Source organism: Micromys minutus (genome assembly GCF_963924665.1).
Source record: "Micromys minutus genome assembly, chromosome: 27".
Lineage (NCBI taxonomy): Eukaryota > Metazoa > Chordata > Mammalia > Rodentia > Muridae > Micromys > Micromys minutus.
This window is the reverse complement of record NC_137962.1, coordinates 18,883,781-19,024,940: the sequence shown is the minus strand read 5'-3', so window position 1 is coordinate 19,024,940 and position 141,160 is coordinate 18,883,781. Positions and strand designations below refer to the sequence as shown.

The following is a 141,160-nucleotide window of genomic DNA, read 5'->3' as shown; positions in this document are numbered from 1 at the left end:
CACAACTGTGCTGGATTAAATATCTACCACAGGAAGTCCCTGCTTTGCTAAGGAAATTTCCCGTAGCCCATCCATCTCCCTCTTCTCGCCCCCCCCCCACCCAATTTCTCACCAGACACAATTTCAAATCGAACTTTTATTTATTAAATTAAAAAAGAAAGATTCCACAAAGGGATGATCCCATCAACGATGTTATGCTTTTCCCAGACTCCACTGGCTTAACCCTTTATCTTGGGGCCTAGAAGGAGTAGGGGTCAGAACAGGAAGATCCAAAAGTCTCAGGAAAGGTGTTCAAAGGCACAAAGCGGCTTTAAAAGTCACTGGAATGGAGTGGAACCTCCTACGCTGGGGGACTGTGAATGTTTAGGGACCTCTGTCCTGTCATAAATTCTTTCTCGTGGATTCTAGGCACCAGGCCTTGCACATATTCAATAAATACTTGATTTATTTGAATTTGATCCCAGAGAAAGCCTTTGCTCACCTACTTTTTCAGGAGGGGCACCTCCAAACCAAAGTCCTCCTGTTAGGTTGGGCTCTCCTCCACAGAACTCTCCATGACCGTGATAACAACGGAATGACCTGATGAGGTCACGGGGTGTGAGGAGAGGGTCAGTCCAAGAACCTGCTCTGCAGTCAGAGCTGGGGCACATTCCAGCCCTCCCTCCGTAGGACTTGACGTTTCACAGCTTCTGGCTAGGGCGGAGGATCTTAGTGACTGCCTAGCAGAGAGACCCCCCCACATAAACTCTAAAAGAGGTCTAACCACCGAAAACTCCGCTGAAAAAAGAAACTCAGGGAGACCTCGATGATAGAAATGTACGAACAAGGTCTCCACTATCATCTGTTTATACAGAGATGCATTTGTCTAGAATTTCCTTAGCCAAAATAATAATAATAAAAAAACGAGTCCCTTTCCTTCTCCTGCTCACTGTACCTGACCTGTCATCATAACTTAGATAAATAGAATTATTATTATTACTATTCTTTATTCCTGGCGCACAGAAGTTAAGTACTCAAGGCTGGGGGGCAGCCTCCCTGACCCTGGGATCACCCCAAGTTTGGGATCAGATCCCCACTGAGCTTTCCCCTTCTGCTCCCAGCCAGGTTACTAACCAATCTCCTTAACTCTGGTTCCTAATGAAGAACCACCAGGGGGCAATAAATTATCATCATCATCATTGTGTTTGTTTTTTAAAAAAAGAAAGAACAAAAAACGGGTAAGGAATGGGAAGCAGAGGTAAGTGGGCTGACAACCTAGAAGCTTCGGGGGGGAGTGGCAAACAGGGTTGGGAAGCAGAAAGATTAGATGGCAAATAATTAATGAGAAAATGATGAGGTTAGATGGAACCTGTGAGAAGAAAAAGTTCGGGAGGTCTGAGCATGGGAACTAACCAGGGGCAAAGGCCTGAGAGAAGTTTGGCTAAAACAGAAGAGAGACGAGCTGAGAAGACGTGCAAAGAGAAAGCCTAGGGGAACAGAGAGAGAGCCCCCAGAGAATAGCATGCATTGCATAGGGAGAGCGAGGGGCAAGGAGGGGTCCACCGCACCAAGAGGACCCTGGAGCTAAAGATTTTCCTCTTCCCAAGCTCAGATCTCCAGCAGGCTGCTCTGCTCTGGGCTGCCTCCTGGGGCTTTTTCTGGGGGTGCAGGCGAGGTGGAAGATCGGGGAGGCTGATTGGCTTCTTCTTCCCCGACGCTGCGACCCTCCCCCAGCTCCTTAGAGCCGCTTGGGGGCGGCCCCGGACCTGGCTCCCCGTGGGTGCGCTGATGTTTGCTCAAGTGGTCGCTTCTGGTAAAGCGCTTGGAGCAGAGTAGGCAGGTGAACTTCTTCTCCCGGGTGTGAGTGCGCACGTGGCGCTCCAGCTCGTCGGAGCGCGTGAACCTCTTGCCGCAGAAAAGCCAGTTGCAGACGAAAGGCCTCTCGCCAGTGTGCCAGCGCAAGTGGGCTTTCAGATGCGAAGCCTTGCCGTACACCTTGCCGCAGCCAGGAATGTGGCAGCTGTGAATGGGCTTCTTCCTCAGCCCGGCCGCTGCTGCCCCCAGCCGCTCTAGCTCCTGACAGTTGGGACAGTCACAGGTAGACCGACCTGCCCCACTGCCTGCATATCCACCACTGCCCCCTGCACCTGCACCCCGGGGAGGTTTGCTTGCACCACTCCCCTCCAGTTGCCCACTATTGCCAACTGCCTTGGGCTTATAGACATCTTGGGGAAGGACATGCTGGGGTCCAGGTTGCAAGAGGTGGGGCGCCGGATAGGGAGCTGGGTTAAGGGGGGCAAAGTCAGATGGGTAAGTAGGCAGCTGGGGGTTCAGTGGAGGCTGGGCAGGGCCTGTGGACAGTGTCCCTTGTAGCCCATCACCCTGGCCCTGCCCACCACCTAGCCAGTTGCCCCCAGGGTGCATGTCCCACCAAGGAGTAGGTGTGTTGCCAGGACCTGGTGAGATGCCTGCATGAATGCCTGCCTTGTACCAGGAGCCATAGGGATGTGCCATATCCAGGGAAGTGTAGACACTAGGCAGGCAGTCAGAGGAGCCGTGCCCCTTGGGCACTAGTAGCCCTGGGTCTTGGGCACCAGTGGGCCCAGGAAATGAGTGGGGAAAGGTTGGGTAGTCATTGGCATAGCCAGAGGCTGGGGCCGGAGGGCTGCCTGCAGGGGAGAGGAGTCCATTGGTGCTTGAGAAGGGAGCTGGGTAGGCGTCCCCCATGGTTTTGGGGGCCGAAAGGTCAGCGTATGGCTTCTTTGTGCCTCCTTTTCCCAGGGCTGTTGAGTCCCGCAGAGGGCTGGAGCCGCCAAATTTGCTGCAGGCTGCTGTCAGCATGGCCAGGGGACTGGAGCCATAGTGCACTTCTTCCTGGAGAAAGAGAGAGCATAGGGTGAAGGGCATAGCTATAGGTCTGAGACCTCTTGATATGGAGAACAGCACAGAGCTTAGGGAGAGGTAGAGAGCAAAGGGAACTAGAGGCAAGATCGGTGTTCCACTAAGGCCTGGCAAGCCTGGTACTCTCGTCCAGCAGACAGGAAGAAGAGCCTCCTGAGGGGTCAGCAGGGACGCAAGTGCCTCTGAGGAAGAGCTAACATAAAAGCAGCAGCCAGCTGGCTGAGGTGAGATCCAAGGTCCTGACCTCGGGAAGTGGATCTGAAGCAGACAAAAGCCCAGCTGCAGCCAGGGACTCCAAGAGCAGTCTGGCCTGGATGTGGTGGCATTCACCTGTAATTCTAGCTAGCGCTCAGGAGGCAGAGGTGAAGAAGTTCAGAACCTCGGGTCACTTCAGCAACATTGCAAATTCCAGGCTACATAGACCCTGTCTCAAAAAAAAAACAAGCAGGCTTGGTGTAGTGGCTGGAGTTCAAGGCCAGCCTGGTCTACATGTTCCAGAACAGCCAGAGCTATGTAGAAAGACCCCGACTCAAAACATCAAAACCAAACGAACTAGCCTAGCTCCTCAGCAGGCTGAGCCCAGAGTCTTTGAGACCAGCTTGGTCAGCACCACAAGGACACTGTCTTCCATACCTTCTCCACAGAAAGGGGGCACAGAGAAGCAACAGTGCTGGGAACCACATCCAGCCCCATTCCAGGTTTTCCTGTCTTCACCTCAATTCTATGTCCGGTCTCTGTTTCAGCTCCTGACTAAGGAGCCACTGTCTCCTCATCTCTCTGAGGTCAGGTCCACATGTCCCTAATGAGGACTCTCTTGGCATGTGCTCTTAACCCAGGAAGCTCAAGGAAGGGACAGCAGAGACACTGGGACATTGAGAGGGAACAGGGTCTCAGCCAAGCCTGGGTTGTGGTGAAGCAAGAACGCCTTTTAAGCAGGCCCTGGGCACCACCAGCTAGTGCCCCTTTGAGAAAGAATACAAAGTCCTCAGAACTCCTCAAGACAGGGAGCTGGTTAAGACCCTGGACACAGCTTCAGTGTTCCCCAAAGTGTTCGTGGGATTGGTCTGCACTTTACCATTTAAGCGCTGTGAATGAAGGGGTTGGGGTTAGAAACACAGAGGTAGCTAGGCAGGGGTGGCACACACCTTTAGTCCCAGCACTCAGGAAGCAGAGGCAGGCAAGTCTCTATGAGTTCGAGGCCAACCTTGAACTATATAGCAAGCTCTAAGACAGCCAGGACTACACAGAGAAACCCTGTCTCAAAAAGGAAGAAAGGAAGGAAGGACAGAAAGAAAGAGCAAGCTTCTTAATGCCTACCAAACTGCTATGACCAATCAGACCACCCTCATGACAACCATCCCTCAGGACCTCCTGGTACCCATTTTAGGTTAGAATCAGAACCTCTTGTGAAGAAATACACTCCAGCATCCTTGGCTAGTATGTATGAGGTCCTGGGTTCAACCAAATCGACTTATAAAAAAGAGAGGAAAAAAAAGACATCTCTCAAAAGTTTGACTATTTAGGACCAGCAAAATGGCCCGATGGGTAAAGGCATTTACCATTAAGCCTGGTGACCTAAAGCGAACCCCCACAACCCACATGCTAGAAGAGAGACTCCCACAAAGTTGTCCTCAGACTTCTGTAGATGCTTTGGCATGGCTTTCACATAAATGTACCCTACTCTATACATTTCTACCTCTCTGTCTCTCTGGGTTTACATTCCCAGCTCCCATGTGGCAGCCCAAAATCATCAGTCACTCCAGTTCCAAGTGACCCTACTCCCTCTTCTGGCTCCACAGATACCAGGAACACACATGATACAAACACATACATGTAGGCAAAACACCCATACACATAAAATAAAAAATTTTAAAGTGCTAGATAAAGTACACACCTTTAATCACAGCACTGAGGAGGCAGAGGCAGGCAGGTCTCTGAGTTCGAAGCCAGCCTGATCTACACAGCAAATTCCAGGACAGCCAGAGCTACAGAGAAAAGCTGTTTCAAAATAAAGAAAAAGAGGAGAAAGAAAAAAAGAAAGTCAATTATCTATTTGTCCAGTGTCTTCCTAGTAAAACATGTGAAGGGTAAGGGAATTCAAGTCTCAGATATGTGATGCCAAATCTGAGAGGTGACACTGGTGTGTTAAGGTTTCAGTGAAGGTGTGTGCAATCGCTACTCTATACTACACCGCTGCCCGATTCTCCATCTCTGCCTCATACCTTCCCCTTCTGAGGTCCTGCCAATCCTATGGGCTCCCAATAAGAGCCACCAAAACCTTGTCCAACAGTAAACCCCTGGGCTTCCTAGTAAGGCTTTCCCTAGATCCTCTAATGACCCAAGCCAAGGGAGAGCTGGTGGGGGCAGGAGTCAAACTTAGTATGAAGGCCAGGTAGCAATGTGGGAGTTCAAAGGCACATGAGATCCAAAACCATGGGGCACGAAGTCCACTGTGCCTGAGGAACTGCTGTGCAAAGCTCTACAGGACAAAGAAGGGGGGTCCCTAAGGGAGAGAAGCTCGAGTTAAGAGGCAGAAATGGACAGCAAAGTTAAAAGACAAAAGGGAGGGAGGGCGAGCAAGGAAAGCCGAATAAACAAAGGAGAGGTGGTAAGAGATCCTGGGCCAGAAAAGCTAAGGAAAACAACAGGAGGTGAAGAAAGACGGAGAAGGACAGCGCGTAGACTTCCCACCCAAGAGAAACCCACCGTGGCGATGGGCCCCAGAAAACCCCGGACCAGGCCACTCCTCCCTCTTTCTCCCTTAGTTGCTGCCCCCTCCCCCTCTGCCCAGCATGGCCCTGCTCGGCTCCAGCTCCGGTGGCTTCCCTGCGGTCGGTTTATTTTTAAAAACGCCGACGCGGTCCCCCGCCTGCCCGGCCCTCACACTGTGGCCACAAGGGCCTCAGCCAAGCCCAGGGACCCCACCCAGCTGTGGGGAGGTAGGGAGGGGTGAGAGAAGACAGCCAACCCTAGGCTGACATGAGACCCCGACTTTGGGGAGCAAGGCCAACAAGGCCCCTGAAGGCCAGAAAGAAAAACCAAAGTACTGGACTGCTCCGGGAGCCAAGCGCTGGAGGTTAAGTTCTTTCATATCCTCAGTTTCCTTTTCTGGCTCATTACTCTCTCTGTGGGGGCTGATGAAAGGGGTTCAGAGTTCTGAGTATGCGCTCCTATGCTTGATCATATGTATTACCTTGTAGTACACAGATACCTAACTTTCCAGTTTCCCCGATCCCTCTCCTTGTTCCACCACCCTTTAAAATAAAAGGCTTAGCCTCGCTTGGGTGCATGCCCTTAATCCCATCACTCAGAGGCAGGAGGGCAGATCTCTATGAGTTTGAGGCCTGCCTAATCCAAATAATCTAACCCTAAGGCCAACCCTAACCCTAACCCTAAGGAGTTCCAGGAAAGTCCTAGTGAGACCTTGTCTCAAAAACTGGAAACAGACAAGCTGGGAGGTGGGGGTGCACAGCTTTAATCCCAGTGCTCAGGAGACGGAGGCAGACAGATCTCTGAGTTCGAGGCTAGCCTGGTCTACAGAGCAAGTTTCAGGACAGCCAGGGCTAAACAAAGAAACCCTGTCTTGGTGGGAGGGAGGGACTACCACTACATACTTTGAACACCCAGGGTCTCTCTTCCTGGTTGCCAGCTTTCTCCCACTTTCTTCTTTTTATTATTAGTGTCTTTTAGCATGCTAGGCATTGAACCCCAGGCCCCTTTCCTGCTGAGCAACCCTGTGAGAGCACTGAGCAGTAGCTGCCTCTAGCATGGGATTTTCCCAGTTCCTTGCCTAGTGTCCTTCCCTCCCCATCTCTCCTTCTTCCCTGGTCCCCACTCCGTTCAGCTAAGTGTCTTACCCCCAGCCACTGCGTCCCTCTCAGAATCCCAAGCTCCTCCCACTGCTGGAGAACAGACTCAGCAGGCAGAGGGACTGGGAAGGAGGTAAAGAACCCAGAACCCTAAAAACTAGATAAAAGGAACTGCCAGGTAACCCCAGCACTGGGGAAGCAGAGCTAGGCAGATCTCTGTGAGTTCGAGGCCAACCTGGTCTACACAGTACGTTCCAGGACAGCCAGGGCTATGAAGAAAGACCCTGTCTCAAAATAAATAAATATGAAAATAGATGACAAATAACTAAAATGAAAAGAAATGGAGAGACCGGAGTGTCTTTATGTTAGGGACTCCCCTGTTCACAGCGAGTAGGGGGGACCTGAAAGCTTAGGACCCATGACACATTCTATTGCCAAATGCTTCCCCAAGCCTGTGTCTTTCCAGAAAGTCTCTGAACTGCCCCTCCCCCAGACACTAGTGCCACGGTGGCAGGACAGGCACAATGTCCTTATCCATGGATGGACACAGTCCCTGCCCTGGGCAGACCCAGGACTTACATGCACCTCTTTTCTCCTGCTTCCCCAAAACTATTGTTTCAATGATGGCTCACCGTAAAGTCTGTTGAGTAAAAACAACAACAACAACAACAATAATGATAAAGGTCCCACAGCTTCCCAGGAAAACCTGCCCACTTAATCTAATTCCCAGAATCCAAGTTGGAATTAGAAAACTGATTCCCAAACATTTTCTTCTGACCTCCACATAGGAACAGTGGCACACATGTGCCCATAGTCATACATATACATAATAATGAATAAATTTAGCTTCTGCTGGGGACAAGGGAATGATAGCAATCTGTACCCAATGCAGCTGAAACTGGATTTCTGTACCTGGGCTATCGGCTTACAGAGCGTGTCCACCCACTACCTCGTATGCCGCTGCCTCAGACTTCGTCATAAAGTCATTTTTCTCATAGTCTTACAGACACCATTTCTCATCTGGACTAAGTACTAAAGTAGTCCAGCTTATGTGTGTACATGCACTCTTGTGGTACACACGTACACAACGTACTCGAACACATGGGCGCACACACAAAGTCAGAAATGTGCATGACAACGTATCTAACACTTACACATAAGCCAGTGGGCACTTAAGTTCCAAAATCTTCTGCAGGCACACACACACACACACACACACACACACACACACACACACACTTCAGGTTGAACTAGTCAGCTTTCTGATGAGTCAATCAGCAAAGACTAGTCACTCCTGGGACCTGAGTTAGGGCATCCAGAACAGAGATTTTGTTGGTTTGGTTTGGATTGGTTTTGAGACAGGGTTTCTCTGTGTAGATCAGGCTAGCCTGGAACTCACCTGCTTCTGGTTCTGCCTTCCAAGTGTTGGGATTAAAGATTTGTGTCACTGCATTGGACTAAGATAAGGCCCCATGAACAGGAACAGTTTGAGGCTACTGGAGGGCACTGACATTCAAGAAGTGTTATCTTACCCCAGTTTCCTCCAGATTCCCTCTGAAAGCAGCTTGTGACACAGAATCATTGGGAGATGAAGAACTTAGGCTCTGAATGGTTTGTGACCTCCCTTCCAACTCTGTGCCTTGGGTCCCCCAGAAGCCCTGACAAAGTTAATAGTTTCTCAAGATCCTAAACTCACATGGTACCCTAGTTCACTTCATCTTTAGAACCAGAGAGGTAAGGGACTCTGCTGGGGTCCCAGCCTGGAGGGGAAGTGGCCCAGTCCTCCCTGGAGCCTCCCACTCCCAAAATAGAGCTTAGTTTGTCTTTGGCTGAAAGCTAAATATTTGTGAGCCGGGCAAGCGGCCTCAGACCCTGTCCCTCCTCCTTGCTTCCCTCTCAGTCCTGGGCTCAGTTCCCCTGGCCAGCCCCCCACACAGGACTGCCCTCCTCCTCTCCCACACACCAGCTCACAGGCTAGGCTCTTTCCTCAACACAGACCTGACCAGATCTTGTTAATGTAGGAGCCCTAGACATGGGTCTCCCCCTAACCCAAAGAACAGTAGATGATGGCTTCTTGCCGACTCAGACACCATCCTTGTCAGCTTACCTGTTCTCCCTGTCCATCTCTTCTCTTTCCTTCTCTCACTCCCCACAGTCAGTGGCTTAGATGACCTTAGGGGTCTTGGCTTTCTACTTCATTGACTGCCCTCCGACCCCTGGCTCTGTTCCCCCTTGTACCCTCTGCTTGCTCCTCCTAGGACCCTACTCCTCCTCTTCATGAGACCCTGAAAGTGACTAGCACTGCAGCTACTGTCTGTGTGAGCCAAGGGGGTGGGGTAGGCATGGATTAGGACCAGGAAGATTGTAGCCGATTTCTTAAGGAAGAGGAGGGGACAGTTACCTCAAGCAGAGAGGACGCCATCCTCAGGCTGGGGACCGGGTCCCAAGGAGTCAGGCAGATGGAGAGAACCGAGGAGCCAGTGGGAGAGGGAAAAGGGAGAGGGAGGGAAAATGGGAGAGAAGAGATCTAAAGTTAGAAGGGACTGGGGGGTGGGGGTGGGGGGGCTGCTCTCTGTCTGTAGGGATCCACCCTCTAATTACAGCTTTCCCAGCGGAGAAGACTCCGGATCCAATGAGGAAGGCGAGAGAGGGAGGCAGAGGGTCCAAATTTCCTGCTCCATTTGCTGAGCTCCCCAAAGAAGGGATCCAGGAGGGAGAGGAGAAAAGGGGGTGCCCAGGGAGCGGGTGGGAAGCAGGAGTACGGGCAAGTTGTCAGGGCTTCCTTGGGGTGCTATGGGGGAAGGTGAAAAGGACTGGTAGACCCAGGTGTCCTACATACCCCAGAGATCCAATAGGCATCTGTAGGCAGTCCCCCAGAGCTGCCCAGTATCCGTACCTGGGGAGACTAGTGTTGGCTGTCCGTCTCCTCTCAGGAGGGCTGGCGCGAAGATTACTGGCAATGGGTGGCCCGAGGACGCTGGGAGGGACCCACTCCTCTCTCAGGCCCGCTCACTCTTGTTCCCACTCAGATCCAATCCTACAATCCTACTCTTGACTCGGAGTCCTTGCTGCTTCTCAGTGGCGCGGCAGCTTCTGCTGCTGCTGCTGCTGCTGCTGCCGCTGCCGCCACCACGGAGGCTGCCGCCGCCGCCGCTGCCGCGCTGCTGAGGGAAGAACAGGAGGGAAAAGGAACAAACCCCAAACCACTAATTAGAGATCTGGTGGGGGGGGGATGGGGGATTGGGGACGACACTCACACAGCAAGACTGGAACACACTGACATACACACTCATGAGCAAACACAGGGATGATGCATGCACAGGTTCTCACTGCTACCCACATGGGGACTGTCAATGTGATGAATGAACACAGACAAACTCATATAGGATGAACATGATCACACAATGGGGGCACCTACACTCCCACCTCCCAAGCTGGTGATAGAGACTTTTTGTTCATTCAGCCACCACTAGATCAGGATGACATTGTGCGTGTGTGCCGTGTGTGTGGATGTGTGTATGTGGATGTGTGTGTGCACATGTATTTGTGTATGCATTTGTGTGTATGAGTGTGTATGTATGTATGTGTGCATGTGTGAGTGTGTGCATGTGTATGTGCACATGAATGTGTGTGTGCATGTGTGAATGTTCATTTGTGTGTGCACGTGTGTGTTGTGTGGGGTAGGAGGATTGATGTGTGCTTCTACTGCAATATCACTGTTTCATGGTCAGTGAGTTACAATCTAGAGCCAGCCCAGAGCAGGTGCCGGAGAGAACAGCCTGTTTTCACTGATTTCACTGTTAGGCAATGAGACCTTGGCCCACCTCAGTTTGCAGGACAGAACCTAGAACTTGAGATGGTTTAAGGCAAACAGGACTAAGAGACAGAGCAACTCATTCATGCCCACATTTAGACTCTTGGATTAATTCCCTCAAAAAGAATACTCTAGCCTCTACCATTTCTTCTGAGTCGCCAGGTGCCATCCCCGACAGACACCCTCTTGGCTAAGGATTTAATTTCCATTATTCAGTAGGTAGGTCCTCCCTTGAATCACCCTGCTTCCCTGGATGGGACCTCCTGCTCCCTTCTCAACCTTGGCAACTACCCTCTGCTCACTCCAGAAAGAGCTTATGCTCCTGTTTAATCAGGACTTCCAACTGTGGCATCCAATCTGAATGAGAAAGAAAAGGAATTCCAATCAAGATGGGAGACTGAAATCTAAAATATTTATTAACTGATACCTTGGCCCTAGGATAAGTTCATGCAAAAAGAAAAAAAATATACAGCATGTGTCCCACAAAGGGTCTGTGTGTGTAGGAGGACTGCAGGAGGACTGGAGGAGGACTGCAGGAGGCCTGGAGGAGGACTGCAGGAGGCCTGGAGGAGGATTGCAGGAGGACTGCAGGAGGACTGCAGGAGGCCTGGAGGAGGACTGCAGGAGGCCTGGAGGAGGCCTGGAGGAGGACTGCAGGAGGACTGCAGGAGGCCTGGAGGAGGACTGCAGGAGACCTGGAGGAGGACTGCAGGAGGACTGCAGGAGGCCTGGAGGAGGACTGGAGGAGGACTGCAGGAGACCTGGAGGAATACTGGAGGAGGACTGCAGGAGGCCTGGAGGAGGACTGCAGGAGGCCTGGAGGAGGACTGGAGGAGGACTGCCGGAGGACTGGAGGAGGATTGCAGGAGGACTGCAGGAGGCCTGGAGGAGGACTGCAGGAGACCTGGAGGAGGCCTGGAGGAGGACTGCAGGAGGACTGTAGGAGGACTGGAGGAGGACTACCGGAGGACTGGAGGAGGACTGCAGGAGGACTGGAGGAGGATTGCAGGAGGACTGCAGGAGGCCCGGAGGAGGACTGGAGGAGGACTGGAGGAGAACTGGAGGAGGACTGCAGGAGGACTGGGGGAGGACTGCAGGAGGACTGGAGGAGGACTGCAGGAGGACTGGAGGAGGACTGCAGGAGGCCCAGAGGAGGACCACAAGAGGACTACAGGGGCAGCCCACTTTCACCCTCTGTTCTCAGCCAGTCTTGCCTGGACTCTCCCACTCTTTACTCTCTAGCTACCCTGTTTCTCTTTGTGGGGGAACATCCTTTTGACCTCACAGCTCAGCTAGTCAAAGAAAAACCAGAGAGAGGAAGGTAGATGGAGGCTCAGGGACATGGCAGTTTAAGCAGAAGCAGAAGCAGAGTTCAGGTAGGATTCAAAAGTTCTGGGTTCCAACTCCTAAATCTGATTTCCCTCCAGGAGGGCTGACAATGTAATTCTGTGACAGTGCATGCTAAACCCTGGGTTTAATTTAATCCCCTCTGTGTGAGCACACGTGTGTGTGTATGTGTGTGTGTGTGTGTGTGTGTGTAAGACAGACATGATTTCACAAAGAAGCCCGGTGAGCCCAGCATTCAAGGAAAGTATTGGAACCAGGTGGCTGTCAGACAAAAAAAATGAGGCAAAGAACAAAACAGAAGGCCCAGAGGACACACAGAGGGAAACAGTGCAAGAGAACCTGAAAGGTATTATTAGTGTAAGAAAGGGAAGAGGAGCTGGGGAATGGTGGTGCACAGCTTTAATCCCAGCACCTGGGAAGCAGAAGCAGGCAGACTTCTACAATTTTTAGGCCAGCCTGGTCTACATAGCAAGTTCCAGGCAGCCAAGGATACATAGTGAGACCCTATCTCAATAGATAAATAAATAGATGACAGATAAATAAAGAGATGATGGGTAGATAGATAGAGTAAATAAAATAAATTAAAAAAGTCCAGGTGTGGTATTTTTTATGTAGCTCTGGCTTTAATTTAATTCCTTTAGTTCCTGCACTCAGGAAGCAGAGGCAGGAGGATCTCTGTGAGTTTGAGGCCAGTATGGTCTACACATCGAGTTCTAGAACAGCCAGGGCTATATAGAAAAACCCTGTCTCCATAGAAAAGAAAAAAGAAAGAAGGAAAGACAGAGAAAGAAGAAACCAGAAACCCAGACACCTGGCTTTAAAAAAGACAAGACAAAACAAAACCCAGAGAGCACAAAAGAAAAAGCAACAACAAAAACCACCTTAAAAGAAAAGGAAAGAAACTCAGAGGAACAAAGATGGAACACAATCAGTCAGAAGTGGTGGTAGGTAAAGCTGCCAACAGGTGGGGGGCGGGGACCGAGTATAAATAGGGCATAATTGTGTCCGATGATTACACGGGCCACCCCACCCGTCTGCCCGAAAGGAAGTGCCCGTGGTAGGATGTTCCTATGACCTCGTAGTCTCCTCCATGGGGGGTGGGGTGGGGAGCAGGAGTCTGAGGTTAAAGTGTTCTCTGAATCTCTAGGGCTTTTTAGTTAAGAAACTGGAAAGAAGAAAAGGAAGTTTTCCAGAAATTACTGCATCGTTAGACGGACAGAAGGTAGATTGGTCAGGAAACTGAGGCAGGAGGCAAATCTAGACTCTAGGGACAAAGTGAGAGATGCAGTTGGCACTCAAACCTGACTGGACACGGAAGAGCGAAAGCAAGGGATGGATAAAGAGATGAAAGGAGAGGGTTGAGCTAAGGCAAGGGTCAGCCTCTTCCTTGTGGGAAGGGATAGAAGTAGTCAAATCCAAAGAACACTAAAAAAAAGAAACAGGAGCAGGGTCCCTGGAAGACATGACAGCCAGAAACGTGTCGGAGGAATGGGAACACCAACAGACGAGCCTCCCGGAGCTGGGCAAAGGGCTGCCACCTTCGCCCAGTCTGTGCCCTCAGGCCCAGGTTTCTGACTTCTCTCATATGCCCGTTAAAGACAATATTGCAAGCCAGCTGTGGACCTAGTATCTCCGGGTCCTATTCCCCAATGCCTCTCCAGTGCCCTCAGGGGCTGGGGGCAGCAACAGAATTCCCTTACCAAGGACCTACCTCCACCCTCACAGGCCTCCCTCAGCCCAGCCTCCCAGGGGGTGGGGCAGCCCAGGCAGAGGCGCCATGTGGCAGGGGCGGGTAGAGGCTGCGGCTCTGGCCCTTCCAGTATAAACCCCTAGGCATCTGGTTTCTATCCACCACCCCCCACCACCCTGGGGGCCCCTCAGCCTCCGCCCATGGCCACCCAGACGCTGATCTCCGAGATGGACGTCCCTTGAAGGGTGGATGTTGCCTTTCTGATCTTCCAATGCCAGTACTGGGCTGAACCGCAGGGACCACTCCCTTCCCTCCCTCCCTCCCTTGAGAGATTCAGGGTGGGCTTCCCTACACTAAAGGGGCCGAATCTGGAACCTGCCTTCAGTTCTTTCTAAAGACTTTGCATCTCTTCAGAAAGGTGGAGGAAGAATGAATCTCTGGGAAAAATGGGAGGTTTCCTGTCCTGTTCCTTGAGGGGAGCTACCTTCTTCCACAACTTCTGTCTGTGCCCACCTGTTAGGCTGAGCTGTCTGAAATCACTAATCCAAGGGGACCCCTAGGCTCTTCCCTTGGAACTGTTACAGATTTGGCTGCTTAGAGAGACTCAGCAGAGAGGACCAAAGAGAACCCGTGAGATTGACATGTAACCCCACATGCCGGATGAATAACATCCAGTCAGGTACACACACTGTCGCACTTCCCGGAGAACATTCACCTCATGTGGATGTAAGAGGCAGACATCCACACCAACACACCCAGATTCACAGCTGGCTGTACACGTGACGCTTTACACTAAAGCTCCCTGATTCCCATTCATACCAGCACAGAGGCATGCACACCAGTTCACACCCACGCATACAGATTCAATGACCTTGCTACCTCCTGTGAACCCACACAGACTCATATCAGCACAGCATCTCCACACCGGCAACTGATCCCATACTTGGGAGAATAGAGACAGACAAACCAGACTTTTAAAGTTACCCTCAGCTACATAGTGAAGTCAAGGTTAGCCTGGGCTAAAGTTACCCTCAGCTACATAGTGAAGTCAAGGTTAGCCTGGGCTAAAGTTACCCTCAGCTACATAGTGAAGTCAAGGTTAGCCTGGGCTAAAGTTACCCTCAGCTACATAGTGAAGTCAAGGTTAGCCTGGGCTACATGAGGAGGCAAACAAGCAAATCTGAGAATAGGCTTAGTGAAGATATTGCTCTTTCTCCCTCCTACTAGAGTAGAAGCCATTTTTAATCCTTTAATACCCACAGAGACCCTGATGACCTTAGCAGACTCTCCCTCAGTGCTGGGGAACCCCAGGCATCCCTACCCCCACCCAACTGCCCCCCTGCTCTGTGGCCCTGCTGACTCATCTCTCCCTCTGTGGAGCTCCCCAACCACAGGGGCCTGGAAGAGAAGTTTGGAAAGTTAAGCTCATGTCCCAGGCCCCCAGTCTGGCCACTACCCGCCCCCAAGCACCCAGGCCCAACCCTCCCCTCCAGTCCTGACTCCAGTGACAGGCAATCTAGAAGGGATGAGAAAGAAAGAGGCACCCAAAGATAGGAAACCAGAAAGACAAAAGGACCCAGACACAGGGTGTGAGACTGTCATCTCAGTTATGAGGAGGGAAAGGATTGTGAGTTCAAGGCCAGCCCAGATGACATGGTAAAAACACGTCACAAAAACACTGGTGTGCTGGCACATGCTTGTAATCACACCACTCGGGAAGCTGAGGCAGGAGGATTGCCACAAGTTTCAGACCATCCTAGGCTCCATACTGAGCTCTGGTCCAATATGAGTTAGTGTGACTTCTGTCTGAAAAGCCAAAATAGAGATAAGCCAGATAGTTCCATGGGGAAGGAAGGACAGTTGCTGCTAAGCTGGATAACCTGAGTTTGAATCCCAGAACCCACATGGAAAAAACTGACTCCTACAAATTGTTCATTGACACCCCCCTCCATGTGTGCTATGGCACATGCCCCTCCCTCATAAGTAAATAAATAAATAAATAAATAAAGAGTTTATTTCAAAACAAAAACTGGGGGGGGGGGGAGAGATGGCTCAGTAGTTAAGAGCACTGACTGCTCTTCCAGAGGTCCTGAGTTCAATTCCCAGCAACCACATGGTGACTCACAACCATCTGTAATGGGATCAGATGCCCTCTTCTGGTGCGTCTGAAGACAGCTAAATAGCTACAGTGTGTGTGTGTGTGTGTGTGTGTGTGTGTATCAATCAAGCAAATAAATAAAATTTTAAAACAACAAAAAACAGAAAAAGACAAAGACAAGGAAACAGAAAATAGACACAGTAGGGACACAGACAAGAGCCGTGAAAATAGCTGCTAATCTGAAAAGCAATAGCTGGAAACTGGAGAAACTTTCCTTGGGTCAAGGGAAGAACTTACTCGTGGGCTCAGGATTTGGACACAGCCTAGTGCCCCAGTCTAGCATTTTGATTTGACGTTGAGGAATCTAAAGCTCAGAGGCAAAGGTAATGGCACGGGGCGGGGGGGGGGGGGGAGGGGACAAACTCCATCCAAGGCAACTTGGAAAAGAAGTCCCCCACCCCAACAAGTACATATACACAAATACAGGGTTCTCTGTTTCCTGGGCAGCCGCAAGTGTCCAGTCTTGGTTTTCTCCTTCTCTGAACCTCAGTTCCCTTGATTGACATCTCAACTATGAAGTTAAACTGTAGTCTAGCTTAGAATCCGAGAGAAATATGGCAAGAGAGAGAGAGAGAGAGAGAGAGAGAGAGAGAGAGAGAGAGAGAGAGAGAGAGAGAATAAACAAAGACAGAGAGGAACTGGGAGGAAACAGGAAAACAGGTGTACCCTGTGAACACGAGTTAACTGCTACCCTGGTTGGGTATCTACAGGTCAGCATTGAACTAAGATCCTCTCGGTCTCTGGAAAATGCCCCCCTGTAGTACAGGTATTAAAACTTGTAACAACACAGAAATCCACATGGTCCCCACAAAGGATGATGTACAAGTTTGTAAAGTGTTCCATAATTTTAAAAGATCTATTTGTTTATTTATTATATAATTAGTGCTCAGTGGTTAAGAGCACTAACTGCTCTTCCAGAGGTCCTGAGTTCAATTCCCAGCAACCACATGGTGGCTCACAGCCATCTGTAATGAGATCTGATGCCCTCTTCTGGTGTGTCTGAAGACAGCTACAGTGTACACATATACATTAAGTAAATAAATCTTTTTTTAAAATCTTACTTTAAATTAAGGTCAGCCTAGGGCACACAGTGAGTTTCATGCAAGCCTGGATCTTTGACCATGAGTCCTGATCCTCCTGTTTCCAAGTACAAAGTCTTGAGATTATAAAAGTGTACCACCATGTCGGATCTGTGCAATGTTAGCCAGAGTTTCATGCAGGCCAAGTGAGCATCCCAACAACTGAGCCACATCCCAGACTTTCTCTCTCTCTCTCTCTCTCTCTCTCTCTCTCTCTCTCTCACACACACACACACACACACACACACACACTCACACACTCACGTGGTATGTCATGGGATTAAACCCGGGATCTCCCACATGCTGAACTGGCACAGCACTGCTCTAGTTGTTAGGATCACAGACACATGGGGCGTGGGGTTGGTGAGTCTACAAAGCAGATCGTTGACTCACTCAGCAAACGTTCAAGGAGCACCTACTTTACACAGAGAACACACAGCTAGGCACAGGTCTGCAGCCTGAAAGATGACTGGTCCACTCCTGTGCCTCACAAACTAGCCTGCAACTAACAAAAAGAGTTCTTTTTATTAAAGCGAGTACTGGATGTTACAGGAGACAGGATTGATCTAAGTCAGTATTGGAAGGCTAGAAGAAAACAGTGCTGAATAAAGAAACAAAAAAGCTAAATGTAGCTCATGCCTGTGATCCCAGCGCTGAGGAGGCTGAGGTAGGGGGAGGGGAGTGCTATGAATTTAAAACTATCCTGAGCTGTGTTGTAAGATTCTACCAGGGGAAAGAAGGAAGGAAATGAATGGAGACGAGGAAGGGAGGCAGCAAGGAAGGCTCAATAAAAACAAGAACTGGTCTGGCTGGGTGAGGTGGACCACACTGGGGATCCCAACAATTGGGACGGAAGGCGGAAAGGAGGCAAGAGAACTGTGAATCCCAGGCCAGGGAGCTACATCCTGACATTTTATTCCCCAAACGAATAACAACAAAATAGAATTATTGCAAACACACAGTGTCCCAGAGTAAGAAGGGTTAACACCTCTGTGAATGACTGCAGCGTAGGGTGGAGGCTGAACTAGGCCTTGTGGCATGGGCCTGTATTCTCAGCTACTCCAGAGCCCACAGCCAGCATAGACAACTCTGCCACACACACAAAGGGGCTGTGGGGGTCGCATGCTGGCCTGTAGCTTGTGGTAGAGTGTTTCACAAGCATGGATCCCCTGAGTTCCACCCCAGTATGTGAGAGAGAAAGCAGGGGTGGGGGGTGGGGGTAGGAAAGGTCTCATCAACTATTCGAGGTATGTGAACTTGACCCCTAGGACGACATACAGAAACGTTTGTCTATTAGAAAGAGCCCCGTTGTGAAGATGAACATGAAAGGAGATCTTGGAACCCGACAGTTCTGTGTTTGCCGGCCAATGAGTACTGTGCAAGCTTGGGCAAACCATTTAACCTATGATGCCTCTTCTGTAGGAAGGGGAAAGAAGATAGTACTCTCCCAAGGTTGTTATAATGATTACAAATAGTGCTCTGCAGACAAAAGATGCTGCCATCAAGCCAGGGGACCTTCGTTCCATCCCTGCGACCCACAGAAACAGAATACTAACTCCTGACCTCCTCTGCGCGCACACACACACACACACACACACACACACACACACACCACACCAGCCCACACCCACAAATAAAGGTAATTTTGTTTGTTTGTTTTTGAGACAGAGTTTCACTGTGAGCCCTGGCTGACCTGGAATTCCCTCTGTGGACCATGTTGGCCTTGAACTCACAGAGATGTGCCTGCTTCTGCCTTTGAGTTTGGGGGTTAAAGGTGTGGGGCACTACCACCTGGCTAATTTTTTTAAAAACTACAAAAATGAGAAGTGTGTGCTGAACCACTCACTTGGTGCTAGACATCAATCACAGGGTCTCACACAAACTATATAAGCACCCTACTACTGAACTATACCTATAACTACCACTTGAGTATAGCTATAACTACCACCAGACTACACCTATAACCACCACCAGACTACACCTATAACTACCACCAATCTACACCTATAACTACCACTTGACTACACCTATAACTACCACCAGTCTACATCTATAACTACCACCAGACTACACCTATAACTACCACTTGACTACACCTATAACTTAATTACACTTATTACTACCACTGGGCTAAAACTCTACTACTGAACTACACCTATAAAACTACCACCGGGTTACACCTACAACTACCACAGGGGTACACCTATAGTTACCACCAGACTACACCTGTAACTACCACCGGACTACATCTCTGAACCTTAACTATAAGCAGTGTCCACCCTTTAGCACTTGCTTCATAAGTGATACTTGCTAGTTTCACCACAGGTTGCTGGAGGACAAAACTGGAGATAAGGAAAACAACTGGTGTCATCACACCAAGCCAGAGGTCAAAGTGTACGGGGTAGGGATGGGAGGGGGTTGTAGTGGAAAGGACAGCCAGCCTCACAGGAGGAACAAGCAGCCACGCAGGTTTTAAAGTTTGGCTCTGAGAAAGGCCCTGGATAGCGAGTGGCTCTCTCTGCTCAACGTTGAGGAAGGGTCCAGCGCAGCGTCTGAGCGTTTCCTCTCAGCATCCTAGCAGGAAGCCCCTGAAGGGCTGGGGTGCCTCTAAAGAACTATTTCCGTACTCTTTGACACTCACCCCTGTTTCTCCCATCCCCCCCTTTTCTCTAGTTGGAAACTTTCCCCGCTGCCCTTGTCAATGAGGGTCCGCTATCACGCCCGTCTCCACCCTCCTCCTCCATCTCTGTCCGACATCCCCTCTGCATTTCAAAGCACTGTTGGACGTTTTTTCATGTGGAGGCTCGAAGCAGGGCGTACAGTGAAAGTGTAACAGTGAGTCTCAGCCTCCAGCTAAGGCTGTAGGAGAGACAGATGCAGACAGAGGGACGAAGTAGTGAGGTCTAGACTGGGGCATCTCCACGGCTTATGCTGTCCGCCCGGGACCTCGGGCTAGTCTCAGTGTCCCCGTGCTGCAGGCTGGCAAGGGGCGGGCCGGCGGGGGGCGGGGCGCAGGCGGGGCAGGCCGGGCCAGGCGCCCGGGCAGGAGGCAGCTGCATATCTGCGGTCCCGACCACAATTGCTGGGAGTCGCGTCCCGGAGACTGGCGGCGCTGACTCTGCCCGCTGCGGCCGCCGCGCCGATTAGAGCCCGAGAGGGAGCGCCAACCCTGGGGAGGGGGGCGATGGCGGGTGGGGGGGCGCTGGTGCCCCTTTGCCTCCATCTGAGCCAGCACCCCCCAGATGCCCAGCCGGGTCTTTCTCAGCCTCCTTTATAAACTTAGCCTCCCAGCCTTGGCTTTCTCCAAACTGGGTCTAAAGCTAGTGCTTTGGGACCTTGCAACAACCTGAGGCTGTTGACATCCTGTTGACCTGTCCCTCTTCCCCAGCACCCAAGAGAGAGGACTCAGATCCTCGAGATTTCAGAAATTCTAATCACACTTTCCTCAGAAGCGCTCTCGGCAAAAGCAGATCCAAGAAGGAGCCAGAGACGCCAGAAAACAAGCATTCTGAGGCCAGAGCACCCCCTGCCGGCTGGCTCTAAGCCCCCTCCCCTCCCCCTCCAGCTGTGACCTCCAGCTGTGGTGGTTGGGTAGAGCTGGCCTCTTTGATCTAGAAGCGTGGCCACCCCCCTCCAGGCGCCCCATTAACCTCCATTATCCCAATTAGGCATCCCTCCCAGTCCTGGACAGAAGCTTCAAAGCCCCTTCAGTGCGGAGAGGAGAGGGGCTGGCTCTTTAGCCCCTCACCAAGCCAAGTCATTTTTCAGGCAATACCCAGGTATCCTGGTCCCCAGCTGGTATTCATGGTAACAGACCTATAAAAAGGAATTGAGAGAATAAAAAGGGAAAGGGACCCTTTTTCCTCGTTCCCAGTTTTGCATTAAATAATTGCGGTAGTAGCATCCAGGATCCTTCCTGACCTGAGATTCCCATCAGTTTATCTCGCTTTATCCCAACCAGAGAGGAGCCAAAAGCCACCCTCCTCCATCCTTAATCCTATCGCAACACTCCCTCCCCTCCTCCCTCCCTCCTGTAACAATTTCCGCAGGGGGAGCCCAAGCAGGGTTCAGCACAGTGGCCGCTTCCTGGAACATTTTCCTGTATCCGAAACCGCGGCTCCCTCCCCAGGGACCCACTGATCAAGGCCAGATGGGAGCAGAGATGGGGGTGGAAGCAAAGGAGCCGGGCTCTCACCATCACCCCCTCCCAACACATTTGCACACCACAGGGAGCCCCTACCCTGACACACAGACTGACATAGACGCACACCACATGCCACAGTCATACACTCATGGGCATTCGTTGGCGACACAGGAACCACAGGCTGAGTCTCAGAAAGTCAGCACACCCATAGATACCACCACACTCAGTCTCCACCCCACCCCCTTCTAGCTTCTTGGTCCTTTCTTGCTTCATGAGGAGACTGTAGGGATCCAAAAATAATGGAATAACACCCTAAGAAGGTATTAGGTTACAAAGAGGACAGATGAAGACATCTAATATGCTCTACTCACAATACCGGGTACCCTGTTCCCCTTCTGAGTGGCTTTTAGGTCTGATCTATCTCATAGGTCTTGGAAAGGAAAATGTTTTAAGCTTCTTGGTTGTTTCTCTGAGAGCACCTTATAGTTTCCATTATAGACATGCAGGACTAGGCTTATATAGTGACAACCAGAATCAAAGACAGACAGGAAATCATGAAACCTGCCTGTTCACAGGTCCCTCTCTTCCTCTCTCTTTGCTACTCCTCTGATTATTTACAAGATTCACTGTATAGCCCTAGCCAGCCTTAAGCTCACAGAGCTCAGCCTGCCTCTACTTCCAGGGTGCTGATATTAAAGTTGTGGAACTGAGGCTGGAGAGATGCTTCTAATGTTTGAGAGCACTGGCTGCTTTTTCAGAGGACTCAAATTCAATTCCCAGCACACACATGGCAGTCTGTAACTCTGGTTATGGGGAACCTGACACCCTCACATGGACATCCGTGCAGGCAAAGCACCAAGATGCACATAAAATTAAAATAAATGAATTATAAAAATAGAGAAAGTCTGGGTTACCAGGTGACAGCCAAGTGTTTTGTTGTTGTTTGGTTGGTTGATGTTATTGTCTTTTGTTTTGAGACAGTCTCAAACAAACTAGAATTCAATATGGATAGCTTCCAACTCACAAGAGATCCACTGGCCCCTGCCTCCCAAATTGCTGGGATTAAGGGCATGGACCGCCACATAACATTTCCCTGTCTGTTTCCTTGTTTATTTGTCTGTGGGGCTTGTTTTGTTTTGATATAGACCTTCCTGTGTCTACTCACTACATGGCTAAGGATGACCTTGAATTTGCAATCCTCCAGACTTCATCTCTCAAATGCTGGGATTACAGGTGTGTATTATGATACCTCCCATCCGTTTGTCTCTTACAGGGCAGGGTACAGGTTGGCCTGTGGATAGAGTCTGGAACAGAGATTCAGAAAAGCTGAGAATAGAGATACATAGTCTTCTGCTTCTCAGAACAACTTATTGATTCAGAGGAAGTATGAAGTATATGAAACTGGAAAGTTCTGGAAGTCTGAGTTATAAGTCACTATGGAAGGACTTAAGTCATATATATGTATCACAAGAAAAACCAAAACTAATCAAGCTGCCCAAAATTCATGACACTGTTTGGTTTTGGTTTATGCTAGTTTCATATGTTGAATAAGGAAAAACACACACACACACACACACATCAGTTCAGTGGATAGTATGAAGACATTTTATTAAATTCAAAGTAGCTATTCTTCATTAGAGACATTTAGAAAGAGATTCAACAAATGGTAGAGACAGCAACTTTGAGATCTTGCTTTGGGTTGAAACCATTCTCCTGGAGATAGAGATACTTTCTGATTTGAAAAACAAACAAACAGAAACCATTATGGAGATGTCCTGGTGGCACAGCCTGTAATCGTAATCTCAGGAACTAACAACTGCATGATCAGGAATTCAAAGTTGTCTTAGGCCACTCAAGGCTCAGGGCCTTGGGAGTCTTGGGGTTGGGGTGAGCTGGGTGCAGGGTCACATTCCTTTAATCCCAGTATGCAGAGGCAGGCAGATCTCTGAGTTTGAGGACAGGCAGGGCTACACAGACAAACCCTTTCTCAAAAATAAGTAAGTAAATAAATAAATATAAATAAATAAAAAAGAAGAGGGCTGGAGAGATGGTTCAGTGGTTAAGAACACTGACTGCTCTTCCAGAGGTCCAGAGTTCAAATCTCAGCAACCACATGGTGGCTCACAACCACCTGTAATGGGATCTGATGCCCTCTGCTGGTGTGTCTGAAGAGAGCTACAGTGTGCTCATATAAATAAAAGAAAGAAAGGAAAGAAGGAAGGGAAAGGAAGAAAGAAAGTTGTGGGGAGGTATTATTTTTTTTGTACTGTAAAATTCTAGGCAAGACCAATTCATATAATACATAAATTCATTGATGAAATTGGAATTACAAAAAACCTTCACGCTCTCCAGATCTGATCAGCATGTAGAAACGTCAGAATGTCAGAAATTCTGTGAATGAGAATCTTAAGGAAGTCTTAGGAAATCAACAATGTTGGTCCTCGCCAGCAGGTGGCAGCAGTGAGCCACTCAGAACCCGCAGCTGTAGCACTTGGTCATCTCCTGAGCCTCCTGTCTTGGGGCAGCATAGGGGTGCTTTCTGTAGGGGGCAATAACAGAGTTATCAGTACTAAAGCAAAGGCTGGAGCAGGGAAACGTATGGTAATGGTTCTAGCCCTTCTCACAGTGTTCTTGGCTGAAAGACTCACTTGACAAAGGTCCAAAGGTATCTTGTTCCCTAGGCCAGAATCCAAAGTTCCCATTTCCTACCCCACCTGCTTGTCTTGCTTTCAACGACATTTCTTGGGGCCCTTATTGTGTGCCGGGGAGGTTCCTAGAAGTGTGAGAGGGAGCGTGTAAAGTATCGAGAGACAGCTTGGTAAACAACTGCACTTGGCCAATGACCCTGGAAGGCAGTTTGAATACTGAGTAAGCACACCACCCTGGGAGTCAGATAACCAGGGAAGTTACCTTACTCTCTCTGACGCTTTGTTCCTGAGATGAGGGCATTTCCTTCAACGGTGAACAGTGGGCCGCAGCTCAGTAGTAGAGCCATACACCAAGCATGCAGAAGAGGCTGGATTTGTTTCCACGTACCACCCCATGCATGTGAACGCCCAGCTTGGCACTGAAAACTTCCAGAATACGGAAGCACTGGGTAGAGATGTGAAGAAGCTGGAGATACTAAAATAGACCCCATGCGCTCAGGCAGAGGCAGACAGATCGCTGTGAGTTTGAGGCCATCCTTGTCTACACAGATAGTTCCAGGACAGATGGGGCTGGGGCTGGGGCTGGGGCTGGGCATGTATAATAGACCCAGTAGAGAGAGAACCACACACACACACACACACACACACACACACACACACAAAGGAGCGAAGCAGATACATTTAAAGAATACTCCCTGATCAGTATCAATGGGGACAAGGACAAAATTAGCTTCTCTGATTGGAGCCCAACATGGTCTGGATCACATCAGCAGACATTTGTTGAACATCCCCTTGAGTGTCTTTCCAAAACTGAATGACTACACCACTTGGTTGGTAGAATGCACAGCACTCAGGGCTCCATCCAGGATTCCATCCCTAGGACCAATGAACCTCAGTGAAATGGCTTTTTTTTTTGTAATTCCAGCAATCTAAGGGACTCAAGAGGACCAGGAGTTCAGAGTTATACTACATACAAGTAGAGTTTGAGGCCAGATTGGGCTTCAAGAGTGTAGCGATCGCCTATCTCGCCGGCAAGGAAGACACGCCACAACAGGATCCTTCTACAGGCGTTTATAGTGGGTTTGATTGCAGTAGCAAAAGACCAGAGCCCAGAAACCAGCCCTCCTTATATATGCTTAGGAGGACTGTGTCGCCACCTGATTGGTGCATTCTGTGCGCCCTAATTAGCATACTCAGAGTCACCATGATTCAGCAAAAACAGGCAGGTGTGCATGTGCACTTAGGTTGTTTATCTCAAAACTGGCCACCCTCCCTTCGGGCTGGGCGCCATCTTGTAATGGCGAATACAGTGGCTTCCCACAAAGAGGTCATGTTATTTTTTTTCCTTCTTTCTTTTTCTTTTTAATTTATTTATTTGTGTATTTGAGTACACAGTTGCTCTCTTCAGATATGCCAGAAGAGGACATCAGATCCCATTACAGATGGTTGTGAGCCACCATGTGGTTGCTGGGATTTGAACTCTTCAGGTCCTCTGGAAGAGAAGTCAGTGCTCTCAACCGCTGAGCCATCTCTCCAGTCCAGGACTACACCTTCTAAAGGTTCTACAGTCTTTCTCCCAAAAAACACTGCCAACTGGGACCAAATGTCACCTGAGTCTACAGGAGACATTTCTCATTTAAACCACCACAAATGTTATGACACAACTCTGTAAAACAAACAAACCAAGTAAAAACCTCTCTTATCTGATATTTTCATTAGTGGTGCAGTTTGAAGTATTCACTCTTCTCATTAAATGAAAACCTATGTTGTGGTTTAACTTTTGTTTCTATTTACGTGTATGGGTGTTTTGCTTGCATGTATTTTTTTCTCTATGCACATCATGCAAGGGCAGTGACCATAGAGGTCAGAAGATGGGGTTACACTAGAGTTACAGAGGGTTGTGAATCACCATGTGGGTGCTGTGAATTGACCCTGGGTCCTCTGAGAGAACAGCTGGTACTCTTAACTGATGAGCCTCTCTTTAGCTCCTATGTAGTGGATTAAAAGAGAAATGTCCTCCAAAGGCTAAGGTGTTTGAACTATTGGTTCTCAGTTGGTGGTGCTGTCTGGGGAGGCTTAGGAAGTATGGTCTTGGGGGCTGGAGAGATGGCTCAGCGGTTAAGAGCACTGACTTTTCTTCCAGAGGTCCTGAGTTCAAATCCCAGCAATCACATGGTGGCTCACAACCAACAGTAATGAGATCTGATGCCCTCTGGTGTGTCTGAAGACAGCTACAGTGTACTTACATAATAAATAAATTAAAGAAAAAAGCAAGTGTGGCCTTGTTTGAAGAAGTTTAACTCTTCTTAGGGGTGGAGTGGAGCTTTGAGAATTTATAGTCTAACCTTTCCTATATTTTTCATTCTCTCTGCTTTTTTTCTAAGATTTATTTATTATGTATAAGTACACTGTAGCTGTCCTCAGACACAACAGAAGAGGGTGCCAGAATGTTATGAGCCACCAAGTAGTTACTGGGATTTGAACTCAGGACCTCTGGAAGAACAGTCAGTGCTCTTGACCACTGAGCCATCTGTCCAGCCCCCTCCTTGCTTTTTGCTTTTAGGAAAGATGTGTGCTCTCGGCTTTCTGCTTGGCCACCATGCCTGCCTGGTTGTCATAAAAAACTTCTCCTATCCCTCTGAATCAGTAAGCCAAAATAGGCTTTTTCTTAAGTTGCCTTTGGTCATGGTGTTTCACAGCAACAGGAAAAGTAGTCAATACAAACCATTACTAAAACAACAAATGAACCGAAAAAGAAAAAAGAGAGAGAAGAAAAAAATTCACACTAACACAAGCTCCACTGCCTTGGATTCAGACAAAGATAAAAGAGTAAAGGCCAGAAAACCCAAGCTTCTCTCTAGAATACATGTATATTCTATACATGAATATAAAACTTACTGAAGTATCCACCTCCGACTCCTCTCTTCTGATATTCTCTGCCGGTGGAAATGAGCTAATCCAAGCCAAATTAGAGCAAATAAAGGCAGGTTTATTTGGAAGCTGCTCTCTGGCAGGTTCACTGCTTCCAAGGGAGGAGGCCAGGGAAGTAGACATTCGGGAAGGGGAAGAAGAAAAGCATGCAGGCATGCACTTAAAAGAGAGAGAAAATGCAGAGAGGGAGAGAGGGAGAAGGAGGAAGGGGAGGGAGGAGAGAGGGAAAGGGGAGGAGGAAGAGAAAGAACCTCCAGCAGACCAGGAGAGGGAAATGCAAAGGGGGGAAAGAAGGGAGAGAGGGAGAGGGAGGGAGAAGAGAGGGAGAGAGAGAGGAAAATGACTGGATTATATAGGGTGGAGCTTTTGGGGAAGGGGTAGCCTGGCCCTTTGGCTGGAAAGTTCAGGGGAGAGGGCAGGGTGTGCCAGCCATGCCCTGTAACAGGTAGAGTCTGAGGGATGCTGGGTAATTGTCTATGACTACTTCCTGACATTAGGGCATCCATTGTTAGGGGGTGGGAGGGGGCTGGAATGTGGGCCAAGTCCTGGAAGAGCAGGCTGTTTTACTTGCTGTCCTGGTTGGGGGACCATCTAGAGCTAGACAAAAAAACCTAATTGAAACACCTGTTGGTAGTCACTTCAGAGCTGTTCACAATGCAGGTTCCAGGAAATAATGTGTGTGTGTGTGTGTGTGTGTGTGTGTGTGTGTGTGTATGCATACATATATACCTATGGCAGAAACTAGTTTAAGGAAGTTAGGGAGAAAAGATTTTTCTTGGGTACACATTTGAAAGTTTTAGGCTCATGGTTTTGGTAGTTGGAATGGGGGGGGCAAGTCCCTGGACCAGGGAAAGGGAAATGGATCCCACCCTCAGGAATAGCCAGGTGGGGAAGGAAACAGGCTGTCGAATATGTGGAGTCCATATTTGACCTATGAGAAGTGGATTAGGGCGGATTCCATGAAGCTTTTAAAGATTTGTTTATTTCATGTATATGATTACACTGTAGCGGTCTTCGGATGGTTGTGAGCCACCATGTGGTTCCTGGGAATTGAACTCAGGACCTCTGGAAGAGCAGTGAGTGAGTGCACTGTCGCTGTCTTCAGACACACCAAAAGAGGGAGGACATCGGATCTCTGGTTGTAAGCCACCATGTGAACAAACAAACCACAAACAAAAACCAAGAACAACAAAAAACAAGCAAAACTGTCCGTGGAGGCCTTCAGTCTAAGGTAGATGTGTACTCAACTTGCGTTGGAACGTAGTGGTTGGCCCGCAATCCAAGCACTTGAAACCAAGAGCAGGAGTTTGAGACCAGCCTTGGCAAAAATCAAGCTTGAAACCAGCCTGGGCAACATGAGACCCTGTCCAAAAACAAAAAGAAAGAAAGAAAGAAAGAAAGAAAGAAAGAAAGAAAGAAAGAAAGAAAGAAAGAAAGAAGGAAGGAAGGAAATAAGGAAGGAAGGAAGGAAGGAAGGAAAGAAAGAAAGAAAGAAAGAAAGAAAGAAAGAAGGAAGGAAAGAAAGAAAGAAGGAAAGAAGGAAAGAAAGAAAGAAAGAAGGAAAGAAGGAAAGAAAGAAAGAAGGAAAGAAGGAAGGAAGGAAGGAAGGAAAGAAAGAAAGAAAGAAAGGAAGGAAGAAAGAAAGGAAGAAAGAAGATCAGAAAGTTTCTGGCCTGCTACCTCATCCTTTGCCTTGGTCTGATGTCTGTTCTAGAGAGGACTGTCTGTCTCCTGAGTCTTCCCTTCTCCAGGTTGGCCACAGTGTGAAGTATACAGTTTGAGGAAAGGGTCTCAACCACATCCTCCTAAAACAGCTTTAAGAAAACACAAAGAACATCAGTGGCTTTCTTCTTCTGCTTCTCTCTTCAAACCACCAAACCTTGAGGTAAAAAGCAAGAAGAGGCATGCCTTTGGCACAATGCCCAAAGCTTATGGGACAAAGGAAGAGAGTCGCTGCAAACTTGTCTAAATTCTAGCACAGGAGAAGCAGGCCATGAGTAGACTAGGCTGTAAGAATAAGGAAGAGCCAGTGGGCATTTTAATTACTAGTATTCTATCTGAAAAGCTAACCACCACTGGCCAGGTGTGCTGCATGTATATAATCCCAGCCTGAGGTAGCTCAGGCAGGAGGATTAAGGAGTGTCAGCCATTCTTGGTTGCTTAGCAAGACTGAAGTTGTCTCCAAACAGGATCCAGGTGTGCATGTAAAAAGTGGCTGTTTATAAGCCTAGCACTTGGGAGGTAGAGGCAGGAAGATCAAGCCTTAAAGGCTAATTTTCCTAGGTTACTATTGGTGACCAGATTTCAAACTGATCAAAACAAAAAAAAAAAAAAAAAAAACCAATGAACTCAGCCAACCAACTGTTACTGTGAGCCTCCCATCACGAGAATACCCTCAACCTTAAAAAACAAAACAAACAAACAAAAACAAAAAAAAAAAAAAAAAAAAAAAAAAAACGTTTCAGATTGGGCCAGGAGGTGCAAGTCTTTAAATTCTAGCACTGAGACAGAGGCAGGCAGAGTTCTGAGGCTAGCCTGCTCCACAGATGGAGTTCCAGGACTGCCAAGGCAACAGAGAAACTGAAAAAGCAAACAAGATAATCTTACTATCCAGATCAGGTTAGCATCAAAATCAGCGAGATGCTGAGATGCCGGGACCTCCGGCACCCTAGTGTAGTCACTACTCCTTATGCAGATGGGGCTTATACAGATCCACCAGCTTCTGCCTCTCCTGCATTTGTTCGAACCCTGGGCTGGCACACTCTACCACCGAGCTCTGTCCTCCACTCCACTTGTCGGCTATTGTTGAACCCACGGGGGGGGGGGGGGGGGAATAAAACCACTACCGCTGGCATTTTCTCTAGGCTCCGCCCCATAGTTACCTGGCAATAGCCAGGCCTGCCTGACTCTGTAAAAGGGGATGCTTGCCCACTCCTCACTCTTGCTCCTGCTCCCTTACTTTCTTCCCCCTCTCTCCCCCATTCCCCTACCCACTCTCTTCACTTTCTCATAGCTTCCTCCCTCCCTCTCTCTCTCACTATCCCTCCCCATGCCCTGAATAAACGCTATTCTATTTTATATCGTTGAGTGGCTGGTACCTCAGGGAAAAGAGTGCCTCAGTATGGGCCCATAGAAGCGCCCTCTTCCCCCACACCGTACCGAGTCTCCACCAACCATATCTCTTTTTATAAAACAACTACCGCAAATTTTGTACCTAACTTGAAGCAAACTTTATTAAATACAGGCCAGGACGGTGGACATTTCCACACCCAGAATTCCCAGAGAATGGTTGCGAATTACATTCATCAAACACTTATAACGGCAAAACCCACCAGGCTACACAGTTCCTCCCTCCTTTCAATGGGGGTGAGTATACACACATGTACTTCCTGCCTACATAGTACATAGTACCTCCCACACCAAGCACCCACCCTCTGTGCCTTAAAAGCAAGCAAGCAAATTACAGAAGAAAAAACACACGGCTTGTTACTTTCCAGGAGTAACAGCCCCCAACATTCTAGAAAGTCATCTAGCCTGGGCAAGTGGGGCTTACATAAGAGGTATTTTTTAAAAATAAGACTTATTTATTTTATGTACATGAGTGCTCTATCTGTTTGTACATCTGCACACCAGAAGAGGGCATCAGATCCCACTACAGATGGTTGTGAGCAACCATGTGGTTGCTGGGAATTAAACTCAGGACCTCTGGAAGAGCAGTCAGTGGTTTTCTTTTTTTTTTAAGATTTATTTATTTATTATATGTGAGCACACTGTTACTCTCTTCAGACACACCAAAAGAGGGCATCAGATCCCATTACAGATGGTTGTGAGCAACCATGTGGTTGCTGGGAATTGAACTCAGGACCTCTGGAAGAGCAGTCAGTGCTCTTAACTGTTGAGCCATCTCTCCAGTCCCTTATGTATATATTTTTAAAGAGTTATTTCGTGGCATTGGTATTTCCCTGCATGTCTGTCTGTCTGTCTGAGGGTGTCAGATTCCCCCAGAACTGGAGATACAAATCATTGTGAGCCACCATGTGATTGCTGAGAATTGAACCCAAGTCCTCTTTGAGAACAGATAGTGCTCTTAGCCACTTAGTTATCTGTCCAGTTCCCAAGAAGCAAGCGATCGTAACTGCTGAGCCATCTCTCTTCAGTCCCACATTTATTTATTTCAGTTTTTCAGACATGGCTTCTCTATGTAGCCTTGGCTATCCTGGAACTTGCTCTGTAAATTAGGGTGGCCTCAAACTCTGTGACCTGCCTACTTCTGCCTCCCCAGTGCTGGGAGTAAAGGTGTACCTCACCATGCTTGGTGAAAGAAAAGAGAATGTTAGGAAAAAGATGAACAGAGTATGTGTATGTGATATGCTCCATGGAGGAGTGGCAAGGCGTGGGGGCGGGGAGATGCCTCTGGGGGACCCATGTTGGGAATCCCTTCCCCCTGAGGGACCAGCCACATGATGGTATAGTACAGAATAGAGTTTATTCAGGGCATGGGAGGGGAGTTAGTAGAGGCAGAGAGAGAGGAGTAGAGGCGTAGAGGCCGGCCATGAGAATGTGTGTGGTGGGGAGGGAATGGGGAGAGGAGGGTAAAGGGGAGAAGAGCAAGAGAAAGAGACCAAGAGAGCAAGAGAACAAGAGAGAGGATTGGGCAAGTAGTTCCCTTTTATAGTGCCATGTAACTGGGGCGGAGCATACCTGGCTGTTGCTAGGCAACTGGGATGGGATTTACAGAATCCCAACACCTGGACCTTATTTTTTTTTTTTAATTATGTACCTACATGTCACATGTGTACATATGCAGCCATTAGCCAGAAGGCATTGGGTTCCCTGAAGCTGGATTATAGGTGCTATAAACTATAGGTGCTGTAGGTGTTGTAAACTGCCTGATATAGATGCTGGGGACTGAGCTCAGGACCTCTGAAAGAACAGGAAGTACCCTGAGCCATCTCTCCAGCCTGATTGCTTTCTCTCTCTCTTTTTAAAAAATTTTTATTAATTTTTTAAATTTATGAGTACACTGTAGCTGTCTTCAGACACACCAGAAGAGGGCGCCAGATCCCATTACAGATGGGATGATTAGCCACCATGTGGTTGCAGGGAATTGAACTAAGGACCTTTGGAAAAGCAAACACTGCTCCTAACCACTGAGCCACCTCTCCTGCCCTTCTCTTTTTAATTATTCTTTCTTTTCTTTTTATTCATTTATTCTTCTGACACCATTTTTCTGTGTAGCCCTGGCTACCCTGGAATTTGCTCAACAGACCATGTTAGCCTTCAACTCATAAATTCACTTGCCTCTGTTTGGGATTAAGGAAGTACTCTACCACTAACTGGCCCTTTTTCTCTTCATCCAGATTAGGTGTCATGTGGCTCAGGTTTTTCTCAGTTGTTGTACAATCCAGTATGGTCCTGGTGCTCCTTCTTAGTCTTCCCAGGGATGAGATCACAGTTGGGACCTCCATTCCTCTTGTATTGGTTGTTTTGAGACAGTCTCCTAAGTGTGGAAACACAGCCCAGTTTGCCCTCAAACTGAAAGGAACAGAAGATAGAAACAGGACAGGCAGTTTAGAGACAGGATCCTCAGCTGCCCTTGGCCAGAAGCCAAAAATGCCAGAACTGTTTGGAGCCTCTAGTTTCTCCTTCTGTTTTTTTGCCTTTTTATACATTTACCTGGTATTCCTTACCTGGGAACAAAACTCCAGTCCCGACATCATCCCTCCTATCCTGTGAACAGCATTCAGATTCAGTCCCTGGATTTTCATAGTGGGAATAGAATCTGTGATGTTATTCTTAGTAGCGATGCTGTGAACATTTGGGTCTTCACTAAACTGCTCTCTTAATTCTCTCTCTCTCTCTCTTTCTCATTACAATAGACACTACTCAGATGGTCCCACAACTATTTAACTCTACCCTCCAAGTCCTGGAAGTCTATTTTCAGCCATTAGCAACTAGTCCCAACTCTCAGGAGACAGATGTTAGGTCACTAGACAGTGGTTAGCGGGTAGTCTTGGGAGGGTTTTGAGAACAGTTCCCTAGTGGTTAGTTTTGTGCTCCACTTCCTGTTTCCCAAGTAAGTGTACCAGGAGCGCCTGGGTGTGGGATTTAAATAAGGTGGAGATAGAGGAGGCTTGAGGGAAAGCTACGGCCTCGGCCTCCGGGTCAATAGAATGGAATCTGAGTTTGACCTCTGGCCCTGGGTGGATCTGATCGGCTTCAAAGATTAGAACACTGCCAAGGATTCTCTCCTTCCTTCAGACTTAATCCATCTGGGCTGCCTGTCCAACAGGAGGTCAAGGCCTAAGAAAAGTTGATTCATCTGAAGGACTGGGAGGGTAATTACCCCTTTAATGAATAATGTATATATGCTTCGAAGAAGTCCCACCCCAAGCAGTTGATTACAGAGCTTTAACAAGTACTGCTAAGCTTGCTCATTTTTCTGGATTCTAACTGTAGTTCAGGCTCTGGCCACCAAGCCTGACAACAGAGCTAAGGTTCACCATAGTAGGGAAGCATCAAATTTCTATAATTTGTTCCCTGATCTCCACACTTGCACTGTGGCACTTGTGTATACACTCTCTGCCTGATACATAGATAGACAGATAGGTAGATAGATAGATAGATGGATGGATGAATGAATAGATAGGTGGGGGTTGGAGAGATGGGTCAGGGCTTAAGAGCACTGACTGCTCTTCCAGAGGTTCTGAGTTCAAATCCCAGCAACCACATGGTGGCTCACAACCATCTGTAATGGGATCTGATGCCCTCTTCGGGCGTGTCTGAAGACAGTGACAGTGTACCCACATACATGAAACAAATACATCTTTTAAAAGAAAAAACAAATAATATATATATGCACACACATACACATGTGTGTGTGTTCATGCATGCCATGGTTAGAGGTCAATTTACAGGAGTTGGTGCTTACAAGAGACTATGTGGGTCCCTGGGATTGAACTCACATAGCCAAGTTCTTATATTAATGAGGCTTGAAACCTATAAAGTGGGACCTGCTTTCTCCTGGAAACAAATCTTGTAGTGTTCTGTCTTTCTCTGTCCTCTCAAATCCTAGGATTACAGGGTTGTTTCACCAGATCAGCCATTATGTTGCTATGGGGCAAGTTTAGAATGTCTTATGCTAGGTAGACGCTCTAACCATGTTCCCAGCCTTTTATTTCAATGACCTTATTCTTTCGGTCTCCATACTTGCTGTAAGCTGGACACTAATCTAAAGCATTGCCTATAATCAAGCCGAATAGTCTGCATAGAGCTGTCTGTCAGGCAAAACTGTGTTCCTCCTATTGCGTCATACCAGGGCCAGGTCACACATGTCATAAAGTCTGATTCAGTTTCTCAAGCAGCTGGAAGTGGCCTAGCCTGAGGAGGCGTCTGTAGCAGGCAACCTATGAGCCAGATCTCAGCTTTGACTGCTCACTGACCTTTGCTGCCACTAGCCTTTGTGGGCACATATGAGTTAGGTTCAGGACAGAGCAGCACCGCCTGTATCAGCCACCCCTTTGAGGAGGCCGAACCAAACATTATGACTAAGGAGGGGGGGCAATAAAAACCTGCTCATAAAGTCTGTCTGGCACTCTCAGGAGTGTGGCTTCCTCTTTAGTTCTGGGTTGCTTTTTTTTTTTTTTTTTTTTGACAGGTTCTCTTTCTCTAGCCTAGGCTAAATAATCTTCCTGCCTTAGCCTACAAGTGTGGAACTTTGGGTACACTGCCATCCCTGGCTTAAGCATTTATTTATTTATTTATTTATTTATTTATTTATTTATTTATTTATTTATTATTGGTGACTGGGCCTCTGGCATCCAGCAGGCTAGAAAAGCATTTCACTACAGAGAAGTGCTCTTGGCCCTTTAAAAAAACTTTTTTGGGAAGTGGGGGAAGAGTGTAAAAGAGAGAATGAGAGAGGGGGGATGAACTGTGGTGGCACATGCCTTTAATCCCAGTAGTCAGATCTCAGAGTGTGAGGCCAGCCTGGTCTACAGTTAGTCTCCAGGACAGCAAGGGCTACAACAGAAAGAAAGAAGAAAGGAAAGGTCTTAATGTATCCGAGGCTAGCCTTGAATCACTTCTTTTTTAACTGATTTTTTTTGTTTGTTTGTTTGTTTGTTTTGAGACAGGGGGGTCTCACTACATAGCCTTGGCTCTCCGCAAACTGATGGAGATTTAAAGAATCGTCTATGGATGGCAAGATGGTTCTGTAGGTAAATGTATCAGCCACTCACCAAGGCTGACAACCTCAGTTTGTTGCTCAGGACTCCCACAATAGATCAAGGACTGACTCCTGCAGGTTACTCTTAGCCTTCCACATATACTGGGTGGCTCATACATGCTAGAAAGCACACATAGGGACAGGAAACAAACTAAATATAAGTCAGAGGAACAGGATAGTATAGGTTAGCCCCACCCCCTGGGGTTACCTTTCCCTGTCCTTCAAGAACCCCAACCTTCATTTACATTCTGCCTTCCTAAATTCTACTACAATTAGATCCAGCGTGTTCTAGAGTATACCATCATTTTCCTTCATGCAGACAATAGGCTCTTGGAGAGGACAGGCTTAATATGGGGTTCTTTGTCTCCTTCATCACTGAGTAAACACACATAAGCTATCCTGGGTAACAAAAAGGGAGGGACCAAAGGATGGCTCAGTGAGTAAAGGTGCCTCCCACCAAGCCTCAATTTGATCCCAGGAACCCACGTGGTGAAAGAAGAGAACCTATTCTACTCGGAGCCTAGGCTAGCTTTCTTGCAGACGCACGTGGTCCAACCCCAGTATTCCCAGCATTCCTTAGGTGTGGGTGGGGCAAAACTTGCTCAAGGTAATCCTTTGATTGCAGGCCAGCCAGGACTGCATCTAACCTGCTCTCCCATACTCCCAAATACATAGGTTGTGAATATACTAAACACCATTTTTTTTTCTTTTTATAGTGTCAGAATTTATTAGATAACAAACTCACAGTTTCAGTGGTTTCAGTGATGGGACCTTGCAGCATAATTTCCACCTACTCTGGTCATGGCAATGCAGGTTTTTATGCTAATATATACTTATGTATATAACATAAATAAATAAATGAATATATTGAAACAAGGTTTCTCTGTGTAGACCTGGCTTGCTATATAGACCAGGTGGAACCAAATTTAGAGATCTACCTATCTCTGCTTCTCCATTGTTGGGATTAAAGGCCTGTGACTAAAATCTTACTACTAAAGCTCATACCACAATTCAGAGTAAACTTAGCTCTCTATATACATATTTGTAGTTAGAAAACAAAGGCGAGTTAAAGGTGGCCCGGCAGAGTTCGAGAAATGGTCAGACAGAAGTGCAAACAGAGCCGGGTGCTGAGCTGGCCACTTAATCCGAATTCTCTGCAGGAAAGAGGTAGGTCTCAGGGTTGCAGGACTCAGACTTAAAAATTAAAAGGAAAATAAAAATGCAAATGGGGAGGGTGTTAGGGGAAGGATGAAGAGAGTGGGGGACATATGGCCCATGGAGGTGCAGCGAGGCCTGGGGGCAAGGGAAATGCCTCTGGGGGGTCCATGTTGGGAATCCCTTCCCTGAGGGACTAGCCACACAACGGTATAGTACGGAATAGAGTTTATTCAGGTAATGGGAGAGTTAAGAGGGTGGTAGAGGCAGAGGGTGGGGGAAGTAGAGGAGTAGAGGCCAGCCATGAGCACGTGGGAGAGAGGGGAGAAGGGAAGGGGAAGTGGAGGGGTAAGGGTGGGAGAGCAAAGATGCAGGAGCACAAGAGCAAGAGAGGCCAAGAGAGAGAGGAGGGGCAAGCAGCTCCTTTTATAGTGTCAGGTCACTGGGGTGGAACATACCTGGCTACTGCCAGGTAATTGAGGGGTGGGGTATACCTGGCTGTTGCTAGGTAACTGAGGGGTGGGGTTTACAAAATCCCAACAGAAGGGAGATGGCTAGTGGTTAAAAGGACATTCTTCTTTTACTGAGCATGTGTTTCTAGCCTTTTGTGGCCTCTGCACAGCAGTAAACCAGGCCTAGATGCAGACGGATGGGCAGCAGGGCCGGCTTACAGCTGGAGCCCCCGGGACAGTAGGAAGTTCAGTCTGGAAGTTAGATGACAGGTTTGTGGGACTTGTAGTCTCAAAGGTTGAGTTTCGACTACTTTGGGGGCTCAGGCGAGGGAGTGAGACTCATTCTTTGAAAAGGAGAAGGAAACTGGGCGGTGGTGGTGCACATCTTTACTCCCAGTACTGGGCTGGGGGCGGGGCTGAGGCATGAAAATATCTGAGTTCCGGGCCAAAGGGTCTCCAGAGAGGTCCAGGACTTTTGCCAAGGCTACATGGAGAAACCCAAACAAAACTAAGTAAACACTTCCCTTCTCCCAAATCTCTGGCTGTAGTTACCCCATGGATAGGCTATAGACGCACTTAGCTTGGGAGTCTGCAAACCTTTGGAACTTCTCAAAGTTCCACATCTCGTTCACAGTCTTGGGTTTTTATTTTATATTTTTCCGAAAGAGGGTCTTAACTGTAGTTCTGGCGGTCCTGGAACTAATGTACACCAGGCTAGCCTTGGATTCAGGGATCTGCCTACTTCTGCCTCCCCAGGGCTGGGATTAAAGGCTTGAGTCAGCACACCTGGTGTTAGGAAAAGGTTGAAGGGGTGCGGTGGGGGATGGGGTTCAGAGTCCCAACACCTGGCTTTTCTAATTCAGATGTACGGGGAAGATGTAGGTTACTGGTCTTGTAAATCTTTGTGCTGGCAGAGGCAGCCCACAGTTCTCTCCGAGAAGGACGTGAGTCCGCGGACGCAAAACCCTCCGGGCTGGAAGTCAAAGTTGCTCTTGCCCTGTCCCCTCCCTCCTCTCCGCCAGGAAATCGATGAAGAATTCATGTAGCGTTCCGGGGCCTTTCCCCTACTGGAACCACCCACTAGTCCAGCACTACTCCCTGGAGTTTGTGGAAACTTCCGGAAGAAGGGACGTCAGGTGTCCAGCATCTGCAAATTTAGCTGCCTGCAGCAGCCCAGCGGAGGGAGGGATCGGCAGCTGGGGCAACCAGATGTCCCAGCCCTAGCCGGAAATCAAGTGCAAGCCCCGCCCCAGTCACCCCTTGGCTGGACCCGGGGCAGTAAACCCCACCCCATTTCTCTGGCAACGCCTGGCCCTTAGGGGTTGTTTACGGACCCAGCTCTGGCCAAACTGTCCCAGGAGGAAAGCACACCAGCTCCAGGCCCGCGCCCCAGGACCTCTCTCCACTAGGGGTGGGCGGCTGCAGTGGCTACCTTTGCTCTCAGCCCTGGATCTTCCGAGAACATTGCGGGCTGTTTGCCCCTGGAGAGGCAGGAGAGAGAAATCGCTCCAATTTTGGTTAAAAGTAGAGTTTAACTAAAAAAAAAAAAAAAAAAAGCCTGCTACGCAGGACCCATCCATCATCTTCCGGGTACAGCAGGCCTGGGTGAAAAACAGCATTGAGTGGTTCCCTCCTAGGTGTGCGCTCCGTACTTGGGGAAGTAAAACGCTTTGATTATGTAACCGCCCCAACTAGAGTCCCCGGAAGTCAGATTTAGAAAATACTGTTAGAAAATTATCCCCCCCCAAAAAAAAATTATTTCCCCTGTTCCCGGTTCAGGCCATCGCCTACCCTTTTCTCCAATTCCCTGTCGCTAGTAACCCATTCAGCCCTTTACCTCACTCTGCACACATTTTACTAGATCCCCCCCCCCCCCCGAGTTCTCAAGAATGCAGATAGTAACCTGCGTGGTTCAACGGTTTTAATCCCAGCTGGTAAGAGGTAGAGGCAGGATCTCTTGAGTTCAAGGTCGGTCTAAATCTACAAAACTAGCTCTAGGGCAGAGCTAGAATACTACCTAAACCCTGCTTCCCACACCCGCACTCCCCACCCCCAAATTCGGATGGATTGTGGAATTTAAAACAACCTTTGTCTTCCCTACTATACCTCAAGCCTCCCTATTTGTTTTTAGAAACAAGGTCTCTATGTAGCCTGTGCCAGCAACCGCCTTTCCTCCAGCTACAACCCTTCAATTGCTGACTGCAGTGCCTGCCAACACAGCCACCTCCTGCTTTTTTTGTTCTTGTTTTTTTTTTTTTTTTTTTTTTTTTCTTTTTTTGAGACAGGGTCTCACGTACCCACCTCCTATTGCTTCAGAGACATCTGTGGGGTTTTCATCAGGATGCTCTTTTTACAGGCTCTTCTCAGAAAAGGCAATATTTATTTGTGGTTGTAACAGACTTAAGCTACGGGGAAAAAAACAAAACAGAACAACTAGCATCCTGTGGGTTTGTTTCTACCGCATTGTGTGGACTTAGGTGTCCTGGGACTGGCACTTAGACCAGGATGGCCTTGAATTCACTAAGATCAGGTTACCTCTACCTCCTAGTGCAAGGATTACAGGATTAAAGGTGTTTCTACCACAACCACTCCTGAATTTTAACTTTTTTTTAAAGACAAGCTCTCAGACACCTCAGGCCTGTATTTAGGGAAAATAGGATCCTTCTACTTCTGCCTCCCAGGTAATTGCCACCATGACAGGCTTAGTGCTGTGTCTATAACCCAGGGAGCTTGCTCTCTCTGTGGAGTAGGCTGGCCTTGAACATTCCCTGCTACCAACACTCCCACTTCTAATGTTCTTCCTCCTTAGGCTATCAACGCCACCCTAGCAGCCAGCTAACTGCAGGACTATCATTGTTAAGGCTGGCTAGCTGGAGTCACTGGAAACAAAGACAGTAAATGTACGGTGGGTCATTAAAAAAAATGATTACAGTGTTTGCAGACAGTTCCGGAGTTCTCATACTGAAAAGCCTGGTTTGCTTCAGTTCTTTTTGCTTTTTTTAGGCCTTTATGTTTTTTTTTTTTTTCTTTTACTCTTCCTCTTGTCTCTTCTTGTTGGGCTATGTTCTCTTTTGTTGGTGGACACAGGGTTTCATTAGCCTCATTTGCTTTAAACATACTATTTTGCCCAGGTTGGCTCCAACTCTGTGTCTCTTGGTTTTTGGAGACATGGTTTCCCTGCGAAGGTTTGCTGCCTAGAATCAGCAATTTAGGTCAAGCTGGCCTTGAACTTGTAACACACTACTTAACTTTTCTGTCTCTGATGCATAAATGCAAGGATCCATCACTATCTGACCACGAAAGCCCTTTAAAAATCATGGGTGAGTGTGTATGTGTGTGTGTCTGTGTGAGTGAATTCTAGCATTCCAGAGTTAGAGGTAGGTGGGCACAAATTCTGGGAAAGCCTGGGCTACAGAGTGTACAGAGAGCCCTTTGTCATGTTAGGGTAGTGTTTGGACCCCATTAGTTTCTCTCCACCCCTTCAGTGAGTGAGTTAGGTGTGGCCTGGTGAATACAGCTGTCAGAATCATCAGAGCTTACTTCACAGGGATGAGTCATGTAGTCTTTTCCTTCCAGGAAGTGTTTCAGTCCTGAAGCTTTCTTCTTTCCAGTCTCTTTCCTTATTTTTTAAGTACTTTAAATTACATTTATTCATTTTGGGGGAAACACAAGCCACTGTGTGTTTATGTAGGTCAGGGAGGAGCTTTTGGAATGTACATTTATTTTGTAGAGGACACAGGTTAGTGCACGTGTGTGTGTGTGTGTGTGTGTGTGTGTGTGTGTGTGTGTGTAGGTGGGAGGGCAGATTTTGAGAGTAGGGAGTTCTCTTATCAAGTGGAACCTGAGATTGAGTTCAGGTATTCAGGTTTCTTTGGCAAGTAAGGTTACCCTGAAAACCATTTCTGCTGTCCAGACTGTGTTTTTATTTGTTTTAATCATTTCAAGAGTGTGCCTTTCAATCTCATTCAGGAGGCAGAGGCTGGCAGATTCCTGTGAGTTTGAGGCCAGCCTGCTCTAGAGTTAATTTCCAGGACAGCCAGTGCTACAAGGAGAAACCCTGCCTCTAGAGACAAAAATATTCATTTATGTATGTGTATATCACATGTAATTATTTTAGACTCAAAGTCTTTGTAGTTTTGGGTACTCTTGACCTTGATTTCAATTAATCCCCAATTTCGGCAGCTTCCCAGTGTAATATTGGTGTTGCAGTATGTCCTTTATAGCTCTGGTACTGTCTTTAAAAACAGAGGCCACGAATGACTGAATGCACAAAGGTGCTTTCTGCTGAACAATTGGAGCAAAAAAAAAGAGAGCTGACTCCACAATCCCCTTCCTTTGTAATAAAGCAAGCCCCCTCCCTGTTGAGGTGCAGGCAATCACTTGGTATCCCCACACTGGGAGTAAGGGGGATTGCTGGTTCTAGGCTAGGCTGGGGCTACATAATAAGACCCTGCTCCCTGTTCTTGAAGGTCCTTGGAAAAAAAAAAAAAGGCAGTGGTAGCCCCTGCCTTTAATCCCAGCCAGTTCTCAGGAGGCAGAGGCAGGTGGATCTCTTGAGGCCACCTGGTCTACAGAGTGAATTTTAGGATAGCCAGGACTACCCAAGAAATACTGTCTACTCTTGCCACCCCCAATAACTGCACCCTCCAAAAAAAGAAAAAAAATATCTCATAAAGGACCTTTTTTGGGGGGGGTAAGCTCATGTTTTCCTCAATCTTTCAGCAACCTCAACTTCCCAAGTAGAGAATTACAGTTATTGTCACCGTGTGTCTATAAAGGGCTTTGTGGGACACAAGTCATTATTAGCTTTGTAATCTTGGACATGTCAAAATTTTCCTCTATAAATTTCTGATGCTGAATATTTTTCCTATCATCTTAATTTTCGTTGTTATTTTGAGACATTGCCCTAGCTGTCCTGGAACTCGCTGGGTAGATCAGGTTGGTCTTAAACTCCCAGAGATCCTCCTGCCTCTGCCTCCAGAGTGGGGTCCTAAAGGTGTGTACTGCCATGCCTGGCATTAAGCTTACCATAAGCAGTGCTAAATGCTAATTTAACTGGGACATCAAGTACAGGTAGGTCACCTGTCACTTCTTATTTCCAAGGCCATCTCCAAAAGAGCAGAGAGCCTCAGTTCCTATCATTAAAGTGTTTTCATTTTTTAAAGGAGGATCCAGCTCATAATGTAGGACACATGAAGTGCTTAACTGTAGATAATGTGACACTGTATTAATTCCAAGTGCTAAACGTTGTGACACCCGTCAATGACAAACTATTAAACATACGAACAAAAAAGGAGGCAAAATGGAGGATAGAGATTGAGGTGCCTAGGGCAAAAACCTTTAACCTTTGGGATCGCAAAAGGAAGTAACTAGTTCACCGTGCTTTCTAGTAGGAGGGGAAATGGTTTAAGAAAGCTTGGCTTCACGTGCGTTCCCCAGCGTGCGTTCCTCTCAAAGCCGAGTGAGAGAAGTGAACCCTGGCCACCGGTTTAGCATGTCTGGGACAGCTTAAGAAAATGGCGTTTGCTGGAGCTTCCCGAAAGCCTTCAGCTCAGTTGACTCGGGTTTTCGTGTGCCGTCACCAAGCTGTCGTCCCGCCCGCCGCCGCAGGGCTTCCACCCACGGCGAGGGGGAGCCGCCCGCCCATTCCGGCAGGGGTGACATTCGAGAGACGCTGTGTAGGAGATGTGAAGGGAAAACTCGAGCGGTCTCGGGTGACGCGACACCCTCGCCCTCACACGTCTCAGCTCTGACACTTGTGGAGCTGCAGGGTTCCGCTTGAGCGTACCACCTAACGAGGAAAAGACACCTCCTGAGGAGGGCCAACATGGCGACCAACTCCTCTTGGCACAGCCCGGTTCCCTCCTCACGAGGGGCGGGCCTCTAACGACCATTGGCCAAAGCCAGAGGCGGTGCCATGGTGCTTTCGCTGCCTCATTGGCCTGAGTATCTGAGGGGGAAGCCTGTTCTCCTCTCCCCATTCCAAGTTCCAGCCTTCACCTTTTACTCGGCGCTTAATTGGCTGTTCGTTCATGTCAATATGCGTCCTGTTCCGGCTCTTTTCAGTTGTCGTCCAATCAGAACTTTCTTAAGTGCCCGCCTGAATTCTGATTGGTTTGGAAAGCTTGATCCCATCCTATTCCGGCCGATTTCTTACTCTTCTCCTAAACGGACTTTGCCCAGGCATGCCAAAGATTCTGGTTGGTCGTTGCCCTGTCTTTCTTACCTAAGCTCTTCCTATCCTCACCGCTTACTGAGCCCGCCTGGCGGCTGACTGGTTTCTCCGCAAGTCCATCTTTGTCTTGTCCCGCCCATCACCACTTCCTCAGTCTCTAATTGGTTGTTAAAACGGAGAGGGCGGCCTTTCTGGGCGGAAACCAGGTACGCAACTTGGTCTTACACGCCTCAGCGAGAGAGCGAGTCTTGCCATTGGGTAGGCTGCCCGCCTTTCGTCTACAAGTCCCTCCTTTCACCCTCCCTCATTGGGCGGGGCAGTACATAAGGGGCGGGGACTAGGCCGGGCTTGTGGCGCGCTGCTCCCTCCTCCTTACCCCCCCCTCCCCGTCCGGTCCGGGTTCGCTTGCCTCGTCAGCGTCCGCGTTTTTCCCGGCCCCCCCCAACCCCCCCGGACAGGACCCCCTTGAGCTCGCCCCTCAGCTGCCACCATGAGCGGTAAGGATGAGTCCACTCCAAGCCTAGGGGTGGGAGGGGAGTGAGGGGGCGCGCGCGAGGGCCGACCGGGCGGTCCCCGCTGTGAGGGGGGGGCGGGCGGGAGGCGGCGGCGGCGGCCTTGGTCCCGCCCGGGGCGGAGGGAAGGGAGGGAGAAGGGGCAGTGGCGGGGCCTCGGAGGAGGAGGGGGATGGGCTACCCGCCCCGGGGGAGGGGGCAGCGTGGCCTCGCCCGCCCCCTGCCCGCCCCGGCCACGGGGGACGGGCCTTACCCCCCACTACCCGGCCGGCCGCCTGAGGCTCCTCCCGTCGGGGGCTGGCGCCACGGGGGCGGCCCGACCTGTGCAGGCCCCGCCTGGGCCAACCGCCTCCCCGGTCCGCCCTCCGGTCCTAGCCTGCCCCAGGCCCTCCCCCGCACCCCCGTAAATTTCCCTTCCCCCATCTGACCCGCCCTTGCCACGCCCCTAACCCCGAAACCGCCCCTTCTTTCTATAGTCCTTCCCCTCAGCCCCAAACCTGGGCTCTGAGCCCTATACCATTTTTGCCCCTTACCTGTCCTCAGATGTTTCCTCACCTCCCCTTAGAATTTACTCTTTCTGGGTTTCTTCCTGTTTGTGTTTACACTTGATCTTTCTCCATCTCTTTTGGTCCTAATTCTAGCACATTTTCCATCCACCCACATTGTGGGTCTTCTTTTCCTTCCAGGATGCTTTTTCTCCCCCCTTTTGAGATAGGGTCTATGTGGTAACTATGCAGACCTCAAACTTTTAGCTGTCTAGCTGCCTCTTCCTCCTGAGTGCTGGAATTAGAGTTTGCCAACACTGGGTGCAAATTTATTTATTTTTTTAATTTCTGAGACAACGCTCTCAAATTCCCTCTCAAAAGTGCTTTACATTGAGATCAGTTCTTACTCTGTAGGCCTGGCAGTCCTAGAACTGGTGAACCACCTGGCTTATCCTTCCAAGTCTTGGGATTATAGGTGTGAGTCACCATGCCTGGCTTTCAAAACAACTTTTGAGTCATTTCTGGAGTTAATTTGTGCATGGGAAAACAGTGACCTGTCTTGGACACCATTAAGCCATGTTCCTGCTCTGCATGCCTATGGCTTTGGCATCCCAATTTACTATGTAGCTGAGAATTTCTTTGGACTCTTGTCTCTACTTCCAAATTCTGGCATTTTAGGCCTACCACCCTCTCTAACTCTATCAGGCTTTTTTAAACCACTCTTTTATTAGTCATTGCTGATGGTCAAAACTTTAACTTAAAACCTTATGTTGTTTTTATTTACCTTCACTTAAGTTATTTGTTTTGTAATTATTTTTAGACCAAGATCACTCAATGGATGAAGTGACAGCTGTGGTGAAGATCGAAAAAGGTGTTGGCGGCAATAATGGGAGTAGCGGTAATGGCGGTGGTGCCGCCTTTTCTCAGACTCGAAGCAGCAGCACAGGCAGTAGCAGCAGCAGTGGTGGCGGAGGAGGGCAGGTAAGTGATAAAGATGGGGAAGGTGTTGAGAGGGTATAAATATTCCTAGAAACCTTCTTAACCAAAAACTCTGGGAAAAAATACAGTAGGGAAGTACACACAGAAAGACAGGTGATCTAGAGGGTCCCCAAATATGAAAGTTGGAACAGTACACAGAAGTGAGCATTTTGTTTCGGTTTTTGCTCTTTATATGCCTGCATTGTTGCTGTTTGTCTGTTGAATACTGCCCCCTAGGCCAGCTATTGGGTGCCACTAACTCCTTTCCTCTCTTCTGGCCAGGAATCCCAGCCATCTCCTTTGGCTCTGCTGGCAGCAACCTGCAGCAGAATTGAGTCACCCAATGAGAACAGCAACAACTCCCAGGGTCCGAGTCAGTCAGGGGGCACAGGTGAACTTGACCTCACAGCCACACAACTTTCACAGGGTGCCAATGGCTGGCAGATCATCTCTTCCTCCTCTGGGGCTACCCCTACCTCAAAGGAACAGAGTGGAAACAGTACCAATGGCAGCAATGGCAGTGAGTCTTCCAAGAACCGCACAGTCTCTGGTGGGCAGTATGTTGTGGCTACTACCCCCAACTTACAGAACCAGCAAGTTCTAACAGGTCTACCTGGAGTAATGCCTAACATTCAGTATCAAGTAATCCCACAGTTCCAGACTGTTGATGGGCAGCAGCTACAGTTTGCTGCCACTGGGGCCCAAGTGCAGCAGGATGGTTCTGGTCAAATACAGATCATACCAGGTGCAAACCAACAGATCATCACAAATAGAGGAAGTGGGGGCAACATTATTGCTGCTATGCCAAATCTACTCCAGCAAGCTGTCCCCCTCCAAGGCCTTGCTAATAATGTGCTCTCAGGACAGACTCAATATGTGACCAATGTACCAGTGGCCCTGAATGGGAACATCACCTTGCTACCTGTCAACAGCGTTTCTGCAGCTACCCTGACTCCCAGCTCTCAGGCAGGCACGATCAGCAGCTCTGGATCCCAGGAGAGCGGCTCACAGCCTGTCACCTCAGGGACTGCCATCAGTTCTGCTAGCTTGGTGTCATCACAAGCTAGTTCCAGCTCCTTTTTCACCAATGCCAATAGCTATTCAACAACTACCACCACCAGCAACATGGGAATTATGAACTTTACCAGCAGTGGATCATCAGGGACTAGTTCTCAAGGCCAGACGCCCCAGAGGGTTAGTGGGCTACAAGGGTCTGATTCTCTGAACATCCAGCAGAACCAGACTTCAGGAGGCTCACTGCAAGGAAGTCAGCAAAAAGAGGGAGAGCAAAGTCAGCAGACACAGCAACAACAAATTCTTATTCAGCCTCAGCTAGTTCAAGGGGGACAAGCTCTTCAGGCCCTCCAAGCAGCACCATTGTCGGGGCAGACCTTCACAACTCAAGCTATTTCCCAGGAAACCCTCCAGAACCTTCAGCTTCAGGCTGTTCAAAACTCTGGTCCCATCATCATTCGGACACCAACCGTGGGACCCAATGGACAGGTCAGTTGGCAGACCCTACAGCTGCAGAATCTTCAAGTTCAGAACCCACAGGCCCAGACAATCACCTTGGCCCCTATGCAGGGTGTTTCCTTGGGGCAGACTAGCAGCAGCAATACCACCCTTACACCCATTGCCTCAGCTGCCTCCATTCCTGCTGGCACAGTCACTGTGAATGCTGCTCAACTCTCCTCCATGCCGGGCCTCCAGACCATTAACCTCAGTGCATTGGGTACTTCAGGGATCCAGGTGCACCAGCTTCCAGGCCTGCCTTTGGCTATAGCAAACACCCCAGGTAAGACATCCATTTTTTGCATTAATCACAAACTAAAACTTGCTGATAGTATTGAATCTAAAGGGGGAAATAGAGCTTTGAGGTGTTTCCTCAAGGCTAAACACCCAAGGAAGTGTAAAATTTGTTTTAGTCAAGGCATTTGGAACTTAATCAATAGAAATGTCTTTTTAGTTGATCTGATGAGAAAGGAGTACTTCTGGGTAATGTCCTGTGTACTCTACTTCCTGGTGTCTTGGTACTACAAGCTAAAGCATGGTTGCCTTCTGCATAGGGACAGGTAGTAAATATTTTAGGCCTTGAGATTCACATGTATTTTCAGTCATATTTCATATTTTTGGTTTTCCTCTCATCCAGCAGTGATAGGGATTGAACATATGGCCTTCTGAATCTCATGTGGTTGTTATATCTCTAATCCCTTGGCTTGCAATTTGTTTTCAGAAACTCTTTTAAGAATGTCAAAATGGATCTTGATTATGTGATAGTGCATGCCTTTAATCCTAGCACTCAGGAAGGAGACAGAGGCAGGTGGCTCTCTGTGACCTCAAAGCCAGTTTGATCAACATAGTTCCAGGACAGCCAGGACTAGGCAGAGAGAGAGAGAGAGAAAGAGAGAGAGAGAGAGAGAGAGAGAGAGAGAGAGAGAGAGAGAGAGAGAGAGACCCTGTCTCAAAACAAACAAGATTGTAAAAACAGACTGAGGAGAGGGATGGTTTAGCAGTTAAAGTGGCTGCTCTTCTAAAGGACCTGGATTGAATTCCCAGAACCCATGTGGTAGCTGATAACTGTGACTCCAGTCTCAGGAGACCCAACTCCACCCTCTTCTGGCTTGCTTGGTCATTGTATGAATGTGATACAAGGTCATCTATTTAGGTAATACACATAAAATAAAAATAAGATCTAAGATAGATAGAATGTGAAACCAAGAATAGGGTTGATGCTCAGTGGTAGGTAGAGTGCTTGTCTAGCATGTGTCTAGACTTTGGATTCATGTTCAGCACCACACCAAAAATTACTTTTTTGAGATGGTTTTTCTGAGTAGCTCTGGGTGTCCTGGAGCTAACTAACTCTGGTAGACTAGGCTGGCCTTTGATTTACAGAGACCTGCCTGCCTCTGCCTCCTGAGTGCAGGGATTAAAGGCTTGCACCAGCGTGCCTTGCTTTTCCTTATTGTTCTTTGGGATACAAGAGGTTTATTTTGATTGGCAGTTTTATCTGATTAAAAGTGTTGGGTATACTCCATCTTGGTGGAGAAGGTATTGCAACTGAGGTAGCACCTGCTTCCCAAGTGTCAGGAGCAGGAGGCAGCAAGCAGTTTCTCAACATTTTGGTTCAGGAACCTAACTCTGGCCTAGTTGGGTACAGATTGTGATGATTCAACTTGAACAGTTTTCTCATGAGTAGTAACTCATAATTGAGGGGAGAATGGCTTAATGGATTCCAGAAAGCAGAAAGATTTTTCTTTTTCTAAAATGTTATTTATATGTATGTGTTTATATCTGTATGTATGCAGTTTGGATGGGTGGGTGCCCCAGGAGGCTAGAATCCCAGGTGTTTGTGAGCCACCTGACATGGGTTCTGGGAGCCATACTCTTGCTCTTGCCTTTGGAAGAGCAACCAGTGCTTTTAATCACTGAGTCATCTCTCCAGCCTCAAAGATTTTCAAAAAGATGAGTGTCTGGTTTTGTTTGTTTTGGGGAGTTATTTATGTTTTGTTTTTGTATTGTTTTGTTTGTTTATTTGTTTGAGGCAGGATCTTACTAAGAGACCCTGGTTATTCTGGAATTCTCTATGTAGACCCCGCCAACCTAGAACTCACAGAGATCTGCTTGTGTGTCTCCTAGTGCTGGAATTAGAGGTGTGCACTAGCAAGCCTGATTTTCCTAGTTGGTCTTTAACACCCTACCTTCTGTGCAAATGAGTAACCATTGGATATACAGATACCATGACCACTTCTTATAATCCCACAATTTGGGATGTTGTGTAGGAGAATCATGAGTGCAAGTAGTTGCTAGGTAGTAGTGGCTCATGCCTTCAACCCCAGTATTTGGGAGGTAGAGGCAGGTAGATTTCTTGAGTTTGAGGCTACTAGCCTGAGTGAGTTCCAGGACAGCCAGGGCTACACAGAGAAACCCTGTCTTCAACACCCCACCACCACCAAAACCAAACAAACGAACACACATACACAAAATCAAAGGCTAACTAGCTTCTGCCTATATGGGAATGCATTGTCTCAAAAAACAAAAACAAAAAGAGCCCATTAAAACCAACAATAAGATTTTAGAGAGCTAAAAGTCAGAATCATAAGGTAAAAGTGAAGGCCTTTTTAGAATTTGTCATTTATAGCCTATCATGAGGCCGATTTTCATCTATCCTTGTAATCTCATTACTCAAGGGAGGCCGAAGCAAGAAGTTCAGTGCTGGTTTGAGCTACATACTGATTCCTTGTCTCCCCCCAAAATAAGTTTTTTTTTTTAAAGTACCATATAGGTCAACATGGAAGTAATATATTTTGGAGATGGGACACAGGTTTATACCCTGTACCCCAGGATAACCTCTTTACAATATTCTAGCTATTAATTTGGAAACAGGTGTGAAGCATGTCCATTGCTCAGTCACGCATTGGGGGAAGTTTGCTATTTAATACGTCATAGGACAGGGCTATCTAGTGGTCAGGACAACTTTGTAGAATTGATTCTCTTCCCACCTGTATGTAAGTCCCAGGTGCTGAGCTCAGGTGGTCCGGGCTTGCTCAGGAACACCTTACTGAACAGCATTTTGACCTGGAAAGCCCATTTTGAAGTTAAGATTGCTTTCTTGATCAATATATGCTTTTGAAGATACATGTGGTTAATTTTTAAAAATTTCTTCTTTTAAGATTTACATATTTTATGTATATGAGTACACTGTTGCTATCTTCAGACACACTAGAAAAGGGCACCAGTCCTCATTACAGATTGTTGTGGGCCACCATGTGATTGCTGAAAATTGAACTCAGGACTTCTGGAAGAGCAGTCAGTGCTCTTAACCTTTGAGCTATCTCTCCATCTCCCTGTTTTTATTTTTTCTTTTAGACCAGGTCTCTCACTATGTAGATGAGGGGCACCTTGAACTTGTGATCTTATTAGCTGCAGCTCCAAGTAAAATCTCCATTTGTTTTTACTAGGTGCTGCTGGGCATTGAACCCAGAGTCTCATGAATATTAGGCAGGTACTCTCCAACTGAGCTACATTTCTAGCTCCTAAGGTTTTTGTTGTTGTTGTTAAACTGGCCATGATTGTACCATTACCCCTCTTTTTAAATTGTTCAAATTTTATCTTGAAAAATGTTATAGTTCCCTAGAGACAGACTTCCAGTTGTTTAGTTGTAGCAAAATATCTTATTTTACCCTCTTTTCTGGTACAGTATTACTTATGTATTAGAAAACTCTTAATACTTTCATCCTTTTCACAGTACAGTATAGTAGAAAATCAATTGAATGTGAAACCATTATACTGTTCTAAGATGAGGTAGCCTTAGAAACTACAGCTTTGGGCCAAGTTTGGTGGCTCATAACTTTAATTACTCTAAAGGTAGAGACAGGCAAAGGGCTACATATACATATACAGCCCTGCCTTTTAAAAAAGAGAGCTGGGCAGTAGTGGCTTAGGACTTTAATCCCAACAGAGGCAAGTGGATCTCTGAGTCCCAGGACAGCCAGGGATACAAAGGGAAATCTTGTCTGGGAAAATTAAACACTATAAGAGGGAAGAAGTAGGAGAGAACTGTAGTCTCATACTCACCCAATCTGTTTTCATTATTTTTAAAAAGTCATTTTTTAAAATGCTTAGAGTTTTCTATTGATTTTTTTTTTTATGCTTTAGTTTTGTGTTAAATTTAGAAAGGCATAAATCTAGAACAGAGATAAATTCCCTGTCCCATATTTTTCAGGCCTTGCCCCTGGCGGGTGGTAGGGAGGGAAGGGACCACCCTGTTAACTGAGGTTAGTTTTCAAAAGTGAATTGATCTGTAAGTTCTTAGAGTTATTTTTGTTTGTTTTTAGATAAACCATAGCCTTTTTCTTTTTTAAATCAATACCTTTTCCTTTTTTATGAGAAGCCTGTTCTTTCATTTTCTTAAACTTCAAATCTCTCCCCCTTCAGTCAAACCCTGAAACTTGCCTTCAAGTGTGCACGGGGGCAGTGTGAACTGTGGAATGTGGTTGGCTTCTTGGGAGTTCTAATAGTGCAGAGCTGGGCTTTGGCATGAGAATAGAACAGATAATCTTGACGTCTACAATTAACTCATGAAAATTTCAGGCACTAAAAATAAAAATTCTACATCTGCTAAGTTTCACTGGGTCAGGAACGTGTTTCTTCTCACAGTTAAGTTGAATATGATACTGGCATTGGTTTGCCAGCAGTCTCACCGACGTTGGGGTCAGATTGCTTAGTCCTCATTTGTTAAGAAGTTGTGTTTTTATGTGTGTGAACATTAGAAATCATCAAGTTTAGATTATAAAAATGTTTTTAAAGTATTTTTTTTTCTCTGAGATTTAGTCTTTTGTTTAGACTGGCTTGATATCAAAACTGTGGAGTCTAGACTGGCTTCAAACTTACGGCAATCCTCCATCCTCAGCCAATGAATGTTTACATATATTAGCATTTACATTTATCCAGAATTAGCATTTTATACAAAAGCTCATATGAGAAACACTTCAGTTTTAAGGTAATGTAGTTTATCAGGTAAAACATTACTGAATCTTTATCTAATACACTTGTTTATTGAGGTGGTGGTACTTTTTAAATGACTTCTGTTTAAAGAGAAGTTCTTTTATTGCTTTGAAACTCAATGGGGGGCTGGAGAGATGGCTCAGTGGTTAAGAGCACTGACTGCTCTTCCAGAGGTCCTGAGTTCAATTCCCAGCAACCACATGGTGGCTCACAGCCATCTGTAATGGGGTCTGACGCCCTCTTCTAGTGTGTCTGAAGATACCGACAATCAGTGTACTCATATAAATAAATCTTTTAAAAAAGAAAGAAAAGAAGGAAGAAAGAAAGAAACTCAGTGAGATATGAAAAGACAGTCTTCATTTCAATTGTTTCAGTGGCTTTGTCTAAATGACATCATTGTTAAATCATGCTGCCTTATGCATGCAGTGTGGCCATTTTAACTGTTATGTAACCAGATCCGATATAGCAGTATCATCCAAAGCACTTGGGAGACTGAAGGATTTGGAGTTCAAAGTAATTTTCAGCTGTACTGACAGTGAATTTGAGACTAGCCCTTATTTTCAATAACAGCAAATCTCAAAACAAGCAGACAAACAAAAATCCCTGAGTAGAAATTTTCCCCTTTTGAAGACTTGAAAAATATCTTAGGTTTCCTTTTTATTCTCCTTTCTCCCCTTCTATCTTTAGGGTGTTAATGTAACCCAGGTTGACCTCCATCTGATTTTCAACTCCTGATTTTATTGCCTCAACTTTGAAAGTTGCTGTGATCATAGGTGTGTCCTCAATACTCAATGAAAACTGTTACTATAGAAGACTTTAAAAAAATTATTTATTTTTATTTTATATGCATTGCTGCTTTGTTTGTTTCTGTGAGTGTGTTGGAACTGGAATTGCAAATATTTGTAAGCCACTACATGGGTGAGGGGAATTGAACCCCTGTTCTCGGAAGAGTGGCCACTACTTTGAACAACCAAGCAATTTCTCTGATCCCCTCTGTAAAAAGCTTTTAAGTGAATCTTGGAGAATTGGTTGCAAATCTTGATTATAACTTGACTTTTTATATATGCCTTCATATTTTTTGGGGCTATGAGTTGTTTATGTTATACAAGTTTGGATTTACATACATATCTAATTTTTCTGTATCTACCATCTTATCTATGTGAAAAAGAAATGATAGCTGAACTACTTCGAAGTTTTAACAGGAAATACCTAGGTCACAACAAGATTTGTCCTTTTTTTAAGATTTATTTTTATTATTTTATGTATCTAAGTATTTTGCATGCATGTACATCTGTGTACCACATGTATACTTGGTGCTTGAGGAGGTGATGAGCCTCCATGTAGATTCTGATCTTTTAAAACAGCAAGGTCCCTTAACCAATGAACCATCTCTCCAGACCCTCAAAATTTGCTTTTTAAGAGATGAGGAAACTTAGCAGGCAGCAAGTGTGTGTGTGTGTGTGTGTGTGTGTGTGTGTGTGTGTGTGCACGCGCGCGCGCGTGTGTGTATGCACCTTTAATCATAGTACTTGGGAAGGAGGTAAATCTCTTGAGTTTGAGGTCAGCCTTGTCTGGGTAGGGAAAAGGAAGGGAGAATGATGTCAAGCTCCTGCCTTTACCCTTAGCCCTTCTCTCTCTCTCTTTTTTTTTTTTTAAAGATTTATTTATTTGTTTTTTTTTTTTTTATGTTTGTGAGCACACTGTTACTCTCTTCAGACACACCAGAAGAAGGCATCAGATCTCATTACAGATGGTTGTGGCCAACATGTGGTTGTTGGGATTTGAATTCAGGACCTCTGGTAGAGCAGTCAGTGCTCTTAACCCCTGAGCCATCTCTCCAGCCCCCAGTCCTTCTCTTTCTATGCTGTTGAACATGAAAATCTGATAGACATGCTTGATTTTTGTTTTGTTTTTTTTTTTTGTTTTGTTTTTTTTTTTTTGTTTTTTTTTTTTTTTTTTTTTTTTTTTTTTTTTTTTGAGGCATGGTCTCTATATAGCCCTGGCTGTCCTGAACTCACTCTGTAGACTAACTCAAAGAGATATGCTTACCTCTGTTGCCCTACCCTTTGGATTCTAGCACTCAACAGTAAACTTTTATTTTTTTTGTTCTTTACCAGTTTTCTAAGTGATTCTGAATATTGCCTTCAGGTCTCCTTTTCCTAATTTTTGAGGCTATCTTAAAGTCCTTTCTTGAGATATAGCAAAGGATGGTCTTGAACTTCTGATCCTGCTGCCCTTATCTCCCAAGTGTGTATGACCACAGATGATAGGTATTTATCACCATATTGAATATTTTTTGTCTTTGAGATTGGCTCTCATATGACAGTCCAGGCTGTCCTCTAATTCATGGACATTCTATTTCACCCTCCTGAGTTCTGGGATCGGAAGCATTTTACATTGGTTTTGTTTTGTTTTTGAGATAGGATTTCTCTGTGTAGCCCTTGCTGTTTTGGAACTCATTCTGTAGACTATGCTGACCTCTAACTCAGATCAGCTTGCTTCTACTTGAGTGCTGGGATTAAAGGTATATGCTACCATGCCTAGCCTCTCTCTCTCTCTCTCTCTTTTTTTTTTTTTTTTTTTTTAATATTTGTGTGTGTGTGTGTGTGTGTATGTAACATGAGCCTATGTTAGGTGTGCATGTAAGTTCATGGAAGCCAGAACAGTTGTTGAGTGTTCTATTACTGCCCAGCTTATTCCTTTGAGGTAGGTCTCTTTCCCAAATCTGGGACCTGTAACATATTTGTCCAGCATATCTCGACTCTGTGTTGGTGTATAGGAATATGCAGAAGCCAAAAGTAATATCTGGTGACTTCATTAGACACTTCTTGTATTATTCATTCATTTAGATTTATTCTTGTGTGTTTGTGTGTCTTACCTGTATGTGTGTGTGTACCATATTTGTGCCTTGTGCTTGAGATTAGAAGAGGGTATCAGATCCCCTGGCACTAGTTTCAAATGGTTGTAAGCTGCTGTGAAAACCAAGCCTGTTCTTGTACAAGACTGGCAAGTGCAATCCCATCTCTATCGATTGCTGAGCCATCTGTGTGGGACTGGGTGGGGTGGAGATCAATCCATTTTAGTCAAAGAGGATTGAGGTAGAAACTTGAGTTTAATTTGGCTTCCTTGGCAGGCAGATCTCTGGCCCTATGTTCACTAAAAGCTTTTATTGGTTTTTTTTTTTTTTTCTTTCTTTTTTTTTGAAGGTCTTAATGATGTATCATGATGCTTCTGATGAAGGCAGACTATATTACAAGAGCCAGTGGAATATTGTTCAGAGATACTGAGCTCAGCATGCCCTAAGAATATACCTAGAGAAAAAAATTATAGAGTATGAATGGAAAAATGGCAGGTTTCTTTGGTACAGTTTGGAAGTCCATTTTAGATATATTTTAAGTTTCAGTTCTTTTTTTTTTTTTTAAAGAATTGTTGATTTATTATATATTACTATACTGTAGAGTACACTGTAGTTCTTCAGACACACTAGAGAAGGCATAGGATCTCATTACAGATGGTTGTGAGCCACCATGTGGTTGCTGGGAATTGAACTCAGAACCTCTGGAAGAGCAGTCAGTGAGTGCTCTTAACCTCTGAGCCATCTCTCCAGCCCCCTTTCTTTCTTTCTTTTTTTTTTTTAAATTAAGATTTAATTATTTTGTGGGGTTGGGGATTGACATCTCACATAGACATACATGCAGGCAAAACACCAATGCACATTAAAAAAAGGACAAAAAAAACAATTATTTTATTTTGTATGTTTTTGCACCATGTGCATGTAGTGTCCACAGAAGCCAAACTGGAGTTAAGGTGATTGTGAGAAATATGTAGGTACTTGGAATCCAACCTGAATCCTCTGGAAAAGTAGGCAATTTTTTTAAAGAATTGAGGCCTCTTTAGTCCCTAAAGTTTGGTTCTTTAAGCCTCCATGTTGTAGATGCTAAAATGCTGGAGGTTGGCAATGAAACCAAGAATAATTCACTTGAATATTTGTTTGTGTACTTACTTTTGAGACAGGATTTTATTATGTAGTCCATACTAACTTCAGTGGTTATCCTCCTGCTTCAGTCTCTTGAGTGCTAGAAATAGTTCTTGTTTATGTTGAGGCAGGGAGTCTCTGTAGCTCTGGCTGTCCTAGAACTGGTCTTGAACTCACAGAAATCTGATTGTTCTGCATTCCCAGTGCAACGATTAAGGAGCACACCACCACACCGCCTCAAGTGCTGTTTCACTTCTCTTGCTGTGGTTCTGCTGTGAGGGAATGAATTAAAAGTACACAATAGCTAGGAATGGTGGCTCCTGCTTATAATTCTTGCAGTTGGGAAGTTGAGGCAGGTTTTTGTCTTACTTTGTTTTGTTTATGACACTGTGTGATTCATTGAATTCTTTGTTGGCAGGGATTGACCATATTCCTGCCAGCTGCACTTTTTAAGTGCTGAAATTAAAGGCAATCAGCATCATGACCTATGCTTTTTTTCTTTTTTGTTGTTGGTTTTTGTTGTTTTTCAAGACAGGGGTTTTCTCTGGAGCCCTGAATTTGAAACTCACTCTGTAGACCAGGCTGGCCTCAAACTCAGATCCACCTGCTTCTGCCTCCGGAGTACTGGGATTTAAAAAAAAGCCTGTGCATCATCATTCACCTTTATATTCATGATGAATGACAAAACTCAAGCTTTAGTTAGGGAACATTAACAAAACTGAAATTAATATTTAGATTTGATGGAAAGACTTATATTTTCTGTTTCTAAAATTGGTACAGTACTTTTTCTCTTAAACTTCTGGTAGGTTAGAAATGCTGTCTCATTTAGTTACAGTGACATCTACTGGTGAAAGCCATTAGCACCGTTTTGCTGATTGCGTAGCTCTAAAGAAAACTACCCATTTTTTTTTTTTAAAGGTAGTATACCAAAGAGAAAGTTACAACCTAAATATTTCTAGCTACAGAGAAATTCCAGAAGATACAAGGGGAAAAGTAAGGCTTCCTATCATGCTTACTAATTCAAGACTTTTTTTGTACGTGTGCTTGACAGGATCTTACTAATTTATTGCTCAGGCTGGTTTTGATTTCACTATCCTCCTGCACCTGCCTGGTAGTGCTGAGATGACAGCCATGTTTCATTATTTCCAGCATGGATTTGTCTTAGTCATAAGCTTAAATTTTATTTGATGTGTATGGGTGTTTTGCCTGGATGTATATTTGTACATCCATATTTATGTACATGGGTGCTGGGTACCAAAGGAGCCCAGAAGAGGGTAGGGTATCAGATTCTCTGGAACTGGAGTTATAAATGGTTGTGAACTGCTATGTGTGTGCTGGGAATCAAAACCGGGTCCTCTGAGCATCCAGTAATCTCAGTAACCTGAACTAGTGGTTCTCAACTCTCCTAATGCTGCAGCCTTTACTACTCAACCATTAAATTATTTTCATTACTTCATAACTGTAATTTTGCTACTGTTATGAATCATAATGTAAGTATCTGTCTGATAGTCTTAGGTAACCCCTGTAAAAGGGGCCCCAGATTGAGAACCATTTCTCATCACTCCTGCTCATGGTGAGCTTTTTTTAAAATTCTCTCTCTCTTTTTTTTAATTAATTAATTTATTATATATAAGTACACTGTAGCTGTCTTCAGACACACCAGAAGAGAGCATCAGATCTCATTACAGATGGTTGTGAGCCACCATGTGGTTGCTGGGATTTGAACTCAGGACCTCTGGAAGAGCAGTCAGTGCTTTTAACCACTGAGCCAACCATCTCACCAGCTCCCCCCCCTTTTTTAATGTGCTTTTTTAATTTGTTTATTGGTGCATCTTTTAATACTAGTATGGGTGAGGGAGGCAGAAAATGGTGAATCAGTGAGTTCCAGGCCTCCATATTGAGATCTTGTGTTTTTGTGTTGGAGAGAGAGAGATGTATGAGTGCAGGTGCTTGTAGAAGCCAGAAGAAGGTGTTGGATACCTAGGAGCTGAAGTTATAGACTAAAGTTGTTAAGAGACCTACTATAAGAGCTAGGTCCTGAACTCTGGTCCTGGAAGAGCAGCAAGCCCTCTTAAGTTCTTTACCATATCTCCAGCCTCAGGGATGATCATTTTTATAGACTTTTTACCTTTCCCCAAGATTCAGTTCTTACGTTCTTGGTTACTAATGAAATTATTTTTCTTTCTGCTTATTTATAGATTATGTTATTGATATGGAATATTAATCTTTGAATTTCTTTGGACTTTTTTTTTTCTCAACATAGGGTTTTTTGTGTAGCCCTGGCTGTCCTGGAACTCACTCTGGAGACCAGGCTTGCCTTGAAATCCATCTGCTTCTTTCTCCCTGATGTTGGGATCAAGCATGTATCCAACCAGAGAGCCAATCTTAAGTAGCTGTAAAATACATTTAAATCTGTGCATCAAGTGCATGTCTTGTGCCTGTAGAGATCAGAAGATAGATAGGGTCAAATCCCCTGTTAAGGACAGTTGTGAGCAGTCTTTACACTTATCTACTAAACCATCTTTCCAGGCCCCATGCTTAGCTTTTTTCCCCCTAGGATGCCCAGATGTTTTCTTTTTTGCTTCTCAATGGTCTGTGCTTGCTCTACCATATATCCTCAACCATCTTCACATTTTTGGGGGTTTGGGAAGAGGAGGTTCTCACTGAGTTGTCCATTTGTCTCTGGTCTCTCAGGCATCCTGTATCTCTCTCTCTCTCTCTCTCTCTCTCTCTCTCTCTCTCTCTCTCTGTGTGTGTGTGTGTGTGTGTGTGTGTGTGTGTGTGTGTGTGTGTATGTCCCTGCCAGCATCACATTCATGAGTATGTGATGCTCAGACATACATGCAAGTAAGGCATTCATATACATAAACAAATCTAAAAATATCTTTATCAGATTGCCTGTAGACAAGACTGTAGGTTATTTTCTTGATTAATGCTTAAAATGGGAGGACCCAGCACACTGGGAGCTTGGTCTTTCCTGGGTATGATATATGAGAGCAGGATGGCCAAGCTTGCTTCTTGGTTCTTGCCTCTTCTGCCCTGACTTTCCTCAGGATAGAATATGGCCTAAGAGTTGTAAGATAAAGTGAACCCTTTACTTCCCAAGTTATTTTTTTGTTATGGTCTTTTTTTTTACAGCAAGATGACAAGAATTCAGAAGCCTCATTGGAGTTTTTAGAAATATACAGAAACAGCCTTTTGAGTGCTAGAACACTTGCCTGCTGTGTGGAGGCCTCAGACTAGTTCTAGAGGATGCATTTCATCATGCTTTAGTGACTCCCAAGGTGTTTCTCCACAAAGAATAAAGTTTTGACTCTTAGCGATTTTGGAAGGTTGTGGCTTTAGCCACACTTCTTTACTTAGAAGAAATTGAAAAGATCTTTAACATCCATAGTTGTTTCAGAAATTGGTGCTAGAGGCAACAGTTGGATTTGGCCAAGACTGTCATTACAGTGTGCCTCTGGTTTCCTAGTTATTTTCATCATAGGAAGGACAGTCTTTAATTTATCTCATTGCTTAACTAGTACCACAATTTGAGATTAAACTCTTCTTTTCTAAAACTATTATTAAAAAGGGTGGAGAACAGATTCCATTATGATATTGATGTCATTTTGGTTTCATATTTGGCATGGGTTTTACTCTTTAGCCAAGGCTATCCTGGAACTACTATGTAAACCTAAACCTGTAGTCCCTTGGCAGTTCCTCAGGTACTTATTTGGGAGGTTGAGCCAGAAAATTGCATGGACTTAGGATTTCAAGATCATCCTAAGTCCTGGAACCCATGTGATAGAAAGCTGATTGCCAAAAGTTGTCCTCTGGCTCAGACAAGCATCCTATACACTCCACTCATGGAAGAAAGAACTGTAATTAAAAGTTGGAAAAGAAAAAAGGATGGTGGTGTTAGTGTGATGTATCATTGAGATTTTCTTCTTTTATTTATTCATCTATTTGGCTATTTGAGACAGGGTTTCTTTGTAGCCCCGGCTCTCCTAGAACTCCTTCTGTAGACCAACCTGGCATCAAATTAACAAGAGGTCCATCTCTGCCTTGCAAGTGCTGAAATTAGTGGTGTGTGCCACCATCACTTGGCTCTTCTGTAGCTGTTTTGCCCTGCCCATTGCCACCTTTCTCCTTTTTTTATTTCAGGTGATCATGGAGCTCAACTTGGCCTTCATGGATCTGGTGGTGATGGGATACATGATGAGACAGCAGGTGGAGAGGAAGGAGAGAACAGCCCTGATCCCCAACCCCAAGCTGGTCGCAGGACTCGACGGGAAGCATGTACATGTCCCTATTGTAAGGACAGTGAGGGAAGGTGAGTTCATTTTCTTGAATATAGAATTTTGCTGTTTCTTTCTTTCTTCCTTTCTTTCTTCTTTTTAGAAATAAACAAAATGAACATAGAAATTTGAGGGAAAGTGTATAATTTTACTATTTAAGACAAAGGAGAGGCCTGGAGAGATATCTCAGTGGTTAAGAGCACTGACTACTCTTCCTGAGGTGCTGAGTCAAATCCTAGCAATCACATGGTGGCTCACAAATAGGATCCCATGTTTTCTGGTGTGTCTGAAGAGAGTGACAGTGTACTCACATACACAAAATAAAAAGGTTAAAAAAAAGATATAGGAGAGGTTGGGCGTGTAGCTCAGGTGGTAAAATGGTTTTCCTAGCAATTATGAATTCCTGAGTATGAATCCCAGCACTGCACAAAGCAGTTATGCTCACATATGTCTGTAATCCCATGTTGTGTGACAGATTTTTCCTGGCAGGTGTAACACATACATGTGTCTGTTTTACCCCAGATAGGAAGTATATAAAATGAGGGTTTGGGCACCAGATATGTAAAGTTGAGGACGTGACCACTCCAAGGTATGGTTGAGAGGAAGGTTTTTATTGTAAATATGAGGCAGAATGCAGCCAGAGGATCAGTAGGTTGAACCTGACCATAACAGGAGAGAACGGGGTACAAAGTGAGAAAGATAAAAAATGAGAGGCAAGAGAGCACTGTGTGAGTGTTGTATGGAATGGTGAGTTTAGGAAGGAGAGATTATAAACTGGAAACATTTAGGTGGGGCAGAGGGAGAAGAATTAGGATGGATGGAACAGGTATTTGCAATATGTGTTTTTTTTTTTTTTTTCTGGTTTTGGTTGTATTGCTTTTTTGAGACAAGATCTCACTATTCCACCTCATAGAGATCTCCTGCGTTAGCCTCCCAAGTGCTGGGATTAAAGACATGTGGTCTGCCAAGGTCAGCTATTTTTTATTTATTTTATTTTTTTATTATTTGTTTGTTTATGAGACAGGGTCTCTTTATGTAGCCCCATTATTCTGGAACTCACTATGCAAACCAGTCTGGCCTTGAATTCATAGAGACACTCCAGCGTCTGCCTTCCCAGTGCTTGGATTAAAGGTGTGAGACCACACCCAGCTCCTGTAAACATAACTTTTATTCACCTGATGTAATTGTCCTCTCACCTAGCCTCCTTAAAATCTAATCTAGGCCTAGAATGTTTTCAGCTTCTGAGATTCACTGCTGAGTAAGTTTACTCTTTAGTTCTTGTTGGCTGGTTCAGTTCAGCTATTCTGGCTCAGAACTCCTCTCCAAGCTGATTCAAACTGGCTTCTTTCTGCTTCTCACTTAATTTCCCTGCTTTGCCAAACTAACTCTAGCAATCAGTTCTAAAATTTTAACTCCTTATTCTCTGGCTCATTCTTTCTTCACCTGTGTCTAGCTTACTATAACGCTCTTCAACCTATCTCTGTGGGGGGAAAAGAGGAAAAGCCTGACTAAAACTCAAGATCTGCTAGCCTCTGTCTCCTGGGATTAAAGGCATGTCTGTATCCCAGCCCTACTCCAGTGCAGGTGGCACAGTGAGTTCTGAGATCACATAGACTTAGAAGATCTTTGGATATATATGATCTCTTGCCAGAGCAGCCATGTTCGGAGCTCCTTATTTTATTTTACTTGGAATCAGGGTAATGCTATATCTCCTAGGTTGGCTTTATTTTTATGTAGCCCTGGCTGTTTTGGAACTTACTCTGAAGACCAGACTGGCCTTGAACTCAGACCTCTGCCTCCTGAATGTTGAAGCTAAAAGCATATGCCACCACCAACATATGTTTAGTAGACATCCCTAAAAAAAGTAAATACTTACTGCTCATGTACATTAAAAAAATAATGATAATAAAAAGAGAGCAAGAGCTATTAGGGTATAACTTTGTGCAAAATTAAAAAAATGCATGTAAGAAAGTTTAGTGAACCCAGATTTGTTGGTGACACACATCTGCTGCCACAGTACTTGGGAGGTATAAGCAGAAAATTGCAGATTTGAAGCTCCTCTAGTTTAACAGTCCGTTTAATACCAGCATGAGCTAAATAAAAGAAATTGTGAAAAACAAACATCCTATGGAGCCAGGCATAGTGGTGTATATCTGTAATCCCATCACTCAGGAAGAAGAGGCACAAAGATAATCCAGGGTTAGAGCCAGCCTGGTTTACATACCTGGGCCTTGTTGCAAAAATAAGTAAATAAACTCATAAACTTGATTTGCATAGCATTCAGAATCAGTGAGAAGTCAGTTAGAGACAAGAGCTGTATAATATGACCTACTTAAATTATTATCCATTTACACCATTTCTCATCTCATATCCCACATGGTGGGGTGTTCTGTAGCAATATACTTTGAGATTAGAACATTATATCTCCAGGGATAGAGGGTACAGTGCACAGCTATGTGTAACTCAAGTTACAGAGGATCTAATGTCCTCCTCTGGCCTCTTTGGACATAAACATTTATGCAGGCAAAAAAAACAAAACGTGAATAAATAAATTTAGAAAAAGATTTTATGCTGGCCAGGAATTGGTGCCACATGCCTTTAGTACACAAATAAGGTAGATCTCTACAGTGAATTCTAGTTTAGCCAGAAGCTACACAGGAGTCCACTTTGTATGTGTGTGTGTGCGCGCACCACCAGTGCTGCCTCTGCTCGGCAAGACTGTGCCTTAAACAAGTTTTTCCTTAATAAAATCACACATAAAGTAGTACCAAAACAAAATAGCTTGGTTTTTGTGATTTTTTTTTTTTTTTTTCCCCTGTGTTTCAGGAAAAGCAGAGCAGGCTATTTCTTACTTGTTTTTTTGTTGGTTTGCTTGTTTTTTGAGATAGTAGTTTTGCTTTCTGTCCCAGGCTCAATCTGGCTCTACATGTAAGTATGTTCTTCTTGCCTCTGTTCTTGAGTACTAGAATTCCAGGTGTGTATCCCCCATACCTGGCAGAATTGTAGTGTTTTTTGGTATTGTTGAAACAAGGTCTTACTGTATAACTTTGGGTGGCCTGGAACTCAATGTGTTCTTGGTTGTACTTGAACACACACAGATCTAACTTCCTCTAATTCTTGGTCACCACAATACCCAGCCTAACTTGTAGTTTTGAGAACTTTTCTTCAAATCCCCAAAAATTTCCTCTGAGAGATCTCCTTGGTGCCTACAAATGGGTCACATATGAGGAAAGCTTGGCTTAGCAAAGACTGTATAAAACTGTCATAGCGTGAGATGGAGATGGGCAGTGTCTGCTGTGTTGCCTGGTCTAGCCTCTGGGCTGAAGTAGCTCTTTTAGTCTCCACATAGCTACGATTACAGACGTGCTATTGCTCTTCCCTGTTTTCCCTTTTTACAAGTTTTATCCAACCCATTCTTCTTTCTCCATTAAATCTCTGACACTGAATAAGAGTACTTGAAAACAAGGACTCAGTTCAAGTTCTCAGCACCACTCACTCATTTATTCATTCATTCATTTATATTTATTAGTTAGGTATTCCTCTGTAGTCCTGTCTGTCTTGCAACTCAATATATAGACCATGATGTCCTTGAATTGCACTCTCATGCCTGGCCAGCTCCCACATTAAAAAAAAAAAAAAAAAAACTTTTTTTTCCAAGGGGAGGTAATCTATAACTTGGATTTTGGAAGCCAAAAACAACAATCAGCTAAGGATTTTACCTCTGATACCAAGAGTGGTAGTGGCTCACACCTGTAATTCCAGCACTTGAAAGGTAGAGGGAGGAAAATCTGGAGATCAGAGTCAGCCTTGGCCAGCTATGTAGTAAAATTTGAGGGCAGTCTGACACTGCCTCAAAGCTCTCCTTCCTCATACTCAAAAAAAGAAGTGTGCTTGGAGGTTGGAGGGGATGCAGCTTATATCTTAGTATGAGAGAGCTTGTCTTGATTAGAACTTCAAAGGCAGCTTGTGTTACATAATACATTGTCACAAACAAAACAAAGAAATGGGGGGCTGGAGAGATGTCTCAGCAGTTAATCTTTCACACCCACATCAGTAGCAAAAGCACTCTTAACTACTGAGCCATCTCTCTAGCTCCTAATCAAAATAAAAGTTTAAAAAAAAAAAAAAAACAAGCTAGGTATGTTGGCCCATGCCTTTAATCCAGCACTTGGGAGGCAGAAGTAGGCAGATCTCTGTGTTTGAGGCTAGCCTGGTCTACAGAGTTGAGTTTCAGGACAGCCAGGGCTACACAGTGAAACCCTGTCTCCAAACAAACAAAACCCAAAGAAAAACAACAGGAGCCAGAGCAATGGCTCAGCAGCTAAAAGTATTGACAGCCATTCCAGAGCTCTGGTTTATATCCCAGCACTCATGGTAGTTTCAGAAAATCTATCTTTCTCTGAACTCAGTAGGCACCAGGCATGCTGTGGTACACATACATATGTGCAGGCAAAATACTCATAAACAAACCAAAAAAACATTTGACTTCCCTTATTCTCCCTTAACCCCCCACAAAGACAGGGCTTCTCTGTGTGACAGGCCTGACTGTCCTGGAACTTGCTCTGTAGACCAGGCTTTCTTTGAACTCACAAAGATCCACCTGTCTCTTCAGAGTGGCAAAAAATAAGTCTTAGTGACAGGTATGATGGCACACATACCTTTAATCCTACCTAGCACTATACAAGCAGGGGCGTGGACTCAGGTGGATCTCTGGCTGAGTTCAAGGCCAGCCTGGTCTATTTAGGGAGTTCCAGGAAAGCCAGAATTAAGTAGAGAGACACTTTCCCCAAAATAAACAAACAAAAGAATGGGTTTGGTAATTGCTTCTGACACTTCTTGTTTCCTTCATTTCAATTTCCAGAGTAATAAATCATTATGTTCTCATTCTTAGAGGCTCTGGAGATCCTGGCAAAAAGAAACAGCATATTTGTCATATCCAAGGATGCGGCAAAGTATATGGCAAGACCTCACATCTCCGTGCACACTTGCGCTGGCATACGGGGGAGAGGCCATTCATGTGTAATTGGTCATATTGTGGGAAGCGCTTTACACGTTCAGATGAGCTTCAGAGACATAAACGTACACATACAGGTAAGTAAGATCCAAGGGAAAAGGAAAGTAGCGACAGGAAAAGACATGATATGCCCATGAAGGTAACTGAGATCTCCAAACAACGAATACATGAAACTGTTTGTCTTCAAGAATACATGAATTAGTCTGGAAGGTTTCAATAAGGAGCTTGATTTCAAGAGGGATTTTGAATGACACACATCAGCCCCAACTTTGTTCTGACTGCTTTTTTTTTTTTTTTTTTTTTTTTTTTTTTTTTTAAATCTAGGAGAGAAGAAATTTGCCTGCCCCGAGTGCCCTAAGCGTTTCATGAGGAGTGATCACCTGTCAAAGCATATCAAGACCCACCAGAATAAAAAGGGAGGCCCAGGTGTAGCCCTGAGCGTGGGCACATTGCCCCTGGACAGTGGGGCAGGTTCAGAAGGCAGTGGTACTGCCACTCCTTCAGCCCTTATTACCACCAATATGGTAGCCATGGAGGCCATCTGTCCAGAGGGTATTGCCCGTCTTGCCAACAGTGGCATCAACGTCATGCAGGTGACAGAGCTGCAGTCCATTAATATCAGTGGCAATGGTTTCTGAGAGTAGATGCCCAGGGCCAGAGACATATGGGCCAATACCCACCAAGCCTGGGATGCAAGGTAGCATGGGTCCAAGAGACATGTGGAAGAGAGCCATGAGGCATTAATGTGCTTGGTGGTAGGAAGAATTGGGAGATGGTACAAAAGGAGATGGGATCGTGGCACCCATCTATGTCACTGGTGACTCCTTGAAAATGGAAAATATTAGTGAAAATTCTGTTGGTGCCACCCTTTGATCAGCATTTATCTCGTCCCAGGTTCTTCTTATACTTCTTACCCCAGCCTCCTCTTCCTGTTTTTCCCTCTTAGCTCTCCCATGATGGATCCCCCCATTTCCTAAAGCCATCATGCCTTGATAAATATATATGATCATTGAAATACTTTTTAACAAAAACAGATTCTATATTATATATATATATATTAAAAAATATATAGAGATGCTTTCACAGGGGCTGGCTGGGAGGAGGAAAAAGACCATTCTGTGACCAAAATACCTTGGTCTTTTTTTCTTTTTTCTTTTTCTTTTTTTTTTTTTTTTTTATATATATATATTGCCTTATTTCTCAATGGCTGAGCCTTATCATGACACATCAAGCTTTTCTATAAATGTTGTCCTGGCTTCCCACCAGAGTAAGCATTCATACACTCTGCTTTTAGTTCATATATACATATATAATGTCTTTCTTAATTTTGTTATTTTATTTGGGATCAGCTCCTTGCACTCCTTTCCTGACTCAATCCTTTTTGTCTCACGCCCTTTGCTCACGTGATCACTTTGTGTGTTGCTTTCGACAGTGATCCCTGGATTAGGCACTTCTGTTAATATTTTAAAGACTTTAGTTCCAGCAGTGAAGTGAAAAAGCCTTGAAGTGTAGCTATGGAGGGAGGAGGTGTTCAAATACTACTGACGCAGGCACCATCTCAGTGCTGGAGAGTCAAAAACACCTCCCTTGATTAGCTGTTCTAAACATCAGAAACCAGAAGTCTTTCTGTGGAATTGTGTGTGTAAGAGGCCCTTTGAAGGAGATACACTGTCAAAATGGTCAAATAGTAGGCAGCAGCTTTCAGTATGAAAAAGATGTTCTCAGAAAAGGAAATAACTCAACCATCTTGGGTTCAGAAAATTAGTGGGATTATTCGGATTTCAGTATCATTGTCTTCCAAATAGCTCTAAGCCTCACTGTCTGGCCTTCTGAGTTCACACTCTGAAAGGAAGTACACTTTCCCTTTTGAACATTTCTGTAGTTCCTTCCTATTAATGTTTTAATGTTAAGGAGCATCAGCCAGTGAATCTGTTCAGACTTCCCATTCTATAGAGTGCAAAACTTGTGCCAGTGGCAAAAGTGGTTCTTTAAAAAAAAAAAAAAAAAAAAAAAAAAAAGCATCCCCCTTAACTCTTCCTTAGATGTACTTGGGTGGTTCCTAAGAGAAAGGGAAGCACACAATCATGGGAACGATAGCCCAGAACAAAAAGAAATCTTGTCTTACCACTGTGGATTATAGGAGAAATTGGGAGAAATTATCCTGCTTTCTCTATGGCCTGATTCCAGAAGAGACTAATCCAAAAATTATATCGGCAGGGAAACTCGGTGCATTTGACACTGAGACTTAAATGCAACCAGAATTGTCCTCAAGGCCCAGCCATTAAAGCATTGTCTCTCTTGACCTTCTGCTATCTTGTCAGAGAGCTTTTCACTGTGAGGAAGTATGGAAGTGGTTGAGTGTATGTGTGACATCTGTTAGGTTGGGGATAGGTTTTTTGTTAGCCAATATTTAAAGAGACCTGCAATAAAAAATTACCCTGATCTGACAGAGCAACTAAAATGTTTGTGTATGACTGTGTGTGAATGTGTTTGTGCCTGTATATATCTATATGCAGATGAGAACTTATATTTGAAATTGTTGGAAAATAAATTCAGATCGAAACGCCTTTCAGGCCTATTATCTAGAAATTGGTCCTAATTCTTGGGTATGTTCCTAAGGTCAGTTCTCTGCCTACGTTAAATCAGTTAACAATTATGGGGTGGGGGAATATCCTAGTGCACTTTCTAAAAAAGAAGTTATTTTTGTGTTTGAAAATGAAATCAACACCCAAATCTATAGTGGATTCCTTATTCTAACTTCTCTATCTTGGCTACAAATAGATTATATAGTTATTATACATTTTATATAAATTCCATCTAAACTAGCTTCTTGATAAGTTTATGATATTGTTAGCCTGAAATACTAACATTAGTTTATTCCATTTGGTCCTTTCTGTGCAGACTTAATACTGTTATCAAGACTCAGGAAATATTTCAAGGGACTTTCCCCAAATTACACGTTATTAATGTTGAAGTAAAAGTTAACCTGTTTTCGGCCACCATCATACCTTTTATTCCTTAAGAAAAGCAGAACTCAAACTGTGTTGTTTTACATTTATAATCATGTACTTTGGCATTTCTGGAGGAAGAGAGCAGGATAACTCACTGGAGTGTGCAATATTTTGCTAGAAAATTTCAAATCTTGTTCAGTATGAGGTGATTAGATACAAACTGGCTAGTGATGCTGAGGACGTAAGCCTTTAGATAAGTTATCTGATGGTCTTCCTCTCTTGGGTCAAAAGCTGATGATTTACCCTCAATGTCTGCTACTTTAACATTACCATGAGTTCATTTACATCAGATTTTTTTTTCTGCTTTTTACATTTCCTTTTCCAGTGTTTTATTTGACCATAAAATGGAAATCAGTTTCTGCTTTTGTCTCCCTGTCTGTTAGCCACTCAGCCCTTTTCACAGTTAAGAGACTGCATTCCTCCCACCAGGGTCTCATTACTAAAAAATAACCTTTCCCAAACTTCTGGCCATCAGAATTTAACATAATTGGCATGCATATTGATTCTGAAATTCTTTTCATTACATTTTTGTTGTTTGGTTTGGAATTTGTGTTTGTTTTGTTTCATTGAGACAAGAATTTACTCTGTAACCCAGGCTAGCCTGGAATTCACTATGTAACTCAGACTGGCCTTGAACTTTGAATAATTTTTTTGCGTCCTAAGTGTTGGGATTACAAGTATGTGTCACTATGTCCAGCCTTCATGATTTTTTTTTTTTTTTAATGACTATACCTTGCAAAGTGGTAGGTGACCACCAATGTAGTAATCTTGGTTTTTGTTTTGAAATAGGTCTTTCTAAATACTCTTGGCTGGTCTGAATTTATATGTAGTCCAGGCTACAGAGATCTGTCCACCTTGGCCTTTCAAGTGTTGGCGTTACAAATGTGTGCCACCACACCCAGGAGAAATAGTGATCTTAGAGCATTCATTTCCTTGTTCTAAGCTGCTCATTTATATTCATCTATAAACTATTTGACTGTCATCTTTTTCCTAGAAAGGACCGACCCACCATCTTCCTTCAGGGATCTCCCATAGGCACTCTTTGGGGTGCTATTCAAAATGCAATATAATGGTTCTTTCTTAGCCTGATCTCAGAATAAATAGACCCTTTAATCACAGAAAGTAGACTGAAGTACAGAATGAAGGTGTTATAATTTGGGGAGGGTGGGAGACTACAGCTGTAAATTACTATGGCTGATTTATTTCTACTATATACATATATTTTTTGCTTTTGTATATCCTATATAGAAAACTAAGCATTGTATTTTTTTAACAAATCTGAGAAAGCACTATGAACTGCAGGTGTTTGACTTTCAGAATATATTTTGTATTGTTAATACTTCACATTATGTGAATACTGGAAGCTGCAGATCTTTGTAGGCCGCAATAAAATTGGATACTTTTTGAGGGGTTCTTTTGGAGGTGCTAATCAGGCCTCTGTTATACTTTGAAGAGCCCTGGTGCTATGTGATTAAAGTTTTCATTCAATTTTAAGTGCCCTAATGTCTTTTTGGACTTTGGGATCAGATGAGAAGTGATTCAGAGATCAGGTACTGAGGAAGTGACGATACTGTCCCTGCCTCAGCTGAGGGACTCTTTGCATGGTTTTACTTTCCATAGACAAAGTTGGCTACCCTCTTGAGGCTGGAAGGAAAAATGTTGGAAATCTTAGAGTTTCGTCTTCTCTTAAAAGAGCCTGTAACAGGGATAAAGGTGGCAGCATTTACTTAGGGAGAGGAGGGTATGGCACTTTTCCAACCCGGGAAGCATGGCTTTGAAAGCTGCTGATAAAACGTGGGCAGGTTATTACTTTGCTTTAGAAGGCTGTATGCCTCTTTTGGCTCTGTTCCGGGGTACAGATCTCATCTAGGAGGATGAGTAGACCAGCTTTGAGGTTGAGCTGTTTCTTTTCTTTGTCTGCCTTCTGTAAATACCATCCCCCAGAAAAGACATTAAGCAGCCTTTCAGTTCCTACTCCCTCTTCCAGTCTTGGCTCATGTGTAGATTGAAGACTGGGAAGAGAAAAGACTGGGCAGTCTTTGGCTCTATTCCTTCCCTGAGTCATCTCTGCTCTCTGACTTCCCAACTCAGAAGGATTTTTTTCACAACACTCATCTGAGAGAGTGAAGGGCCCCCCCCTCAGTTTTCCCTTCTTTATCAAACAGCCCAACCCTTCCCTGTCTGGGCTAAGAAAGAACCAGGACTCATCTGTCCTTGAGCTCCCAGCTGGTTGTGGAGGTTGAGGAGCATGGCAGATTAGGCTGGGGCCACAGATAGAGAAGACTGTAGGTATATCTGCTTGGTTGTGTGCTTTCCTATATCTTGCCTTCAGGAATCACACTGTGCCTTCCCCACTAGGGAACTGACTCTATCTATCCAGCTTTTCCAATAACTGCTCTTGAAACTTATGGATAATGGCAGTTCTTCATATTTTGATGACTCTTTTTTCCAGTAACATCCTAATACCCCTCACCTAGCTAAAGACTAGGCACAAAGTCAGAATATGTTGATAATGATCTGAGGAAGCCAAAGGCAGCTGCCCTAGGGCCTGCTTCCCTCTCCCAAGTCTGTCATCCCAGGGCAGAGGAGTAGTGCTCCAATCTGGTGCCTAAAACCAGTTTATCTTTCTTAATGCTGGCAATAACCAGTCTCTGTACCACTGTTGCCTTTAAACCTTTAATCTCACGATGTTTGTTGTGGGTTCCAGTTCAGTCATCACCAGGGCTGTGAGGGCAAGTACTTCTAAACTCACCTTGTTTTCTGCCCTCACTCTTGCGTATGTATGATGTTAATCTCTTGTCTTCCTGCTCCTTTTGTATCTTCCTTGTCTCTCTCCCCCCTAAATTTGTCCCTGGGTGTTTTGGGAATCTCAGTATCTCTTTCTCTATATCTCTATCTCAATCTCTGCCTTTTGTACAAAGATTAGTTTCAATGTAGTCTGTAGCTCCTTTGTAAACCAATTAAAATTTTTTTTAATAAATCCTGTCTCTGGTGTATTGAGAGGGTTGGGAATGGGGTATATGTGGTGACTTCCTATTTTGAATCCAACAAATGTTAACAGCTACCTACACTGTAGTGTGCTCTCATACATTTTAATTAATGCATTTACTCTATACTTCAATCTTAGACGAGCTTTCACGAACAGAACAGTATGCTTTGACTACACAGAAATGTGGAGACTACAGGTTTGGTATTTCATACCTATAATTTTAGCACTGGGAAGAGTGAATAGGTTGAATTAGTGTGAGTTTGAGAGGCCAGATTGGCCCGTGTAGGAAGTTCCAGGCCAGTTTACAATCTGCCTCAAAAATAAAAGCAGGAGGAAGGATGGACACTGTGTGCTGGGTTTCAGAGCTCACTGATAAAGTACTTCCATGTTGTGCATCCTGCCCCAATTGTGAATCTAAACACTTAAGAAGGATGGCTGAAGAGATACAATAGTGGCTGCCCCAACTTAAGTAAATTTTTTCTGCATTTGAGTTGGGGCAGGCACACACATGCCACAGTACTTGTGGGGGTCAGAGGACAACTTGCAGGAGCCTTCTTCCACCATGTGAATAGAGATTATTCAATGCGTATGGGTGTTTTGTCCATGTGTATGTCCATGTATCATGTATGTACAGTGCTCATGGGAGCCAGAGTGTCAGATTCCCTAGAACTGGAGTCACCACATCAAACCTTCATCCTCTAGACCAGTATCCAGTGCTCTAACCACTGAGTTATCTCTCCAGCTCCTGGTCCACCCATCACCACACTCCAGGTTTTTTTTTTTTTTTTTTTTTTTTTTAAACAGTCCCTAGAAGAGGCTGGATTTCCAACACCCTGTATAGCAGCAAAACAGGCAGGTGTGCATGCACACTTAGGTTGTTTATCTCAAAACTGGCCACCCTCCCTTCAGGCTGGGCGCCATCTTGTAATGGTGAATGCGGTGGCTTCCCCACAGCCACCTTTTAAGGAAGACAGTCCTCTTGCCTCAGATTCCCAAGTGCTACTAGTTAAAGTCCATGTAAACAACTCTGCGTGTGAATGCAGGTGTGGTGTGCATGTGTCACAGTGCACATGGAGGAGGACCTAAATAAACAACAAATAAAATAGAAAGCAGGTGGTGGTAGCCCTAAAACATCTTTAATTCTACCATCTAGAGGCAGAGGCAGGTGGATCTCTGGAGTGCTGAGGAATTTTCACTCTGCTCCTCATGCTGTTGTGAGTGCTTTACTGACACCCATCTCCTCAGACGTGTGCTTACGTTTGAGATAGGGTCTCCCTATGTAACCCTGCTAGGCCTGGAGTTCTATGTAGACTAGGCTGGCTTCAGTTCTCATAGACTTGCCTGTCTGCCTGTGCCTGGGTATTAAAGGTGAGTGCCACCATGCCCATCCAGATGTGTGCTCTAACAGCCTGAGACCGAGCTCAGTAGTATTGTGTACTCATTCAGCAAATGTTTTTTGAGCCTTTGCTATTTATTTGTTACTAAAGCTAAGACAAATGCTTGAGACAGGTCTTGCTACCGTGACCTCTGCAGTTGGTCCTGTGATACAGATGATACCAATTTTTCTTCTGACCTCATTTTCAGCAACCAATTTGTCTCCTCCTTCATGGAGAAAATGGAAGCTGGAATTTCTTCAAACTGTCCCTCATTCACTTCCCCAAAACAAGTTTCCCCACCAGCCTGCCCCATCCCTCTTCCTAGGAAGAAAACCCTGTTCTTCCCTTTGAAGGCTGGCTGCCCCGTTCTCACTTGACTTCTCTTTGTTCTTTGTTTTGATGTGATTTTTTTTCCCTTTTATCTTCAGCCTGCCTTTGGTTTCCTCCTTAGCTTATGAGCATGTTCCCAGTCTCCCTCTCCCCCAGCCCCATTCTGAAAAACTGCTTCCTTCTCAGGTCGATGACCTAACTAGTATGGTCCTTCCCAAAGTTAATGAGCATTTACACCCATCTTTATTCACCTCCTCAGACCACTTTGTTAACACCAACTCTTTCAAAACTTTTCAGTTTGCTATTAGCTCCTGGTTGCAGGCCAACAAATTCTTTGTGTTGCAGTGTGCTCCTGACTGGTGATTTCTTCTCTTTAAGCTTTCTTGTGGTAGAATGTGATGCTAATGTGAATGTGGACCAGTGAGAGGGCTCAAGGGTAAAGGCCTTTGGCACTTGCTGATTCTGACAACTGGAGTTCAACTCCTGGGATCCATATAGTTGACCGACAGGACAGACTCCTTGCAAGTTGCACTCTGACCTCTACAAATGCAATACATAAATAGAGTGCAATTTCTTTTTTAAAAAAGCCAAAGGCTGAATGGGGGGAGGCAAATGTGGACGTGCATGCCTTTGGAAGCAAACAAAGGCAGGTTGATAATTGTGAGTTCAAGGCCAGCCAGGACTACACAGTGAGACCTTCCTTGCTTCAAACAAAGCAAGTTATAAGAGGCCAAAGAGACAGTTAAGAACCCAGCTGAAAGCTGAGTGCATGCCTTCAGTTCCAGCACTGAAGAGGCAAGCAGGCTAAAGAAAGGACCCAAGGAGCTGAAAGGGATTGCAACCTCATGGGAAGAACAACATGATCAACCAACCAAACCCTCCAGAACTCCCATGGACTAAAACACCAACCTCAACCTTTGTACACACATTGAGAGACCTATTGATCCAATTGCATATGTAGCTGAAGATTGCAGTGTCTGGCATGTGTGAGAAGAGGCTTTTGGTCCAGGGAGAGCATGTTTTCCCAATGTAGTGGAATGCCAAGGCAATGGTGTGGAGAGGGTGATTAGGAGGGAGTACACTATTGTTAAGGCAAATGGAGGGGGAGAGGGGATAACATTTCAAATGTAAATAAGAGTATCAAAAAAGTGAGACAGGCAGTTCTGTCTTGGTCTACAAAATGAGTTCCAGAACAACCAGAGCTACTACAGAGAAACTGTCTCAGAAAAGAAAAAAGAAAAAAAACAAAAAAGAATGCTTGCTGCTCTTCCAGAGGACCCATATCTGGCAGCTTTCAACTGCCTGTAACTTCAGCTCCAGATCTGACCTCCTCTTCTGTCCTCTGAAGACACTGTACTTAAGTACACAAACTCACAGGTGGAAACACATATAAACATAATTAAAAGTAAAAGGACGGGGCTGAAGAGATGGCTCAGTGGTTAGGAGCACTGGCTGCTCTTCAGATGTCCTGAGTTCAATTCCCAGCAACCACATGGTGGCTCACAACCATCTGTAATGAGATTTGATGCCACCTTCTGGTGTGTCTGAAGATAGCTACAGTGTGCTCATAAATAAAATAAATGAATCTTAAAAAAAAAAAAAAAAAAGCAATGTAGAATAAAGCCATCTGGCTCAATGACTCAACAGGTGAAGGTACTTGCCTGCCCCTAAACCTGACAACCTGAGTTTGAGCCCTGGCACCAACCAACATGGTAGAAGGAGAGAACCTGAGGGTTGGCCTCTGACTTTCACGTGTGTGCTGTAGCATGCACATGTATATACACACAGCATTCAAATAGGTATAAAGAATAAATATAACTCAAATGTGGTGGCTTAGATCTATAATCTCAGCACCCAGGAGGCAGAGGCCAGTGGACCTCTGTTAGAGAATAACCCAGTTTACAAAGTGGCACTCTGGAGTATATACTCCTGTGTGTGCATTTATATATATGGTGGTGTCAGTCAACACTGGTAAAACAGAATGTGACACTAAATCACTTGTATCTTCTCCAACCCCTCTAGTCTCCTTCAGAGACATTACTTCCTCTGACACTTAAACGTAGGTGTTCCAGCCTAGGTCCTTTATTGTCATCTACTCTAGCATGTTCACTCTCCCCCCACCTCTGTCTCTGTTGTCATATATACACACACCCCTACTGCCTGTGCCAAGTCCTGGGATTAAAGGCATCTCCCACCATGCCTGGCTTTGTTTTTATTTTTTAAGTTGCCTGGCTAGCCTTGAAATCCCTCTGTATCCCAGCAAACCTTGTATCTCCCACTTCATCCAAGAACCTGAGATTACAAACTTGTGCTATCAGCCCAGATTTTCTTTACACATACACCCAGAGAGACAGAAGGAAGGAGAACCAAGAAGAGGGAGGTGGATGGGGGATTGGGTTAGGAGGTTGTGTATATGTGTGTGCATGTGTGCAGGCACAGGTGTGCCAGTGTCTGAGAAGAAAATGCTGGCTCCTCTGGAGCTCTAGTTACACATGTTTCTGAACTGGAAACTGAACTTGGGATCTTCTATAAAAAACAGTAGAACACCCTTACCCACTAAGCCTGGGTTACCTGTGTACCTGTGTGTGCAGCCACAAAGCTTCTTTTTTCTTTTTCTGATGATGATTCTAACCATGGTTGTCTGTTTCACACACAAACCTGCCCCCTGCCACCACCTTGAGACAAGGGCTCACTCTAGTTTTAGAATGATTGACTGTGTAGCCCAAGATAGCCTCCAACTTGCAGCAGTCTTCCTGCCTCTTAATTCTAAATACTGAGATTACAGGAATGAGCCACTGTGACTGGGTTCTGGGTTGTTTCTATCTTCAAAAGAAATAGTGACCAGGGAGCTCCCCTTCGGCTCCATCCTTACCCTGCTCCCACTCTGGAGGAGAGGAGCTCCAGAGACATTCCAAACACAAGAAGCCATTTGATCTTCAATTGCCCACATCCCCACTTATCTGATCTGGGGGCTGGTGAAGGAGGACAGCAGGAACTAAGCTCAGCATCCCACACCTTACTAGCACAGCCCTGCAGACTTCCAGAAGGGCCAAGGAAGGATGCTATCACCAGCCCTGTCCTTTGCTCAGGCTGCTGTCTCACAGATTGCCTTCTCTCATACCTGCTTCCCGGGAGAAAGGCCCCACCCACCTTCTGGTACCTTCACCTTTGATCTAAGTTAGGTTATTCTGTAGCTAGTACGGGAACAGAAGCATGAACGGGGAACTAGTCCCGTTTGACCAGCTCTTTGAAGCCAGCTGCTCACAGGTATGGACATAACAGCAGCGTATGACTGACTTCTAACTTGGGGGTGGGGACACAAGGCTGCATGCCTGTCTCTAATGCAGCACAAGCCACAGACCCTTTGTTCAGGACAAGCCCTCTACACACCCTGTGGCTTATTTGTATTTGATAGTACTGCAGTTTAGGACCTTTTGGAGGTGTACTGTGAATATTAGTCATCTGAGGAGGTCCTCTTGCCAGGGACAAGTTTGTTCTATGCCTGCTGACCTCTGGTGGTGAGAATTTTGAACTGCAGGCTCCCTTCTCAGTTGTCAGTCTCTTGGCAAACGATATGCTGACTGGTACATTACTTCTCAGCAATCCAAATCCAAATGTTGAGATTCTGTAAACAGTGTAAAGATTTTTTTTGACACATGTTTATGTAGACATGACTGACCTAGAATTTGCCATGTTGACCAGGCTGGCCTTGAACTCATAGAGATCCATTTGCCTCTGCCTCCTGAGTGCTGGAATTAAAGGCAGGCACCATACCCAGTAAGGAAACATTTCTTTAGCCTCTGAAGTTTGCCTTTGTTTTAGGGAAACATTGTACAATACATAGAATAGAGTCTGGGCTTTGGAGTTATACCCAGGTTCAAATCTCACACTACTTTTTTTTTTTTTTTAATCAAAATGACTGTCGACAGCTCCTCTATGCTGAATCTTAGTGGAAAAAAAATTAGACAATTTAAAAATGCACTATCTCTGGGTGTTCTCTAAAGCACAGTAGATGCTTCATAAAAAGATATCTTCTCAATGGTGGTGGTTTCCTCAGTATTAGAACCCTTAGACATGTATGCAGTGTGTGTGCTTTGTACAGCGTGTAGGAAAGCTCTCTGTAGACCCTAGGCAAGTTCCTGTTACCTCCTGGTTTCTTTGTTCATTATGGCAAAATACACGATGAAATTACCGTTCTAATTATTTCCTTTTACTTTTTTTTAGTTAGTTTTGGGGTTTTTTTGTTGTTGTTTTGGGTTTTTTTGTTTGTTTGTTTGTTTTTTGTTTTTTGGGGTTTTTTTTTGTTTTTGTTTTTTTTTTCCCCGAGGTTTTCAGGCTGGCCTCAGACTCACAGAGATCTGCCTTCCTCTGCCTCCTGGGTGCTAGAATTCTAACCATCTCCAACATTTTTCTCTTTCTAGAACTTTATTTTGGATGTCTGGAGAGATGGCTTAGCCGTTAGGAGCTGTTAGGAGCACATGCTGCTCTTTTTTTATTTCATTAGCTTGGGTGTTTGACTGCTTGTATGTCTGAACATCACATGCATGCTTGTGCCCATGAAGGCTAAAAAAGGATGTCTAATCTTTTGGATCTGGAGTTACAAACAGTTGTGAGCTGCCATGTGGGTGAACCAAACCTGGCTCTTCCACGAGAGTTCCAAGTGCTTTTTTGATCACTGGGCCATCTCACCAGACCTACTCTGAAATTTTCCATATCCTTTCTGATTTTTGAGTTTGAAAAATGAGACCAACTTTAGTTCATCTGTGAAGTCTTCTCTGTTCAGGATGCTACAAATCTGAGTTCTCAATCCATGGGAACCATTTTGGGCTGAGCTGAGTGTCCTAAACTAAACATTTGACATCTTTCTGAAAAAGACGGAAGGTCCAGCACCTTCTTCCAAGGTCAGTAAGGGGTAGAGATTTCGGAGTTAATTATCACAGGGCTCTCAGCTGGACAGCCAAGGACCTTTCTTACCCGCTCTGCAGAGAAAAGAGGAGGTAGTTGAAGAAGGAGATTGGTTCTCTGCTCCTCCCTTTCTCTCCCGGTTTTCCTCACACCCACCTCTCCCCCACAGCAGCCTTCTCCCCCACAGAGACAGGGATAGGACAGAGGGGGGCGGAGTTGGGGATTGAGGGCTTGGAAACCCCACCGTGCCCTGTATTTGTGGGAAGCCTTTGCTGGGGTAGCTGTGCTGGTTCATGCTGGCATCCTTTAGGAGGATGCTGGGGACACTGGGGCTTTGGACACTACTTCCTGCTGCTACACAAGGTAAGTGTCTACAAGAGAGGGGCGGGGTCTTTACACCATTCAGGGAAGGAAAAGGTGTACTTGAAGCAGCAGCCACCATTTGTAAGAGGCCAGTGGATAAGTGGATGAGGAAAGGCAGAGCTGCATGTTTCCATGGTGGGGCTCAGACCTCTGGCCTCTGCTGGTCTGACTTGGGATCTAGACATCATATTTTGTCCCTCGGCTGCTGCTATCTGTCCCTTGCCTTTGCTCCCTTCTTGACTCCCCTTTCTTCACCTTGGACCTCAGTATCCCCAGACAGGAGGACCTGTGTGTTCTTTGAGGCTCCTGGAGTGCGGGGAAGCACAAAGACACTGGGGGAAGTGCTAGATGCAGGACCAGGCCCCCCGAGCATCCGCTGCCTCTATAGCCATTGCTGCTTTGGGATCTGGAATCTGACCCACGGCCGGGCACAAGTGGAGATGCAAGGTGAATGAAGAAGCACATGGTTGGTGAGAGCAATGCTAGGGGAGAGGCGTGTACAGGTTAAGGGAGGCAGCCAAGAGGAAGGGGAGAAGTGGAATGTGTAGAGGGAAGAAAGTATTCAGATGCCTTTGATAGAGAAGAGATATGTTCTCAGTTCCCAAACCTTACCGAGCTCTCTCTCCTTTCCTCCTTCCCCTAATCCCACCCGTTCAGGATGCAGAGACAGTGATGAACCAGGCTGTGAGTCCCTCCACTGTGACCCAATCCCCCGAGCCCATCCCAGCCCCAGCTCAACACTCTTCACGTGCTCCTGTGGTACTGACTTCTGCAATGCCAATTACAGCCATCTGCCTCCTGGAAACGGAGGGGCTCCTGGCCCCCAGGAGCTTCAGGTTACCCCAGGTCCTTGCCTTCCCCGGGGTGCTAGAGCACACAGGGGTCAGAAGCTCAGGTCAGGGTGAGAACCAGGGCCAGTTTTCACCCCACCCCCACCCTAACTTTCCCTCCTCCTGGCCTTGAAAATTTGGTTGCCCTGGTGACTGGGAGATAAGGGGACTTGTGACCAGCAGGGGGTGGTTTGGAGAGTAATCTCTTTGCAGAGGGGAGAGGTTCAGTGCTCACCCACATGCCTTCTTCCCTTGCTATCCAGGTGGGCCCATCTGGATGGTACTGCTGCTGTTGGCAATGTTCCTTGTGCTGCTGCTGGGTAGCATCATCTTGGGTACTACCCTCTCCCACCCCTCCCTTAGGATAGCATGGCAGTTCCCCAAAGATCCAAGCCTTCTCCAGGCTCTGCTTCATCCCCCAGGCCTGGGGTTTTTTGTTTTGTAGCTCCACACTGCCTTGCTAGATGCTGTCTTCCCACATAGCTCCCTTGATGTCTCTGTCCTGGGCCCCCTACCCTAAGGCTCTTCTCTACTTCAGCCCTGCTACGACGAAAAGCCTGTAGAGTTCCAGGTGGGTCAGACCCAGAGCTAGCCTCAGCCGGAGACTGCAGTGAGGAGCTACCAGAGCTGGCTGAGCTGTGCTTCTCCCAGGTGCTCCAGGGAAGGAGGGTGGGTTTCCAGGGCTCCTGCAGGTTCTGCTGGAGAGGAAGCCCTGAGGCCCACACTCAATGCAGCCTCTCTACTAGGTAATCCAGGAAGGAGGTCATGCAGTCGTCTGGGCCGGTAGGCTTCAGGGAGAGATGGTAGCCATCAAGGCCTTCCCCCCAAGGGCTGTGGCCCAGTTCCGAGCAGAGAGAGCTGTGTACCAGCTGCTAGGCCTACAGCATGACCATATTGTTCGCTTTATCACTGCTGGCCAGGGAGGCCCTGGCCCCCTGCCCTTTGGGCCTTTGCTGGTATTGGAGCTGTATCCTAAGGTGAGCAGCAAGAAACATCTGTAGTCTATACATGACAGTCAGGCCTTACTCACTCATGCTTGTTCTCCTGCTTCATACTTTCCTTAGAAAGAAGAGGGAAATGTGTATATATATATACATACATATATATATATATATATATATATGTATATATATATATATATATATATATATATATATATATATGTGATCTTTTTGAGGCAGTTTCTCAGTTTCTCAGTGTAACCTTGACTATCTTGGAACTTGTACTGTAGATCAGGCTGGCCTTGAACACTCAGAGATCTGCCTGTTTCTACCTCCCAAGCGCTGGGATGAAAAGCATGTTTCACTCCTCCCTGGCTAGAAGAGAGCCATTGTTAAATACATACCCAGGAAATAGCTTTCTAAACTCATTCATATGTTCACATAACCAATATTTATAAACTGTGTGGCAAAGCACTTCTACATAGCGAGGCATACATGGTCCCTGGTTTTACAGGTGTCATAGACTAACGGGTCATAAAGATGGGTAAACATAAAAGGAAGTCACACATGTCAAGTGTGCTGAGAGATGGAACAGGTCACTGGGGACAGTAAGAAATAACGATAGAACTCAGCCTGAGGGACTGTTGAGACGACTCAGCTGGTAAGATGCTTACTTACTGTGCAAGCCTTGGGGACCTGAGTTCAGTCCCAAGAACCCAAGTCAAGGTAGAAGGAGAGAACTCCACAAAGTTGTCCTCTGACTACCACAGTGCACTCTGGTGTGGCCTCCCAAAGACTCCCCCTCTGATGATAATTTTAAAAATGTGTAAAGGTGTTTTTCCTGCACACATATCTGTACACCACGTGCATACCAGGTGCCTATGAAAGTCAGGAAAGGGTTAACTCTCCTGGGGCTTTCAGAGGAGCTGTGGGTACTGGGAATGAAACTCCAGCTCCCTGAGAGAACAGCCAGTGTAACTGCTGAGCCTTCTCTCCCAGTTTTAATAAAAAGAAAAGCTCTATGTAACCCCCCCAAAATGAGGCGAGCCTGGAGTAGGATTTGACCAAAATCCCTGTTATGATTCTGTAAAATCCACCCACAGTCACCCAGCAAGAGCCAGGTATGCTCCTCCCCACAGTTACCTGGCACTATAAAAGGGGCTGCTTGCCCCTCCTCTCTCTCTTGCTCTTACCCCTTTGTCCCTTCTCTCCCCATCCCCTTTCCCTCTCTCTTCACATGCTCATGGCTGACCTCTACTCCTCTCTTTTCTCTCTCAGCCCCTACTGTTGGGATTCTGTAAACTCCACCCTTCAATTACCCAGCAGTAGCCAGGTATGCTCTGTCCCAGTGACCTGACACTATAAAAGGGGCTGCTTGCCCCCTCTTCTCTCTCTTGCCTCCGGGCTCTCTTGCTCTCCTACCCCTACTCCTCCTCTTCCCCTTCCCTTTCCCCTCTCCCTCCACGTGCTCAGTGCTCATGACCCGGCCTCTTCTCTACTCCTCTATTCTCTCTCTCTCTCTGCCTCTGCCACCCTCTTAACTCCCTCATGACCTGAATAAACTCTATTCTGTACTATACTGTTGTGTGTGGCTGGTCCCTCGGGGGAAGGGATTCCCAACATGGGCCCCTCAGAGGCATCTCTCTTGCTCCCAGGCCTCCCCGCACCTCCATGGGCCATATGCCCCCCATTCTCTTCACCCTTTCCCTAACATTGGTGCTGAAACCCGGGACGCCATCTTTTCACAACATTGGTGCCCTTTGACTTTTCCTTTCAGTGACTTTTCCTTTCATTGGTGCCCCGTCATCTTTTTCTTACACCTACTACCTTCTTAACATCCCTCTCCCATGCCCTGAATAAACTTCATTCTATACTATACCATCATGTGGCTGGTCCCTCAGGGGAGGGGATGCCCTAACATGGGTCCACCAGAGGCATCCCCCTGCCCTGCCCCCACGCCTCACCACACCTCCATAGAACATATCCACCCTTTCTTTATCCTTTTTCATCTTTTTATAAACATATCAATCCCTGTACTCATACTTGAGAGGCTAAAATGGGAGCACTGAGGTGAATTCCAGGCTAGCCTGGGCCACATATGACCCTGACTCGAAGAAATAAGACAGTGCAGTGGGACACACCCTGAGCCCCAGCACTTGGGAGGTAGAGGCAGGCATATTCATGTCAGTTCAAGGCCAGCCAAGGTCTTACAAAGCAAGACCCTTGTCCAAAACAAAAGAAAATAAGAGCGAAGAAGTGGGGCTGCATGGAACCTGGCCTGCTTAAGACCAGGGCGCATTTTAAGTCCTCCAAGAGGCTCTAGGCACTTTGAACACATTCACATTCTTCACCTTCAGAAACATACTATGAGGTGGAAATCCTCCATGGACGGGAAAAGACTCAGGATATGTGACTTAAGAGTCTAGTTCCCCACTGAACTGCTGCCCTCCTGATTATCCAACGTCAGCACCATCTGTTCCTTTAAGCGAGATCTCCGCCCTGTGCCTTTGCCCTAATTGTACATCAGCTCCTAACCTGCTTAAATGCAGTGGCTCTTTCCCAGGCTTTATCAACCTCCACACCTCTTTCATTGCTGAGATCTTGAGTTCTGGAAAGTTCCCCCTTTTGACCACATTCTTCCTGAGCCTATTAAGAAACAACTTTCTGGCCTGGGGAATATAGCTTAATAGTAAAGTGCCTGCTGTGCCTGAGGGTCTGAATTCAGCTCTTAGAAATACGTTTAAAAAGCCAGATTTGGGGCAGGAGAAATAGTTCAGTACTGGCTGCTCTCCCAGAAGATCCAAGCTCCCAGCACCTATGCCGGATGCCACAAATACCTGTAACTCCAGGGGATGCAGTGCCCTCTACTGGTCTCCATGGGCACCTGCAGGCACACACTCACATAAAGTCACAATACCCACACTTAAATTTTTAAAAGTTTATTTTTATTTATGGGTTTGTGCTCCTCTCTCTGTGTGGGTATGTGCACGTGAATGTGGGTTGCTTTCAGATTAGAGGCATCAGACTCCCCCTGGAGCTGGAGTTGTAGCAGTTTATTGATAAGAGTCCTCAGAGTTGAACTCTGACCCACCAAGCACTGACTCACCTCTCTAGCTTCATAGTAAAATAAATATTTGTTTGTTTGTTTGTTTGAGGTAGCCCTGGTTATTCTGAAACTCTCTGTAAGCCACACTGTCCTCAAACTCACAGTGATCCAGCTGCCTGTCTCCAGAATGCTGGGATTAAAGGCATGGGCCACCACACTCTGCTAAAAGTAAGACTAAACATTTAAAAAAAGAAAGAAAATACAAGAAATCCAGGTGTGGTTGTGCATATTCTAGTCCCCACTCCCCATACAAAAGAGAAAAAGAAGAAAAATCCAGGCATGTGGTACCCACTTGGGAGGTAGTGATAAATTTGTACACTTGCTGGCTAGGCAGCCTACTGAGCAAGCTCCAGGTTAGTAAGAGAACCTGTCTCAAAGAACCCTACAGAGGCATACAATTCCTTCTTGTTTGCTTAGCTTCCTCTGACTTCCACACGTGCTGTGTTAGTTCCCAGTGCCTTAGAGCCTGAAGTTTGGATCATTGCTACATTGTGGCGTTTATTAAATTCTCTGTTCCCATCCTTCTCCCCTCTTCTGAGGCACAGGATGCCTGGGCACAGCCTTGGCATGCTAAAGGTGCTCAGCATGTTCCTGAATGGTCTGTTCCCAGTTGCTTCTCTGTCATTGGCTCCAGCCCCACATCAGGGACAGATGCTCTTGACCACCTTTATCCTAGGTCCTCTGAGTCAGCATATGACAGTGACTTTTAGTCAGACTGCTTGGATCCGCCTGGGCTGCAGCTCCATCCAGGTCTCATTATCTGCCCTCAAGAACGCTTACTCAGCATCCGCTAAAGCTGCACCTCTGGCCAGTGTGGTAGTTTGTGCCTGTGCTGCTGGCACTCTGAGAGGAGAGGCAGGAGGATCGCTGCGAACTTGATGGCAGTCTCTCTCTTTTCATAGTGACTTCCAAGTCAGCCAGGGTTGCATTTGTACCAGGGAGATCCTGCCTAAAAGAAAGGGGAAGGGAAGGAGGAAAAGGGCCAGCAAGGTGGCTCATGGGTAAAGATGCTTCCACCGAACATGAAGGCTTGAGGCAGTCCCTGGAGCCCATTCGGTGAATGGAGAAAACCAACTCTATCAAGTTATCTTTTGACCTCCATACGTGCTATGTACCATGTGGGTACCTACAAACCCTCCACACAAATAAGTGTACTAACTTTTTTTTTTTTTTAAATAAAGGAAGGAAAGAGAAAAAAAAAAGAGAAATAAAAAAAGCCCTACAAAAATCAGGGTAATCAGAATGCCTTCACCCTGGGGGTCCTTATGAGGTCTATAGGAGACCCTGTTCTAAGGGTCTGGGTCACAATAAGTACCCAGTAACACTAAATTAAGGTATTTTTCCTCCTCATTTTGGGCCTTAAATGCAGGAGCTTCCTGCTTCAGCCTCTTCAGTGCTACTACGTCTGGCTAAAATTATAATTTGTGTGTGTGTGTACATGCGTGCTTGTGGGTACGCTCGCGTTCACATACACAGCTTGGCTTCTCCCTGATCTCCTTCCTTCCACCTCCCAAGTGCTGGGGTGGCAGGCACGCAGTGTCACGCCCAACCAGAGTTACTATTTTTGCAGTCACTTTGATGCATAGTTTCATGCTTTCACAGTCTGTAGTGTCCTGACCTGGTTCTGTCAGGGTGTCTCTGTCTGCTGGGGAGGTGCCGGCTGGCTGGCGTGTGTGGGGTCTGTCAGTGAGCTCTCTGCTCCCTGGGATGATCCTTTCCAGCTCTGTGTGCCCTAATCCGCCCGCTGCTTTTCTCCAGGGCTCCTTATGCCACTACTTGACTCAGTACACGAGCGACTGGGGAAGTTCCTTGAAGATGGCGCTGTCCCTGGCTGAGGGCCTGGCATTTCTCCACGAGGAGCGCTGGCAGGGTGGTGAGTAGCCGCCACGGGGAGGGAGGAATCGGTAGCCGCAGGGATAAGTCCAGTTCTCCCTTTGTTTAGGAGAACCACATGACCTATGTCCACAGGCCAGTACAAGCCAGGTATCGCTCACCGAGACCTGAGCAGCCAGAACGTTCTCATTCGTGAAGATAGGTCCTGCGCCATCGGAGACCTGGGCCTTGCCTTGGTACTCCCTGGCCTTGCTCAGCCCCCTGCCTTGGCCCCTACTCAACCCCGGGGCCCAGCTGCCATTTTGGAGGTGAGTGCTTTTGATAAGTGTGCGACCTGAGATGACGGTGGCTTTGAAGAGTGCATATCCATTGCTGTGGCAACGGTGCGGCTTGGCTAGTGGACCGGGCATTGCTGTACTTTGTGGACCAGAGGTTGCCACAGAGTGACTCCTGGCGCTCCACATCTTCTCCAGGCTGGCACCCAGAGGTACATGGCTCCAGAGCTCTTGGACAAGACTCTAGACCTGCAGGACTGGGGCACAGCTCTCCAGAGAGCGGATGTTTACTCCCTGGCTCTTCTACTGTGGGAGATCCTGAGCCGCTGTTCTGATTTGAGGCCTGGTAAAGTCTCTACCCCAGTGTCCCACCTAACAAAGGCTCTTACCTATTCTAGAAGGCGATGATCTTCCCTAGTATTAACACCTGGGAGCCCCCTCAGCAGGCTAGGCTAACAGTCTATGTCTACACTTTCCCTAGACCACAGACCACCACCTTTTCAGTTGGCTTATGAGGCAGAACTGGGCAGCAACCCCAGTGCCTGTGAGCTCTGGGCCCTGGCGGTGGAGGAGAGGAAGCGTCCCAGCATCCCTTGCTCTTGGAGCTGTTCTGCCACAGTAAGAAGCCACAGGCTTGCCAGCCGGGGAACAGGAGCAGGGGCTGAGTATGGACTTCAAAAAACACTTCTCTGCTACAACCAGACCTCTTCTTTCTTAAACACATCGTTCAAATTCATTTCTTTCTTTCTTTCTTTCTTTCTTTCTTTCTTTCTTTCTTTCTTTCTTTCTCTCTTTCTTTCTTTCTTTAAGAGATGTGTTTATTATATATAAGCACACTGTAGCTGTCCTCAGACACACCAGAAGAGAGCATCAAATCCCATTACAGATGGTTGTGAGCTACCATGTGGTTGATGGGAATTGTACTCAGGACCTCTGGAAGAGCAGTCAGTGCTCTAACCACTGAGATATCTCTCCAGTCCCAACCTTCTCCGCCTATCCTGGCCCTCGGTTTACCTTTCCTTCTATAAGTCTCACACAATTGGCTCCACCCACCCAAGACACACACCTTCCGGTGGAGTCTTTTTATTCCTATCTCCTTACTCCACAGTTAGCTCTGTCCGTGTCACCTCCAGAAAGTCTTGTCTGACTTTTCTCCTACTTGGAGCGGAGCTCTGCCCCTTTGGCAGTCTCTTCAATAACAGTGCACCCCAAAGTTCAAACCAGGGCCTCATCATTTTGTACAATGCAGCTGTGGACGGGTGAGAGCTAGCTCTGGGTATAGCAAGGTCAGAAGGGTCAACTGATAGTGAGCACACAGAGCTCTTCACAGATGGTTTCCTGAGATAGCCCTTCTCCCACTCTCCTGCCTGAAATTCCTACCATCCCAGTGTCTGTTGGGTTGGCTAATGGGAGCCAGGCTTTGTCTGTAGGACACACTGGTTGACTAAGAGAACGGAGAGTAAGTTTTCTTTAGCACGTAAGTTGTTGTTAGCCTGAATTATCCTTAGAGGAAAAGGTAGACCCCTTGGAAGGTATCTGAGAACTCTGTCACAGGGAACAAACTCAAGAGGCTGGACTTTAGGAGCTGGGGCTCAGAGGTGCTCCACAAGTGGGGTGTGGAGTCAGAAGTGGTGGGACATGCTCTTAGCAAGCACTCCGAGCAGAACGGGGCTGAGCATGTGGGAGAAGCAGAGACTGGAGATGTCTACTCTGGGTCAGCCATGCCCATAATCTTACTCTTTCCCTCCAGGACCCCAGGGGCCTGCGGGAGCTTCTGGAAGATTGCTGGGACGCAGACCCAGAAGCGCGGCTAACAGCTGAGTGTGTGCAACAGCGCCTGGCATCCCTGGCTTACCCTCAGGTGGCTCCCTCCTTCTCAGAGAGCAGCACGGAGAGCTGCCCTGCAGCTTTCCCCTGCAGGCCTCAGCAGAGTCCCGAGCCTGTAGGTGCCACTGTTCACGTGTAGTAAATGAGCAGCTTGTATGAACTCTCTGTACATGCACGTGGCTGACGTGCACACGGTGGCCGCAAGTTTATTGTCATTCTCTGGGTTTCTAACCATGGGCTAGATATGCTCAGGAAAGAAAATAAAGCAAGATTCTCACCCACTCTTCCTTTCCACCAGTGTGTGTTTACTTCCTTAAGATCCATTTACTTTATTCATAGTATGTGTGTGTGTGAGTTTGTGTGTGCCACATACGTTGGAGGAGGTGGTAGAGGCCAGAAGAAGATGTCAAAGTCCCTGGAACTAACTTGCTAACTTGCAGACACTTGCTTCACATGTTTTGAACTCCACCTGTTAGGGAAAGGATGAAGGGAAGGTATGGCCCATGGAGGTGCAGCGAGGCCTGGGGGGCAAGGGAGATGCCTCTGAGGGGCCCATGTTGGGAATCCCTCCCCCCTGAGGGACCAGCCACACAACGGTATAGTACAGAATAGAGTTTATTCAGGTAGTAGAGGCAGAGAAAGAGAGAAATAGAGCAGTAGAGGAGAAGAGGCTGGCCATGAGCACTTGGAGAGAGAGAGGGGGGAAGGGAAGGGGCAGAGGAGGAATGGGGGGAGAGCAAGGGGTGGGGTTTACAGAATCCCAACACCACCTATGAGAACTAGATGTATTGAAGCACATTTGTAATCTTCATCTTTTAGAAAAATTCCAAGAGTTGTGGCCTGTCCTGGTTATTCCAGCACCATCTAGATATGGGATGACTGCTTTTCATCCAAGGTCAACCTGAGTCATACAGGAAGATGCTGACTCCAAACAGTAAAACCCAAAGTCAACTTACTTATGTGCCCGGAGCAGCACATGAAACTATAACCACAGCATCTGTTGAACACATTGAACCCCCCTCTCTTATCTGTCTTTCTACGAAAAAGAACCACAGGCTGTGGTTATATAGGCTGACAGCACTGAAGCCGAGGGCTGGGGCTCAGCAGCACTTCCTCCTTTTCTTCTCTGAGGTCTTTTTTGTTTTGTTTTTAGAGACAGGGTTTCTCCATGTGGCTCTGGCTGTCCTGGAACTCACTATGTGGACCAGGCTGTCTTTAAACCCAAGACTCACCTGCCTCTGCTCCTGAGTGCAGGGATTAAAGCCACCAGCACAGGGCTCTCTCTGATGTCTTATGTAGGGTTGGCTGGCCTCAAATCCCCTAAGAAGCTAACATTGCCCTTGAATTCTGATTCTCCTCCCTTCTTCCCAAGTGCTAGGTTACGGACAAGGCTGTCTTAAAACAAACAAACAAAACACCCAAGGTACCCACGGACCTGTAACGGCAAACCAGTGATAGGAACTGTAGAGATGGCTCAGCAGTTAAGAGCATCTGCTTCTCATGCATGGTGTCTGAGTTCAGTCCCCAGCATCCACAGGGCTGCTCGCAATCATCCGCAACTCTGATTCCAGGGGGTTTGATGACCTCTGCTGTCATCAAGCAGGCACTCGATGCACATACATCGAGGCAAAACACTCATACACATTAAAATAATCTTAAAATGTAAACAAACAAACAAACAGGGTGCGTTTATCTCGTTGCCTCCCGGTCCTTTGCTTGGAGCCCGCCCTGCCCCGGTCCCGCCCTAATGGAGCGTGTCCGCTGTGTCTTGATATTTCACCACGCAACGCTTTCTCCCAAAGGCTCCGCCTGGCGGCTAGCGCAATCGTTTCCTCCTTGTTTAGTTGGGCCACAGCGATTGACAAGTCAGTTCTCCAATCATCAGGCCGAGTGACCACATAATTATCAACTAGGTCACTGGGGCGGTGCGGAAGCATAGAGTGAATAGGGATGATCAGGAAGTGCGAACCCAGACTGGGAAGGAGGTCGGGAGCAGGACCGGCGGTCTTGGGAAGGTGACTGGGCATCTGATCCCCCAATTCCCTTCTTTTCTCTGAGCTGGGCCAGAGATCCTTTATACCCGAGAACTAGGAACTTCATTTGCTCTTTCGTTGGTGCGTGTGCGTGCGTGCATGCGTGTGTGTGTGTGTGTGTGTGTGTGTGTGTGTGTGTGTGTGTGTGTGTGTGTATTTGGTGGTGTCCTTATCTAAGCGTTTTGGGACCTGGAGTGTCTTTTCCTGATGCTTCAGGATGGGTTCCACCCTCCCTCCCTTTAACTCCACTTCAGGGGTGCGCCCGGAGCGAGCCGGGAGTTTAGGTCCCATCTCACACTACGGATGCTTAAAGTCTCTTTCCAGGAAGAGGGAAATGAGACACCTTCACCAGGCGAGATGGTGGAAGTGTGAGGGGCCCTGGGAAGAGAGTATCTGTGGTTTTGACCCGGGGCTAGAGTAGGCTATGAGGGTGCTGGAAAGAGAAAGGAAACTTTTTTCGTTTGTTTTGTTTTTTTTAACACAGGGTAAACCTGGCTGTCCTGTAATTCTTTAGACCAGGCTTGCCTGGAACTCAGAGATCCACCGGCCTCTGCCTCCAGAGTGCTGCCCATTTTTAAGTGGAGGTTACAGTGGTTCTATCAGTGAGAACCTTCGTAAGGAGGAGGCTGTAGGATGGGCTCGGGCTCTAGAAAATCCTCTTCTTGGGACCTTCAGATTTTTGCCTGTTTTACTTTGTAGGCTTGAGCCAACATCTGGACATGTGGAATCCTAGTGCTGGTAAGTACCTGGGGGGTTCTCCTCTGACCCCTGCCCCAGCCCATTTTGCAATGCAACAGGAAGTTTCTGTATCTCTCCCTGCAACCCCAAGCGAAAAAGCAAAGTCACCGGCCCACTGATATCTACCAAGTTCCGTCTTTCCATAAGAACTATAGTGATTTGTATTACTCTTCGATAGAGTTTCTGCACAGTTCTAATCCTTATTCTTGAATTCTTCCTCCAGGGCCAAATCCATATCCACCCCAAGTTGTGTGCCCAGGGGGTTCCAATCCTGCCTGTCCACCACCTCTCAATCCTGCCTTTCCTCCTGGCCCCTGTCCTCCCGGAATACCCCAGGGAAACCCAGCTTTCCCTCCGTGTCGTCCCCCTTATCCTGTACCACAACCAGGGTGTCCAGGATACCAGCCCTCAGGTCCCTACCCTCCCCCGTACCCACCACCCGCCCCTGGCGTGTGCCCTGTGAATCCTCTGGCTCCTGGTATGGTAGGCCCAGGAATAGTGATTGACAAGAAGACTCGGAAGAAAATGAAGAAAGCTCATAAGAAGGCGCACAAACATCACAAGCACGGAAAGGTCAGTGAACTCTGGAGCCTGGTTGGGGACGGAGCTCCTCTCACAGGGACCAGGGGTGATTGGGAGTTGCCGAAGGGCGTTTACTTTTGTGGGCGCTGGAGAGGGCAACCGCGTTGCTTTGGTAGATGTGGGTGGTTTTTCTTTTATGTAAAGGGGATTTAGTAATATTGCGGCATCAGACCACTCCCATCAGCGAAGGAAAAGTGAAGTGTTTGCGGATTTCAGAGCCAAAACCCCTCTCTCCCTTCTCTACCTAAGTCTTTCCCAGTAGTTCCCCACCTCGCCCCACCCCAGGTGTATCCTTTGGTAAATTGGACACACCCATTGAGATTATCTAAATGTCAAAAGAGTCAATTCTTTGACAAAGCACAATGACTCAGAGTGGAGCGGTGATCTGGCCCTAGTTCCTGGATTTCCTTTATCTCCTTCAGCATTCCCAGGTGCTGAGTTAATTCCCTGGGTGAGCCTTCTGTGACTCAGCCTTCAGCAAAGCCTGGGGTGAAAAAGAATTTTTCCTTCACAAGACAAGTATCTTCCTTCCACAGGAACGCTAATTATTATTAGTGAGGGTGGGGGTTTCCCTGAGGATTTGGGAAGAACATTAGTTTGAATCTTGAGGCTTCAGGTAGATTTTATGCCCAGTGTTTGCTTGTGGATTTGGGCTCTAATTCCTGATTCTGGGTCTTAGGTAGAAATGTGTGGAGTAGGGAGGGAAAGGAGACACCGAATAAGGGAGAGCCTAAAAAAATTTGTTTTAAGATTTATTTATTTCATGTATGTGAGTACACTGTAGCTGTCCTCAGACACACCAGAAGAGGGCATCAGATCCCATTACAGATGGTTGTGAGCCACCATGTGGTTGCTGGGAACTGAACTCAGGACCTCTGGAAGAGCAGCCGGTGCTCTTAACCACTGAGCCACCTCTCCAGCCCTATTTGTCAGTCTTTAAAGCTACTGAGTCGGGACTTCTAAGGTAGTGGCTGCTTCCCAAACGGTGCTGCGTGTGGTCGTTCCTGGCCCTGGCCAGGTGTGGAAAGTGGAGACTTGGTCAGAAGGCAATGTGTTCAATTCTGTGCAGTGACTGAGGACAATTTAATATCTTCTTGTCCCTTGGCTGCTGAAGGAGAAACCCTTTCTTTTGTTGGTTATGGGATAGGGTGGTACGAGACTCCTGCCTGCTGGATACTTGGATGGATGGGTGGGGTATCAAAGAATGGCCCTTGGAGAAACCAGAGGTCATCTGGATCTGATGATATGTCCTTTCCCCTTGCAGCATTCCTCCTCTTCCTCCTCCTCCTCTTCCAGCAGTGACTCTGACTGAACGCAGGGCCTGGAGCCTCCTCCCCTCAAGCCTCATCAGCTCTACTCTCTCACCAAGCTCCAGCTGTCATCTGGCACTGAGAGGACTTTATCCTTCTGCTCCCCACCCCTCCCCTACCTTCCCCTCACCTTTGGGGTGGATAGCAAAGCCTACCTTTTCTCCCTGCTTGATATATTGTGGCTGACGAGGTCAGTGTCCGAACCTTCTTTTGAACACGGTGAGGCCTCTGAGCCAAATGGGGAGTACCATTTGAAGGTCCGCACTGTGATTTTTATTTTTTTCCCACTTTCCTTTGTGATATCTGTGACTGTTGGTGACAGTTTGTGATGAGAAACCTGTACTTTTGTCATGGCGGCACAAGAGAGCCATTTATTGGCAACTGTATTCCTCTCAGGCCTTATTGATCGCAGTAACTGTCCAGCTGCTGGGAAGGGCAGTTCCTTTACCTGATGAACTCTTTTGGAACCCAATCTATACCTTAGTTCAGTGTGTTGTTCTCAAATGGCTCCAAGTCCAAATAAAAGCTGTTCCCCAGCTTCTGCTCAATGGTGCCTCTACCTCGACTGGGCTCAACTCCTTAAAGTGCGTCACTTTTATTATTTTTTATTTTTATATTTTATTCCTCTGAGAGGAGGAATATATAGATAAAAGGGTGACTTTGATATACAGCCTCTCGTATCTCCACCTTTGGAGTGCTAGAATCACAAGCTTCAGCTACTACACGCTGTTTGTGGGCTCGAACTTGAATCTGTGCCTGTTAGTCAGGGACCAATGGAGCTACTTCCCCAGCCTGAAGTGTTGTCATGTTTAGTAAGGAGCCAGTGTATTGGTGAGGAGGACACCACGCTATTCTAAGAGGGGAGGAGCCTTCAGAATCGACTCAGGTTTTATAGACCGAACCCATACTATATCCCAGATATAAACTGTTTCATTCGCTACAGAGGTTTTTTCTGAACTCTATAGGAAGATTAGGCTAGCTTTCAACTCACAACCATCTGTAATGGGATCCGATGCCCTCTTCTGGTGTGTCTGAAGACAGCAACAGTATACTTATTTAAATAAAATAAACTTTTTTTTAAAAAAAAAGAGTGGCCCACTATGCCCAGCCTGTTATAGAGGTTTTCAATCCTTGGCTGGTTATCAACTTTAAGGGAACAATTTAGGGTTCTGTCCTTAAGATAATGAATGAGATAGATAGATATGTAGATACATACATACATGCATACATATAGACCGGACATGTACAAGTGTTTAGTCTACTATGTATGTGTTTTATGATATGCAGTTCCTGTAAAAGCCAGAAGAGGGCAGAGGATCCCCTGGAGTTAACAGACCATTATGAGTCTCTGGAAATTGAACGTAGGCCCTTTGGACGACCAGCTTGTGCTCCTAACCACAGAAACATCTCTGTCAGTCACCACCCTCCTTTTTTTTTTTAAGAGTCTTACTATGTAGCCCAAGCTGACCTTGAACTTAAGGTCTTCTTTGCTCAGCTTCCTTGGTGCTGCCATGATAAACCCAAACCACAGTGCCCAGAACGGAGGAGGCTCAGTAGCAGAATGCTTGCCTTCCCTGTGTGATGTCCTGGATTTAATTCTCGATGACAAAAGAGAAACAAAACAACAACAACAAAACTAGTTTTGTGGTTCTATGTGGTCCAGATCTCAAGCTCACTACATAGCCAAGATGAACAACTTCCTGATCTTTCTGCGTTCCCTCAGGGCTGGAGTCACTGCTGTGTACTAGATGCCTCGTTTTATACAGTGCTGGGGCCTGAACCCGGGGCCTTCTCACAACTCCCAGATCAGTATTTTATTTTTTTAGAAAAGTTTTAGAAAGCATCTTATTAGACTATTAGTCAGGGTTCGCAAAAGGAACAGAATTTAAAGAATAGGGGCTGGAGAGGTGCCTCAGTGCTTAAGAGCACTGACTGCTCTTCCAGAGGTCCTGAGTTCAATTCTCAGCAAACCACATGGTGGCTCACAACCATCTGTAATGGGATCTGATGCCCTCTTCTGGTGTGTCTGAAGACAGCAGCAGTGTACTTATATTTTATAAGTAAATAAATCTTTAAAAAGAATGTATAGAATATGTATGGTATGTGTATGTATTTACATGTAAATAGAAATAAATATGTATTATATATAAATATACAATATATAAGTATATATGGAGGCTGGAGAGGTGGCTCAGCGGTTAAGAGCACTGACTGCTGTCTTCCAGAGGTTCCAGAGTTTAATTCCCAGCAACTACACCACGGCTTGGAACCATCTGTAATGGGATCTGATGCTTTCTCTGTTACATCTGAAGACAGCTACAGTGTACTAATATATATTAATTAATAATATAAATACGCATATATAAGATCTATATACATAAAGAGATATACACACATACATATGGGGTTTATTAGAATGGTTTGCAGGCTGTGGTCTAGCTAGACCATTGCCCAACAATGGATATCTACTAACAGAAGGTACAAGAATCCAGTGTTTGTTCATCCTGAGGCTGGATGGTCTTCATAGCAAAAGCTTCCTTCTTCCACCTCTTGTATGTAGGCTGCCACCAGAGGTGTGGCCTAGATTAAAGATGGATCTTCCTGCCTCAAAAGATCTGGATTAAAAAGTGGGTCTTGCCATTTCAAATGGTTTAATAAAAAAATTCTTTACAAGCGTACCCTTTGGCTTGGGTGTCAGTTAGTTCCAGATTTATTAAAGCTGACAACCAAGAATGGCCGTCACCACCACGCACAGGCAGCTTAGGAGAAAGAATGTGGTCCTGTGGAGGGCAAGGGGGAGGCTGCTCTTACTTTTCCCGTGGTCTATGTAGCAGTTTGATGACTTCGAACTTACTGTGTAGACCATGGGCCTCAAACATCTGTTGGCCTGTTTCCGGAGGGCTAGATGACAGGTAGGGACCATCTTGCCTAGTTGCAGGGTTTGTTATTTTTGGGGGGTGGGGTGGGGACAAGGTCTAGGCTGACCTTTAACTCCTGCTACTATGTCTCCAGCTTTTTGGTTGCAAGAACTAAATGCAAACCACTACTAAAATCAGTTTATCATATATATATGTTTTCTTAGCTATCTGGAGTTGCCTATGTAGACTAGCTTGGGATTACAATGTGTCTACTCCTCTCTCTCTCTCTCTCTCTCTCTCTCTCTCTCTCTCTCTCTCTGTGTGTGTGTGTGTGTGTGTGTGTGTGTGTGTGTGTGAATTTGGAGACCAGAGTAAGACACGTTTGCTCTCTACCTTGTTTATTTCCTTGAATCAGCATCTCTAACTGAACCTGAAGTCTGCCATTTTGGCTTGGTGCGCTAGCCAGGGAGTTTTCAGGATCCAAATATTACTGGTTCAGGGAATAAAGCTAGGTCTTTGTTCATGTTAGGCAAACACACATACTGAGATACATTCTCAATCCTGGTTTTTGTTTGTTTTTTGAGACAGGTCTTTATTATATAGCTCTGGGTGTCCTAGAACTCACTACATGGATCAGGTTGGCTCCAAATTTACAGAGCTCTACCTGTTTTGCTTCCTCAGTACTGGGACTAAGGAGTGAGCTATCACTGCCTGTCTGCCATTTTATTTTGTTTGTTTTTTTGAGAGAGGGCCTCTGTAGATGGCTTGGAACTTGCTGTGTTAGCTGGTCCATTGGGCTTTTGGTTCACTAAGCCCATGCGTAGTTTCAGTGTGTGTGTGACTGCTTTAGTGAACAGAGGTTGAAACACTGGGAGCCACTGGCTGTATCTGAGGCCTGTGGGGGTCACCGTCTCATTAAATATCAGCCATTGCCTAATGATTTAGATTTCCAGCTGAATCTCTGACATGCATTTACATCTCCAAAGATGTAAATTCTGGCTATGTGTAGTGGCTGAGCCTTGTATAAATGAGTCCTGAGTCTTTCCTGCTCTTTCTTAGCTCCTTCCAATGCCATGACTGGCCTGGCTTCTGAACCCATTGGATTTGCCTCCTCTATGCACTAGCCCATACTCCTGAAGGTGATAGCTCTCAGATTAAAAAAAAAAAAGGTTATATTTTTATTTATTTTATTGTGAGTACACTGTCATGGTTTTCAGACACACCAGAAGACGGCATCAGATCCCATTACTGATGGTTGTGAGCCACCATGTGGTTGCTGAGATTTGAACTCAGGACCTCTGGAAGAGCAGTCAGTGCTCTTAACATTGCTACAGCCCCAAGTTTTACTTTTTATAAGATTTATTTCACTTACTCTTTCTTTCATTTTTCTTCCTTTCTTCTTCTCCTCATTTTCCTTCTCATCCTTCTCCTCCTCTTTCTCTTCCTCCTTTTTTGAGACAAGGGCTTCATTATGTAGCTCTGGCTGTCCTAGAACTCTCTCTGTAGATGAGGCTAACTTCGAACTGAAGAGAACCACCTGCTTCTGCCTCCCAGGTGGTGTGTGTTACCACTGGATTTTTTCATGAATCTTGAAGTGTGTGTGTGTTTATGCATATGGTTTCAGGTGCCCTTGGAGGCCATAGGCATCAGATTCCCTGGAGCTATAAGGTATTGAACTTCTCATTTCTAGCCTCTGAGCTTGTTTCTCACCCTTGCCACATTTAATGTAAGTCTTGCTACACTTACTGTGTAGTAAGAACTTAATAGCAAGACAGGCACACACCTTTAATTCCAGCACTGTTTTAACTTAAGATTTCTTTATTTTATGTAGGAATGCTCTATCTGCATGTACATCTGCATGCAAGAAGAGGGCATCTGATTACATTGTAGATGGTTGTGAGCCACCATGTGGTTGCTGAGGATTGAACTCAGGACCTCTGGAAGAACAGACATTGTTCTTAACCCCTAAACCTTCTCTTCGGCTCTAATCTCAGCACTCTGAAGAAAGAGGAGGTAGGTGGATCCCAGAATGGGTTCTAAGCCAGCCAGGGCTACCCTATCCTGTAACAACAAACATACATCCAAAAAAGCAGAAAAGCCAAAAAACCAATAGCCAAGTCTCTTGTGGTCTTGGAGACACATGTCATGGGGGGCACACAGGTAAACACTCATATACATAAAGGAAAATAAAATCTTAAAAAAATGCAAGTTGACAGTTTAGCTTTAGCGACTATGAATAATGAAATGAATCTTTAGCTTGCAGGCTTTTTTTGAATGCTTTCTGTAGGTAAACATGTTTTGTGATCCTAGGCAAGTTCACCCATTTCTGCTTTGGAGAATTTCTTGCTCCATAGTCAGATAGATATTGCTATTAGATTCTCCCCTCTCTCCCCTTATCTTCCTCACTTTAAAGATATATTTTGTGCTGGACAGTGATGGTGCACGTCTTTAATCCCAAGATTCTGAGGCTAGCCTGAGTCTACAGAGTGAGTCCCAGGGTTAGGGTTAGAGACAACCTGTCTCAGAAAATGTAATGTATGTGTCTGCATGAGTATGTGCAGTACCGGTACGCAAGCACGTGAAGACCATGAAGACCAGGTGCACTTTGATGCCTTTAGGATGGAGTTACAGGCGATTTATCAGCTGCCTGATGTGGGTGCTGGGAACAGAAATAGCAGTAAGTGCTCTTAAAAAAAAACAAACTTAAGCTGGAGAGATGGCTCAGTGGTTAAGAGCACTGACTGCTCTTCCAGAGGTCCTGAGTCCAATTCCCACCAGCCACATGGTGGCTCACAGCCATCTGTAATGGGATCTGATGCCCTCTTCTGGTGTGTCTGAGGAGAGCGACAGTGTATTCAGATACATAAAATAAATAGATGTTTAAAAAAAAAAGAGTTAAAAAAACCTTATTTTATTATTTGATAGAAAACTCCTACATAATGTTTTGCCAGAATGCATTTCTGTGCACTATATGTATGCTTGGTGCCCAGAGACTCCAGAAATCTGAGTCTGATCACCTAGGGTTGTAGTTAAAACAGGTGATTGTCAGTCTGTGTGTGGACCGTGGGAATAGAAACCAGGTCCTCTGAAAGAGCAGCCAATGCTTTTAACCACTGAATCATTTTCTTTAGCCCATCCCTCTTCTTACATTGTATTACATTGTATTTATTTGTATCTATGCATGGGCATGCCATGGTACAACTATGGCGACCAAGATAATTAGTGGTAGTCAGTCTCTTGTGGAACTCAGCAGTTGAACTTAGGTCATCAGGCTTGATAGCTGAGCCATATTGCAACCCTCACTCCCTGTTTTGTGTCTGGGATTATACCTGGGACTTTGCACACTCGAGGTTCCTCCCCCACCCACAGGCCTTCATCTCTCTCAATGTTGTAGGGCTATAACTGTTGGTCAGCCCTAATAAAACTCTTTGATTTTTTTTTTTTTTTTTTGCTCTATGTAATATGTGTGACCTCATAAATAGTGGATAGCACTCTAGCTGTTGGAAGCCCCATTAATTTTACTGGTCCACCTACAAAATATTTTTTTCCTCAAAATTTATTTATTTTAGTTATATGAATACACTGTAGCTGTCTTCACACACACTCAAAGAGAGCATCAGATATAACTGCAGATGGTTTTGATCCAGGATGTGGTTGCTGGGAATTGGACTCAGGACCTCTGGAAGAACAATCAGTGCTCTTAACCATTGAGCCATCTCTCCAGTCCCCCATCTGCAACATGTTGAGGTTAAACTTTCTGCTTAGGTTTGACAGCAAACTTGCTCCTTAATTGGCTTTTTTTCTGGGGTTTTAACATTTCCCTACTTCATTTCCTTTCTACCTTTTACCCTTGGCCAGATGATGAGGCCTCTCCTCTCTCTCTCCTGGTCTTGAACTCGAGATTCTCCTTAGTGCTGGGACTAAAAGTGTTCAGTGACACCCGGCACCACAGGGTTCTATTTTTGCATTCCTAATGCCTAGTTCCTCATTTGGGTGGTGAAAGGAAAGACATTAAGAGCTTCTAAGTTTTATTTTCCAGCTCATCACATGTCATACGACTCCACCTGACTGATTCTACAGCCACAACAGTTATTACACACGGTGGGCAAACACCTGTATACAGAAAAGGGAGAAAGATTAATTTCTTTTTTTCTGGGTGGTGGCGGCACACATGTTTGATCTCAGCCCTTGGAAGGCAGAGGTATTCAGATCTTTGAGTTTGATTTCAGCCTGGTCTACAGAGTAACACCCAGAGAAACCCTGTCTCAAGCAACAACAAAAAAGTAAGTTTATGTGTGGGTGCCTGTAGAGTAGTTATGTGCACCTAAGAGTGTAGGTGCCTTAGGAGGCCTGAAGAGGACATCAGATCTTTGGAATTGAAACTCCAGTGAACTGTGAACCATCTACAGGGAACTGAACTCGGCTCCTTCATAAGAGCAAGTTATCTTTTTGATTGTTTTTTGAGAGTGATTCTCACTATGTAGTTCTCAATGTCATGAAACCTGCTATGTAGACCAGACTAGCTTCAAAATATCTGCCTGCCTCAACTCCTTACAGATATGTCTATTCGATTTGTTTTAATGTGTGTATGTGTTTTGCCCACCATGTATGTATGTGTATCACTAGTGTGCAGTGGCTGTGGAATCCAGAAGAGGGTGTTGTATCCCATGGAACTAGGGTCACATCCAAGTGAAGAGCCTTTGTGGGTACTGGTGATTGAACCCTGAACCTCTGGAAGAGCAGTTGGTGCTTTTACCTATTGAGACATCTTTCCAGTTCTGAAAGCCAGTGAGATGGAACAGACATTTGCCATCAAGCCTGAGGTCCTGAGTCTGATCTTCAGGACCCCTTGGCTGAAGGAGAGAATTGACTCCTGAAAGTCCTGTGACTTCCCCTGCCTACTGTGGTGTACTCACATACACTCACTCAGTTCGTACACACACATACAACATGTTTAAAAACGTTTATTGCTTTCTTAAAGACACCAGGACATTTGTCTTGTGGTGTGTACAAAATTCTGCTTTCAAAAAAATTTTTTAAAGCAACAAACAATAATGAAGCAGCATTGCTATGCATTCCAAGATGGCCTGAGATTTGCCATTGTCTTCCTTAACTAGTAGTAGCGTCGGCTTGTATCACTATACTTGGTCACAGAAATCCTTTCTGTACTGATGCTTAACTTGTTCCTTTGTCCCTAATAAAAAGATTACCCATTTTGTGCAAGAATTCTAGATTATACAATACTTCTTATATAATACTGAGATACATTATCAACGTTGTCTAATACGGTGAAGTTTGATTGCTTAGAAAGTCTGTGTCACAACACTTCTTTTCTCCTCTTTTTCTTTCTTTCTTTTTCTTTTCCTTTCTTTTTTTTTGGTTTTTCAAGACAAGGTTACTATATAGTCCTGTCCTCGAACTCAGAGATCTGCCTGACTCTGCCTCTCCAGTGTTGAAATGGAAGGTGCGTACCACCACTGTCTGGTTTAAGAACATTCCTTTATATTTTAATTCCTTATAATTTTTATTGCCTGATTCAGAACATGGGCTGCAAAATACTGTTTTCATTTCTTCTGTGCTTACTAAACTGAATTATTTTTAGAGTAAGCAGTTTGTGTGATACTTTCAGTCTGGCCATTCTTTTTTTTTTAATTTTAGACAACTGTTATTTTCCTTTCCCTCCCTCCCATCTTTTCCCGATCCAAAGCAAAGGCCTGAGCTTTCCAGTTACCCCGCTAGAGGCCACTAGTATCCTCCGCGCCTCTCCGCTGCCTCTCTATCACAGATCTCGCTGTTGGTTACCGGCCGTCTCGCTGGTGCCGACGCTGTCCAAGGAGCCGCTCTAGGCTTCGGGAAGGCGGTCCGCATTGCGTGGGGAAAGTGTGGACGACGCAGTCGACTCGCCGGCCCCCGGGGCGGTTAGCGCTTCCGGGGTCGAAGGGTGCGCGGGGTTGAAAGCGGCCCGCTCCGCCCCGTCCCCCTCCCAGACCAGCAGAGGCAGCAGCCGGAGCAGCCGCAGCCTGCGCCCTCTCCCGCCCGCCCGCCCGCCCTCCGCCCGCCCGCCCGCCCTCCGCTGCCCTCCACCCGCCCCGGGGTCTCTTTCCCCCTTCCTCCTCCTCCACCCCCCCTCCTCCGCCCGCTAGCGGGGCCCCCCTCGCCTTCCCGCCCGCCCCTATTGTTCCGCCCCCGGCCTCCCGCCCTTCCCCTTCCCGCCCGCTCCCCTTTTCCCCTCAGTCGACTCGCGCCTCCAGGTAAGCTTAAAAATTTCTGCTCTGCCCCCGGCAATAGCTTCTGCTTCCACTCGTGACATTCTTCTTGTCGGACTCCGGTCCTATTCTGGAGCCTCGGCCTCTCGTAATCCCGCATGAGCGTCTACTACTTCACTCTGCCTGCCCGGCCATTCACGCGAGGCCCTGGCTCCAGCGCGGCCTAGTAGGCCTCGCGCAAATCCTGCCCCCTCCCCCTCCTTTCCCGGTGGCGGCTGCGCAGGAGTCAGGGAGGGCGCGCGCGCGGCAGGGGGGGCGGCGGTGGATTTGTTGGTTGAGGGGGGTGGGGGAGGCGATGGCCGGCTTGCTTGCGGGGCGGGTGAGCGCGGCTCCCCGCGGGGGTCAGGCGCTGGCGCAGACACACGAGGAGGCGCTACTTGTCCGGCCCCTCCCCCTGGGTCGCAGCGCCCCCCCCTGACCGAACCGTTTATTCACCCCCATCCTAGTCAAGGGAAGGGGGGGCCTTTTTTTTTTTTTTAAGTGGAAAATGCTTGGATGACCGGGGCGGGGGAGGGGAGTGGGGAGCTGCAGAGTTAAAGGGTAGGCGGACTCCCTGTTACCGAGTTACTCTGACGTTCTCTCGGGTAACGAATTTTGAAATTACAAAATGCCTGCCGCTATAAACCAGACCGAGCTATTTATAGAGGGGTAATTGACTGCAGGATTAACAGCTGGATTCCCAGGATGGGGTACACTCAGATTGACCTACTCAGGAGAGGAATTGACAGGTTTCTCAGGTTACTTACGTGGCTTGGAGTTAAAAAAAAAAAAAAAAAGCATCTTCGCGCTTTACTTAAGAAATGGATTTGTAGCTAGGTTTTCAGTTTATTTTCCTTTTGGACTTATTGTATTTCTAAAGTGATTAATATATGTGAGTGGGGGAAATGAACTAAAGGTATCCTCAGGTTTATATAGGGGGGTGGTTATCGTCTTTCTGACTCAGTGAACAGCATTGTTTTCCCATGGATGCGATGTTGATTTGTGAGCTTGACAGCAGTGAACTGTTTTCTGGAAATAGGGAACTGATGTGCTTTAGGGATGCACTTTATATAATCACTTAACATCCTGAAATAACCAGAAGATAGTTTGCAGTATATAGAGTGGTGTGACAGCCACTTTAAAGCGCTTTTAAAATATTTAAGGTATGGATTCAGAGGCAGGTGGGTTTTTGAGTTTGGAAGATAGCCTGGTATTAATAGACAGTTCCATTCAGTCTTGGGCAACATAGTGAGGTCCTGTCTCAAACAAAACAAAACAAAAATTCGTATTGTGTGTGTTTACATCAAAGTGAAAACTGATTTTATGAAGGGACAAAATTAGTTGTAGGAGAGAAATCATTGATACAAATTTGAAGGGATGAATACTTGCCAAGCTATTGGAGAAATTTCAGGGCTTGAGACTCTTGGATGTTTGATGTTAAAAGTATTAAAGGCAAAAACATCAAAATCCAAATTCCTTGTCTATACAAGTAGTTATTCCAAAGTTTCTGAGGGTGAGTACAAAGGGACCATTTTGTTCATCTATCATGGCTGATCAATCAAAGCAAATATGAAGTAAAATTTTAGTACTATGTTTTGTTGTATTTGGAAGAAAATTTGGGACTTAAACGACTTAATTGTGTGATAGTCAAAGTTAACATACAAATAGAAGTTTCTCTATTAGAGAGGAAGAGTGGGAGAAAAAAACCTGTTGTACAGAATTTCAAAGAAACATGGAACTCAGTTGCGAAGTATATCTTGAATAATACTTATTTCAGTGAGAATTATGAAATTTTTATTTTGTTATTTTGTGATTGTCTTACTGTGTAGCTCTGGCTACACTTGTTCTTGATAGGTGGTCTTGAACTTAAAACAATCCTGTCAAAACCTCTAAAGTGCTGAGATTATACGGAAATGTACCACCATCCACACATCTGAACTAAATCATTTCAAAATCATTTGGTGTCATTTATCAACCTTTGAGATAAGTGTATCTCAATTTTAGAAATTTTTGTCCTAAATGCATTTGCATAGATGCTATACCTTGTTGTCCAGTAGAAAGAAAGTTGAATTTGCCCTCATTGTAGTTAAAGTTTGTCCAGCTGTTACTGAGTCCTCAAAAGTTACTCAGCTGAAAGACAACTTCTTGCACATAAACAGTTTCCTTAAAACCATTGCCAGTAGAAGGGTTGAATCTTTCTCATCTCTAGGATCAGTGGAAACCCTGTCATTAATGAGCAAACTGGAAACAAAACACTGATCTCAGTGTTAAAAGAGTTGTGCTGGGAGTGTTTACAAGTTTGATAGGCTAACACTTCAAGTGTCAATTAAATAAAACTGAAAATGGCAAAGTGAAAATAACTGGAAAGGAATTACACTATATTTTCCCCCTCATTTTGGTCATTCTTACATTTCAGTTTTTGGTTTTCATTCTTACCAGTGACCAAAGACTTGACCACTCAAACAAAGTCCAGCTCCCTGTAACTGCTAGACATGGACACCGGTGTGATTGAAGGTGGATTAAATGTCACTCTCACCATCAGGCTACTTATGCATGGAAAGGTATGCACCAGCTTGGAAATTGGGTCATAGTAACTGCTGTGGAAGGGGCCAGGAAAAGCAGACAAACATCTTGGAGCTCATCAGATTAGCGCTATGGGACATCTGGCTTTATGGAGTGTGGTAGGAAAAAATGGACAGCTTTTACTAGGAAGCCTCAGAGAGCAAGAAAGACTTAACAAGTGGTTAGAGCCAAAAAGCAGACATGCTGCTTGGTAAGGCATTTTGGTGTATGTTACTGTAGCTTAACTTTCAGAAGGAAGATTTCGTTTTGGATTTTCAGTGGTACTGGAGATTGAATTCAGGGTAACTAGGCAAACAACACTACCATTGAGCTAACCCAGGTCTCTACATGTAATAAAAAGTTGTGGAATTTAATCACTGATTATTCTCCATTTTTTTTGGATAGCTTTCAGTACGAAATTTGTGGGAGGAAATGAATAAGTGTCTCCCCCGATACATTCTAAACCTCCTTTCCTTTGGATTGGTAATTAGCATAGCTAGCACTTGGTTAGCTGAACACTTAGAATTTTCTTTTCATTATGATGAACTCTGAATTTCCTCTTAACACTGGATTTTCTCCATTGTAGGAAGTTGGCAGTATCATCGGAAAGGTAAGTCAGTTTCACTTCAACACTTAATTCCTGTTTAGTCAGTCTGAGCTGAAATAGCAATTGGAGCTCACACTTGACTTTTCCTCTTACAGAAAGGAGAATCTGTTAAGAAGATGCGCGAGGAGGTAAGATGCAAAGAGCATTGGGATTGGAAAACCCTGAAAAAGTTCTGTGAGAGGTTACATGGGGAAGAACTAGAAAAGGAAAAGCATTTTCTAGCTAGTTTGTGATAACAAATACTAGATAGAAGTGAGTTTTGTGTCGAGTCCTGAAAGTATAAGGCACACACAGTAGGTTGAAGACAAATAGTGCAGTATTTGAAATGCTCTTCTATTTAGCCAGCATCTTGCCTGTGTTATCTAGGACAGACTATCGTGTACAATTTTAGTTCTTTTTATCTATAAAAACTACTTGTTTTTCTTTCTAGAGTGGTGCACGTATCAACATCTCAGAAGGGAATTGTCCTGAGAGAATTATCACTTTGGCAGGACCGACTAATGCCATCTTCAAAGCCTTTGCTATGATCATTGACAAACTGGAAGAGGTTTGTTGTACCTTTATGTTGCTCCCTCCCCCTATACCAGGCATAAAAAAAAAATTAAAGTTTAAAAGTAATTGGGCTATTAGCTGACTATTTTTAAAAAATATTTTATACTATGTTCATTGTGTTTTATCTGACTACGTGCTTATGTGAGGGTGTCAGAAGCCCTGGAACTGGAGTTGTAGACTAGATGTGAGCTGTGATATATATATGACTGGGGGAAAGGAACCTGGAAGAGCATTGGAATGGAAGAGCAGTCACTGCTCTTAACCAGCAAGCCATTTCTGTACAAACACACGTATATGCACTTATACACACACACACACGCACACACGCACACACGCACGCACCTTTTTAATATAGTTTTGGTTTAGTATTTCTTATCTTTTGAGATAAGGGTCTCTTGTAAGTCTAGCACTACTAGGAAGTCCATGATTACTTTTAACACTTCGGGGTTAGGCTCCTAAGTGTTGAGATTACATGGAGATAATACCTTTTATAATTTTGTCATTTAAAATGTTTTTAGTAATTGTTTCAAAGGTGTGCTTTAGATTTTTACAGTTGAATGAATGAACTTAATGTGCTTTTTATTAGGATCCTGTAGAAGAACTAGGATGTTTTACAAATCCAGTGTACTGTTGGATTTTAAATTATAATAGATACTGTTCCTACTGTATTAAAAGTTAAGAGGTAAAGCCTTGGACTGGAGAGAACTGGCTCAGCGGTTAAGAGCACCACTTCCAGAGGTCCTGAATTCAGTTCCCAGCAACCACCTGGTGGCTCACAACCATCTGTAATGAGATTTGATGTTTCTGAAGACAGCTACAGTCAGTGTACTTGTATACATAAAATAAATCTTTGGGGGGGGGATAAAGCCTTAGGTTACTAGAAGCAAAGTAACCATTGCTGGTTTTGTTAGCATTTCCTCTTTCTTACATACTTTCAGAGGCTGAACAACTACTATCTTAAGTCATGTGTTTAGCTTTGTCCTCCTTGTAATAATACTGTTTCCTTAATTGTGCAGTTGATACCATAGACAGAAGGGTGCTGTTTGGTTGCTGCTTAATGCTTCTTTAAATAATATCCATGTTCAAGTCAGACATAATATATTTTAACATGAAGGATGCTGTTATTCCAGAATTTGCAGCTTAAAAGATCAGTTAGAACTATATGCTATTATTTTAAAAGTAATAGGCTTGGAGTGGTATAGTATACATTTTTAATCCCAGCAGTACTAGGAAGCTGATGCAGATAATTCTGAGTTTGAGGCCAGCTGGGATTATATAGTTGAGATCCTGTATCAAAAGAAGAATAAAAGGTTCTTGACTATAAGGCTTATATGTAAGTAAGCAATTGATACACCTGGCATATGCAGATTAGACAGAGTTGTGGATTTTTGTTTGTTTTCCAGCCCACTATGAAAGCTAACCAGCATCATAGACATAGTGAGTTATAGGTCAGCATCATATACATAGTGCGGGAGTAGATTCCAGGACAGCCTGGAATGTAAAAAAAATGCATTAATTAATTTTTGTGCAGGTAAAGGCAGTTGTCTCACAACTGATGGCATTAATTTAGTGCCTGGGACCTACATGGTGGAAGGAAAAGATTAACTTGTACAAACTGTACTCTAACCTAGGCATTAACTCACTATGTTAATGGTTGTAAAAATAGAAAATATTATTGTTTGGGATACAAGTATACTGGAAAAGCTGTCAATAGAGGGTTTTTGTTTTGCTTTGTTTGCTGGAATAGAATCAAACACATCATGTGTATTATGCATGACCTGTTTTTTTTTTTTTTTTTTTTTTTTTATGTAGCTCTGGCTATTCTAGAACTCTGATCTACCTGCCTGTGCCTTCCAGTGCTGGGATTAAAGGCATGTACCACTATTCCTGGCCAAGCATAGACTCCAATTCCTCTTTTGCTAACTCCAAAACTTTATTTCAAAGCATTTTAGATATGATACCTGATTTTATTGTTTTTAGGGTAGTTTATTTATTGCTATGGGAGAAATTGAAATCAGTTAATTGGTATAGATCAGGGTGTAGAGAGTATTTGGTAAGCATACAGGACTGCAAAAACCATGGAGACCTTAAATCCAAAATACTTTATATTGGTTTTGTAAGAAGATACTTAGTTTGAAATTGGTTATATTGTGTGATATCACATGTTTTCTATTGCATTGTGCTTTCCAGCTTTGAGAAAGGGTCTTTGATTGAACTGGAATCTTCCCAGCCTTCCAGTTCTTAGGACAGGTCTGTTTTCACATTCAATGGTGGGATTATGGGCATGTATAGCCATACCCAGTTTTTATGTGGGTGCTGGAGGATCTGACCTGATCTCCAGTCCTTATTGCTTGCACAAGCTCTACCCACTGAGCCATCTCCTCAGTCCCTTGACTCTACTTTTTTTAAAAAGATTTATTTATTTATTTTATATAAGCACACTGTAGCTGTCCTCAGACACACCAGAAGAGGGCGTCAGATCCCATTACAGATGGTTGTGAGCCACCATGTGGTTGCTGGGATTTGAACTCAGGACCTCTGGAAGAGCACTCAGTGCTCTAACCACTGAGCCATCTCTCCAGCCCCCAACTCTACTTTTTAAAAAAATTTTGTTATTAGGATTAGAATGTTTGGTTTCATGCATGCTAGACAAAGTTCTTTACTACTAAGCTGTGTTTTAAAATCAAATGGAAAGAAGTTTGGCGCTTTTCTCTGTACTTTGTTGCTGTGAAGAAAAAGTTTATGGCTGCTTCTGCAGTTCCTTTTTCTGTTTTGTGTTGCTTCTAGGGATTGATTCCAGAGTAAGCATTATACCAGTGAGCAAATCCCCCAGTTTTGTGTTATTTAAACCAGTAGACCTCCAGTTATCTTAAGGCTCTTGGTTCCTGCTAGTCAGTATGGCTCTCTTACTGGAAAAGGTGATTATAGTTCTGTGTCTGCTGGCCTGTCTTGTACTGGCCTGTATTTCTAGATCTTTTTTTTTTTCTCTTTGTGAGTGCTGGACTATAAGCAGTGCTACCACATTGGGCCCAAATAGTGATCATCACAGTTTGGTATAGTTATGGTACATACATGTCCTTAAGTTCAAGAGGAAGTGATTATTTATGAAAGTTAGGTTTTCAAGTATATATGTGCTATTTATCCTTTTGGTGTTCTAAGCAGTTTTCTTTTTTTAACAGGACATAAGCAGCTCTATGACCAATAGCACAGCTGCCAGTAGACCCCCGGTTACCTTACGGCTGGTAGTTCCTGCTAGTCAGTGTGGCTCTCTTATTGGAAAAGGTGGTTGTAAGATCAAGGAAATAAGAGAGGTTAGTATTATTTATTTGTTTTCAAATAATCTGTTAGCTTTTTTTTTTAAAGCCTTGATTGGCCTGACTATGTAGGCAAGGATCTCTATGAGAACCACCTACCTCTGTTTCCTGAATGCATGCACTATTACACACATAAATTGTGTTATGGCTAGGCAAGGGGGTTTGATGATAGTAGTGCAGGTTTGTGATCTTAGGACAGAGGAGACTGAGAAGGGAAACTCCCAGCATTAGTTTATTGTTGGCAGTTTAGGAAACCCTAAAAAATACAAGATGGACTCAGGTGTGCTGGTGCATGCCTTTAATAACAGTACTTGGAGACAGGCAAGAGGGTCAGCTTGAGGACAGAATGATCTATGCAGTGAGTTCCCTTCCAGCCAGGGATATCTGGTAAAATCCCCTCATTTAAAAATATAAGGGCTGGAGAGAGAGTTCAGTGGATGAGAGCACTGATGGCTCTTCTAGACTTTCTGAGTTCAATTCCCATCAACCACATGGTGCCCCACAACCATCTGTAATGGGATCCAATGTCCCCTTCTGGTGAGTCTGAAGACAACTACAGTGTACTCATACAAAAGATAAATAAATCTTTTTAAAAAGGTGTTCAGATTCTGGTCTATTTGTACAGTAGTTTGCTTAACATGTATGTGGAACTAGGTTTAACCCCTAGTGCTGCTTCACAGGACACATCCCCAATAATTTACATTCTATGAAGGTAATAGTGTGATGATATTAAAGTTAATGTTTTAAAAAAATCAAATTTTATTTTGTGGTGCCCAAGGTTGATATCAATGGCCTCACAGATGCTAGGTGGATGTTCCTCAATACACTATTCTTGTACCCCCTTTAATTTTAAAGGTGGGGGTTTTGCTGTTATTAGCCTATACTATTTTGGACCTTATATGCATTTACTAGTAATTGTGCCTCAGTCTCCCAAGTACCTTGGTGTACATACAGCCTTTGCGCGGCTCAGTAATGTCAGAATATGAGTGTTACTTAGAATTTCATACATTAATACAATCCTCACAGTTTTGATGGCATTTAGCTGCTATTCCTTTTTTAGATAAGGCTTCACCATTTTAGGTATGGCTGGCCTGGAATTCAGAGATGTCTGGCTCTGCTTCTTAAGTCCTGGGATTAAAAATGGTTGTCAAAAGTTCTATTTAGTTTCCCTCCCCACATGTGTTCTTTTTTTAGTTTAGTTTTTGTGCCCCCCCCCAAGCTTGTCCTCTAAGCCCCTGGGGAGGGATATTCCTGTCTGTCTATAAGTCTTCTGATCACAAATGCAAACCCCTCCCCAGTTTTTATGAGTGTTCTTGGTTCTTGTGCTGCAAGCATTGTATAGGCTGAGCCATCTTCCTTCTCCCCCATTATGTGTAATTACTCAGTATAGATTACCTTTCAAGTGTTTATATACTGAGCCACTAAAGACTGTCCTCCAACTTAGAGCATTTTGCCTTACCTTCTGAGTGCTGGGATTAAAGTCAGGAGCCACTTTTAGTTTTACTTTGAATATATTATACTTTGTTTGCCTCTGACTATTTACATGTAAATTAGGTTTTTGGATCCTCTGGGGCTGGAGTTTTCTTGTGAGTAGACTTTTATGGGTGCTAGGAAATATTAAACTCAGGTTTTCACAAAAACAATTTATACTGTAAATTTAGAGCCATCTCTAAGCCTAAAAGAATTTTATAGATTTATTAATAAGCTTTTAGCCTGCCCGTGTGCATGTATATGTAATATATGTGCCAGTTATCAGTGGAATTCAGAAGAGAGATGGATCTCCTGGAGTGGGAGAGTCACAGAGTTGTGGGAACTAAACCCGGGTCCCCAGCAGTAGCAACAAATGATCTTCAACCATTTTTTCCAAACCCTTGAAATAATAATTAGAAATTTCATAGTAGGAATAACTGTGTAGCCCTACTAGACTAGGCTGGTTGTGAATACAGAGATCCTCCTGCCTCTGCATCTTAAGTGCTGGTAATTTAAGGAGGTATAATATGACTGCCTGAAACAATTTTTTTAAATTACGTTTTGTATGTGTAACACTTCTTTGGTCAGGGCAACTTGCAGGTCTTGGATCTCTTTCTACTATGTGAGTCCCCCAGTGATGGAATTTAAGTTAGGGTTGGCAACAGGCATTTTTACCTCTTGAGCTACATTGCTGGCATTTATTTTTCTAGCTATTTTTTTTTAAAAGACAGTCTCTATTTCCCTTTTATCAACATTTCATGAAATATTTCATGTTTAAATGAAATGTTACTGAATGAAATGATTCTAAAACTAGTTGAATATTTTTGAAGTCTTTGTATAGAATTGTTAGTTTTGGTTTAGGAATATGTTTTTGTGGGTGTGGTTTAGTTAAGTTTATTAAGATAGTCTCTCACTATATCCCTTGCTGGTTACAAGGATGCTAGATGGTTTTCTTTCACCTTTTCAGTGGTGAGAATAGTGTGAACACCAATTTAAGATTTTCTTTTGATGATTACTGAAATGGTACCTAACATACAGAATGGGATTGAGGAAAATATTTGCTCAATAAGAGAATGAAAAGATGATATTTAAAAGGATTTTGTTTGCCCACAAAGTTCTCATTACTGGGTAAGAGTAAGTTGTATAGAAGGCACTTTTTTTTCCCTGAGTGCAGGTTAAATGTAGGCTGTTACTCAGAAGTATTCTTGTCTCTCAGAGGTAATTTTATTTTTAACTCTAATAAGGAGTAGTTTCTGGAATAAGGAAAAGTGGGAAATGAGGAAGGGTGGAAATAAGAATCTATTGAACTTCATATTCTAAGGTTGGTATTGGAAGGAATTGAACAGTATTTCTGATTTTTTTTTTTCTTTTACCCTAAAGAGTACAGGGGCTCAGGTCCAGGTGGCAGGGGATATGCTCCCCAACTCAACTGAGCGGGCAATCACTATTGCTGGCATCCCGCAATCCATCATTGAGTGTGTCAAACAGATCTGTGTGGTCATGTTGGAGGTAAGCCCTCAGGCTCATGCTGGAGGTGGGGGTAATTCTGGGGACAGGGGAACTGATCTATATTTAGTAAGGCTAGAAATAGGTGAAGCTGTTAAGAGGCTTATCAGTAGAGGTGGGTAAAGTAGTCCCCTGAGTTCATACATTCCTTCCAGTTTTGATGTATCTTAGTATGAGTAAAAATAGAATCTGTTAAAAAGCAATTGTCTTGTAGTTCAGAATGTTCTAGTAGTGTGGGTATGAGGACTTGGGATTTTTAACACTCTTTGAACTTCTTGACATTGACATATTCTCTTTTTCACTTTGACGCAGGATATATTCAAAGAATAGTTATAGGAAAAGTATCAATGGTGGTATTTCTGAGTGAATTATGAAGTCCTGCTATATATTCTACAGCAAAAAAATTAATGGAAATTAGATCTCTTGGGTTTGGCCCCATATAAATCATAAAGAAAAAAGGTTTTGTGTCTTTGGACCAAAAACATAACATCCTAGAATTTCATATCCAACTTTGCCTTTATGTCTTATTTAACAAAAATGTAAGGGCCTAAAAATTACCACTTAAAGTATATCCACACATGTAGGTTTCTGTGTGTGTGAATTACATTTATTTACAAGTGTGGAAATTATTAAAATTTTAAAGCCTGTTAGAGAATTCGTATGAGCCACATACTCTATAAATGGAATTTCTTCTTGCTTTTTAAAGGCAAATAACTAATGTACAACTTGATAAGTAAGGTACTGGAGAGAATAGTTTTTATATAACTGACCTGTGTGTGCTATAGCCACACAGCTGAAGCAGCTTTGAAACCTTATCTCTTTTTGTTTTTTTCCCCTCTGACTCTCTCCCAGTCCCCCCCGAAGGGCGTGACCATCCCGTACCGGCCCAAGCCCTCCAGTTCTCCAGTCATCTTTGCAGGTGGTCAGGTAAGAAAATCCTTACTGGTGGGCTAGAATGATCAAAGATTCTATTTTAAATACCAACTTTGCCAGCAGCACACCAAGCTACTTTGCATGCTTGCTGAAAACTTTTACTTTTGGCTATTGTTTGATTTGCTTTTGTTTTTTTGTTTTTGTACTGAAGAAAGTTTTGAATGCCAAGCAAGATCTTATTTTAGCAGGCAACGGGAGTTTTGTAGACACTCAGAAGAGAAATTGGTTGCTGATTTAAGGTGGTTTGGGTTAGAGTTAAATTCCTCCAGTGTCATTTCCTCTGTCCCTGTATCAACATCCCATCCATGCTTTCGTATGTGTGGAATGATGGAGGTCGAAGTATTTGCAAGTGAGTTAGACCTCTGGAAATTCTGGATGGTGGTCTCAAATAAATGGCATGGGGGCGTGGGAGCAGATCCTGAACTTGAGTGTCCTACAAATTTTCCCTCCCCCTCACCTCACCTCCCCTACTCCTACCCTTTTATCCCCAAACTCCAGTTTGTTGTTCTCCAGAGTCTTAATCTCATAAACACTGGTTTAAACCCCATGGTATAATTGAAATCAGCTGGAGTAAGAAGAGCATAGGATGGGGAGAGCATACTGGGATGTAGTGAGAGAACACCAGAGCGTTCTCTCGATGCCTCATTTATCTTTGACATTTTATTCTAAAGTTAGAGTTGTGTGAGAAGACGACTGATAAATGTCATGGTACTAGTATATTTTATTTTGATGGTTAGTGTTTTTTTGAATAATAAGTAAACCAGTTTTTAAAGTACTAAAAACTAAAAGTTCAAAAGTGACCTTTGCCACTTGGGGCTACCCTATTTAAAAACATCTATGCCTAAGTAGTTACATTTATTTGTATTTGGTCTGAAAACTCTTTGAGATGGGAAAGCATCAATTTGGAGTTGATTCCACATTTTATTGAAATATGAAAATGAACAAGTTTATGTTTTGCCGAGAGCTTTCACAAGTAATCATGTTGCAGTGTTATATTGAGATCTGTTAGAACTTTGTTTTAGGATTAGCTTTGTTTTAACAGGTTTGTAAGGGCTGTCAATGAAAGTATTGGGATAAAAGAAGCAGCAGGTCAGTCATTGTAGACAGGAGGGTTAGCCTCAGGAGTCATCCCTTTTCCCATGGAACTCTAGGTCCTCCAGTGCTGTGTCACCAATCCTCTGCACAATAGTCTGTACTCTTCCCTATCATCATCCCCTCTCCCTTTGTACCTCTTTGCTTCCCACCCTCCCTCCTTTTATTCAGTTAACTGCCCTCTAAAAGCTTCTTCCATCAGTTGCCCTGTTATGGGTCATTCCCATGGGCCTTTTTATAAATGGACCAGTTCATGCAGTGTCCAGAGATGGACCTGTGTCTTTTGTTGCAAAGTGGGCTCTGTAGGGGTTCAAGCTAATCCTACAGTGACCAAGACCTGGCATCTTACCTCACTCCTCACTTTTACTAAAAATAACCCAATCGTGCAGTGTTATCTGCCAGTAGGTAACTTTTTTTTTTTTTAATTCACTGATTGCAGCTCGTTTCAAATTTGTGTTGTGAGCTCCTTTTTAAAGGAAACGGAAAAAAAAAAAAACTTTTTTTGGTGTGAATTTCATGCTGGTGACAAGGTGCCGGATTGACAGCCCTGGAGACTGAAATCCTCTATTTATCCACAGGACAGGTACAGCACAGGCAGCGACAGTGCGAGCTTTCCCCACACCACCCCGTCCATGTGCCTCAACCCTGACCTGGAGGGACCACCTCTAGAGGTGAGAGGGGATGTTCAGTCTCCAAGGCTCACTCAATCCTTCCGCCTCAGCCGAGACTGCCAACACACGGGGGGCGAGTGGCGCTGGTGATTTTTGTGCTGTGGACACCACCTGTCCACGGGGACCTGGACTGACCTCCCCACCTCATTTCACACAGGCCGCGTAGCCCACCAGATGGTAACACCAACTTTTTAAAAAAAATTTTTTTTTTGTTGTTGTTCAATCCCTCTTTTCCCTCTCCCACTCCTCCCATCCCATTTTCACCTTCCCACCCCAACCTGGGTGTGCTTTTGGGGGTAATGGCCACTGTGCACTGTGATGTGAGAAATTTCACATTCTGTTAAATACCCAACTACACCTTCCTCCCCATCCCTTCTTTTCTCCTTGTCCCCCAACCCCCTCCCCTATTGCCCAAAAGACCAACCTCCCTTTTTGGGAGCATCTGGTGTGGGGAGGAGGGCATAGTGGGAGCTGCAAGTGCCTTTTTGTAGGTGGGTGTCAAAGACAGGACTAAGCAATTGATTCCCCACCCACCTTAACCCCTAGTGCTTCTGTGGTCAGGTCCCTAGTCAGAGACCTAGCTAGCTTCTAGTGAACTTAAGTTCATAGGCAGTGTTTGAATACATGCCGTGCAGGTTTGTGTAGATGCAAATCATTTATATTAGCATAATGACTATATTGTATTGAATACATAGTATGGCATGGGAGACATCATCAAGGCATTGCTTTACTTTCATTTTCCACATTTTTTGTTAAAAAGCAAATATGTATATTTTGCCTTTAAGAGAATTTGTATATCCTTAGAGGATCCCTGGAACAAAGAAGGCCAGATCAGGTCTGACCATTGTGAGATTTCATCTACTGCCTCAGTCCCTGGCCTCCCTTTCTTTAGTTCAACTCTGGCTTCCTGGCCAGTTGAAAACTTGTCTTCCCCCCACATTGGGTTGCTGTCCATGATTGGTTTTTAATAGGAACTGTTTTCCTCCTTTTGTAGGCCTATACCATTCAAGGACAGTATGCCATTCCACAGCCAGATGTAAGTTTTGATTTCATTTCTTGTTTTGAAAAACTCCCTCTCCATCCAAAATTGTCTGAATCCTTTCTTCTTAGGCAGGAGTAAGTTGGGTCTTGAACATTTGTGGTGTTGTTACGGCTTAAAAGGTGAACCACAAAGTATTAAGTTTGCTTTTGAATGTAAAACCTCTAGAAATTATATATCCATGGTATGTTATTAATATCTTGGCATAATTCAAACTGTCAGTAAAGTGTGCTTCCCTTGAGTAATTTCTTTGAGTAAGTGGGAGGTTGGATTTGCCTTTAGGTACTGAGGGTTTATTTATATAAGGAGGGCTAGAAAACTGATTGTTGGACTTCAACTCAAACTTTACTAAAACTCTCTTACACTAAAGTACTAGTATTTGGATTTTTGTCCACTTTTTTCCCCCTGCACACTTCTTTCATCTTTACTAATCCTTTCAGGTGCCAAGCATTAGACTTTGAAAGTTGGGTTTGGTTCTTGGATAGTGGAGGCCACTAGGAGAGGTGTCAAGTAGACTGGGAAAGGGATTATTTTATTTCCAGCTAGTTTAATTATCTATGTGTATTACATATAAGATAGTTGGAAAAATATTTGTCAGGGACTAAGCCCAGTTTGGTTTCTTGTTAAGCTTCTCTCCTCCTTGCAATCTCCCTGCCCCCCTCATCTCCTTCCCTTTTCCCAGTACTGGTAGAACCCTGCATGGTGTGTCTTCCCTAGCACCACTGCACAGTTTGTTTATCTAGCCTGTCTGTGCTTGTCCCTGGGGCAACTGTTGGCAATGGCTGCATATACCTCCATTAAGCAGTCCACAGGGGATAGTTGTTGGGCTAGTATTACTAGTGCTTTCTTTTTTCACATACCACAAATGCATTCATCTCTTGTATACTGACATCCTTTCTATTTCTAACCTTTACCTGTCATATTCTGCCTGTCCTCTGGATTGTACTGTAAGCCCCATTCTTATCCTTTGTTATACATGGAATAGTAGACTCAACTTTGGGAAACAGGAGCCATGTGCATTTTCATGTCTGAGTGTGCTTGAGTCCTGACTAAGTTACCCTTCTAATGCTGATCTCTCCTGTTTCCTTCATGCAGTTGACCAAGCTGCACCAGTTGGCAATGCAACAGTCTCATTTTCCCATGACCCATGGCAACACCGGATTCAGTGGTATGGATAACTCAGTGTGTTATTTTTGTAAGGTGTAGTACAAGATAGAGGCCAGTCCCAAGGTCTCAGCTTGACAACTGTTTAAAACAAAATTTGTTATCATCCAGCATCTGCTGGTTTAAACTTGACCTACTATGGCTAAAGGAGGTAATGTGTTTGTTAACAATGATTTTCATTTGGGGTGAGTTAATTATAGAAGAGTAAAAAATCCCTGGAAGGTTTGGGGTGAGGTCTGGGGATGCTTATCAGGAAAAGGGTAGGCTGAAATTTCTTGTGACCCGTTCTAATACTGGCCACCTTGATCTGATTAGCATCCCCTTTTTTTCACCAGGTATTCACAAGACTTGGGTAGAGACAATCAATCCATTTGTTCCAAATTGTGTAGTGTATTTTTTGTTTGTTTTGTTTTGTTTTGGGGCTTTTAAAAATTTTTTATATATATAAGGAATAACTTGTCCGATAGGGCTAGAATGAGACCACCAAACTCATTTTCACTTGTATCTTAACAGGCATTGAATCCAGCTCTCCAGAGGTGAAAGGCTATTGGGGTAATGATTAAAAAAAAAATCTGTAGTATTCTACTGTTATATTAATAAACTGGTGGGAGTCTTGTTTCACTGCCCATAAATCATACCAGCAACATGCACATGGCAGAGAGTAGGTGAGAGAGCAAAGGGGTGGGCCTGGTATCCCTTAGGGTCCCTTGATGGATCTGGCCAACCACCTTCTAAAAACATAGTTGAGAGCAGGACTAGAAAGAATGGTTAAGGGTTAGCCAGCTGGAATGGCCTAGTCCTGATGTTCTTTTGAATGGTAGGGGTGTTTGTGATGGGATTTATTTTTTTCTTCCTTTTTTTTTTCTTTCCCCCTTTGGAAAACAAAACAAAAGCCAGAATAATTAGAGAAAAAGACAGGATAAATCTGGAGAAATAAATTCCCCTCAAACAGATTGCCATTTTATCTATTCAGTCTTTTAAGTCTAGTTTGGGAGGAGGATAGAGGTGGGAGGGTGTTATCTGGTAGAGGTATGATTGATGTGTGCCAAGAGTTCATGATACCTAGTAACAAGAATAAAGTTGGCACCGATTTTAGCATTGGACAAAATAAAATCAGGACACAACAGTAATCTTAATCAGAAAAGGGTTAGATGTACAGAAGCATTTGATGTTTAGATTTTGCTCCTGTTTAAGAATCACAACTCTCTTGCCCCTTTTTATCTATATACATGTTAGTCTGGGTTTTGCAGGAAATAGCATAAAATCAGCTATTCTGATTGTACAGAAGAATCTTTCCAGCATTACTTTTGATACCCCTCCCATCTTTTCTACTTGGAGGCTTCAGAGTTAGTGATGAACCCCAACAGCCAATGCTGGGTTTTCATTTTATTATCTTCTGTTAGTTAAATTTGAAGATCACTGATTCTGAATGCTGTGCATTATATTTTCTTGCTCTTTTCTGTCTTTTAGCAGGTTTGGATGCATCTGCTCAAACTACTTCTCATGAACTCACCATTCCAAATGATGTAAGTGTAGTTAAACTGTGATAGAAGTCTGAAGGAAACCTTTCTAGAGAGAATTGATATAATTAACTGTATTAAGAGCTTTCTTTCTTTCTTTTTAAGATTTATTTATTATATCCATAAGTACACTGTAGTTGTCTTCAGACATTCTAGAAGAGGGCATCCAATCCCATTACAGATGGTTGTAAGCTACTGTGTGGTTGCTGGGAATTGAACTCAGGACCTCTGGAAGAACAATCAGTGCTCTTAACCACTGAGCCATCTCTCCAGCCCATATTACAGTTTTCAATGGCAGAAAAACCTCTTCCTGTCCTGTAGCAATTACTTTTCTCTTAAAGCATCTGGAACTTGGATGGTGGCATATGCCTTTAAACTCAGCACTCTCTGAGTTCAAGTCAGGTTGATATATGTAGTGAGACCATTTTCCCCAAAAGAACATCAGAATTTAACTTTTTGCTTTTGGAGAAGAGATTCTGGAGTGATAGTGTATCTGCCCTTTCTACAAGTAGGTTATTTAGGTTTTAGAATAAAATTATAATAAAGTCAGTGTCTCAGTCAAGCCATAGTTAATATATTAAGTAATTATTACTCTTTAGTACTAGATAATGATAATGTAAATGTAATCCCAATTTCTTGCCAGAATCATAACGTGAAGGATGATTTCACACGTTTTTGACAGCTCAACAGTGAAGGCACTGTTTATTTGTAGTATTCTCTCTAGATTTCAATATTTCTCTGATTATTTGTTCATTAGAGTGGAGGCTAGACTAGGGATAGGAACAAAAGCTAATGCTTGGGATGAGAAACTGCTTGGAGTCCTCCTTGGTTTGTAGTTAGTCACATGAATGGTTCAGGAATTGAAGTGGGACCTTCAGGTTTTAAATTTCAAGATTTTAATAGCAGTATATCAGAAAGCTTGTGGAGTGTAAACTTAGATACTATTGTGGGAATTGGTAAATGGTATTGTGTGTAGCTGTGCAATTCTTAATTTGGTTTTGTTTGTTTTGTTGTTTGTTTCTCAAGTTGATTGGCTGCATAATCGGGCGTCAGGGCGCCAAAATCAATGAGATCCGTCAGATGTCTGGGGCGCAGATCAAAATTGCAAACCCTGTGGAAGGATCTACTGATCGGCAGGTTACCATCACTGGATCTGCTGCCAGCATTAGTCTGGCTCAGTATCTAATCAATGTCAGGTAAGATTGACCAATCTTTTGGCTTTACTATGCCAACCTAATAGGGAGGGATGGAGGGAGTCGCCAAAAGACTGTGCTTCCCCCTCACCCCCTTGTGAAAGGCTCACTGAAACACACTTCTTAGAAATAGCTGTCATCTACTCTGTAAACATGTTTCAAATGACAAGTGTGCTCTATTTGTGAGAAAATGAAGCAGACTTAGGAGTGCTCCAGATAAATTAGTATGTTTTTTTTTTTTATCCCATTGCTCACCTTATTCTCAGACAACCATAAATGACTTGCTCAGGTTTTATTTCCCTATATGTAGGTTCTGTTGTACACTCTTGAGTTGTAGGACAGTTGAGTGAGTACAGTCAGATATCATCCTACTGGATGTTTGTTCCTTACAGCTGCTTCAGTTATGTTTTCAAATGGACTTAGTTATATCTTATGGGAAGATGTCATTATCTTTCTTGTCTGTGTTCTTTTTCACATAAAAATTAAAGAGTTCCTGAAGCTAAGAAAAGATTTTAGGGATATGAAGTCTGTATACATGTGCTTGTGTATTTATACCAGACTCTTGGCCATTGTTCTGTATTTCTGTGCCTTGAGCTAATGCTGTAATTCATATGGAAAGGATGATATGAGCCCAACTGTGTGGAGGCACTTGCTTTTGATCCCTATCATATGGGAGGCCAAAAATAGGTGGACCTCTGTTTAGTTCAGGCTAGTTTAGAGTGAGTTCTAACACAACCAAAGCTACACAGAGAAACCCTGTCTTGGGAGAAAATATATCCAGACATATTTTGTTTTGTTACTAGTCAAGTTTTTAGTATTATATTAAATGGTAGTAATATTATACAGAGCCTGTTAGTAAAAAACTTATTTCTAGTTCACATGGTAGGTAAGTTTTATGTGGCAAAATTAATGCTAGAAATTGTTACCTTCTGCTTTTGGTAAGCTTATCTTAAATGAGATATCTCAAATTCTAACTTAAAGTTTGACTCTGTTGTTTTCATAAGTTAGTGTCTACATTGTACGGAGGCAAAGCTTCATTACTTGAAGTAACTGCAGAATTGCTTTATTGAATAGCTGAGGGAAACAGTGCAGGCAATGGATTTGGATCACAGATTTTTACAGCCTTATCACCAGTGCCAGAACATATACAAGTTTGCTCTTTATCTTCTCTTCTTGGCCCAGGTTGAATGAGAAACACAAACTGGGTTTATTTTCATTATTGGCTTCAAAGCATTTCTTCTGTACTCCTGAGCTTTCCTTACAGAGCTGTGTCTGTGGTCCATTGCTGTGATAATTCCTTAACGGACTGACTTGGCTCTGAACAAGCTAAATAGAGCCACAAGGAGCTTTTCCTGCCCTTGGAATTAGGCTTGTGGGGCAGGTTGTCCTATTGCAGCAAATATCTGTGATTCTGGCTTAGACACAAACTATATGGGGCCTATTTTAGGAATAGAAACACATTAATTTCAACTCTGAAGTCTAGGAATGGTCAGTTAAAATAAAGAGCTTGCTTCTCACCAGACTTTCCTGGATCTTATCTATACTTGTTTTAGCATTTTTCTTTGAAAATGCTACATTCTTTGTAGTCTATTCAGCCACCTACTTTGGACTTCTTTTCCATCCTTCCATTTACCAGCAGATATAAATAATATTAGCTACAGGAAAAACTGTCACAACCAGTAGCACTGAGGAGGCTGAGGCAAGAGGCTCCAGTTCTAAGCTAGCCTGGGCTGTACAGACCCTGTGTCTTAAACAATTTGTTTTTAAAAATAATTACAGTTAAACATGTAATTTTGAAACTGAAAACCAATAATTTGATTTATGAAGTAATTTTTTTGTTTAAAAGGTAACTCAAAAAAAATTTTTTTTGTTCCATTTGTTTTTAAACACTGGGGGTTAAACTTAGAGTTTCTTTGTTTATTTATGTTAGGCAATTCCCACCCATCTTTTTTTTTTTTTTTTTTTTTTGGTTAAGAGAGTTGTAAAGTTGCCCTAAAGGCTACTCCCTATTGTAGCCCAGGCTGGTGTGAAGTCTGATTGTTTGCCTCAGCTTCTGTAGTAGCTTTGCCACCATGGCTTGGCCACTTTACTTTGGTTTCTGGTTTGGATCAATCTACCAGATAGTTGGAAGTATGCGCTCTATGATTTATTTCTTTTCTCTTTTAAATAGCATTGTGTGTGGTGGGAGGAAGTGCTAATATAAATATTTTAGAGGGTGGGGCACAAGCTATAAAAGTTTGTTATAAGTTTATATTAGATCTTTCTAATTGGCAGGCAAAGGCACTTACTGATATAACTGAAGCGGATTTTGTCCTGTACTTTTTCCCTATTGTGGTCTTCCCTTCCACCCACCCTTTTTTTTTGTTCCTTTTTTCCTCTGTTACAGTTTAGAAAACGCTAAACCCTCCTCCCAGGCAGCCTCCGTCACGATCCCTGATCACCTCAGCATCAACCTCTCTCAACCCTCCACCCCTTCTTCTTCTTCTTCCTCCTCCACCACCACCCCCTCGCTCGCCACAGCGGGGACTTCCGACGCACCCTCCAGCCTCCCCAACCCTCTTCCGACCGCCCCTTGTGTCTCCAGTCTGCTTGGCATGAAACCCATCCCTCTCCTGGCTCTAAATGTTGTGTCTGCTGCTAAGGGTACCGGGGCTTCAGCTGCCACCACCACCACCTCTACTGTGCCATGTGTAACTAACAAACTGAAAGGCGAGAAGCAGAGATTCTCTCCCTACTGAGTGCTTATCTTGGCATTTCCTCAAGTGTTGGTTTATTTTGTTTTTCTTTGTTAACATTGGTGAGAACCAAACTATTGTGAGCTTGTGACCATTTTCTTTTTACTACTTTGGGGGATAACTGGGTGGGGATGGGAATGGGGTAATACTTGTTGAGGTTTAGGTCTTCACAGCTCAGTGCCTGTTTCAGAGTCTGACTTGTTGATTGAAATCTTTATCTAGAGCCACAGTTCTTACTCTCTAGTTCTGTTACACTCTTTTGTAGCTTTATTCTGCCTTGCAATATAAACAATGTGTTAGGCTCTGTGTTGATGAATAAAAGCTTCTCCTTTAATCCTTTTCTTTTTTATTTTAAATTATTTAATGGTTAAAGCTGTCAGCTGGCCTTCTTGGCCGAATCTGTGTTTCTAGTTATAATAAAGTTGCCACAGTAAGAACAGTAGCTCACTGTGTGGTGTGACGGTGAGGGGTGGGTGTTTGTGCCTTGTCAGATTGGATGGCTGTGTAACCTACTTGGGCCTTTTTGTATCCCACATGAATTTTGTAATCCTTTGTCAATATTTCCAAGTAGAAGGTTCTTCAGTAGTTTAAATACTGATGGTCCTTCATGATTGACCAGAGCTTTAAAGTCAAGAACAGCTTTCCTTACTTTGCTAAAACCAGTAGGTAATGAGGTATCCTTGTCTGAGCTCTTTTCTAGGGTGAGTAGTCATTTCAAAGGCATATGCAGGACTGACTTCTTTAGCCACAACGATGAGCAGTGGTCATGTCAGGTAGCTTTTGTCTATATTCCTTTAATGTATCATTAAGTATGCTTCTGGAATACTAGAAAGGGATTATAGATTTGAGTGTTGGAAGTTCTAAATATTGCTCGGTCTGGCTCATTTACTCTGTTTCCTAGCTCTTTTCTCACTAGCAACAGTATCATGAGTGGGAGATAATATGCTTATATTTGAATTCTGTAGTGGGAAATAGAAAAGAGCGCCTAAGAGAATATAAACTTGATGAGTGATTTGTCAGGACTAATTGTTGTGCTGTGCTTTTACAGTGCTGCACTTAGCTTATGTTGTTTGCTACCTCCCTTTTCCTTGTGGGGCTTGATCCCAGACCTTGCACTGCCTAGGTACACCTCAGCCACTTTTTAACATAAGCCACAGATGTTTTTCCACAAGAGAAAAAAATGTCCTAAGGGCTTTGAGGTTTAGTCAGTGGCAGAATATTTGCTGGGTCTTGGGTTTGTTTTTTAGCATTTAAGAACTAAAAGGAGATGAGAAAGTCATTTGAAATATCCAAGGGACATTCTATGAGTTTTCTTTACTGGTAGGCAGTGAAGGTTTCTAGACTTTTTTTTCTTTTTCTGATGGTCTTTTCCAAACATTCCTATGGGTAACATTGAACATCAGAAAAATGTAATTGTTCCTGCTTGTTATTCTTTTCGATTCGTGTGGTGTGTGTGTGTGTGTGTGTGTGTGTGTGTGTGTGTGTGTTCCTAGCTGTCTGGGAAAATGTTCTGTAGACAAGTCTGGCCTTGAACTCAGAGATATGCTTACCTCTTTGAGCGGTGAGATTAAAGGCATGCACTATCCCCCCACCCAGCCTGGGTCAGAGATTTTTGAAGAGCAAACACAGGCTTGGATGTTTGTTAGCTGCCTCTATGTTGTGTAGTTCAACTCTTTCTACAGTTAAGACTTATGCTGATAACCATCTCCATTGAGATTTGGTTTTTAATTTTGTCAGTTAGATAGCCTCTTAATTTTAATTCAACAAACATCCCCAAATAAAGAGTTGCTGAAGTAATAATCCAGATGTTCTAGGGGCTTGATACCATGACTTTTAACAAATGCTATTGGTGTGAAAATTCTTAAAAGCTTACTGTTCCTATATGGGTCTGATTTCAAAAGTCATTGTATTTCTGCTTGAGATTTCTCTGTAACTCATCTATTACTGCATCTTGCTCTTTAAATTCCTGATTAGGCTTTATAGTGAGTACTGGATAGTTCTTGAGCTGTTTATATGATTGTATGACCACAGTTCTACCACTCTGTATGGTTGTTTTTTTGAGATATTAGATTAAATGTAGCCAGTGAGATTTAAACTTTTCCATTTATTCAGAGTGTCCATGTACAGGGCCTTTGGAGGCCTAAAAAGGTTGGATCCTATAGAATTGGAGTCACAGACATTTGTGAGCCACAAATTCTAGGAATCAAATCTGGTTCCCTATAAGAGCAGCAAGTGTTCTTAACCACTGAGACTATCTTGAGTCCCTAAAGCTCATTTACCTTGGCATAGGGTCATTCTATTTTGGGATAGGTAAGAATCTGCTCTGTGTGTGTTTTATGGGTCCGTGTGTTGGGCCCATGTGCATGTGTGCCATAGTGAGCAACTGGGGGTCATTGTGTTCCACTTGGTTTCAGATACTCCTTTGATTACTGTTAAAAGCTGACTTTCCAGCTTTTAGGAATTCAGCTAAGTCTCTGATTTGTGGTTAGTGTGCTGGGACTACAGATGCCATACACTACCTACAACAACTGTTTTAACACTGCCTTTGTACTTGGATAACAAGCTCTGTATCTACTGAGTCATCTCCACAGCCCATTTAGGCCTGGTGTGTGCATGTGAACATGTGTGGGTGCATGGTGTTCAAAAAGTGATTTATTTTCCTTGGTCATCTTTCACTTCACTTTTTGAGATTTGATTGACCTTGGGGCTCACTGATTTTGGTAGACTGTCCTTCTCCACCTCACCAGTACTGGTGTTCCAGATGTGCACTTGTCACTTCTGGCATTTTTACATGGCTGCCAGGTCCTCATTGCTTGAACCCCCTTCCTTCCCTTTGAAAGAACTAAAGATTCCCTTCCATGTTGCATTTTACCTATGAATGGAATGGCCTCACTCTGCATAGTTTGAGATCTCACATGTATGTTTAATGTTTAGGCACATTAGGGTAGTAGTAACATAGACAGGACAAATAATTTCTGACTTTAAAGAAAACAGGTTTTAATAGAAGAATGACTTTCTGGTTTCTGGGACACTCCTTCCCCTATTTGTACTTGTACATTTAGTGCACATGGTTCTAACCAAACATCAAAAATGGAAGTTAAGCTTATGGTGTGGAACCAAGACTTTACACCTCTCATAGTCTTCAGAATGAGGCATTTTGCTGCTACCCAATGATTAGTTAAATGTACCAAATGCCTTCCTCTCAAAGTTTAATTGTATTCCAGGACTTCAGCTGACCTATTAGAAAGGCACTGTAGCCAGGTATGTTTACGAGGAGGATTTGGCACAGTAAGGCCCCACAGGTTTTGGATTTTGAAGTGTGAGCTAAGGAAGTGAAGCCCTCATACTTGTTTTCCTGTTAGTATTTGTCCTGAAATATAAACTTGGAAGTAATTGAGTTCTTCAATGTAAGTTCCTGTTCTTGCTCCTCCTTGTAACATCCTTTACGTAGTTACAATTACATAATATCTTCAAATGTTATGCTCCCAAAACAAAGTTCCTTCACATTGGTAGGCTGTTACGGTGTAAACATAAGATAGGATCAACTTCTTGAAACCTAATGTTTTCTAGAAAAGAATAAAACTTGAAGAGATAGTGTCACCAACTTAACATCTTTTGTTATGCTCCTCTGAGAACACCTCTGGAACCTTGGTTGGAGTGGAATCACATACACACAGTACTAATTAATCAAAGAGACCTTGAAATATTTTGGTGTAATAGACTGATTGTAGCTCGGGAAACTGACTTAATCTTGTTTCTGTTTTACAGGCTTTCCTCGGAGACAGGTGGCATGGGGAGCAGCTAGAACAGAGCAGATTCACCCATAATCCCTTTCTGCTGTTCACCACCACCCATGATCCATCTGTGTAGTTTCTGAACAGTCAGCGATTCCAGGTTTTAAATAGTTTGTAAATTTTCAGTTTCTACACACTTTATCATCCACTCATGATTTTTTAATTAAAGTGTTTTAATTCCTTTCTCTGTTCAGCAGTTAACGCTGAGATATCCATATTTAGTTTTATAAGCTTCTACCCCCCCCTTTTTTTTTTTGCTCATGAATTTTTGTTTGTCATTGAAATGTAAGAGTGGATTATTAATACATTTCAGTTTAGTTCTGTAATGTCAGGAATTTTTCAAAAAAAAAAAATTAAAAGATGGACTGGAGCTTTTTCTTTGTGACTAGAAACTGGATGCCACGGTGACTTCTGTGGGTGTTATTCCTGTCTGATGTCATCTCACACCTTTTAACCCTCATGGAGCCCTTAGTCAGTTTAAAGAGAATTCATAGATTTCTTCCTTTTTTACCACTCCAATTTTTTTTTTTTTTTTTTTTTTTTTTTGTAATTTTCCCCCGATCTTTTCCCCCATTTGGTGGCCTCTGTAAACTTGTTTTTATGAAGATTTGACAATTGCACTTACCATAGAGGATTGTAGAGTAGCTGGGACAGGGAGGTGTTGGTAGTATACTTGGGAATGACTGACTGCCCCCTTATTCTACCATGCATACTTTAATTTCATGTTCTACTAATTGTTCATTTAGTTTTCTCAAGATGTTTTGAGACCTTTTGTCCTGAAATCATTTAAAGTTCACCTACTGTCGTTTATGTAAGATAATAACTTAGATATCAGATAAAATCTTAAATCCAAGACTTAAACCATATATTACCACTCCACTCATTCACCAAGAAAACCCTCGACAGTTGGGCCTGCATGGAGTGGTTATATTTCAGGGTTGTTCACAGGGGTTACAATATGACAGTCCCCACCCCTACCAGGCACCAAGATAACAGCGGGGACTTAACCAGCACCCAGTTCTTCAGCCTGAGCCATCACATGCTATTAAGTCTTCTAACTTGCCTCTGGGCCCAAAGCTAGGGCTTGGGCAGAGAAACAGGAACAAAGAAATGAGTTACATTGCCACCTGAGAAACCTCAGAGGGAGGACCCAGCCTTAGTTTCCCTCCTCCCAAGTGCAAAATGTGTAAACAGTAAACGGAAAATAAAAGTGCAGTTTTAAGTGAATCCTCTTCCCGCCCGCCCCAGTGTTCAGGGATAGACAGTGTAGAGACAAGCCTGGCTTTTCTATGCCTACTTGCTTGTTCAACATAAGGAATGGGGTGAAGCAAGAAGGGACCAGCTTCCTTAAAGCTCTAGGTAGTACTTGGAGTCACTCATTTCCACAGCTGCCAGTGTCCCTAGAACTTGGTAATTGGTGAGGGGCGTCGTTCACTCTCAAGCTTGACTTAAGGCTAAGAAAGCCCCATCTATCTGTTGATTATGTGGCGCATATATATTATTTATATAAATATTTCTCTATGTACAAGGAATAAGAGTGTCTTTCATGGAGGAAGGGAGGCTGGGGGCCGCAAGGCATCAATGCTGTTGGAGTTGTCCAGTTCGGTGCTGTCACAGTCTGAGTCCTCAGGATTGGGGCCCTGTGAAGAGTAGAAATGCAGTGAGGTGGGGGAGCTCAGCATCTGCCAGCATTACAGGTTCCTTCAGGGCAACTTCAGTGGGGTGATTTTATATCATCAGTGAAGGCAGGTTTTTTGTTTTAAATCTTACTGTTTATAGGTCATGTTCCAAGGCACTAGGCTAGACTCTAGGATACTTTGACTGCAGTGTGTAGCTGCCACCCAAGTTAAACATCTTGCACTTTATGCTTGGACCTGTTAAGTCTCCAATTCTACTTACATGGATATTTGTTTTCATGGTTATGACAGAAACTGGTGCCTCGAAGGCTAAAATACCTTTTTATATAGGATCTCAAATGACTGGGTTTATGATTCCAGTTCACTTTTCAGTGTCTGGTGGTTGCAGCTCAAACTTACCTGGTGTTGTATGGGCAAGGAGCTGGTTTCACGTTCAGGGACCACCTCTGAAGTAGGAAGGTCCAGTGGGATTTCTGAGCCCTGTGAGCACATGTCATCAGACCTCTCATCTGGCCGCTCATCAGTGTTGGTACTGCCAACTTCTGGTGTGCCACTTGGGGAAGGCTCACTAGCTGTACCTTCCTCCACATCTGAAGGGTTCTCTGAGCTGAAGGTAGATAGTGACTGACGCATGTTCGGGCCCTGAGGCCACCTAAATGTTGAGGCACGGTTACAGCTTGTATGTGGTCCTTTAAAGTTCCCAAAGTGAAAGATTCCACTGCAGCACCACTAACCTTTGACTTGGGGGTAGCTCTACTTCACTGTCGACCTCTCCTTCTTCCTCTTCAGAGGAGATGCCACGTTTCTACAGTAGAGGAGATGGGGATGGGTAGGTGTGTGTAAATTGTGAGAAGAATCGTTAAGTCATTAAGAACTGGCAAGGTAATTGAGTGGGTTGGGGGTATAGCTCCCCTAAGGAGATAAAGGAAAGTGGGTGTGGGGCAGAAGAACCTCCCCATACTTTACCTGACTTCGAGTCACAGCAGCCCTGTACAGCAGCGCAGCAGGGGTCAAGTGCTGGGACCCAGCCCGGTTTCCTCCCCGGCCTGCAGTCCCTTCCCTTCCAGTTCCCAGGAGCCCCACACCTTCTCCAGGCCCTACTGGTGGAGGTGGTTCCCCTTTAGCTCCCCCAGGTGAATCTGGGCTGGTGGAACCAGGAGCTGATCCCTCACTTGGAGGAGTATCTCCCTGGGGTGGAGGTGGTGAGCCAGGATCCCGAGCTCCCCCTGTAGCCCCTCGGCCTCGGGCTCCCAGCGCTGCTGATAGCAGGTCTGGGGATGATGAAGACATCTTTCGTAGTAGAATGTCGTGGTGGAGTCCACGGAGAGCAGGGGGGCAGGCATCCCAAGCTGAAGGGCCCACTCCTAGGCCCCCTGGGCTTCCTAGTCCTCCAGGCTCATGGGGTGGCAAAGCTGCACGAAGCCCAGGCAGGTCTCCACAGCTGCCCTTGGCACTGGACTTTCGGTGACGGGTCTTGCCACGACGACTCCTTCCAGGTGAAGGGGGGCCCTTAGGACACCCAGGAAGCCCCACCCCACTTAGGGCTGCATCTAGTTTAGGTAGCAAAGACTCTGTCTTGAGAATATCTGGCCTGGTAGGGGAGGGAAAATAAATGTTCAGATTAACAGTGGCAAGTCTCCCCCACTAATGAGATCTGTGGCCTTGCCAAGATCCCTCCTTGCCATATGCAAGCCTTTACTCATGTGAGTCCCCACCTTTTGCTATGGGGCGACAGTTTCTGTGGCACATTCCTTTTCTTGATGAGCTTCTCCATCGTATTTCCATGTAGGAGGCCTCGGGAAGGGTGTGACTTCAGTAGGCCAGGACACCTCCTTTCTAAAGCCTGCTCTCGCCTTTAAAAAAAAAAAAAAATCCAGGCTAAATTGGGTCTTGTAATTGGTTAGCTTCATGAAAACTAGGGATGTGTTGCTGTCTAAGGGTTACGTACCTGAGCAATTCCCTCTCTTTAAGTTCTAGTTGCAACATGAGGGCATTCAGTTCCATGTACAGGTTGTTGGCTCTCTCCAACTTCCGTTCATAGTGCTCCCTGATGTCCAGAGCATGTCTGAAAGGGTAGATGATTTTCCCACGGTGAGCTGGGTTCGCTTGCTGCCGAAATGGACCCTGTTCTCTGTGACTCCATGGTGAAGGGTTCCTGCTGTTTAGATAAGATTCACTTTCCTAAATAGGCACATACCTGAGCTCCTCCCTTCTCCGCATCACCAGTTCCTCTTCTAGGCGGTGCAGACAGGTCCCTTCTGACTTAATCTTTTCAAAGTGCAGTTTGACTTCTTCCCGCCACTCTGCCTAGGGATGGAGAGACACGGGGGAGGGGTGAGGACTATGTCCCTGTCAACTCACAGACCTGTGCTCTTGGAAGGTTGCCTGAGCCACTAAGTTATGAGCAAAAGGGAATGGATGTTTTTCTAAAGACTTAGCTATTCAGTCACATTTACTGGTCACATCAAAGGCTGCCGTGGCTGCAAGGGTCAAAGGTGTGTTTTTTTTTCCACCCAGAGCACACCTGGGACTTGAAGTAAGTCTCCTGGGGTGTAGAGAGCACATCAGCAGAGGCAATGTCCAGGTGCAGCAAGATCTGTCGGAATGATGGGCGGTTTCTTGGTTTGCTGTTCCTGAAATGGAGTTGTGAAATGAGGATTAGAAAAGAACCAGAGCATTCTTTCCTAGAGTCAATGTAGCTCTGGCCATACTGGAACTCATTTTGTAAACCACTCTGGCTTCTGCCTCAAGTGCTGGAATTAAAGGCACATGTCACCAGTTCCTGGCTCTAATATTCATATCCAAATAAAGGTTTTGATATCTGTTGTGGTATATACTTTTAATTCTTGTTTACATAGCAATTTTCAGGCCAGCCAGGGCCATACCTTTTCCCACAACTTTAAAATGATTCCATCAAAGGAAACTGGGCATGTCAGTAATAGGTTCAGTCTTCCTCACTTGGGCTAAGGTCAACTTAATAAGCTGGTCCTGCTTAGTGATGTCTTTCTGCTTTACAGCAACCTGTGATAATAGATACCGCTACCACCACTTATTGGATCAAATCAGAAGCATGTTCAAAGAGGACATGATGTAACTATTTGATTCTGGTGTGTTTTTTGCAGGCCAGTTGCAGCCTGTTCTCAGTTATAAGTTTCCTTTGAGAGATTAGAAAGCTTTGTCCTGAACTGGAGAGATGGCCCAGTGGTTAAGAGCACTGACTGTTCTTTCCGGGGTTTCTGAGTTCAAATCCCAATAACCACATGGTGACTCATAACCATCTGTGATGAGATCTGATGCCCTCTTCTGGTGTGTCTGAGGACAGCTACAGTGTATTCATATATGTAAAATAGATAATTAAAAGGCTTTGGCCTAGATGTCTGTAGAGTTCTAGGTGTTCCTTAACTTGTCAGTTCAGTCTCCCAGCTAGGCCACCCTTACCAGCATTGGCGAAGCAGAATTTTAAAGCCATCTGGGCAGCTGGAAGGTACAGGCAGGTGAAGACTGTTGCTTCCCACACCCCAGATGATGGCTGAGGAATCTACATCTTTGTAGGGAATCTCTCCAGTCAGTAGTTCCCATAGCACCACCCCAAAGGACCTGAGGACAAGAAAACATTCCATCATTTGGAAGGGTTCTTTGCAGACCCATCTGACCTCTGTACCAGTCTCATTCTGGCACTTACCAGATGTCGACCTTCTCAGACACAGGCTCATTTCTGATCACTTCAGGAGCCATCCAGGCTACTGTCCCTGCAAAGGACATCTTGGTGCTCTTGTCACTCAGCTCCTTGGAAGTGCCAAAATCTGAGATCTTTACCACGTCGTCGTATGTGATTAGCATGCTGGGTAAAGAGTGTAGTCAGCAAGGATCCACATCCCTCCAAAGCCCCACTTAACTGCTGTTATTTTCTTTATGATAATATTTGGCACACTTAAAGCTGAGAGGCTCACCACAGTCCTTCAGAGGACTGCCACTTGGAAGAAGGGATGAACTTAGGGAAGAATCTAAAATGTAAGGAGGCCAGTCTGCTGTGGGTAGGTTACCGACATACACATCAGCTTCATCCTTACTCACTTGGGTGACTTCAGGTCTCTGTGGATGATCTTGTGCAGATGGAGGTAATTCATGCCACCAGCAATGCCCATGGACCAATCAACCAGCAAGGAGGGGGTGACAGGGCGGCCGGCCCTGAGCACTTCATATAGCTGTCCTTGGGCACAGAACTCCATAAGAATGCAGTAGCAGGGGGCCTGTGTGCAAACACCCCTGAGGGCCAGATGGGTAAAGCTTAATATCTGCCTGTGTACCTGGGACTTAAATTCCCACCCATGCTATTTCTGGGTCTCTTGTGAGGAAGGGACATATATAGTCCCAGGTGAGGGGAGTCCTATATGTCATGGTATCCCAGCCCCTGCCCTGGACCTCACTTGAAAGTGATGATGTTGGGGTGTTTCAGCTTTCGAAGATGCTTGATGTCCGTCTCCTTGAGATCTCGAACCTTCTTCACAGCTACCTCTTCCCCATGGAAGCGTCCCAGGAAAACGGCACCCTGAGCCCCTGAGCCTACCCACTGCAGGTCCAGGATTTCCTCAAAGGGGACTTCCCAAAGGTCTGTAGGTAGGAGGCACAGTGCCACAGGCTCAGAAAGATCTGCACTGAGGGCCCTGTGAGACACTCAAGGGTTGGGTGAATATATCAATGATGAGAGAACAAAGTAGACTGAAAAGATTAGTGAAGGAAATACTTGGGTGGTCTTGGGAGAGGCTGGGTGGATATAAGGGTATAGCTCACTTGGCTAAGATGTGTAAAACCTAAGTTCCTGGGTTCAATTTCCTAGCACAGTGTAAGTACTGAAGAGCTAAGGATTCAGCTGTGCAATAAAACACGTATCTAGCTTGTAGTGTTTAAATCCCAGCACCAGAAACAAATGTAAAGGAAAATAAAGCTGATTAGGTGATTGGCAAGTCTGGTAGGACTGTTCAAGGAAATAGAGGGTGTTCCTACAGGGATCTGGCCTACCTTCCTGCTGTTGCTTGTGCTCTGTGGAGTAGGCTTTGCCAATCATTGTCCAGACAGGTCGCAGGCAGCCAAAAAGACCTTCAAGGAAGCCACTGCCACTTTGGCACTGCAGACGTACCTCATCAGCTCGAACTCTAGATGCTCGGCTCTCAGGTGACCCAGTAGCTCCCCCTGGCCCACCTGCATCCTGCTCATGTAGCTGCAGGACACTATTGGCGAATGGCTCTGGGGGAGGCTCTCCACCTGGGGAGGGGCTTGGCCCTCCCCCACCCTGCCCACTGAGAGGCACAACATCTCGAAGTACACACTGGGTAGGTGTCAGGTCCTTCTCCGGGGTGCAGTCTGAAGTGTCTGGGTCCAGCTTTCGCATGGAAGCCTCACTTAGAGTAGACACAAAGCCCCCAAAGGAAGGGGAGGGTGTCCGGGTCTCATGGAGGCAGGCCATGGCCTCTGGAGCCAGGTGTGCTGAGCAGAGGGCCCTGTGAAGAATTAAGGAGGGAAGGGCCATCAGCCACAGCTACTGCAAGAGCTCACAGTACCTCCCTGGAGTTGGCCTGAGTGCCACTTTCTGTATCCCATGGGAAACCTGATACAGATGAGCTTCCTCTTGGCATCTCTTAGTGATCAACAATACTCTTGTATACAAGTAATATACTTGAGTATATTCAGGCAAAGGGAAGCAAAAACCCACTCAGGTACTGATTAAAGAAAGGCTCAGTGGGTAAAAGTATTTGCTATGCAAGCCTGGCGAATTCCTCAGTGGAAGGAAAACCAACCCCCAAGTGTCCTGGCCTTACACACACTACAGCACTTTCATTCACACTCCTAGCTTTTCTCTTTTTTTTTTTAAAGTATCCAAGTACAAAGGCTAGAGTAGTGGAATATGAAGCATTCAGCATGTGCAAGACATTGGACTAACCAACCCTCTGCTGCAAAAGAAAAGGTGATGGTAGTGTAATCATCGTTTCATCATACAACATTTAACTTATGTACTTGAATCCCTAGGTCTCATGCCCGCATGGAAAATCAAAAACAAAAGCAAGGCTGGAGAGGTGGCTCAGCATTGAGTACTTGGTGGTCTTGCAGAGGACCTGGCTTTGGGGGGGGTCTTAGAACCTACTCCATGACTAACAGCCATCTGACATTCCAGTTCTAGGAGATCCAACACTCTCTTGTAGCTTCCCTAGTCACTGTACATGCATGATGCATTCACATACATGCAGGCAAAACAATACACATATAAAAATATCTTTTAGTAATAATAAAAACAGGCCTGGTGTGGTGTCACGCACACACTTGGGAGGCAGAGTTCAAAGCCAGCATTGTCTATACAGTAAGACCTTGTCTCAAAAAAAAAAAAAAAAAAAAAAAAAAACCCAAAAAATAACAAAAAAAACCCAGCTGAAATAATTTCCTTTTGCTGTGCATTAATCCTGGTAGCACCCACTCATCAGCTGAGGTTGACTGTAAAAGACACAGATGTTATATGAATCAGACCCCCCCCCCCCACACACACAAAATATACAGATTTATACACAGGGTCTATGTAGGTCTGGTTATCATGAAACTCTATGCAGGATAGCCCAGCTTTGAACTTACGGAGATCTGCCGGCCTGTTTCCTCTGTGCTAAGATTAAAGGTGTTGTGCACCACTAAGTCTAGCCTAGGAGTCAGATACTTTACCTTGGATCTAAATCTCGGGCACATGGTGGCAATACACCTAGACCTCCATCATGATGAATAATACATGGTACGCGCAGGCTTTCCACTCAGGCATCAAGATAATTATGTTCCTGGGCTTCCCTAGTCAGCAGTCACTGAGGCCTTCCCAGGTACACCTAGTATCTGGGTCCTCTCTCTCCTCTGTGCTTACAGGTACCCACTTAGGCCTCTCTGGTGGGATATGATCTTGTGCCTAGAGCCAAAACCACAGAGCTGCACCATCCCTTAGCACGATTGGAAAAAGAAAAGGGGTTGAGGGCAGAATTATCCAGTGGGGTTGTGTGAAGCTCTAGCCTTCAGCAGCATTCTCCTGAGCCCATCTCAGGAGATCAGCTGCTTTCTGAAGGCCAAAAGAGGGTTCCTCTCTTTTCTCTTTCCCTATCATCCTATCCCCAGTTCCCCAAACCAAGGTTTAGCTTCCCAGGCAATAGAAATATGTCCCAGTTCATAGCCATGTGCTATTTAAATAGCACTAATTAAATATCACAAGTCCAGGAACTGGAATGTAACTCAGTTGGTAGAGTGCTTACACCAAATGAACCTGCTGCGGTGCATGGTGTGTGCCTGTAATCCCAGCTTTGAGGAGGTGGGGGCAATAATCAGTTCAAGGTCATTTTCCTCTACGTAGCAAATCTAAGGCTGGCCGAATACAGGAGACCCTGTGTGAAATAGATATGGATTGAGGATGTGGCTCAGGTAAAGCGCTTGCCAAGAATGCAGAAGGCCCTGGACTGCATAAATCCGAGCATGGCACACAGGCTTGTTAGCCCAGCACCTGCGAGGTGAGGGCAGGAGAATCAGACATTCAAGGTCATTGGCTAAGTAGTGAATCCAAGGCCAGTCTAAGCTATATAAGACACTATTTCCAAAAATAATAAAAATATGTACATCACACACATCCCAGCACTTGAGAGGCAGAGGTATGAAGATCCTCGATTTGAAGCCAGCATGGGCTATAAAAAACTGTACCTTGCATAGAAAAAGAGCAAACAAAAAAAGCAGTACAAATAGGCACAGGCCATGGATCTAGTTCATAGCTGGTACAAGTACAACAGAGAAACTCTTAAGTTTTACATTTGATTCAGGTATAGTCAAGTGTCAATTTCTCCAGTCATACAAAGAGCTGAACTGGGCAGCACTAGTTCAAGCACAACAGGCTCTCCCTGGACACCAAGAGGCCCACTATTCTTCCAGCTGCATGTTCAGTTGGGTATCACAGGATGAGATATAAGGTTCCCTGACAACAGAGGGGCATGCTCAGAAACCAAAAGTCTCAGCTTGCCTAACCATCCTCTGCAGTCCTTTCTCATGAAGACCCGCACTGTGTGTGGGACCAGTTTGGGATCTTCGTAGTTAACAAGCACCTCTGTTTATTCTGTGAATCGCACATTTGAAAATCCTACCTACTGGGCTGGGTTCAATGTCTAACAGAGCTCCAGTTGCTCTTGCAGAGGCTCTGGGAGATCCTACATACAATACATACAATAAAATGTATGTACTGGTACACATACATGCATACAGGCAAATTATTTATACATAAAGTACAATAAAAAATAAATTACACTGTCATTCTATTTTCTCTAGTCCTGATACTGCTACATTAGCTGTCACCACCTGGCCTAGGACAAATGCCTCTTAAGATCTTTCTTAATTTTTCATCCAGCTTCTGAAAGATCCAAAATATAAACTCATCAGCCCCATTTGCTTTAGATACCTTAGTGGCTTATGTTGATATATCTAGGCCACCCTGGACATGAATCTGTATCAGGGTTCTGAATTATGGTGTCCAGAGACAATGTAAACTTTTCAAGAAATTATTATGTATGTTAGCATTTAGTATAAATGTATTACTGCAATTAAACCTTGATACAATAAGGTAGGAAGGTAGGAGGGGTTGTAGCTCAGTTGGTAGGGTACTTGCATGACATGGAAGATGCCTTGAGTTCAACCTCTCACAGCACACACACTGAACATAAGGGCGCATAAGGGCACATAAGGGCACATACCAGCAGTCCCAGCACTCAGGAATGGAGACGAGAGGATCAGAGGTTCAAGGTCATCTCTGGCTTCATAGTGAGTTTCAGGCCAGCCTAGGCTACAGAGTGAAACTTTGTCTTAAAAACAAACAAACAAACAAACAAACCCATAAACTAGGGATATGGTAATTATCAACACAAGAACTGTGCAACACTGGCTGTGTGAACATACAGTCCTGAGGTATGGAGGACTCACACCGCAACCACTTCTTCCCTCTCTCTGGTCTTCTATTATTGAGACTATACAGGCAGCTAATGGTTGTTTGGGAGAGGGAAAGACATTTTCTTTGATGGTATAGCCACTGGTGCTCATGATATTGTAAATTAACCCTCATTCAGGATCCTATTAGAAAACCTAGTTAAACTCTGTGGGTCACAAAAAAAAAAACCGATCACAACGAAAGGGGGCAGGTGGGGTGTGGAGACTATGATGATCAAGTACATCATATACACGTATTAAGATGTCATAATGAAACCTATTATTATGTGTAATTAATATATGCCAAGGGGCTGAAGAGATGGCTGAGGGTCAAGAGTGCTTACTGTTCATGCAGAGGACTGGGGTTCCATTCCCAGCATTTACATGGCGCTCACAACCCCTATAACTCCAGTTCCAAGGGATCCAAGGCCCTGCAAGTGTGAGGTACCATTAGCTCAACACACACACACACAGACATTAAAAAACTAAAAATTATACAAATATCATTGGTATTAGTAGGCCCACTGGCGGCACAGCCAACAAGGTTACCCTTATTGTCTTCCAAGTCTCACTTCAACCTGGAAGTCTAGTTAATTCCCTTCTGAGTGGGCAAAGCCTGAGCTTGCCCTCAGCTTCCAACCAGAGTTGGAGCACTGCTCTCTCTACCCACCCAGGGCCGCACATGCTCCGTGTGTCGCTCAGTTCCCTGCACCCTCAACAGTCTAGCAAAGAAGGCATTATTTGGGTCTCCTACAGTCTAGAGAAAACCAAGGCCCAGAAATCAGGAACCACAGCCTCTGAATTGCCGACATAGCCCACAAAATGTGCGGCTTGGAGAGCCAAGGTGCTTATTGTAAGGTAAATTACAAGCACAGACCAGCCTGCAAACGCACCCGAGAATTTCTTGCAAACGACCCCAAGGCTTCCGCCTCCCTCACCAAGGCCCCAAGGCTGGGGCTCTCGCATGCTCTCGGCCCACCTGCTGGACCCCCCGGCCACCGGGACCGCACCGCGGCAAGCGGAGTGGAAGGGGTTACGGCCACGGCGCCCCATCCCCGGTCGACCTCCTTCCCGACCGTCACGTGGTGCGGGGCTGGGGGCGCGGCTGTGGGAGGGGTCCAAGAGGGGAGAAGAGAGCACAGCCGGCTGGGGGAAGGGCTGGGCGCTGCGGCGTAACCATGACTACTGGGCCCGTGAAGTCACCGGGACAAGATTAGCCCAGGGTCACGTGAACGTGAAGCAGGGGCGGGGCCGCGTAGAAGCCCGCCCCTGACCTGGGCCGACTGGCAGGTGCCGGCCCTAAGTCATCCCCACCTGCGCGCTCTGAAGCCCACCTTCTGACCTCCGCATGCAGTTACTTGGGCTAGGCACCTATCTGGTGGAGAAAAAGTGGCTGGGATTGGAGGGGAGGACTCGTGGTGTTGCTCTAGGGTACAGTATCGCACAGAAGTTAAGATATGGAGATGGGGCCACAAGAAAGGAACGGTCAAAGGAACTAGGTGAGAGACTGGCCAACAGCTTCAAACCTGGAGGCTGGCCTGAAAAGCAGGCTTTGAAAAGCAGAGAACCCTGGGAAGATGGAGATGAAAACACAGACCGCCTCTCCCTTCCCTAGTCTTGTTTCCTATCTAGAAGCTGAGTTTTGGGTATCAAACCACCAGGCCTTTTAGAACGGTTTGTGATTCCCCCCCCCCCACCTCCAGTCCCCCATCATCTGGGCTTAGTTTAGTCATAGAGAGGATGACATCCTCAGAATCCTCAGCTCCGCCTGCCTCAGATCGCATAGGCATCCCCAGAGGACCCTGTGGTATCCAGGGCCAGCAGCTGGGGAGAGTAGAGAAGTCATTCCACCTGCTCGCCTTTTAGGGCAGTGGCAATAGCTAAAGCTGGGAGAGGAGACCCAGGTAGGGTGATCAGCCATGCTCGAGGTACCCTACCACCCCTCATGCTGATGACAGATCTTCCAGATTGGCCTCAAAGAAGATTGGAGGGTTGAGGGTCCCCAGGGAGCCATGGCAAACTGGAGATTCCTTTTCCCCAGCAAATGTCCTCCTTTCTGCTTCCTTTATTCCTGACCCACCAGCTGTGTCTCATTGACCCCAGCTGGGTCTTGGCGCCTGGGCTTTGGGGGTGGCATACTAGAAGCCCCAGGCCCAGACATTCGGTCACCCTGGGGGAGGGAACCTATCTCCCTGGCCATCAATTATGCAGTGCCTGGGGGGCATAGAGGAGGGAATTGTCGGTCACTCTGAACCACAAGGACTACATGTGGGCTGCATCTGCGTCAGTCTGCACAGGGAACAGAGTAGTCCCTGCCTTTACCAAGGGAGAGGCCCTAAAGACAGCCAGTCCTGCTTTACAGATGGGTCATTCAGGGTCCCACAAGAAGGCTAGAGTTAAGACCTGTAACCTAACTCTAAGTCACCCTCTCCTCTTATTCCTCCTAGCTTTCCTGCCAGAGGCTGCAAGGCTTTAGCAGGTGAAACCATATGAATTCTCTCTTGCTCCCTCTTGCTCTAACAGCAGAATCCAATGGCTTGTGTGGTGGCCTGTCCTGGAGGCTTTGCTCAGAGGTGTGCCCATCTGTCCATGCCTTGGGATCTTACACTGAACTATCCTTTCCTGCTTGGACATCATTTTCCTGCAGGCTGGGAAGTTCCACCTTCTTCTAATTAGCCTGAGGAGAAGCTGCAGAGGAGGAAGTGGCCATGGCTTGGGATTTCTGGTTCTCTACCTTTGAGAGACCTGGAAGGTCTTTGAGACCCTTGAAGGATAGATGTTTCTGAAGGATGCAGCTTGCCTTCTGCCAGCCTGCAGATGTACTTTCCTTTCTGACAGGATCCATTGTGCTTACTCCAGAGTTCTTCCCACATGAAAAGAACACCCACTCTCTTAAGCCTTCTCTTTGAATAGGGAGTTACCCTTGGAGAACTGGGTTCCCTGTGACCACACTTCTGCCAGTAAGGGGGACAGTTGGGGGTGGGCTGTTCAGGAACAAGAGCTGATGCAGCAGCCCTGCCTTAAGTCCCTGTGAGACTCCTACCTCGCCTTAAGGGCAGAGGAGGGGTAGGAAAAGGAGAGAGGATACAGGGAGCCATGTCTGCTACTTTCCTAGCTCTGTTCTGTCTTCCCGACTTACTAGACACCAGGTCTTGTGGATTCGAGGGAGGCCAGCTCACCTGTTTGATCAGAAAAAAAGGGGGACTTGGTCTCTGACCTTTAGCTACTCTGGGACCAATAACAATTTCAGGTTTCAGTGGTCACATGACAACAAACATGGAGATTCTGTATTTGCTGTCTTGCCTCAGCAAACTTCAGGGAAGGCCTGGAGCCCTGCAGTTCATTCTTACCCCCTAGCTGGTTCTCTCTGGCTAACGAGGAGATAGTGTCAGCCCTTCTGATGGCATGGCTGAGCTCAGCTCTCATCCTCACTCAGATCATAAAAGCAGACAGCAGGACTAGTATACCATGAGTCACAGAGTCTCTCTGACAGTAAGTCAAGCCTGGAAGAAGCTGAATATCCAGAACCAGAACTGAATTTGCATTTAAAACTATCTGAAAGGAACCATGTAAGCAAAGTTGTACCTGTGTAAACTGAGAGGCTAAGGCAGGTGGGTCTTGGGTATAAGGCCAACCTAAGCTACACAGTGAGACCCTGTCTTAAAAAAAAACACATAACAGGGGGACTGGAGAGATGGCTTAGCGGTTAAGAGCACGGACTGCTCTTCTAGAGGTCCTGAGTTCAAATCCCAGAAACCACATGGTGGCTCACAAGCCCCCTTCTGGTGTGTCTGAAGACAGTGTACTCGCATAAATAAATCAACAAGGAAGGGGGCTAGAGAGATGGCTCAGTGGTTAAAAGCACTGACTACTTTTCCAAAAGTAACTGGGTTCAATTCCAGCACCCATATGGCATCCTAACACAGGCATGCATTGAAGCAGAACACCAATGTCCATAAATTTAAAATACTAAAATGTAACAGGTGAAATTATATTTCAACTCTTTAAATAAGACAACCCAGACTTGAACTCCTCTGTCTCTTCTCCCAAGTGCTGGGGTTACAGCCATGCACCACACACTGGTCACCAACTCTCTTCTTTTGGCTTGTCTATATTATTTCAGTAATGATTGCGTTTCCTTTAGTATAAAACATGATGGATTTTTACATGTTATTTTTTCTTAATTTAAAAAAAATAAAGTTTGAGTAATAGCCATTCACTCATGCCCCTGGTCTAGGCATCGGGGAGCCACAGGACCAGCAGAGACCAGGGATGCTTCTGACTGGCTGGGTGGCCTGTAGTAGATTAGGTCTGTTCTGCATCTAATGCAGACACTGGGGCCTGTGTCAGTCACACATGAAGTTGTGGAACAGGCCTGGCTGCAAGTCCCAGCTCTAGCCACATGCTGACATTTCTGTGTGTGTGCATCTGTGTGAGAGAGGGGGGAGGGAGACTCTCACTATGCAGCCCTGGCTAGGTTGGAACTCGATGTGTAGACCAGGCTAGTCTTAAACGTAGAGATCTGCCAGCCTCTGCATCCAGGGGGACACAGATTAAAGGCATGTGCTTTTGTGCCATGCCAGGCCCCAAAGTTCTGCTCCTCCTTGCATTATTGACTTTTTAGTCCACTGACTGCTGAAACAGGCCACCAAGACTGTCTAATGGGTCCTGAATAACTAACTTGTTTCAGTTTCCTCATGCCTAAGGCGATGACAGTGTAACTTGATGATGTTATAGGCATCACTGAAGTAACCAAAAGAAGTTCTTGGAACCTGGCACACAGAATGCATTCTCTAGACAGCAGGCATGCTATTTTTCACACAAAATATAAAGAAAAAAATTTTCTTCCTTTTTATGTCACCCAGACCTTGAACTTGGTTATAGATGACCGTGAACAGGGGCCTCTGCTTCTCCAGTGTAGGAGGACGTGAAGCACCATGGCAGGCTTTATGGAGTGCTAGGGATCAAACCCAAGGCTCGCTCTGCTGCTTCTTGCATGTGTCTGTCAGGAACTTTTACCAACCGAACCACACACTCCAGACCCTGATACAAAGCTAGCTGTCTTTGATTTTTAGTACACTGAGACAGACTCAATGTAGCCCTGACTACCCTGAAAGTTGTTGTGTACACAGGCTGGCCTTGAACACAACACAGAGTTCCACTAGTCTCCAGTGTGCTGAGGCTCAAAACTTGTACCAGACACTATGCTTTGCTCTTCCTTTGTTTACCTCCTCAAAACAAGGGGTAATAATGAGGACATGGGGAGAAAGGGAAGGCCGAGAGACAAAAGAAAAATGCAACCTGCCAGGCCTGCTAACTCAGGCCTCAAAGGCTCAGCTGTTTAGGAGGCTGAGGCAGGAGAATTTAAAGTTCAAGCCCTGAGAGGCAACTTAGTGGCACTGTGTCTCAAAATAAAACTTTTGAAAAGAAAAAAGGCTAATGGTGTAGTTTGGTGGTAGAAAGCTTGCCCGGGATGTGTAAGGCCCTGGGTGATAAATACCATGAGTAAATAGAGAAAACCGAAAGCCACCATGTCCTCTGCAGGCGTCCTTTCAATGGACTCAAAAAAGCTGCCACCTCCGGTTCTCTCCCTAGGCACGGGCAGCAAAGGCCGAGGTGGGTGCTGGAGCTCCACGCCCTCTGTCACTGTATTATTACCCCAGCCCCCAGGGCCTTGGAGCAGTAACTGCCTTTTATAGGGTTTTGCTCTTGTGAAGAAGTCTAAGAAACCTGAGCCACACCTTCCATCTTCTACCTCTGTCCACTAGTGATCTCGGACATCACAAGTATTGGGCCTTGGGGTCTTCCTGGAAGTCAACAGTTGGTTTGGGCAAGCTTGAGGCCCAGACACCTCTCCCTCCTTAAACGTGAGTCAAGAGGTGGCAGCGCTCTTGAATTTATAAACATCAGTGTCTGGAGTGCAAACTCAGAGGAAACTTGGGCTTTTTCCTTCCCAAATTCTTGCTACTGGTGTAAGCTTGGGATGACCCTCTGCCTGAAAACCATGGAGCAGCCCGGAGAATTGGAAGAAGGTTCAGAGTGAGAGGTTCCAGGAGCCTGGGGTGTGTGGGACCTCATGTGCATGCTCTTTTGGTTGAAGGCCAAAGAGGCAGAAGACAGAAAGCTGCAAGGCTCCTCCCCGCATCCCTACTACTGCTTATGGAGCCCACCCCTTCTTTCTACCCTCAGCCGAAGCCTTGCCTACCAAGATTGTAAGCCAAGGAGTTTGGTGAGTGTGTGTGAGAGAGAAAAAGGAGGTCTTTGAGGCGCCTGACCTGGGAAATGGGTTAAGGAAACCAGAGGAGAGCGGGGCAGGAGAGAAAACCACATCCAAATGGGGGAGGGGGTGCAACAGCTGGATGGTAGGGAATGCCGCAGCTGGAGATTTAGAGGCATTACAGATGGAAGGAGAGGGCCCCGACAGGGCATGCCGGAATAGGTGCAGCCTAATTTTCAGGTAGAGCCTATTAGGTACAGGAGTGGGGGAGGGAGGCAGTGGGTACATTAGGCCGTGCCCTTCCATCCCTTCCCTGGAGGGGGCCACAACTCTCCCTCCTTCTCTCTTGGTCCTGAGGTTGAGGAGAA

The 141,160-nt window shown here is 45.1% G+C and overlaps 6 protein-coding genes across 29 annotated transcripts; 4 read left to right on the top strand and 2 right to left on the bottom strand.

Annotated features, from left to right (window-relative positions):
* Positions 1-1,587: 1,587 nt before the first annotated feature.
* Positions 1,588-2,850, bottom strand: SP7 (Sp7 transcription factor; the record flags this gene model as incomplete). The annotated part of the gene is made up of 1 exon (XM_080939359.1): positions 1,588-2,850. The coding sequence occupies exon 1, from the start codon at positions 2,818-2,820 to the stop codon at positions 1,588-1,590; it is 1,233 nt and encodes a 410-aa protein (XP_080795485.1). The 5' UTR covers positions 2,821-2,850.
* A 40,117-nt stretch (positions 2,851-42,967) lies between these two features.
* Positions 42,968-70,212, top strand: SP1 (Sp1 transcription factor). Its single transcript, XM_080939644.1, has 6 exons — positions 42,968-43,006; positions 44,327-44,487; positions 44,767-46,279; positions 59,111-59,279; positions 64,136-64,335; positions 64,583-70,212. Exons 1-6 carry the CDS (start codon positions 43,000-43,002, stop codon positions 64,894-64,896), a joined length of 2,364 nt encoding a protein of 787 aa, XP_080795770.1. The 5' UTR covers positions 42,968-42,999; the 3' UTR covers positions 64,897-70,212.
* Positions 70,213-77,168: 6,956 nt separating this feature from the next.
* AMHR2 (anti-Mullerian hormone receptor type 2) lies at positions 77,169-86,315 on the top strand. The gene is made up of 11 exons (XM_080939172.1): positions 77,169-77,232; positions 77,500-77,679; positions 77,890-78,078; positions 78,326-78,397; positions 78,601-78,713; positions 78,809-79,039; positions 83,868-83,982; positions 84,078-84,250; positions 84,416-84,563; positions 84,699-84,835; positions 85,968-86,315. The coding sequence occupies exons 1-11, from the start codon at positions 77,184-77,186 to the stop codon at positions 86,181-86,183; spliced, it is 1,623 nt and encodes a 540-aa protein (XP_080795298.1). The 5' UTR covers positions 77,169-77,183; the 3' UTR covers positions 86,184-86,315.
* A 1,632-nt stretch (positions 86,316-87,947) lies between these two features.
* PRR13 (proline rich 13) lies at positions 87,948-91,255 on the top strand. 2 transcript variants are annotated; one of them, XM_080939927.1, is made up of 4 exons: positions 87,948-88,059; positions 88,777-88,815; positions 89,039-89,388; positions 90,662-91,255. In XM_080939927.1, the coding sequence occupies exons 2-4, from the start codon at positions 88,797-88,799 to the stop codon at positions 90,707-90,709; spliced, it is 417 nt and encodes a 138-aa protein (XP_080796053.1). In that variant the 5' UTR covers positions 87,948-88,059; positions 88,777-88,796; the 3' UTR covers positions 90,710-91,255. The 2 variants fall into 2 exon arrangements, with proteins under 2 accessions (XP_080796053.1, XP_080796054.1); XM_080939928.1 differs by having other exon boundaries at positions 88,032-88,158.
* Positions 91,256-99,664: 8,409 nt separating this feature from the next.
* Positions 99,665-124,332, top strand: PCBP2 (poly(rC) binding protein 2). Of its 22 annotated transcripts, none has more exons than XM_080939338.1 (15): positions 99,665-99,816; positions 102,250-102,371; positions 102,959-102,982; positions 103,075-103,107; positions 103,410-103,526; positions 106,711-106,842; positions 109,696-109,824; positions 110,674-110,748; positions 112,425-112,517; positions 113,512-113,553; positions 114,652-114,724; positions 115,234-115,272; positions 116,194-116,246; positions 117,267-117,436; positions 123,937-124,332. In XM_080939338.1, the coding sequence occupies exons 2-15, from the start codon at positions 102,303-102,305 to the stop codon at positions 123,971-123,973; spliced, it is 1,086 nt and encodes a 361-aa protein (XP_080795464.1). In that variant the 5' UTR covers positions 99,665-99,816; positions 102,250-102,302; the 3' UTR covers positions 123,974-124,332. The 22 variants fall into 22 exon arrangements, with proteins under 22 accessions (XP_080795464.1, XP_080795462.1, XP_080795461.1 ...); XM_080939336.1 differs by having other exon boundaries at positions 110,662-110,748; XM_080939335.1 differs by having other exon boundaries at positions 110,662-110,748; positions 116,191-116,246.
* Positions 124,333-124,986: 654 nt separating this feature from the next.
* MAP3K12 (mitogen-activated protein kinase kinase kinase 12) lies at positions 124,987-134,988 on the bottom strand. 2 transcript variants are annotated; one of them, XM_080939331.1, is made up of 15 exons: positions 134,920-134,988; positions 134,347-134,435; positions 130,619-131,097; positions 130,027-130,210; positions 129,674-129,865; positions 129,282-129,440; positions 129,038-129,196; positions 128,124-128,232; positions 127,797-127,906; positions 127,548-127,664; positions 127,315-127,452; positions 126,566-127,190; positions 126,334-126,404; positions 125,999-126,251; positions 124,987-125,602 (listed from the first exon to the last, which is right to left on the bottom strand). In XM_080939331.1, exons 3-15 carry the CDS (start codon positions 131,061-131,063, stop codon positions 125,507-125,509), a joined length of 2,658 nt encoding a protein of 885 aa, XP_080795457.1. In that variant the 5' UTR covers positions 131,064-131,097; positions 134,347-134,435; positions 134,920-134,988; the 3' UTR covers positions 124,987-125,506. The 2 variants fall into 2 exon arrangements, with proteins under 2 accessions (XP_080795457.1, XP_080795456.1); XM_080939330.1 differs by lacking the exon at positions 134,920-134,988 and having other exon boundaries at positions 134,347-134,449.
* Positions 134,989-141,160: the final 6,172 nt, after the last annotated feature.

Coding starts and splice junctions, on each gene's coding strand:
- PRR13 (XM_080939927.1), top strand. Junction 89,389..90,661: donor AACATCACAAGCACGGAAAG/GTCAGTGAACTC, acceptor TTCCCCTTGCAG/CATTCCTCCTCTTCCTCCTC.
- MAP3K12 (XM_080939331.1), bottom strand. CDS start 131,063: ATGGCCTGCCTCCATGAGACCCGGACACCCTCCCCTTCCTTTGGGGGC. Junction 129,866..130,026: donor CCCAACATCATCACTTTCAA/GTGAGGTCCAGG, acceptor TCTGGCCCTCAG/GGGTGTTTGCACACAGGCCC. Junction 129,197..129,281: donor TCTGAGAAGGTCGACATCTG/GTAAGTGCCAGA, acceptor TCTTGTCCTCAG/GTCCTTTGGGGTGGTGCTAT.
- PCBP2 (XM_080939332.1), top strand. CDS start 102,303: ATGGACACCGGTGTGATTGAAGGTGGATTAAATGTCACTCTCACCATC. Junction 110,749..112,424: donor TCATCTTTGCAGGTGGTCAG/GTAAGAAAATCC, acceptor ATTTATCCACAG/GACAGGTACAGCACAGGCAG. Junction 114,725..115,233: donor TGGCAACACCGGATTCAGTG/GTATGGATAACT, acceptor GTATCTTAACAG/GCATTGAATCCAGCTCTCCA.
- SP1 (XM_080939644.1), top strand. Junction 44,488..44,766: donor GTGGTGGCGGAGGAGGGCAG/GTAAGTGATAAA, acceptor TCTTCTGGCCAG/GAATCCCAGCCATCTCCTTT. Junction 46,280..59,110: donor GGCTATAGCAAACACCCCAG/GTAAGACATCCA, acceptor TTTTTATTTCAG/GTGATCATGGAGCTCAACTT.
- AMHR2 (XM_080939172.1), top strand. CDS start 77,184: ATGCTGGGGACACTGGGGCTTTGGACACTACTTCCTGCTGCTACACAA. Junction 83,983..84,077: donor CGAGGAGCGCTGGCAGGGTG/GTGAGTAGCCGC, acceptor CTATGTCCACAG/GCCAGTACAAGCCAGGTATC. Junction 84,251..84,415: donor GCCCAGCTGCCATTTTGGAG/GTGAGTGCTTTT, acceptor CATCTTCTCCAG/GCTGGCACCCAGAGGTACAT.